Source organism: Cannabis sativa, chromosome 5, assembly GCF_029168945.1.
Source record: "Cannabis sativa cultivar Pink pepper isolate KNU-18-1 chromosome 5, ASM2916894v1, whole genome shotgun sequence".
Classification (NCBI taxonomy): Eukaryota; Viridiplantae; Streptophyta; class Magnoliopsida; order Rosales; family Cannabaceae; genus Cannabis; species Cannabis sativa.
This window is the reverse complement of record NC_083605.1, coordinates 71,772,713-71,908,744: the sequence shown is the minus strand read 5'-3', so window position 1 is coordinate 71,908,744 and position 136,032 is coordinate 71,772,713. Positions and strand designations below refer to the sequence as shown.

At 30.2% G+C, this 136,032-nt stretch overlaps 5 protein-coding genes and 1 long non-coding RNA gene across 10 annotated transcripts; 3 read left to right on the top strand and 3 right to left on the bottom strand.

Moving 5' to 3' along the window:
* The first annotated feature begins 20,086 nt into the window (after positions 1-20,086).
* On the top strand, positions 20,087-35,079 carry LOC115716092 (uncharacterized). Its single transcript, XM_030644805.2, has 23 exons — positions 20,087-20,344; positions 21,456-22,351; positions 22,709-22,824; positions 23,408-23,616; positions 24,154-24,273; positions 24,846-24,974; positions 25,181-25,306; positions 25,661-25,716; positions 25,817-25,916; positions 27,358-27,475; positions 27,552-27,761; positions 28,894-29,218; positions 29,457-29,550; positions 29,913-30,021; positions 30,099-30,364; positions 30,507-30,631; positions 30,951-31,185; positions 31,684-31,872; positions 31,955-32,241; positions 33,081-33,282; positions 33,370-33,609; positions 34,257-34,342; positions 34,446-35,079. Exons 2-23 carry the CDS (start codon positions 21,498-21,500, stop codon positions 34,603-34,605), a joined length of 4,356 nt encoding a protein of 1,451 aa, XP_030500665.2. The 5' UTR covers positions 20,087-20,344; positions 21,456-21,497; the 3' UTR covers positions 34,606-35,079.
* A 2,972-nt stretch (positions 35,080-38,051) lies between these two features.
* Positions 38,052-43,784, bottom strand: LOC115716096 (uncharacterized). 2 transcript variants are annotated; one of them, XM_061115939.1, is made up of 4 exons: positions 43,621-43,784; positions 43,341-43,414; positions 41,260-42,087; positions 38,052-40,790 (listed from the first exon to the last, which is right to left on the bottom strand). In XM_061115939.1, exons 3-4 carry the CDS (start codon positions 42,085-42,087, stop codon positions 38,970-38,972), a joined length of 2,649 nt encoding a protein of 882 aa, XP_060971922.1. In that variant the 5' UTR covers positions 43,341-43,414; positions 43,621-43,784; the 3' UTR covers positions 38,052-38,969. The 2 variants fall into 2 exon arrangements, with proteins under 2 accessions (XP_060971922.1, XP_060971923.1); XM_061115940.1 differs by having other exon boundaries at positions 43,341-43,400.
* A 3,840-nt stretch (positions 43,785-47,624) lies between these two features.
* Positions 47,625-51,578, bottom strand: LOC115716100 (pentatricopeptide repeat-containing protein At4g15720). Of its 3 annotated transcripts, none has more exons than XM_061115941.1 (5): positions 51,326-51,541; positions 51,078-51,155; positions 50,589-50,774; positions 50,120-50,200; positions 47,625-49,526 (listed from the first exon to the last, which is right to left on the bottom strand). In XM_061115941.1, the coding sequence occupies exon 5, from the start codon at positions 49,524-49,526 to the stop codon at positions 47,703-47,705; it is 1,824 nt and encodes a 607-aa protein (XP_060971924.1). In that variant the 5' UTR covers positions 50,120-50,200; positions 50,589-50,774; positions 51,078-51,155; positions 51,326-51,541; the 3' UTR covers positions 47,625-47,702. The 3 variants fall into 3 exon arrangements, with proteins under 3 accessions (XP_060971924.1, XP_030500681.2, XP_060971925.1); XM_030644821.2 differs by having other exon boundaries at positions 47,625-49,302; positions 51,326-51,540; XM_061115942.1 differs by lacking the exon at positions 50,589-50,774 and having other exon boundaries at positions 47,625-49,302; positions 51,326-51,578.
* A 1,343-nt stretch (positions 51,579-52,921) lies between these two features.
* LOC115716095 (lon protease homolog 2, peroxisomal) lies at positions 52,922-61,262 on the bottom strand. 2 transcript variants are annotated; one of them, XM_030644809.2, is made up of 17 exons: positions 60,896-61,262; positions 60,243-60,355; positions 60,060-60,168; positions 59,592-59,761; positions 58,786-58,877; positions 58,017-58,196; positions 57,836-57,919; positions 57,006-57,133; positions 56,423-56,624; positions 56,126-56,332; positions 55,841-55,971; positions 55,062-55,275; positions 54,681-54,983; positions 54,217-54,411; positions 53,782-54,027; positions 53,534-53,635; positions 52,922-53,449 (listed from the first exon to the last, which is right to left on the bottom strand). In XM_030644809.2, exons 1-17 carry the CDS (start codon positions 61,000-61,002, stop codon positions 53,366-53,368), a joined length of 2,667 nt encoding a protein of 888 aa, XP_030500669.1. In that variant the 5' UTR covers positions 61,003-61,262; the 3' UTR covers positions 52,922-53,365. The 2 variants fall into 2 exon arrangements, with proteins under 2 accessions (XP_030500669.1, XP_030500670.1); XM_030644810.2 differs by lacking the exon at positions 57,836-57,919.
* On the top strand, positions 59,044-59,702 carry LOC133038012 (uncharacterized). The gene is made up of 2 exons (XR_009687985.1): positions 59,044-59,169; positions 59,310-59,702. It is a non-coding gene; the product is annotated as an uncharacterized LOC133038012 (long non-coding RNA).
* A 34,346-nt stretch (positions 61,263-95,608) lies between the features above and the next one.
* On the top strand, positions 95,609-99,943 carry LOC115716106 (uncharacterized). The gene is made up of 5 exons (XM_030644828.2): positions 95,609-96,083; positions 97,477-97,538; positions 98,534-98,624; positions 98,807-98,909; positions 98,986-99,943. Exons 1-5 carry the CDS (start codon positions 95,824-95,826, stop codon positions 99,691-99,693), a joined length of 1,224 nt encoding a protein of 407 aa, XP_030500688.2. The 5' UTR covers positions 95,609-95,823; the 3' UTR covers positions 99,694-99,943.
* Positions 99,944-136,032: the final 36,089 nt, after the last annotated feature.

Below are 136,032 nucleotides of genomic sequence, written 5' to 3'. Positions count from 1 at the left end.
TATCTATAATCAAATCATTAAAGGATGAGATTGAATTGAAGGGAGCTCGAATAGCATTAACCATCATAAGTGCATCGGATTCAGCATGTGACAATGGCAGTTGTTGTTGAATTGCCCAATTTAAGCTATGAAAGAGTGCAGTGGCTTCCATTTCATGCGAGTTGAAGTTGCCAATTAGTTTTTTCGAAAAAGCAGCAACAACATGACCATTTGAATCCCTTATAACAGCATCTACTCCGATCACATTTTGGCTAGAGTCAACAACTGCATCTACGTTCATCTTGAAGTGATTGACATCGGGTGGTGTCCACAATTGTAAATATATATTTCTTTATATTCTCAACAAATAAAAGAAGTTATACACAAAAAATCCCTAATGTTTTACATTTTTACATTTGGGTTTTATTATTATTATTTGTTTTACACTGCCCAACACCCCTCTATCAATCTTTTTCGTTCATTCCTTCTTCAAATTTTCATGAGAATAGTGGTTGTGATGTTAATTTTCAGATTCCTTTTGCAACAAATTATTTGAAGTTGATTTTTGGTTTCACTAATTATTTAGAATTTTTTAAAAGATATCATAATGTTTATTATAATTATAATAGAGCAATTTGCGACGAAACCCCCTTATGTTTTGATTTTTATACACTTAACCCCCTTATCTTTATTTTTGGTGGCAAAACCCCCTTATGTTTTAATTTTTATACACTTAACCCCCTTATCTTTTTTTTTGGTGGCAAAACCCCCTTATGTTTTAATTTTTATACACTTAACCCCTCTATCTTTTGTTTTGGTGGCAAAACCCTTCAGTTTACTTTTCTTTGCAAATTTAAAGTTTTAGTTAAATATTACCGTTAAAAACTAACCGGATTACTACTGTATCGACTTCGAGGTTTTACCGTTACATATACAAAGGTGTATACAGTGGTCATCCAGTTGATATTTAACGGTAATATTTAACTGGCGTGTCAAATTTGCAAAGAAAAATAAACATAAGGGGGTTTTGCCACCAAAAAAAAGATAAAGGGGTTAAGTGTATAAAAATTAAAACATAAGGGGGTTTTGCCACAAAAAAAAGATAAGGGGGTTAAGTGTATAAAAATTAAAACATAAGGGGGTTTTGCCACCAAAAATAAAAATAAGGGGGTTAAGTGTATAAAAATCAAAACATAAGGGGTTTTCGCCGCAAATTGCTCATTATAATATACGTTGTCATATAAAAAAATATATATAATTTAAAATTCTCAATTTTTAAATAACAAAACATGATAAAAAAAATGAACTCCTCTTAAAAAAAATGCCAATGTTTTAGCTAGGCATGGATAATGGCCTCACCTATATTAATTTTATATCAAGTTTCTTATTAATATTATTCTTATTATTTGTTAATTAAGGTTGAAAATTATACACATAATAAGTACAAACAAAACCCAATCAGCAATTGTATATATCCCATTTATTTATGTGTATATATAAGTATATATATAAATATTAAGTTTCTGACTTTTTGTGCTTGTGGTTTAGAGTACAAGCACATATATCTTCATCTTTATTATTATTTATTCTTTTAGAAGATAATCTAAAAAATATGTGGGAAAAGGAAATTATTATTAGGATTTGTAAATGTTGTCTTGCTAAGCTTTCCTCAAAGTTAATACTGTTTTTTTTTTTAATTTCCTTCCAGGATTTTTCATCAGTAATAATCAAATTATCCAAAAGTTCTGTTTCTTTTTTCTTTTTTCTTTTTTTTTTTTTTTTTAGGTTTTCTCCTATCCTAAATATTTGTATAAATATTTCTAAATAATTTTAACAATAAATCTGATTGTTTAGGATAAAGGTGGCGTTTGGGAATAGAAATAAGAATGGAATGGAATTTTTATTCTTTTATTTGGTAAAGACTATGGTATTGTATGGAATGGAATAGAACTGTTATTATTTTGACTAAATTACCCTTTACTCTTCAAAAATTATATTTGTTTTATTAAATTACCATTATTTTATAAATTGAACAAATAAATAATATTTTAACAAAAAAATATATTTATCATGTGATGGAAATGTACACATTCTAAAACCTAATTATTTAAAATAAAATAATAAAATTACATAAAATATTAAATAATTAGTATCTAAACAAATTTCATTCATTTAATTTAATCATCACACATATATATATTATATCTATGTAATTATAATTATGTTCAAAGTTTTAATATAATTATATAACTTTAACATTAGTAATATGATGGTAACATCCAAAAAGGAAAGAAATGGAGAAGGATTGATAGGGTAAAATAGACTTTTGTTAGTATGGAATTAGCTTTCAAGTGATTTTATAGTGGAAAAGCAAATCCCTAGTGTAGGTGAATTGTAATTATATATTATATTATTTAATACATAACTAATGATCTGTATTAATTTTTATTATAATATTTACAAAAAAATCCTAAATGTGGGCGCAGATTTCGAACCCGAACGTGGACCCTAATTTGGATCCTGGACCTCAGATGGGTTTGTGGTTAGGGGTCTGGGAATAGAGTCTAAGTTTGGGTCCTAGTCGGGATTGAGATTGAAATTGGATTCGAATTTATAGTAAAAATAATATAATTTTATACAATTTAATAATAAAAGTCAATACTAAAAAACAAGTATGGTATTATATTAAATAACAGTAATATAATATAATACAATACACGTGTATCAAAAGAGTCACTAGAGAAAAATTAAAAAAAAGTACCATTAGTCATTAAATTTGAATTTGAATCAATGATAAATTCTTATTGGTAGAAAGATTATTCTAGAGAGGACATAGAACGTAAAGGGCGGTAAAGGAAGAGAAGAAAGAGTAGGATAAAAGATATATAAACAAATTGATTGGATTCTTTATAGTTAGTTGGTATTTTTTTTATTGGATTATTTATAGATGATATTGTGAGTAGGTTCTCCATTATTAATTTTGTTTACATTGTGGGGTTTCACTTCACTTTCCCCATAGAATATAGGATGCATGCATGCCCTATTTGTTTGTTCTTCTTACAAATTATTCTTTGAAAATCAAACTCATGAAAACATTGTAAATTTCATTTGGTGGAAAATTTAGATGCTTATTTATCTATTTATATATATAGAGCATTGCTATTAGATACCAGTGGTGTCCATCATTTTTTATAAGTGACCCCTTACGATTAGTTAGCAATATTGTCTAAAAGTTATTTTTCTAAATTATATGGCACTAGATACTTAATTACATTAATAACGGTTTTACATTGAGGAAGGTGTTAGGCAGCAAATACCAGTAGTGCCTTTTAACAATTCCTATGGATATATTGATCATCAAAATCAACTTTAATTACAAACTACTAGCACTTTTATAAAAATAAAAAACTTAACAAATTGACTAATTATGACAATTTTTCCAACTAAATTAAATTATCTTGTTTAATATTTTTAGACATAATTTTATCAATTCTATATTTAATTTTTCTTGAATTCTTCATTGCCACTTGTTATTAATTCCAAAATACTTCATTACGATTTCTAAAAAAAAAAACATAAACCAAACCTAGTATTATTGCAGCTCACACTTATTTTCAAAACTTGCTCATTCGTGATTTTTCAATCTTTTTAAATAATATAAGAAACTTGAAATATTATTTTAATAGACTAATATTTTTATCAATTTGGTAGAATAGTAATAACATGCATATATGAATTGAGAAATATTAGAGAACACTTTATGAGATATTAGGTTCAACTTATTTTAACTCAATAAAAGTTATAGAGAACGACTAATCAATTATAAAACATCATATCATAGAAATGTTAGATATTTTGGTATCCCATAATAATAATACTCTTATAAATTAGGTTAATTATAATGATTTTTTCCCCCGAACTTTGACATGTACCAAATCATGTTCCCTAAATTTTTAAGGTAGTTAAAAATGCCCCATGAACTATTAAGATTGTTGAATTTAAAGACTTTTGTCCAATTTTAGTAAAAAAAATTTAACATCGATGAAAGTTTAGAGGGCATGATTTAGTACATGGCAAAATTCGAGGGGCGTGATTTGATAGATATTAAAGTCTGGGGAGCATAATTTAGTACATAAACAATCACTAAAATAGTAAAATTGAATGAAATTAGACAAAAATCCTTAAATCTAACAATCTCAATATTTCATGAGAAATTTCAACAACCAAAAAAGCTCAGGGGCATAATATAGTACATGTTAAAATTTAGGAGTAAAAATCATAAATAACCAATAAATTATACACAAACTTAATGTACATTTATGTGACCAACAGTTTTAATCTATATATATTTATAAAGGAGAAGTATGAAGCGGTAATGTGGCACTCTACAATCTTTCCAAACAAACTTAATGTACATTTATGTGACCAACAGTTTTAATCTATATATATTTATAAAGGAGAAGTATTAAGCGGTGATGTGGCACTCTACAATCTTTCCAAACTTATTTTTCTCTTCTCTCCTTAATTCTCTCATTTTTTATATTTTATTAAAATATAAATCTACAAATTACTATTTTACTATTATTTTAATAAATTTCCATAAAAATACCTAATACCTATAAACTAATTATTTTTTTATAAGAAAAAACACAATACATATAAATATGTACACGTTTCTCTTAGTATTATTATATCTAATTTAATTTCATATATCTCTATTAAACAAAAATATTTATGATAATTAATTAATAATTAAAAAATTAATATTTCTAAATATCTATTCCTCTTAATTTTCTTTTTTTTTTTGGTTATTTTTTTGTTCTATTTAAATTCTCTCATTTTTTCTATTTTTTTAATTCTATTTTATTTAATTAAAGATCACTAATCAATTAAAAAAATAAAAAATAAAGCTATACAACCATATATAATAACTAACAAATAAATATATATATTAAAAAAATTATCTACATATATGCAATTTTTTCAGAGAAAGATATGCCGTTAATATTAAGTAATATAATTTATCAAAAAAAATTATTAGCTAATATACTAAAAAATATCAATATCCTTAATTTGATTATTTTTTATCACTCCCTTTCTCTTTACATAATAAAAGTAAGTATTTACCTATTTTGAATAATATTAAGTGAGATACGGTGATGACATCAACTTTAAATGCAATAGTAACTAAAAATGAGATACGGTGATGATAGTTGTTTTAAAATTATATGATTGTTATAAAATAATATAAAGTAGATGAGAAGAAAGAAGAGGAAGATGAAGAGAGAAAGAGAAAGTGAATGAGAATTTCTGAGTTGTTTATTCCAATGGGGTGAACCCCTATTTATACAAATACAAGAGTGAGATATTAAGAAACTAAGAAAAAGGGAAACTAAGAAAAATAGGAATATTGATTACAATTAATGGTAATAAATAAAAGATTTGGACATCCACATAATTATTAATATTTATAACACTCCCCCTTGGATGTCCATAATGAGTGCCTTATTAAAAATCTTGCTGAAAACTTGATCAAAGGAAAAAGAGTATATTGTAAACTAACTCCCCCTCATTTAGGCATTTGTGGAGATCTTCTGATCGACAAAGTTCGATCTTGTCTGCCGTCTTCTCAAATGTTGATGTTGGTAATAACTTTGTGAATAAGTTTGCAAGATTGACACTTGATTGAATATGTTGAACACCAATATGTATTTTCTTGAAGCGTATAAAGAAGAATTTCGTGAAATGTGTTCTAACTCTATCTCCTTCAATGTACCTCCTTTTAGTTGAGCGATGCAAGCAGTATTATCCATAGAGAACTGTTTGTGTTGATACTTCTTTATAGAGTGCAATCCATATGTTTCCCGAATATGCTATGTCAATGATCTCACTCCCACACATTCTCTACTTGCTTCATAAAATGCAAGTATGTTAACATGATTTATAGTTGCCTCGTTAAAAACCTTGCCAGAAAAACCCAGTGGGACAAAATCTGAGCTAGGGAAAAAAGAGTACAATATATATTTCATATTCATAACTATTTGCAAGTTGCCTCGTTAAAAACCTTGCCAGGAAAACCCAGTGGGACAGAACCTGAGCTAAGGGAAAAAGAGTGCAACATGAATATGTCTCCCCATCATGCACATATGATCCATAATTCTTTTGGTGATAATAGATCTCATAAGATTATTGTTATCATTTTTAAAATATCACCATATATAATCTTTGATCATATATTTTCTATAACTCTTCCAGAGTATGTATGGACTTCTAAATTATAGATGAGGGGTTCGTGGAACATTAATCTTTATCCAACTAATTGTATCATTCATGTGTATATACAATCTTGTTCATACTAAAATTTAACATTTCAAGTAGATATGAACATAACACATTAATGATAATATAAATTTTCGTTTGTAACAATGATGGTACTCCAAGACCATATATTTGTTCCATCTTGTTGTATGATCATAATTTCCATATCAAATGATCATATATCTATAATTCTTAATACATGTGAAGTAATTCAGGACTTCAATACTAATGAACAAACTTTATATATTTAATATTTCTCGATATACAAAAGAAATAAAAGTTTGTTTTGCAATTAATCAAAAACTCTTCAAGAGTCTATCACAACGTATAATTTACGTATTTATACTGTATAGACAACTATACGTATTTTTCAAACAATAATTTACTTACATGTCTTTATTACATACAAAGATCTTTGTCATATAGTGCGCGCGACTTTGAATTTATATCACTTAAGACATGTATTAAATTCTTCTAGAATTTTTAGATAAGGCTTATTTCAAATTCTCACTATATTAGGAGCTCCAAATAAATAACCTTTTGTTGCAACATTTATGTGACGCTTATAAATCCTCATAAAATATATTCCAGGCTATAATCAAATCATGATTATATTTTCTCAATATTTAAGCCTTACTTCAATCAATCTCATGTCTATGCAAACTTTGTACAGCAATTCATTATGTACAAATATATATATGCAAATTTCTCATTAGAAATATTTATTTGCACACCCTACAGGTCTTACTTCACTTTATGCGAGTAAACTTGCCTGGACTGCGTCATAATATTTTGGCCAAAAATCAAAATGTATGTCGATAATTCTCGACAAATCTAATACCATGATCCTTGCTATCTAATGTTAGTTTATTGCATATGCAAACATTCAACATCTATTGTCGACAAAAATTTCATTATATGATAATTTCCTCCCATATTGACATAACTTATAGAGATCTCTTTAAATTACATATTTTCAAATATGTTTATCATTTATAGGTACCTATATAGAATCACTGTGGATTCAATTATGATCAAATGTGTTATGTCTAACTTCTCTTGGGAGTCTTTTCGAGTACCGTTTTCATCACGGTTATCATTTTAATACTTTATAACATTAAGGTATCTCCATGAGTACCTCTAGATTTAACAACTTCAGGGAAAATCAAATGAACATTTAGTAATAATTTCTACATTGTTCATTTACGCTTCAGGCGTTTTCAACTCATTCTATCTCAACTTTGAATATTATTGATTTGCAGTTGGTATATATCATTTTGAACTATATTGTTCTTATATACTTTGTGCAAGGATCATTTTTCAAAAATTATCATCATCCCAATTGCTTCTCTCCCCCTGATCGAGAGAATTTTTAAAAATTGTGATATCTAATAATATTAATATACCTGTAGGGATTTCAGTATATCACAATGAATCAATATTTGTTTAAACTCATATATACTATATGACATTGAACTTCAGGTTCAATAAACTTCAGTTTCAAGTTCAATCCTTATGAACTTAATTCATTTCTAAGAATGAGTCATACGTGTATAATTAGAAATACATAAATTTACACATTTTGTAAATGCATGATTATATAATCTTATCACATCGATAAGAAACTATGCAATAAAAATCTAACAATGGCTCAAGATTGTTAAGAAAATATAATTTAAATATTTTCTATGTGCAAATATATGCACATTCTTCTTTTGAGCCTTATAAATAACAATGAGAAGAATCTTCTGGTTCTTCAACAAAATTTAGTCAAATTCTTTGACAATTTATTGCATATGATTGATCATGTCAAAATAATTCAATTCATGAACTTCAGGTTCACTATAATTTGTATTTCAATGAAACTTTCAAAATGTAATGTAAATTCATTACAACATAATCATTACAAGTTTCATTTTTATATACACGAATAATATAATTATATTATTCTCCAAAACATATACACTCTTCAGGAATCACTATCATCAATTCAATGATGTGTATAATTTAAAAGATACATGACAACTTCATCATGTTATTGTAATGGTCAAATAGATATAACCATAACATATCATTCATTTTTCCTGATATCTTTTTAACAAGTCGTCTAATTTATTAATAGACTATTCATCAGTCTAATTATCATGACTTGATATATTATATATTTAAATGTACAACAAGTACATATAATAAGTTATTTATTATCACTTTCATAACTAGATAAAAGTTACACATCTAGGTACATACAAAGACATTTTACTGCTCAAAGTAGCAATTGTATGTAAGACTTCTTCAGGAAGCTTTTCAACTAATCATTTTGTGATTCTTTATCACTTTGATTATATTGGATCACTAACAAATATTAGTAAATTATATATCCACTTTTGGGAATATGCAAACTGAATTATATGGTAACTATATATTTACATATCATGTACCAACAATAGTTTGAAACTAGATTTCAAGAAATAATAAAATATGTATATATTAATTTGCTTATGGCATTACCAATATATGTGAAATCTATATTCTTTGAAATAGAATTTCATGTCTATTCATTCTCTTTAGGTAATGATATTTAAATATTCTAAATGTACAATAAGTTTGTACAATTCACATTCTATTAAATAATCAAGTATACTTTTATCTTGATTATAAGTGTGTCCGTACTACAGGTACGCGACCACTATTATTCAATTCCACACATGATATATAGATTTCATGCACTTTGATTGTGTGTGGTATCTCATCTTTTGGTTATTTCCAATTTCTTCTGGAAATATTTGAGTAGCAAACAATGCCATTGATTATTTAAAATCATTACATTCACTTCGGGGAATGACGTTGAACAAGTAGAACATTATTATAAATTTCTTAAAAATTTATTACTTGTTCATATATAAAAAGAAATTACTCAGCAATTTCTTTAACAATATTTCAAAGAATATATGAATACAATTTTTGCATAATCTCCAAGATGTATGCAAAATTTGATCTTTAATATATGTCACATGCAATAATTTTCAACATTGCAAGCAATAACAGTGTATAATAACATGACTAATACAAACAATCTTTAAAAGTAGTTGACTTCAATTCGTATCATTCTCTGCAGGGAATGATGAACAATAAATACATGTCTCATGTATTTAAATAACATTAGTCATGCTCACTGTTATTATTATACTTTGACGTTTCAATGCAATTTTCTTAATATTCTTTTTAGGTATTCAAAACCCACTATAAAATTGCATCAATAATAATCATTTTTAATGATTCTTTAGTTGTATTCACATAAATACAATCATTTTTTTTTGACAAATATAAAACATTTACTTCTGGAAATATTTGTCAAAATCTATATCGATATTAAATTACTTTTCATTGTCCTCAAAGAATACAAGAACATATATATAAATATGTATTCATCTCTTTCATTATATATCCATCAACTATATAATGGATATTACGTTTGCATAATCTTCAGGATATATGCAAGATTTTATTGAGGACGCATAATCATCAGGATATATGCAATATTTTATCGAGGATGCATAATCTTCAGGATATATGCAATATTTTATCGATGATGCATAATCTTTAAGATATATGCAATATTTTATCGAGGATACATAATCTTCAGGATATATGTATAATTTATATAGATTTTCTTTATCATATCATAGGCAAACATATATTGTAAATATTATGAATGATAAGAACATAATATGTATATATATATGAATCAATAATAAATATATAAAAACATATACATATATATATAATATCTATTCTATATAAAGTGTGTCTATATAACCGAATTCTTAGTTTATGAGAAATTCATGCTAACTTTTTTATTTATATTTAATAAAATATTATTTATATATAATAAAATAATAAAAACTAAATAAAAGATTAGTTTGAAAATAATTTCTTAAAAAAATAAAACCTACGCAGAGTACAAAACATATATAATCCTAACTTTACTCCAACAATATAATAGAAAAATACCAATGGTGAAGGAGGAAAATTATTTATTTCTATTACTTTGATGTTTCAATATTGTAGCCACAACTCATCTGGTTCCCAATTTCTTTCTATATACGAATAGGACTATGGCTGCCCATTTAATACCATACATTTCTTCTTCTTCTTCTTTCATGTATATGCATGGTTTCTCTCAAATAAATTATTCATAGTATTATTAGAGTGAGAAGCAAAAATGGCTACCCAAAAGTGCAGTTGCTGCGTAGTTTCAATGGTGCTGTTCATCGCAGTTGCGTTACCTCTCGTGACTATTCTTCCACAGTACCTTCGACATTTGGTATATGTTTTTCTCAATTGGTTAATTATTTAGTTTTCTAGGAAAGCATCACATCACCTCTTCTAAACAATACTTGTTATATCTATTATTTATTTTTCCTTTTTAAAATTATTGGTCATTGTTTTTTTAATTATTTATTAAAAAAAAAGAGGAGAGTCATATTCATTCATTACTAAATTGGTTAAGTCATAAATTAAATAAAAATTCTAATCACCAAAGTAATTTAATATATATATATATAGTTGATTAAAACTACATGCAAGACACGTATTTTTGTTTTATTTTAGATGTTATAATTTATTTTTTTAATGATACAACAAATAATTATATATAATTTAATTTAATTTAATTTTGATTAATTAAATTTTTTTTTAATATAAAGTGATTAATTGAAAAAATAATAATAAATAGAAGAAATAAGTATAAGTTTTGAGTTATTTTTTTTATTTATAAAAAGTACTTTTAAAGTGTTTGGATATCATTAAAAAAATTATGTAAATTATTTTAATTATAAAAATAACTTCTCAAAAGTCTTTAATGGAAAAACTATAAGAGTTCAAATTCCAGTATTGTATAAATTTTCAATTTGTTCTATTTCTTATATTAACTGAAATTTTGCTACTTTTTTTTTTTTTTTAAAAAAAATTTACATCTTTATTGTTTATATCTTATTAGGGACATTCATGGAAATTTGAGTTTCTTTAAAATATACAATTAATGAACATTACTTTTTGATCATAGTGTGTTTTCCATGGCTGAAAAACCTCAATAATCTTTATCATTTGATATCAAATAAAATAAAATTATCATGATGTATACATTATGGTTATTTAATGATGGTTATTTAATGAGTAATTAGTATGTTGAAATTGTCAAGCTGATATTTAGAATTGTTTATAATTGGATTGTTTCTTTTTCAAAATTAATATTAAGTATATTTATATGTTTGTAGGTTTATTTATTTTCTCTTAGATCAATCATGCTCATATAGCAAAAAAATCATACTCATATAGACATGTTATTTTCATTTTGTAATTTAGATCTTCTTAGTCATTATTTAGTTCACTTAAACCTTTTCCGATTATGGTAACTGAAGTTTTGTTTCTTTTAGGTACTCTATTACAAAGATTTGTATTACATGTATTATTTATTTTCGACTATGAGGAGGTGGATTTCTTTATTGAGAAACATATAGCGTGACAAATTATTGTGCATATATTGAATAATTATTTTTGATTAATGGGATTCATATAAATAACTGTGTGTATATTGAATTCTTTATTCAAATAATTATTTTTGATTTTTACGTGATTATTTATTGTTCATATATCTACAACCCTATTTGATTAAAGTTAAGATTATAAGATTAATTAATTTGTGATTTCTTCCTATACACATAATAATAATCTCACCTAATAACAAATAATATTTTTTCTTTAATTTTGTAATTGTATCACTTTAAAATAATATAGAAAAAAAACTAGCATAAAATTTAGTATACGTGCCTCGCACGTAGTTTTTTACTAGTATAGATATATATAGATAAAAAGAAAAAAGAAAACCAAAGGATTCTTGAAATTGTTTCAGTCAGATAAGTATATATATAAATATATATTTAGTGTATCGTGACTTTGAAACAATTCAAGAATTTTAACAAAATACTTACATTGGGTCTTAGGCAGAGACTCATGCTTGAAGCTTGGGCAGAGACTCGTGCTGATAACGTGTTATAAAATAATATAAAGTAGATGAGAAGAAAGAAGAAGAAGATGAAGAGAGAAAGAGAAAGTGAATGAGAATTTCTGAGTTGTTTATTCCAATGGGGTGAACCCCTATTTATACAAATACAAGAGTGAGATATTAAGAAACTAAGAAAAAGAGAAACTAAGAAAAAGAGGAATATTGATTACAATTAATGGTAATAAATAAAAGATTTGGACATCCACATAATTATTAATATTTATAACAATGATGAGTTTTTTATAGATTTATTGTTCAGTTTCTAATTTTTTTTCACTATAATATACATTTAAAAAAATTGTGTGCTTTTTTATTTATATAAGAAATTGTATGATATTTTTTCTTAGAATTCAATAAAGTTTTCTATATAAATTTATTATTTTTTTTTAATAAATATATAATTTAAAATTTTTTAATACCTATTTATATAATAATTTGATTGCCGTACGCAAAGCGTGACTTATTTACTAGTTAGTAAATAAAATGAAACTGCCACTTGTTAAAAATAAAACCACATATAATTAATTTTGTGAAATTAATTCTATTCCATTGCTAAATCGTGCCGTTGTTTCCAATTCACGGTGACAGCCTTATTTGGTTAATTAACAAAGTTGCCTTTATTCTTGGCCAACAAAAGAGTAACCAATTAATATAAGTTTGAATAAACCTTAATATAGAAAATTTTGACACCTCTCACTTCAATCTCATTTTGAAATTTCCATAATCATTCTTTATTCTTTAAAGTTGTCTTTATCAAAATGAGGGGTCAATTTGAAATAAATCTTTGGGTTGGACTGGGCTTCTATAATATGGGCACACCACACCACAAGTGTTAAAATTTTAAGAAGCTCAAATCACAATAATAAAAAGATAATTAGTATTTTCACTTCTCGAATTTTCACATGTATCAAATCATGTTCTCTAAATTTTTTCGGTCGTTAAAAATTCTCTCTCAATTATTGAAATTGTTGAATTTAAGGACTTTTGTCCAATTTTAATAAAGAAAGTCTAACATTGATAAAAGTTCAAAAGACATGATTTGACACATGTCAAAGTACGAACAACATGATTTAGTAGATATTAAAGTCTGGAGAGCATGATTTAGTACATAAATAATCATTAAATTAATAAAATTGAATAAAAGTCTTTAAATTTAATAATCTCATTAATTCAAGAAAAAATTTTATAGATCAAAAAAATTTAAAAACATTATTTAGCACATATGAAAAATTAAAAATAAAAATCTTAATTAGCTATTAGAAAAAAATAATAAGGGCTTTCTTTCTTTTTTTTTTGTTTCACTTCATACTCATAGATAGATAGTTCATTAATGAGTCACGTGATGGAGCACGTGCTTTCATGGGATGGGCGTAGTAATTGTGTTGTGTGATGTTTGGACATCGGGAATAGCCATTGAGACAACTGTTGACAAAAATTAGGAATGAAAGCAGTTGACTAAAACACACACAACTATTCTCATCCCATCCCAAAAATTAAATATGCTCTTTAACATTATGCATGCACACCTCTTTTATAAAAAAAGCAAGGCATCTTCATGGAGGGCTATAATTTATAATTTTAAAAATAGAAAATAAAAGTGTTTTCTGTAAAATTTATTTTTATTTTTATTTTTGATTTTATTTAAGTCTGGTCTAGGTCTAGGTCTAGGGTCGGATTCGAGTTTGGATCAAAGGTCAGGGTCGTGAGGAGATTTAGGTCCAGGTTTGGTTGGAGTCTATCAATGCTAATCCATTAAGCATTTCTTGTAACATGGTAGACCACAAGTAGGATTTCAATAATTTTAACTTTGAAAAACTTCTTTCTGCAAAAACAACTGTCACAGGACTAGTCAACAAAATTCTATATGCAATAATTTTATTAGGAAAACAATTTATGTCTTTCAAAAACTTTAATATATCCATAGCTCTCATCTAACCCTTTTATTTTATCCATAGCAACATCAATAAGCATATTATTTGATGTAAAAGTTTACTAACCAAATTAATTGCAGATAAGATTTCAAACTAAATAATAATTGGTGTTAAAAACTCAAAATCGCCAAGTTTATTTATTGCCAAGGATTTTGCTTCACTTCTTATTTTATAATCAAGTTCATCATTTTCTGACACTTCAAGTAAAACTTCTCTAAAATCTGACATTTGAGATCTTATAGCTTTAATACTTTCTACACGACTCTCCCAACGAGTGGATGACAATGATTTCAGAGTCAATCCTTTCACATTATTTTTCAAAATTTGCTATCTCTTAGTAGAATTAGAAAAAATCCTATAAATGCGTTGAATAGCTCAAAAAAAAAATCTCTAGCTTTACTACATGATTCAGCCATATCACGCAAAATCAAATTAAGACTATGACAACCACAATGAGTATAAAAAACTCTTGGATTTATGTCTTAAAATTTCTTTTGTACACCTTGATGTTTTCCTTTCATATTTGACCCATTATCATAACCTTGCCCTCACACATTAAATATGTCAAGATTAAGTTTTTTCAGCTCATTTTGTAGCACATCAAAAAGTCCTTGACCAATTGTATTATTTATATTTAAAAATCTTAAAAAAGATTCTTCAATACTAACAGAATTTGGAGAAACATTCACATATCTCAATATCAAAGACATTTGCTCTTGATGGCTAACATCAGGAGTACAATTAAGTATTACAGAAAAATATTTTACTTGTTTAACTTTTTTAATAATTTCAGTTTTAATTACAAAAACAAACAAAAGTATTAACTTGTTTTGGATATTATTCCAAGATAATGAATGTAGATATCATCATTTATAATGCGGTTAATATGTTATTGGATAACAGGATTAAACTTTGTCAACATTTCAATTAAGCCCAAAAAATTGCCATTATTATTTTGTTACAATTTCTTATTAGATCTACGAAAGGCCAAATTATGTTTAGCAAGAAATTTAACTATTAAAATAAACATTTTTCGAGTGATATTTTTCTTTTTAATTAGTATTTGAGTCGCTTTATCAATGGTTTGATTTTTTGAAGTCTGAGATGCAATTCATACCAAGTGCTCATATTTTTAACATGTTCCATGCTTATCTCATGCTCTCTAAATCTTTCACCAATATGCACCCAATCACTAAAGCCTGCATTTATTAATTGTCCTCTAACAATCCCTATTTTAAAAACTTTGCAATAAAAACAAAATACTCTATCTAACTCTTTTGAATAAATAAGCCAATCTCTATCACATTTCTCTCCATTTGATAAAAATCTAGTATACAAATTAGCAGTGAATCGTCTAAAAAATTTATCTTTAGGACCAGCCATAATAGAAAAATCTCTTTTTGAACCCTTCATCACTAATAAATTAATCATTTTTTGATTAAGAGCATCCCAATTTCTTGGATCAAATATATAAAGTAAATTTTTAAATGAATTTGTTTTTTCTGCATTGTTATTATTATTATCCTCTAAAATTTTATTTTCGATTGAATTATTCAAATAATCATCATCACAATTTTCATAATCAAAATTTTAATTTTCTATAATATCATTTTCAATAGGCACATCATTTCTATTTTCCACACTATCATTTTCAATAGACATGTCACTTCTATTTTTCATATCATTATTTTCAATATGATTCTCAATAATAGGTAGCATGTTTTCATAAATTTCAACATCAACAACATTATGATTATGATTTATAAACAAAACTTGTGGTGGTTCTTTTATAATAAATTTATCAAGAGCTTCTCCTTGAGATTGAGTTAATTCCTTAATTTTTTTTTTCTTTTTCTTACGCTTTTTATACCTAAACTCATATTTTCTAATATTAAGAGAAGAACCTAATATTTGGAAGATCAAAAAGTGATGAAAGAACCTGATATTTGCTGCTAATTCTGACTTTAAAGTTTAAAACTTCAAATTGAGAAAATTTACAGTCGCCAATCGCCCAATACTCATTTGAAATTAATTTTTTGATTTATGCAATGATACTTTTACAATAAGTAAATGTATATTAATAAACAGTAATTAACTAAATTACAATAAACAATTTATCTCAATAAAAAAAAAAAAATTACAAAATTATAATTGATTGACAATATTAAATAAGGATAAATTAATAACATATACATATTACATACATTTTTTTTTCATTAGTTTGAGCATTATATAAATAGGTATATTTAGTTTCTTATAAAAAAAAAGGTAAAAAGACTGAAGAAGAAACTACCTAACTAATAATACTAACTATATTGTCAATAATAAAACTTGAGATATAAATATGATTGATGATGCCTAGTAGATCAAATATAACAAAAATACTTATTTAAAATTGAAATTAATAAACAACATTGATGCAACATTGAAAATACATACATTCCATCAACTTTTGATATATTTGCCTCAAAAAATTCTAATGAATGATATTATTCTCCAATTCTTTTATTTTATTTTTTTATCAAATAAAAGAAAACTAAAAATATAGTATATAGGTGAATATAGAAGGTTAGAAAAGAAAATTAAATGACATTAATAAATTTGGAAAGAATTATACTGTTAATTCACTTCTAGTCTAGAAATTAACAAAATCAAGATTAAAAAAACGATAAATTATTTTTTACAGTATGAGATTATTTATCATACCCTGTTAGATGGGATAAATAATCTCAGACAGATGGGATTAGCTGGATTAGTTATTTAGAGTTCTAACATACCCAAACACTGGACTGGACAAATAAACCTATCTAATCCAATCCAATCTTGCGTACCAAATGGACCCGTAAGGTATAACGGTGGTATAGATATATAGACTATTATTCGCTTACACATTCTTATGCGGCACTCAAAAGAGGGTATAAAGATATAATATTACTCTAGGTTCTTAACAATATTGGAATAAACTAGGCACATTAATGATTAAAATTATAGTTATAATAGGGCAAAATCAAAACTTTAACAATTATTTTGATCTATTTATTCTCAACTTAATGTTGTTATTTTTTTTTATCTTTTTTAGTTAAGTTTGATTTCTTCAACCCATTTGAAATCAATTGCTTAGATAAAATTAGGTTTTAATTTTACTATAATTAATTGCTTTAATAACTTTTAATTTTTATGGCACGATATCAGTCTCCTAGCTACTTTATTACTTGTCAATTTGTGCACTTTCAAACATATACATATAAAATTCACGACATTAATTGGGATTTGGTGCAGCGCTTCAGGTCCTAAGCACGAGCCCTGTAGGATTTTGGTCGGGGGTTCAAGTTGCAAGTTTAAGCTGAGGGCAAGGTTTGAGTTCAGACACAAAATCGAAGATAGGGTCATGTTTGGGGACTTGGTTTTCGTGCCAAAATGAGCCTAATAGGATTACTTGTAATCACTTTAGTAATATACTTATCCTCTATTACATTTGATCCAAATATGTAAATCTACCTAAAAGTTAGCTTTATTTTTGAACAATTGCTTAGCCATAATTCCTATTATTGTATTGATTTATATAGGAACAAACTAAGAGGGTTTAGGTTGAAAACAAAATTTTTGCAACACAAAAGGCAACAACCATTATACACTCTTATTTTAGCTGAAACTTTTTCAACAACTACCTTCACATAATACTAACTTATTACTTTATTCAAGGATTGGTGAAGTTATTGCTTAACAAACAATAACATGCTTTAAATTATTTATATTTATATATTGATGCCCTTATGGGGCTATACCACGTACTCATCTAAAATTAAAATTAATAATATGAAATTGAAAGAGTTGCATGGCATGCATACCCACCAGTCCTATTAATATTATTATTGGAAAAAAAGAGAAATAAAGAAAGGAGAGTAGAGTAGGTTAGGTTAGGTTTATATAGAAGGGCAAAGCGTAATTTTCGTTAAAAGTAAGGGTAAATATATAAAAGGAATGGCCAATCCCAATCATACGTACGCCTAAATATATACACTCACTCCAGCTATGCTAGACGTAGCTTGGACTCGTACCTACTTTCTCTTACAACACACACTCCAAACACACTAGTATTTTATTGAGAAATACTCAAGGGCACCAAGGCCTCTACCACACTCCAACCTCTTATATTATTAAGGCTAATTAGTAATTTTTTTCTCTGAACTTTGATATGTATTAAATCGTGCTCCTGAATTTTTTTGGCCGTTAAAAATTCTCCTTGAACTATTGAGATTGTTAAATTTAAAGACTTTTGTCTAATTTTTGTAAAATTTTTTTAACATGGATGAAAGTTTATGGGGCATCATTGACATTTAGTACATATCAAAGTTTGAGGGGCATGATTTGGTGGATATCAAAGTCTAGGAAGCATGGTTTAGTACATAAACAACCACTGAAACAATAAAATTGAATGAAATTAGACAAAAGTCCTTAAATTTAACAATCTCAATAGTTCGAGAGAATTTTTAACAACAAAAAAAGTTTAGGGGGCACGATTTACTACATGTCAAAGTTCAAGGAAAAAAATTACTAATTAACCTATTATTAATGCAATTATATATAGATTTATATAATTTAATTTAATAATTTTATATCGTTAACCGATACCTTATTTTTAAGTAGTGATTATTGTTACATTACGATTCGTTAATGATATTCACTAAAAATTTATTTTCTTAAGTTATATGAGATTTAATATTTCATTATATTAATAGTGGTATGATAACAAGTAGAGTGCTAGACATTAATAATATTTTTTAGCAATTCTAATGCGTTAGAGCATATTCAATAGTGATAAGGTGTCAAAAACTTTCACGTTATCTAAAAATGTAATATTTTATTTTAAGCTAATTAGGATTTTACCTGGTTCCTGAACTTTAACATGTACTAAATCATACCCCTGAACTTTTTTAGCCGTTAAAAATTCTTTCTGAACTATTGAGATTATTAAATTTAAGAACTTTTATTTAATTTCATTCAATTTTACTATTTCAGTGAGTGTTTATGTACTAAACCATGCTCCCCAAACTTTGATATCTACCAAATCATGTCTTTCGAACTTTGACATATACTAAATCATGTCTCCTGAACTTTCATCCATGTTAGACTTTTTTTTTACTAAAATTAGACAAAAATCTTTAAATCCAACAATCTTAATAGTTTAGGGACATTTTTAACGACCTTAAAAATTTAAGGAGCATGATCTTATACATGTTAAAGTTCAGAGGTAAAAATTCTAATTAACTTTTATTTTATCTCTTTTTGACATTTTTTTAATGTTCCAATAACAAGTACCTATAAAATTATTGAAATAATATTATATTATTATTTAATATATATTAAATAATTAAAGTTTTTATTTTTATTTTCATCCATTCAAAAATATCGAAAATATATACATCACATGTAGTATTTTTTAAATCATTCCTATTTGGCTATTAGAAATGCTCTTATAGCAATGTTATCTTTTATTAAAAAATTGCATTTATAAAATGTATTTATAATACTATAAAATATTACTATTTATACAATTTAATATTATATCTCACTTATACTTATTTTATTTAATAAAGATTATAAAAAACTTAGAATGTTTAATATTTTAATTTACACATTTATATAAAAAAAATTTAATTATAACTATAACGTATTTTTTTTTTTTAAATTACCATCATAACAAAAATTAGAACAAAAATAGTCTGGAGATGTTGAAAGGGGTTGTAATAGTAAAAGAATAGGATATGTAATTATTAAATATATAAAACAATAAAAATTAAAGAAAAAAAGAAAAAGCAGAGGAAAAGCAAAGAGACAAAGAAGAAACCATTTTCTGACTAACGACGATTCAGAAAGTTTCTTACAGCTCTTTAGAGAGAGAAAGTGAAGAGAAGAGAAGTGAAGGAAGAGAGAGAGACAGTGAGTGAGTGAGCGACTGACCGAAGCTTCCTTCAGATTCAGTTCAATTCTTCTTCATCTTCTTCTTCTTCTTCTTCGTTACTTTCTCTCATTCTTTCTTGCTTTCCATACGGTAAGCTTTCTCCCGCTCACTTCGTTAATTCAATATCTGATTCATGCTTTTCGGAAGCTTTTGTTCTTTTGGAGATCGTTTCGAGATTTTGAAAGTTATGAGGTTTTCGGGGCTTGATTTTCATAGTTGAAATGTAGAAATTGGATAGTGGAAGTGTCCGATCGTTTTGTATTTTCCTTTTCTTGCGCTGTTATTAGCTGGTTAGGATCCGTATGTATTGTATTGTTTATGTAGCCCTATACACATATGTACATTTATATCTATATATGTTTATTCATTTCAAGTGTAGAATAAGTTTATCGCCATATCACCTTCTCACACATGCGTTTTATTGTTTAACTGGTTTGTAGCTGTTCGAATTTCGGTTTGCACTTTCATTTGAAATTTAGAACCATTACTTTTTCAATTTTGGTATTTGATCAACATAGAATTGTGATCACTAGAAGGAAATAAAATAATTAAGGCATTCCTAGACTTTGAACTGTGTGCTTTACTTTCCAAATCTATATCTAAGCCAACTTTTTGTTCTGCAAATGGATTCAACTATTTAAGTGTGATTAGAGATATGTGAGTTGTACAGCGAATAACCTAGTTCTGATTAAGGAATCTTATTGTAGGCTTGTAATCGTTTCACTTAGCAGTTATGATCCTTATGGAGGCACATTATGTGCACTCATTGTTATGACTTCTACTCATTTGGTTTATTGCCAGCAGATGGCATTATTAGAAATTGGGCATTACTTACAAGGTGGAGTAGACAAGGAGCTCCTTAGTTTGTGGTAGTAAGATAATTGTCAAGTATTATAGTAGAAAGTGCCTTAAAATGTATAGATTCTGAAATAGTTTCACTTGCTTTGACTTTCTAGTTCCTTCTGTATTGTAGAGGTCTAGCAAGTATATGGGAAGAATTTTTGTTGACACCAAGGGTCAATCATAATTTTTATTTCATAGGGCAAGGTTTTAATTGTAGATAGATTGAAAACAGCTGCTATAGGATTTTAAGTTATGAAAGGATTTCTTTGCTGCTGATGGTCTGAAAAGTTTATTATAAGTAGTATTGTACAATTATGCTGCTTGATTTGACAAGTTTAATATTTGGATTCATGTGCAGAAATTCATGCATATGACGGAATGTTTAATATTAAGTAGCTGAATGGTGATGCATCATTTGCTAAGGTACCAGTACCTTTGGTGGTTCATTTTGGTGGGATACCTCCATGTAGTCATTCCTTGTTGTAGCTCAATTGAGTCTGGAAGTGGACGCCTAAGGTTGAAAGAATGGTCACTTGACTCTCAGTTACATATAAGTAATGATTCTCAAAACATCTCGACAATTCAAGAACAAATTCCAATTTTGTCATCATCCCTATTAGTAGGTTCAGTTTCATGTGAAGACCTGGTAGGAGTTGGATCATTTAATACCACTTGCTTGCTGAATTCGAACTTCATTTTAAAATCTGATCTCTATGTATATGGTACTGGAAACTTGGAAATACTTCCACATGTTTCCATTGCGTGTCCAATTGAGGGCTGTGTGATTACTTTTAACTTGTCTGGCAATGTGAATATTGGTCAATATGCGAATATTGTTGCTGGTTCTGTAATTTTCTCAGCCGCCAATCTGACCATGGACTATAATTCTTCCATAAATACAACATCTTTGGGTGGATTACCACCTTCGCAAACTAGTGGTACACCAGTGGACTATGTAGGTGCCGGTGGAGGGCATGGTGGTCGCGGTGCTTCTTGCGTGAAAAATAATAAGACAAGTTTCTGGGGTGGTGATGTTTATGCATGGTCTTCATTGGCTGAGCCATGGAGTTATGGGAGTAAGGGTGGTGGGACATCTGTTAGAACTCCATTTGGAGGGAATGGCGGAGGACGTATTAGACTTCTAGTTAAGGATACACTATATATAAATGGGTCTGTTACCGCAGAAGGTGGTTATGGAGGGTCGGCTAGTGGAGGCGGCTCGGGGGGAAGTATATTTGTGCATGCTATAAAGCTGTGAGTAACTTCCCTGTTCATTCTGATGTAATTCTTTTTTGTAGATTACCATTTGTGAAAGTGGTACCATCAAACATTGACCTCCTAACCAATACCATACTGTAGTAACTTCCTATTATTCTAAATATCTTGCTGGGCATCATATGCTTTTTCCTGTAAATTTGCTGGTAATAAACAACACTACTAACATTCCTGTTTCTTATATCTCTTTTTCTCTCACTCACTGCATACAACGATATCCATGCACTTTTTTAATGAATGTGGACCATTATCAGATATAGATAGTGGGAGCATTTTAAATGATTTAATCACGTTATAAGTGCTCATAAGTTCTTGGCATTATGTTCTGTCACATAGGAAGGGAAATGGAACTATAAGTGCAGCTGGTGGGACTGGATGGGGTGGAGGTGGTGGTGGAAGAATATCTCTGGATTGTTACAGCATACAAGAAGATGTTAAAGTTGCAGTGCATGGTTTGTAACAATTACACATTTATATCTGGTAGCTGTGACTTCGATCACTCAGCTGCTAATTATTTGGTTATTATCTGAGTCTCTGCTTGTTTATTAATGGTTACATGCTAACAACCTGGAAAAAATTGCACAAGTATCAAAAAACTTATTGGTTGCTGCAATACTTGTATAGTTGTTTCTTAACTACAATATTTGATGTGTCAAATACGGGTTACTTTAAATCTTTACAGCGACTTGCTATACAACTTAGTAAAGCTCTTAAGATTTTTTTTTTTGAATGCAAGCTCTTAAGGTTATAACACATGGAAATTGTGCACATGTTTTTTAAGGGCCAAAAATCAGGATTTGTTTCTGTGTAGTCAAACCATTTCCACAGGCTGTGTGCCCTGCCACATCTATCTTCTATGTTCCATATCTAAATCTTTTGATTTTTTTTCATCAGGCAAATATATCCAGTTCTTAACTATTAATAAATTTTACATATCCTTTCTGGTCTAGTTTTGGCATGTCTTTTTTTTTTTTTGTAAAAATTTAACAGCACTGCTTCTTTGGTTTTTGCTTGATATGCTTTTTGTTGGCCCAGGTGGTTTGAGTATTGGTTGCCCAGGGAATGCTGGAGCAGCTGGAACCTACTTTAATGCTGATTTACTTAGCCTCAGAGTTGGTAATGACAATATCACAACAGAAACTGAAACCCCTCTGCTCGATTTTCCAACCAGACCATTATGGTCACATGTTTTTGTGGAGAATAATGCTAAAGTGTTGGTTCCACTGCTATGGACCAGAGTTCAGGTTGCCAAATTTAAAAAAATTCATTAGTTTATTTTATGACATGATTAATTTTCGTGTTTGTGTTGTAAAACGAACAAACAAATGGGTCACATAGTATTTCTGGGATGCATGCATAATTGGCTTTGGAATCATCTCTTGTTTCATTTGCTCTAGTCTTTAGGGAGCTTGAAATGAGATTAGTTCTGCCTGTGTTTATATTCTCGTAAGTGCAGAGAGTGAATGAAAGATGAAGCTTATATATTATTATTGTTGCTATTTTTTTGCTTATTTATTTTGCTTTGTCTACTTCGAGTTTTTCCCAGTCCTCCTTTTTATAATTTAGATTTTTATTTTCTCTCTTCTTTTAGTGGCTTTTGAGTTAGAGTGGGTGGACGATGGGTGAAAGTTGTCTATATTATTCTTTTTTTTTTTGAATTAGTCTCCTTTGTACTTTGCTACTCAATAGTACATACCTCATACTCAAATGTACTTTATGATATGCATTCTTAATCTATGAACATAATTTATGGTTTGCGTATTTACTCTTTGATTATGAAGGTGAGAGGCCAAATTGGGTTATATCGCGGAGGCAGTATCATTTTTGGATTGTCGAAATTCCCAATTTCAGAATTTGAGCTTGTTGCGGAAGAACTTTTGATGAGTGATTCCACCATCAAGGCAAGTTGCTGTTGTCCTTCCTGTGTTTCTGTAGTGTCCATTTATATGTATATAAAAGGAAAACTGAAAAGGAAGAGTTTTGAAGAAATCCTAATTTTCAATAGCTTTTGAGTCTCATTGATCTAATCAAAAAGGCATAAGTCCCACAAAAAAGAAAAAAAAGAAGATATCGAAGTAGCTAAATAAATCACGGAAATGAGACTTTTGCCTACTTTAAACTGAATAAATTTGCCCAAAACTGTTGAAAAAGAAACATCATTTGTTTGTTTTATCTAAAATAAAAAAACTAGCCTTCCTCCATGCATAACCATACAGTATTTGAGGACCAGGAAATTATAGCAATTCAATTTTAATGTTTATTTACTATGACTATTTTCTTTTAAGAAGACTTAATAAGTGTAACAGAATTTGATTGGATCTCAAAGAGAAACTAATGCCGTATTTTCATATAATTCCAAGTAATTAAGTAATAAAATGAAGTTCTGTTATATGTTAAGATTTTACTCTTCAATACTAAAGAGTTTTGTGTAACTTTTTGCCTTGATCTAAACATCTCTTTTATATAAACATAGGTTTTTGGTGCATTTAGAGTTGCTGTCAAGATGTTACTCATGTGGAACTCTCAAATTCAAATTGACGGAGGTGGAAACACTGTCGTTACGACCTCAGTCTTTGAAGTCAGAAATTTGGTTGTCCTGAGGGTAGGATTTGAACATCAACTTTACTTTTACTAAGCTTGGTTTTACTTATCATCTTGTTCGTGGAAAATTTAAGAGCTTATTTGGTAAACCATTTGATTCTTTGTTTCTGAATTGTACTTAACTATTTTCTTTGTTAATACAACCTTTTCGTTTCTTTTTGTTCTCCCACAAAAGGAAAAAAAAATATAATTCATTGTCTCTTGCAGCAAAACTCTGTCATTAGTTCAAATGCAAACCTAGGTGTTTATGGTCAAGGGCTGCTGAGGTTGACTGGTCGTGGTGATGCAATCAAAGGCCAGAGACTCTCTCTGTCTCTGTTTTACAACATAACAGTAAGCCATTGGTGTAACTCATATCCGGGTCTTACTTTGACTCTGTATACTTGTTATTTTTCTTTTATTTTGACCAAAAAATAGTAAACCTATAAATTACAATGTACTTAAGTCCATGCAAAAGCTTCTTCTTCTTCTCTGTATCTATCTCATTTCACTAATCTTCTTTTTTATTAATATTTTGAGAAATACAAAGTGAAGAGATCATATATGACCCTCAGCGTCCGGAAACAATTATTATTATTAATTTTACCAAGAGATGATTTGTGGTGCTTTCAATGCTAACTTTCAAAATAAGTATTTTCTTTGATTTCTGTTTTGAATGTGATTGCTTTGCAACTGGTCATGTGACAGGTTGGAGACGGTTCTTTAATTCAAGCTCCATTGGATGATGATGCAAGTAGACTCAAGTGAGTGGGAACCTTAGGTCATAGCTCTCTTTTTTATGAACTCACCTAATTAATTGAAAATCACATGATAAATAATGTCTTCTGAACCTCTTATTGTCAGGATAACAAAACCCCTGTGTGAGAGTCAGACTTGTCCAATGGATTTAATTACTCCACCTGATGATTGCCACGTTAATTATACTCTGTCCTTTTCAATTCAAGTGAGTATTGTCATCTGGTTCTGATTGGTGTGACACAATAAATATTTTTGTTGTGCTATTTTGTGGGTGTCGTAAATGTTTGCATAGAGTTTGTTTATTATCATGCAAGTTTGTAAGTCAGTATTACTCTTGAATATTTCATGGACTGCAGTTTGGCCATACATTAACAACCTACACTTCTCTGATCTCTCTTCTATTTAATCTACAGTAGAACCTCTATATAGGAACAACCTTTATTTTATTATAAAAAAATTGGTCACAAATATAGGCCAATTATAAATCGGAAATATTTACAAACTGTAATAAGTAATATATATTTGAACTCTTGTGTTCAGACAATATACATTTTTGTAGTAATAAGTATATGTACAGTGTCTATTTTGGCTGCTATCACTTTGTATGAGATTAATTGTTTGTTTATATGGTAAAAATTAAAAAACAAATAGAAATGTTTTGGATGACCTTAAGAGGGTAGCACAAAAATAGAAAAAGTTTCATGCCAAAAAGTTTTGAACATGCTTGAAAAATTAGAAATTTTTTAGATTTAACAAGAAGGTGGTAATGCTAGTGAAGTTATTACATACCCGTGAGTTCAAAGATGTGCTAACAACTCTAAAGAGTAAATGAATATGCTGGATTACTTTACATAAATACTTTTTGAATAATAGTTATTAGTAAGTATTTATTGTATTGTTGTTAAAGTTAAAAAAATTGGGTGTTAGGATTCTTTTTTGTACCAATACCTTCAACCTTTTATTTAGAATTAGATTTGCTTGGTCCCAATGTTTTTTTATGCAAAGATTTTACTGTATATATTTCTAGTTCATTTACAGTGTTGTCTAGGCTTGTGAATGAAATCCACTTTTGCAAACTTTATTACTTACTAGTGCTTTGTAGTGATTATGCAAGCTTTTCCTGGCAGTGTTGCATTACATTCTGATTAATGATTTCATCTAGTAGTTTTATGTAATTAATTGCAGTTGTTTTTTAAGCCTTTCTTGTGATTTTAGCTTTTAGGTTTGATTTCATTCTGACTCCCTTGTGTATTATCTATATAATGTAAGTTGTGCATAAAAGCAAATTTTCTTGAAACATTCCTCATGATTTTGACACGTGTTCATATCTTCCTTGTAGCTAATCAAGAATATTGTCACTGCTTACTAGATTTTGGTGTCTAGTTAGAACTTAGAAGTGAACATATCCAGATTATGTGTGGGGTTGAGTAAAATTTTTGGGGCAATATGGAATTATGGGTTTTATAGGTTTGGGGGTTCATTTTTGTGTTTTGTCATGGGGACCTTATCTGTTGTAAGTTCTCTAGATAATACAAAGCCTTGTTCTTATTATTAAAGTAAAAGTTACATGTGTCAGTAGTTTTTTGTAACTATATTAGTATTGATGCTCAAAATAAACAAATAAAAATGTTCTTTGAGCTTTACAGATCTGCCGTGTTGAGGACATTCTTGTCAGTGGCCTTGTCAGGGGAAGTGTCATACACATCCACAGGGCAAGGACTGTAATTATTGGTTCTACTGGTCTGATTACAGCATCCAAGCTAGGTAATAAGAATATAAACCAAACATACAGTAATTGCATGTTTTCAGTTTCTTATTAGAAGGTAACCTTCTTTTTCAGGATGTAGTGAAGGTATTGGAAAGGGAAACTATTCAAATGGAGCTGGAAGCGGGGCCGGGCATGGTGGAAGAGGGGGCTCTGGTTATTACAATGGTAGGATAAGCAATGGCGGCAATAAATATGGCAATGCTGACCTTCCATGTGAATTAGGAAGTGGAGCTGAGGGACCTGACCATTCGTTTAACAATGTTGTTGGTGGGGGAATGATCGGTAATGTTCTCTATACTTCTCACTTGCCCATTCTAGAATCAATGTCATTTATGTTGTAATGTACTTATAATTAAGTGAGAATCGGAAATAAATGAATGTAAACTAATTGAAATTGGTAGGGGATGTGTCAGGCTAAAGTTAGGGAAGCATGTGGATCTAAAAGACAAATCACAAAATCAAATGACTTAGAAACTTAAGAACCATGACAAAGGCCTTATTAGGTTCTTTTGTGAATATGTGCCGGTAATAATCAAAGTAAGAGTCTTGAGTGGCTGCCTATACAAGAGCACTCTCATCAGCTTGTCTTTTCTATCATTCAAAATACATCACCAAAATCTCACTTTCTCTATTTTTTACCTTAAACTTTTGCATTACACCATACATCAACTTCTTTAAAATACATCATCAAAATCCCACTTTTTTTCCAAAATTTAATATATTTTATTCATTTCAAATATATAATATTAATGTATATACATATCCACATTAAAAGGAAATGTTAAAACCTAAAACAATTAATGAAATATGTTTAGAACAATAAATAGTATTCTATAAATGTAGAGCAGAAATAGTAAATTTTAAAGAGGAAAATGAAGGACTTTAGAACATCTTATGTAGTGTTTTTAGTGTGGTTCTTCAAATATTTAAAAAATCTCTATTTTATAGCATTTGATGTGAGTGTTCTAAAATGTTAATCATTTTTATTTGTGTTAATTGATTTATGTTTCTCATGTTGTAGTTATATTCTACTTCATTTTTATTTACTTTTAACTTTTTTTTATTATTTTTTCCTCTCTTTTCTTTTTTTATTTCTTTTTTGATTTTCTTCTTTTCCATCATTCCTTAAGTGCCATAGGTTTGATCCTGTAGAATCTTACTCATTTTCTCATTGAGCGAAAGGTACGAAATAAATCAGATTGATTTTTCTATCAAAAAAAGTACTACTCACCATTCATTAGATAGAGAAGATTACCAAGATTTCGTGATCCGCTGCCGACTTATTCCAATTCAATGAGCATTCTCAATATTCAATATTATTTACACTTTTTTATGCTTTGATTGTACTTTCACATGTCTTGTTTATGTTTTGACTACTTTTTCACATTCCGTATTCATTCATTATATTTCCTAGTTATGGGATCTTTCCAGTGGCCACTCTTGGGGCTTAATATATATGGAGCTTTGAGTGCGGACGGTGAAAGCTTAAGAAAACCTACCAGAAATGTTAATGGTTCCTTGATTGGCGGAGTTGGTGGAGGTTCAGGTGGAACAATCCTCCTTTTTCTTCAAGGGCTTAGACTTGTAGAGAACTCATCTTTGTCTGTTCTTGGAGGCAGTGGTGGTCCTCATGGTGGAGGCGGGGGTGGGGGTGGTAGAGTTCATTTCCACTGGTCCAAGATCGATAATGGGGACAAGTATATTCCTGTCGCGAGTATAAGAGGCTCCATTGGCAATAGGTATGGTTGAAAATTGAGACATATGGCAAAAATAAATGTACTCTTACTGTAGCTGTCAAGTCAGTACAAGTGTTCAAGGGTTTAACTGTCTAAATATTATAAGTAAAAACATAGTAATGGGTCTATTGCCTTTTAGTGCACCTTAAATAATCTTGTTAATCTGTAACTAATATTCACATACTACCATAATGTTTGTTTAGTAATCCTAATTTACTTCGTTTATGAATCATACTAACAGCGGAGGTACTGGGAATAATGGTGGTCTTTATGGTGAAAAGGGCACTATCACGGGAAGAAAATGCCCGAAGGGTCTCTATGGCACTTACTGCAGGGTATGTTTCATATATCTAATAGTACCCAAAAAATGATTTTATTGTTTTTACTTCTGAATCTTTATTGTTACTTGTTTATATGCACACAAGGGCATATATTGTTAATGTTGAACAGGGAGGCAAAACATTTCTTCTTCCCCTTTATACCATTTCTTTATCATCACTAGAAAATTGGAAATTAGGGTAGTACAAGCTCCATGAAGTGGAAAGTAGGGTATCAGAAGGGATTCTTTAAGTTTTAAATTATTTTATTTTAATGTAGAATTAAAGCAATGAAACTCCCTTTTGGTTGTTTTAGTCTACTTGTACAAATCAAGTTGTGCTTTACATAAATCTTATTTAGTTGTTATACAATTATACAGGAATGCCCTATTGGCACATATAAAGATACTGATGGCTCTGATGACAATCTTTGTGTTCCTTGTTCACTTGATCTTCTTCCTAGTCGTGCTGAGTTCATATATACGCGAGGTATCTTTATATAATCACAAATACTTCTATGTAGAATTCTAGGTCTCTTCTCACATAAAATTGCATACTTGTTTCAGGCGGAGTTACTAAGCCATCGTGCCCCTACAAGTGTATATCTGACAAATATAGAATGCCAAATTGCTATACTCCTCTGGAAGAGCTGCTCTATACTTTTGGAGGACCCTGGCCTTTCTCAATTTTGCTATCATGCATTTTGGTGCTTCTGGCTATGTTGTTAAATACTTTAAGGAAAAAGTTTCTTGGTTCAGGTTCTTATAATAGTGCAGGTTCGATTCAACATCACAGTCACCACCATTTCCCATATCTTCTTTCATTATCTGAGGTATGTAAACATATGTAGACTTTTCTCTTTTACAAGCACTTTCTTGTGTCAAGTTTTTGTTAAGTTTTGTTTTCTTCCAGAATTGTGATGGGATGATGTATGTTTTCTTCACATATAACAATCATTACTATTTACTGCATAGGTTCGAGGAACCAAGTCCGAAGAAGCTCAAAGCCATGTTCACAGGATGTACTTTATGGGTCCTAATACTTTTAGAGAACCATGGCATCTTCCCTACTCTCCTCCTAATGCAATCATTGAAATAGTGTAAGCAAATAAATCCTAAAATGGCCAATGGCAACATATAGGATGTTAGTTTGATTTGAACCCTTATGTTTTTATATTCCAATCCAAAGATTTTAAGTAGAAGATTTATTTTTGGTCTTTCTGTGTAAAATAATATTTTTTCTACCATAACAATCATTATGAACTGCTTGTTGTATAAGACACACTTTAGCAGCAAATTTTAGTTAAATGGCATGCCATGCTCTGTGGCCAGTAAGATTTGAAACATAATCATGTTAATATCCTTTTAATTTGTTTTTTTTTGTCCTACATTTATGCTACAATCCTTTTTGGGCAACAGGTATGAAGATGCTTTTAACAGATTTATTGACGAGTTCAATTCTGTTGCTGCTTATGATTGGTGGGAAGGATCAGTTCACAGCATTCTTTCAGTTCTTGCATATCCTTGTGCCTGGTCCTGGAAACAGTGGCGCCGGCGATGTAAAGTACATCGTCTTCAGGAATTTGTTAAATCTGAATATGACCATTCATGTCTCCGCTCTTGTAGATCCCGAGCATTGTACAAAGGAATGAAGGTTGGCTTTTTTTTTTTCTTTTCCTTTTTCTCTTTTTTGCATCATCTACTTGGCTCTTATAACAAACTGACTTATTGCAATTTAGCTTTCCATTTATTTTTTTCACAAGACTTCAATCACCATTTTCTAGATTTGCATTCATATTTTGGAGGCGTCTGTGGCCTCTGAAATCCTTCCTTGTTTAAGTGCCTAGGCCTTCCATTCATGGGCATAAGACAACTTGAACACAAAGAATGCATTTGACACTCATAGAATGTGTTTTGCTCAGTCAAACCATGCTGGTTCTGTTGTATTCAGAAACATTCCTTTATACCCAAGAATGGTAGTTCAAATGGTCAGGCATGTGGTTCACTCCCACAAGGTCTGAGGTTCGAGTCCCTTGTGGGCATTTTAGCAGCTGCTTTTAGTCAACTCTAAATCCAATTTTTAGTACAGATATAGACTGGTGAATTTATTCATTACTGTTTAATTTTAATCATGGAGTGGTAAATATTGTAGGTTGGAGCAACACCAGACCTGATGGTAGCATATATTGATTTTTTTCTTGGAGGTGATGAGAAGCGTGTCGACATGGTACCAATTATACAGAAAAGATTCCCCATGTGCATAATTTTTGGCGGGGATGGAAGCTATATGGCACCTTACAATGTCCATAGTGATGCATTATTGACCAATCTCATCGGGCAGGTCTTTATTATTCCTTTGAGTGAATTTGTTGGATATGATTGGGCTATTATATCTGATGATAAAATATGAAAAATTTTTTCAGCATGTTCCAGCAACCGTGTGGAATCGTTTGGTGGCTGGTCTAAATGGTCAGTTGAGAACAGTGAGGCATGGATCTATTCGTTCTCACCTAATTCTGGTTATTAATTGGATAAATAGCCATGCGAACCCTCAACTTGAGTTTCATGGGGTTAGAATTGAGGTTGGATGGTTTCAAGCAACGGCATCTGGTTATTATCAGCTCGGGATATTGGTTGTAGTTGGTGACTATCCTCTTCACAATATGGACCAGTCTGAAGTATTTGATAGAAGTAATTGTGAAACTCCAAGGTAAATTGGCTCATTCAACTTATTATCTTATATAATATTATCATATAATTTTTAAAGCTATATTAATTAAGAAGTAAAACTTGGAATTCTCAAAACAAACATAATGTGCAGTCAACCATAAACAGGATGGGCATCGATTCATTTGTCCTTCCATTTTATGATTTAGTTGGTGGGAAGTTGGTAATCTGCGTATTTTAGCTTATACGTGTATGATCTGATGATGTGAAATCTATTACATGGGGAAACGACATAAAATGAACATTTACTTTTATTTTTGGTGAAAAGCAATGAAAGAAAACTATGTATAAAGCACAAACTGACGGCAAAAGTCTCTTTTTAACTCAAAAGTCCTTTTTGGAGAAGTTAGGGTCTTAGACTTTGAAAAACTATTTTGTAAATAGAATAATTTTAGGGGTATTTACAGCCAGCTAAAGTGAATATGTAGTTTTATTATATACAATTGATTTTGTTGCATTTAACTACCTATATAAAATTAATTATAATTCTTATACTAAAGTATAGGTAGTTAACTATAACAAAATCAACTACTAAAGTATTTTTGTCTTTAATTTTTTTAATGACACTACATAGAGAAATTAGCTGCAATAATTCCAAATTTACTAATAAGAGATCTGTTTTCTGTTGAGTATCCAAACACTGAAGAACTTTTAATTAAAAAATCATGTTTATATTATAATTATGCAAACAGAGAAATAAGTAAAAGCCTTTCCTTGTCTTATCTTTCTAATAATTTTATTAGTTTATTTTATTAAAAACTATATTGATTAGTTTAAATAACTTTTGACTAAATCTTTCTAATTTATTGTTCCGTATGCAAGGAGTGATGCGGGATCTACAACTTCTAAGCAGTCACAACAAAGCTTGCCATATATAGGTCATGCATTGGCTATTAAAAAGATTACTGGAGGAATAAATGGAGGCCTTATAAACGATGCTACTGTGAGATCATTGGATTTCAGAAGAGACTTCCTCTTTCCACTTTCTCTAATATTGCACAATACAAGACCTGTGGGTCGTCAGGTAACTCAAGGAAATGATTGTGCCGCGCTAATATATGTTGGCCAGTTAAAAGTTTTCCTTCTAATTTTTATTTGATTGGTCTTTCAGGAAACCCTGCAGCTGCTGATCACTGTCATGCTTTTGACAGATCTTTTTGTCACCCTTCTTACATTGCTTCAATTCTATTGGATTTCTCTTGGAGCATTCCTTTCTATCTTACTTGTTCTTCCTTTGTCACTACTTTCTCCATTTCCGGCGGGGTTGAATGCATTGTTCAGTAAGGAACCTAGAAGAGCATCACTTGCTCGTGTCTATGCATTGTGGAATGCCACGTCTCTATCCAATATTGTAAGTTACAAGAAGTTGTGACAACAGCTAGAATTCTTTTTGCTCATTTACTGCACACATGAAGCATATTTTCCTAGTGAAAAACAAAATTTTGTTGAATTCTTTTTGCTCATTTACTGCACATGAGAAATATCTAGTAAAGAAAAAAAAATTGTTGAACAAAGTGTTCAGTGAGAAGCGATATACGGAATTATGGCCCTCCATAGACATTTCATATTTTTCCTTTTATCTCATGTTTGGTAGGGATAAAATTGCATATGACCTGAAACAATTTTGAGGGCATTAGCGGGCAAAGCTAATGCTGCTTTCTCGAGGACAAGTGTGATTAAGAAATTATTTTTACTTGGTCAATTGTGTGCAATTTTTTAGTGTAATGAGTTATATCCTGAAATGATGGAATCACACTTCTGAAACCACAGCTCAGTTTCCCTAACATTTTTTCCTATTCTATGATATCTTTATTTTTTTCCTTATTGCAGAGTGGCTAAAACGATGAAGTTTGTAATGTACCTAGGATAATGTAGAAGTAAAAGTGTTGGCATTAAATTTAAGAATTTTTTTAAGTTTTGGCATAGACTGGAATTGCGCTAGTGTTGAGATTTTGTTGGTTTTAAGTTTGTGATTAATTTAGTGTTTGACCCATGTAGGCAGTTGCATTCATTTATGGTGGTTGTCATTATGGATTTTCCTCTATCCAACTTCCTGATGGAGCAAATACATGGAACACTAGAAGGTGAGCCCTTAAATCTCTTATCTTCCAATCAATCACGAGATTTCGATTTTCTATTTTATTCTTATTATTAACATTAAATAATTTTAATTGAACCTTCCCTCAGGGAGGATGCTAAATGGTGGCTTTTGCCAACAATTCTCTTGTCGTGTAAGACAATACAAGCTCGTTTTGTCGATTGGCACATTGCAAACTTAGAAATTGAAGATTATTCGCTATTCTGCCCTGATCCAGATGCTTTTTGGGCACATGAATCTGGTTCGTGATTAATTGTACGGAACTGATATCTGCATGTGTGTTATTCCATTGGCAGGAAAGAGGCCTTGTCTTCTTCTACTTCGGTACAGGTGAGGCTACTTTTCTGGTGTAAATATAAGTTACATATCTGTACAAAGCTTTGTTTATAGTTGGTGCATTTTTCCTTCACTGTGCCTTGTGACCGTAGTGAAGTGCAAAGAAAGTAGAAATTAGATTAAAGAGGAATTGGAGGAATTAGGAATAGAGTCATTGTTTATTTTTTCAACTAGAGTTCTTTGAACGTCCAAGAATGCTTCTTTTTCTTTTCCCACAATATATGTATTTTATTGCTATCGGTACTCTTTCAAGGGCACCTATAATATAGGTAATCACTCCCACGGGTATCACTCTTTCAAGTAATTTTGTCATATTTTTTATGTCAAAAATAAAATGTATTATGTTATGTTGACAACTTTGTTTAATATACTACCAAAGTTTAATGTCGTTGTTGTGAAAATTATGTACGCAAGTATATGTAGTCACACAAGTAATAAAGTGATAAGTAAGATCGTCTCCACGTGGATTGCAAACAAAATACGATGTAAAACCAACTAATTATAAATTAAAGCAAAAAGAAAAAATTATGATAATGGTTGAGCAATGATTCAAAATTAAAATAACTGTAATTAAACTTGCTAAAAATTAATGCTATTGTTGCTAGAAAATTATTTTCAAGAAATGTAATATGGTAAAAAGTGGCTTGAATAACTAATCTCCCCTAGTTAGGTTTTTCTACTAATTGTTACAGCATCGGTTCAGCATTACTCCAGCATTCTTGTACAAAGATAATAGAAATTTTTCTAAGCTTATGAGAATTTGCCAAAACTCACAATTTAAGGTCTACCACTTAGCTCAATATATTCATATATCAAACCAGTAAGTAGAACACTATTTAAATATCAATTCTTAAGTTATGTAAGGTAAATAAAATAATCTTATTCCACTTACAATGAAAAATTAAAATCTAGGATTTCTCTTGCTCCATCCAAGTTTAATTACTAGATTTAGCCTTCCGAAACAAGATTTAGCTTAACAAATTGTTACTCATGGCCAAGAAATAACAACCAAATAAAAATGACAAGCTCACTTGAATGTACAAAGACAAAGATGCTAAAATAAGCTTAAAAATTAATCATACCCAACATAGAAGTTTATAGCCATTCAATTCTCAAAAAGTCTAGCTTATATTTAAACAAGAAAATAAAATCCAAAGTAAAAAGTATTTCTCCATGGCTGCTGCCCTTTGGTTACAGCTCACAAAGTTTTTAATATCTAAGTAAAAGAAACAAGAAAGAAAAATAATAAGGGAAGGTAAAAGAAAATCAAACACAAAAGCTTGTGTCCTTCTCTCTTGGCACTTTGGTCCCCCTCTGCCGTACTTTGCTTTTGCAATTAATTTTTCTTTCAAAAATGGCAGCTGCATCATGTTAAAGAAGAAGGTGTACTTGGTTTCCTCTTTTTGGTTGTTGGGTAAATAGGATACAAAATAATATCCTAAAAATAGAAGTCCAATCCCTTTTCCACCTTGGCCCACTAGGTTTAGTTTTTTTCCTTCACAACAGCCAGCTGGCTTAATTTTTAATGACTGACACGCTCATCCTGATGTGGACAAACAAAATTCGTTCTTCTAACTCTCTCCTTGTCACTGCCAGAATGCTGAATTCGTTGTAGCATTGCTTCAGCAATTTAGTCCATTTTCAGCTTTTGTTCCCACTTCATCCTTGCCTCCTTTCCTTTTTCTAATAATTTAATTCTTCTTTTTCAACAACAAACAAGCACATTTAATTAAAAAAAAAAAGCACAACTAACAATAACAATTTTTATAAGACTCCAAAGTTAACTTACTATTTAGAACATAAAGCTAGAAATTAAGTAAAGTAAAATAACAAAGACACTTTCACTACTCTTTTCACATTAATTTCAGTTTAAAGGTGTTAAAAATAACTATATACCATAGAGTTATCACACCCAAACTTAGAGTATTGCTCGTCCTCGACTAATGAAAAACAGCAAGAACTAAACACCAAAAACAAAAATGACAGCGACAACAACATACTTACAATAGAGAATATATTGCTCTTTCACACTTGGTTTAGCGACGAAAATGCTCTCAGAGTTAGATGGAATGGAAGTGTAATGGTGATAGTGAATATGTCTTAAACTTGTGTGTTTCAATCGAGTTTTTCATGCTATCAATGTCCTTAATACTTACCAAGAATAATTCAATCAATGAAATGTACAAATACTTCCCACCAACACCTTTAATTTCTATAACAACTACCTTTGATCCTCAAGTTTAAAAAGTTTTGCTTCCATAAGTTGAATTAGTGCAACCCTCTCCACTAATGTAGCTTAGCTTTACACCCTAGATTAAAAGGACTTTACTAGGATTGTAATGTGAGGCTTAGGTTCGGGTTTGGTAAAAGATGACATTTCTTAAGCTCATGACCTAATTACCTCAATTTATCAATGACTTTTCCTTTTCTCTCAAACGCTCACTCAAAATTTCATTCTCAACTCACAATGATCATTCAATCTGGTTCCAACTCTCTTGCTATATGTATATAATATAATATTTTTTTTTTCAAACCAACTAAATAAATAAAAAGAGAACTCTACAACATTTTTCTTTGATTAGGGGTCAAACTTAGAGTTAAACTTGTCTTTTTTTTGTCTTTCTATTTTATTCACTACTATTGTTATATATATAATTTTTTTTTTTTTTTGTATATATTTATAACAAAAGAGGGACTTTTATGTTAGGTGAGTCAAAACTCTCACAACCTCGAACTCACATCCTTACCCCATTAATGTTTGATTGGTCCTTGATAGGTACTTTTATCTCCAATATAAATTTGTTTCACCAAATTTTGCAAAATTTTATCCTCACTTCCCTACCCCATTAATGTTTGATTGATACTTGATAGCTTAGGCAAATAGGTTTGGCTTGTGAAGGAGAAAATTTGTGTGTGAGTATATTAACTTTGATAGGTGCTAAGAAGAATTAGGCTATTGGCTCAAATAGGGTGACTATTGATAAGTAAATATTCTCGGGTTAGCTTGAAATATTCAATCGTTCAAAAATCGCCTAGATCATTTCTAAGTTGTAAAACTAGCCAATTTTAGAAACTTAAACTCTCTCAAGGTTTTAATCATTCTAATTAATCAAAGCATAGTGAAATAGCACAAGTACACATTTATTTAAAAGAATTACCCATAAACTAACATTTAGACAAAATAACACTTAACTAGACATTTCAACACACGAAAAATCAAAACTTATACTAATGGCAGGAAATGGATGATAATAATAATATTTTTTTTTTCTTTTCGTCATCGAGCGGTATGCTAACCCAAGCTGAAAATAAATGCACTATCTTTCTCAATTACAAGCTAAAACAGAACATAACAAACATTGACAAAATAACATAATTAATACAATCTAATCCACATAATGTTTATTACACACAATACTAAAGACAACAACAAAAGTACTCACAAAATAAACAAACACAAATAGTGGCAACAATTAACTAACATCATTAGTTCAACACACACAAACACAATAACAATTAAACTAAGGAAAAAGAGAAATTGTCTCAATAATCGAGCTCTCGACCACGGGAGTCCCTTTCTTTGTCATCAACTGGGAATGCAGCTCAGGGAAAGCTGGGAATGCAGCTGTTGCTCTAGGCTGGTTACGGTGAAGAGCTCGCATCATCCACGTATCTCGCTCCCTCTCATAGTTCTAATGGGAATGCAGCCACTCACACATCTGCGACTGCCGCTGGAGCATTTGTTGTTGCAAGGCTTCTTGCTTGGCCAACCGCTCCATCATTGGGTCACTCGAAGTGGAAGCAGAAGCAGTGGATGTGGTGGCGCATTTCGGGCACGAGCAGGCCCAAAACTAACCACTCCTTTTCTTGGGACAGGGTCCTCTTCAGGCATCATTGGCACACCCGCGCATCTACACAACTCTGTGATTAGGCATGGGAAGAACAACATTCCCTTGACTCAGTGTGCACAGTCAAAAATCTCTTTAGCCACCACCTTGTCGACGTTGATTTCCCGACTCACCGTGGAATTGTATGACAACTAATAATTAGGACTTACCATGTGAAACATGAACTCTACAAAAGTTAAAATTTGTCCCAAAAGAATGGTTCATTAAGTAATTTCTTGAGAGGTGTTTTATATCAGTCGACATAGTCTTCATTGAAGAGATATATTTCCACCGATAACATTTTGTGATAATCACATGAAATGCCAAATGCTGAGTAAGAGAGTGATGTGTTATGTAGCAGCCAAAAGAATTGACTTCTTGAGTGAAGAACTATGAGATAGAGAACTGAGAAGCACCATTCTCTAGTTTGTAACCAGTTTCAGTATTGATGTCAAGCTTGTTGAATACATCACCATTGGTATTTTGGATAGAACTTCCTCTTTCCTCCATAGGGAAATCCACAGTAATGGAATCGAAACTTTCTGGAGGTGTTGTTGTCACCCTAGCACGAGCACGTCGTGAGGGGGGTCTCAACTTTAAGTTGTCCCCAAGAAATGCATCCTTTGACTTTCGCTTCTGCTTTATGTCCAAAAATCCACAAGCAAAAGCTTCCAGCACCCTGGTGGTTAGTGGTCGATTTCTTGTGCTTTGTCTACGTGAACCTACTACTTTAGCTTCCTGCTCCTCAGTGATAGCTACACATTCTGAGAATTTCACTACATGGGGATTGTCCATTTCATGATCTTTCCCTTCTGCTGTATCCATCATTTGAGATTCATCAGTTTCAACATCTGGAGAGATAGGTAAGTTCAAGTCAATCAATGTACGGGTTGGAGGTTTATCATGAGGAAAATCAGCATCCATATGGTTACTATTAGCAATGCCTTCAGCTCTAGTGATTGGGCTGCCTCCTCTAGATGAACTGGTAGATGACAAAGTCTCTTGAGATTGATCCACCCGAAAGAGAATGTTCTCGCTAAAATATGAATTGTCGACACAGCTACTGGCTTCTTGTTGCAATATGGAATCAACATTGCTGCTGTTGATTGTGGTATCGCTCATCTCCTTAGAAATATGAGGTAATCTTCGTCGTCGTTTTACAATAGGAGCTAGATGATTTTCATTTTCAGAAATAATTTTCTGGATCAATTTGGACTTTTTAGCCTCTTTCAACTGTTTTCTGTTGTTGAGTAAATCAGCCTCTTTATCCTTATGGATTTTTTCTGACATGGTAGCCAAACCTTTATCTGAAAAGCCCTGTTCTAAAGTGTTGTAATCAAAATCCTTGCCACCAAAAGGTACTGTTTTACAGGTAAGATCATTAGTCTCAATCTTCTCTGAGCACAAGGTATCAGCTGAACTGGATTTACTTAATGACTCCTCAAAACTGTCTTCATCATCCTTTTCAGAGTCACTAAGGGAGGTAGAAGTGTAGATTATTTCAGTAGGTAAGCTTCTAAGTTCCCTCACCTTACGCACTTTCCCATTTGCCAGACTTGTTGTATCCACAACGGTAAATTTCATGTCATCAGTAGTAGTATGATTGGGAGTGCGTGGCTTGAGATAACAATGGCGTTCCTGATTAGAAAAATCTTCTTGGTCCGATTTTGTTTCATCAATCCACACATTTTCTTCATTGATTTTGCAACTTTCAATCTCAAGAAGACTAGGATCTGAGGCAACTTTACTGAGGACATCACTTACAGAATCATAATAGTGCTCTCCCTTCACTAGTTTCCTTCTTGAGAACTTTTTAATGCCAGGTATTAGGAAGACCAAAGAATGCTTGGAAACAGCAACAACACCATGATTATTAGGCTCCTCAGAGTGCCACCCTCTTGCAAGCAAACGAGGCCAAACAGCTTCCCAGAATAGATCACTTGATCGAGCTTTACTAAGCCGGAAGTCTCCTGTTAAAAAGTTGACAATCTCTGGGGTGGTTAGTGCTGAGCATGCCTTGCCAATCGGTATCTCTGGGCGAACATGTGCAACTTGATTGGACCTTGGAGTCTCCATGGCGATTCCTGTAAGATCTTGCTTCCCTTTCCCAATTCCCACTGCCTCCACAAGAGCATTTAAACCAAATGAAGCCTTTAAAGTGAACACATATTCCTGTAGTGAAATTTTCCCCTCCCCATATGTCTTAGAGGACTGCCAAAATGGTGAAAGAAAATTATTAACAAAATGTAGGAAACTATATGTTATGTGTTATTTCTTATAAAAATGTAATGTAGAGTATATAATTGAAGGCCAGAAGGTTATACATACATAAATCTCAGGTGCTAATGATGACTGCATTACAAAGCCATAACCATAAATGAAAATCTAGTAAACTGACTTTGATTTAAAGAAACAACTATTTTGAAATTACTCTCCATTTCCATGTCCTGAAAATCTTTATCTTTAAGGTATTTTTACATTTTTTTACATGAATTCACAACTTCATAATGGAGGAAACAAACTAATTGATATGTGTGTGTGTGTGTAAGCAAGCATGTTGAACTTTCCCAACAAAAAATAAATGCAAATAAAGCAGAGGAAACTGTGGTAATCTGCATAGGAATGCTGTAGTTTAACAAAGAAGCACAGGATCATAATGCTCAGTAGGATTTATAACTACCTCAAGTACAGTGTTTTGGCAATCCTGTGACACATGAGGAAGCAACCGAGACAACAATTCTTGATGCCTCAATCCTGTGAAGATTCTTTGTCCATAAATACACTTTCTGGTTTTTATTTTCCTGCACTCAGACCATCTACAGTATCTTTCAGACCTGTAAAATCTCCCATAGTAGAATGTCAATATGTCTCCCATTTGCTTACTCCCAATGAAATTCTTCACCAAAACAAGGTTCTTCCCAAAGATATACAACCCAAGAAGAAACCCTTCATCCTCAATATTACTCCAAATGTCACTCAAGCACCCAGGGACTAGGAAGCGGCCTTCTCCTCCATGTTTTGGTTGCAGTTCAGCCATTATCATATATTTCTCCAAAGCTAACTTCTCTGGTTCAACCTCTTTTGTGTCATCCCCTGATGTAATATCTAAAGGCTCAACTTTAGGTTTCAAATCACTCCCTTCTTGAACTATTCCCCCCTCATTGATGCATTCAGATTTTAAAGACTCATTTTTGTTGCTGACATGAATAGCTTCCTGTTCTTCATGTTTCTTGTTCTCACTCTCCTCATTTATCCACATTATTGGTATGGGCAAACCAATGAGAACATTATGGCAACCATCATTTACCATTTTGGCATCAGTCAGAGTCTTATAGTCAGATACTGTAATTGGAGAAGGAATTACAACTTGGTATTGATCACCAACTCTAGGATGTATTTCTGAATCTCCAAAGATATCATAAATGCCACAAACTTCTGCACTAACAGAGTTCACAACAGATATATCTTTACTTGTATTCATATGTTCAATTACTTCACCAGAATCCATCTGCCACAGAAAAATGGATATGGGGTTACTATTATTCTATCAATAAATTTATTTATTCTCATTTTTCCCTTTCAAAGTGATGAGTTGTTATGCAGTAATTTGGACTTGACAATGAGAAAAACAAAAGTTGGATAATATAGCATGCTAAGCAAAAAAAAATATGGTAAGAGTTTGTTTCATGAAAAATGAAATTGCAGGTCCCATTTAAACAAGCAATACATAACTTCAAATTCAGTAACAAAAAGAAAGCATTTTTTTACCTTTCCTTTTTAAAAGACTGGTCAGTCCATTTTTCTGAATTTAAACAGAATGAACCAAAAAGAAAAAAGAATGAGATGGTTAAGCTTCTTCCTGTTAGTATTATGTTAACAATGTTTTGTTTATAAGCATTTGAAATTTTGAACTACAGAATATCTATATTTAATAGATTCAGATTAATTGAATAAAAAAACACTAAATAGAGAAATTTTCTACAGATTCAACTTGTAAAAAGTCAATTTGTTTTTTAAAAAAATATATATCTTACATATTTTTTTTTGAATAAATATATATCCCATATATTATACTTTATTAATTTATTTAGACCAACTTGTTTTCAAATAATAATAATAATAATAAATGAAAAAAGAATGTGTCCAAATTAGGGAAAGAAGAAGTATTATCCCGAAAATCACATAAGAATTTTCGCATCAAAAATGAATTTTCGTCCTTTCTGGCCATACTTGAAAATTTTTGCTTAATTCGTATGTAAAGATATTTAGAAAAAAAAAAAAAAAAAAAAAAAAAAAAAAAAAAAGTTTATAACACTTATAGCATCCAAAAGAAGACAATAAATATACCCAGATTCATTTTCGAAACCAAAACTAGAATTCAAGGCAAACAAGTTCGATAAAGAAGAAACTTTTAACACAAAAACACCGAAACCCCATTAAGAAGATACATTTATCTAATGAACCAAATCAAAATTATAAACTTTACCAGAAAGCAACACATTCTAAACACAAAAATAATATTATTATTATCAATAATATATTTATATTATTATATAATATCTATACACACCAAACAAACAAAAACCACCGTTCACAGTGAGAATTCCAATATGATCCATCAAATTCTAATCAATTACTCTTCATGGAACCGTTAAAACAAGCAGAAAAGTATTTCAAATCGTACAAATAAGCAGAAAAAGCAACCCCATTTAAAGAAAGAAAGAAATAAAGAAATATAAAAATCTCTTCTTTAAACTGTACCTCTCCTTAAGATGAAGAAAAACCAAAAAAACTAGTCGAAACCCACGTCAAAACTCCAACCTGAGAAAATGGGTCTTCAAAGTTGAGCACCGATTAGTTACTTAAGAGATTAAAACTATGATATAAAACGTAAACAAACATATATATATATACACAACAATATATATATATTTAAACAAACATAATAATATATATTACAAGTATTCGAACAAGAAAGAAAGAGAAAAGAAAAGCAGAGATATATTTATATTAATAAGAGAATTACTATAGCTAGTCGTACCTGGATTTTTAAGAAACCTGAGCTTTCATGGCTACGAAGACTGAAATTCGAAGAGAGACTCCAAAAATAAAAAACAAAGTCGTTCTGTTTTGTGCTTAGAGAGAGAAAAAAAATATTTATAGAGAGAGAATGGAGAGAAGAAGCTTGTGTTTATTGTGGGGTTGTTTATAAAAAGATTTATAGAATGAGAAAATTTACATTATATAATATATTATATTATCAAAAATGTTTTGGTCCGTTTAAATAGACGCGCTTTGATGGTGCGTGGATACACTACGTGATTTGACTATCGACACGTGGGTTTTAAGATTCTCTCGTACATGAACTATCATTTACGTGATTTATTCTCAGCCAGTAAGATTTTGCGACGTGTCCAGATGAGAAAAAAAGATTGTCATTTTAATTTGTATTAGAGAAAACGACATCGTTTCGGTGAGATTAAGGGTAAGAGGGTGATATAAGTGTCGTTGCGCGTATCTATACGCGTCAAAGACTAACAGTTTCAGATTGGATTAAATTGGCTAAATGACCAAATTAGCCTTGAGGTGTTGATTTTAAAAAAAAAAAAAATAGTTGATTTTTCTTTTCTTTTTTTTATATATAAAAAATTTAGTTGATTTTTCGATTTAATAATTAAGAAATACAAGGTTGCCATCCACGTGAAGATTTTGGATTGTTCTATTATTCTTAGACTCGTGGCTTTAATAAAGGGATTTTTTTTACAAGGGTTTGCAAATTAAGGGGTTGGCTTAGCTAAAAGCTTTTTGAAAATTAAGTTCTAATTATTATTTATTTAATTTAGTAACCTTATAATAATAATTGACCCAACAATCATTTTCATTTTGACAAGAGATTAACATTGATTTCCGTCTAGTAGTGAATATTACCTTTTTCTTGTTTTGTTTCAAAAACATAAATTTACACATTACTTTATGTTAGCAAGGGAATAGTAATGTTAAACATTACTTTATTTGTTTGGAGGGTTTAATCTTGAAATGTCATTCCCTTGGTAATATAAATACCCTTGAAGAGGGTAATGTTGATACATTAAAAAAAGGTGGGATTCATTATTCCCTTCCATTATATTAATTTGAATAATATTTTTAAATTAATAAATAAATTTAAATACCATTAATATTATAATTTATTATAAACAAAATATTATGATATATATATATATATTTAGTCTGTAAGATCGGTTTTTTTATAAATGATTTATTTTTATTATGATATTAGCAATAACATATATATGGATTATATATAAATTTTATGAGAATGGTGTACATAAATGACATAGCGAACAAAAATAAATAACATAGTGATAAATAAAAATATTCATTTTAATTAATAAAAAATACAATAAAAATTAATATTTTCTAATTAATAAATATATTTCTTTAATGAATAATTATTTTATTTTTATGTATAATTAACATTATATAGACACATTAAAAAAATATTTTAATTTTAATTTTTTAAAATAATATATAAGATTCTTGTACTCAACCAAACAGTATAATTCAATTAACGGGAATATGATTACATATTACCCTACACAGCCAAACACAGTTTACACATTTCTCTATAATCATATTCTCCTTTATAATATTCCCTATAATCAAATTATTTTGAACACCTCATACCAAACGCCCCCTTAGTTTTAAAATTCATTATTTTGTTGAATTGTTGCATATATAAGGCATCTTGTGTGTGTTTTTTTATATATTATGTTTTTAAGATTTTTAGGTCTCACATAAAGTGGATAAGTTTGTTACGATATAAATAAATTATTAGAAAATTCCACAATGTATCCTTTTAAAATAGATATATTAATGCACCTCTATCTGTTTTAGCATTCGAAATAGTTTTTTAGTCAAATTTTTTCTCATGTTCATGTACGTTATAGTTATTTAAGACATTCTGCAAAATTTTAAGAAATTTGGAAAAGTTTAACACGTCGAAAACTATGTTCAAACATTGTATTACACGAGTGACTATTTTATTTTATACGCGTGTAAAATCGACTGTTTGAACATTATTTTTTATATTGTAAATTATTCCGAATTTCTCAATATTTTATAAGATATCTTAAATAGCTATAACATATATGAATATGAAAAAAAAAATAGATTAATTTTTTTTTCTGAATGCCGAAATAAGTTAAAGGTGCATCAATACATCCCTTTTAAGGGAGTGCATTGTAGAATCACCCTAAATTATTTATTTATATTACGATTACCTTTTATATATTTTTATTGGGGCTATCGCAGTAAAAGTAAGATATTGATAATAATTTATAATTTTTTATTTGATTTAAAATTTTTAATTAATTGTTAAAAACTACACTATAATTAATATAATTAGGGTAAATACCATTTTGGACCCTCTGTTTTACAAAAGTTACCAATTGGATCTTGTGTTTTGTTAAATGACAAAATGGACCCTGTATTTTCTAAAATAGTACAAATATGACCCTAAATTGATTTTTTTATCAAAATAAAGTTTAATTATAATCTGATCTAAAAGTACTATGACAAAACTGTTTACATTTTTTGTATCTGTTCGTATTAAGCATTGTCTTCAAGTTGGTTGTATTAAAAAAAAAAGTTGTCAAAAATTAAGCTCAGGGTCCTATTTTTACTATTTTAGAAAATACAAGGTCCATTTTGTCATTTAACAAAACACATGGTCCAATTTGTAACTTTTACAAAACACAGGGTCCAAAATGGTATCCACCCATATAATTATTTATAATTAATTTTAAATATTACTTTTTAATGGATTAATTTTTAATATTATTAATTATAGATTTGACTAACAAAACTCTAAATCTAATTTTGGAGACACCAATGTCCGATCAAGTTGCACATGTTCGCCCAGAGATACCGATTGGCAAAGCATGCTTAGTGTCACGGGCCGCCTATTTGGACACTCCCAAGTAGGTAGAACGTGCGGCACTTGCTGGCACACCGAGCTAGCAAGTCAGCTTAAACGCGCCTGCAGGCAAACAAGTTCAAAGGTTAGGCACAATACATGTCTCGCACATGTTGAGTGCAAACAAGAAGCATGAGCAAGCAAACACAAAGCGTCCCCAAGGACCAATCTCACACAACCCACAAGCAAATATATAGACAAATGGCACGCAATAGCCCAACAAAGGCAACAAACAGACATCACAAAGACCATATAGAAGCATACACAAGAAGCATGGATAAACATCGTTTTATTATTATATGGCCTTGATAGGGCAAGGGAATACACAGCTGGGCCCCTATCATGCTGGTGACACTCAGCACTAACCACTTCCGACTTAGTAAAGCTCGATCAAGTGATCTATTCTGGGAAGCTGTTTGGCCTCGTCTGCTTGCAAGAGGGTGACACTCTGAGGAGCCTAATAATCATGGTGTTGCTGTTGTTTCCAAGCATTCTTTGGTGCTGTTGCTGCTGATATAAAACACCTCTCAAGAAATTACTTAATGAACTTTTGGGACAAATTTTAACTTTTGTAGAGTTCATGTTTCACATGGTAAGTCCTAATTATTAGTTGTCATACATATACTTAAAATGTCAATGTTGTAGTTGAGATCATTGTAGATAAGCTCACATTGGTAAACTACATTTTTATTTTGTTTGCTTCCAGAGAAACTTGAGCAACTGAGTACTGAGTTAAAGAAAACACAACTTTGAACCAATAAGATTATATATTACTTTGGTAAATTACTGAGGGTGCATTGGCATGGTGGTTGGTTGGTGATAGACAATAGTCCTCTATTTTTCTTTTCTATTATTTTCTATGGAAGGTTTCTTTTCCAAAGGAATTATTGTTCAAACATTCAGAAAAGTAATCCTTTTGTGTGGATGGTTACTTTAGCCTGTATCCTATTTATGACTGTTTACAACAACCCACTATCTTTATAATCAAATTATGCAAATAAAAGTATGATTCTTTTGGTCGTTTTGTTCCTATGTTTTTTTTTTCTTCTTGTTTTTACATGTGAAAACAGTGATAAGATTAAATTTCATTTCCCATTTAGAAAATACATAGATAAACTAATTTTCATTAAGAAAAAGACGCGTCAGTATTACCAGAAATCACTGCAAGTGCAGTGACCATTTTTAAAATGATGAAATCTATTAACATCTCTAACAACAAAATCCCTCTCAACAATCTTACTAATAAGCTTGAATGCCTCATGGCAATCCGTACACATTCTCAGATTCTTCATTATTCTAATGGTGACCCCTTTTGGTATATTTAGCAACGCAAAACCCAAAGCCAATCTCTCACTATGCAAACCAACTATTTCCTCCTTGGCTTCCTCTTCCACATCAACAAACACCAACCCAATACTGCCTCCTATGTACCCTCTTTCTTTCATTCTACTTTCCAATTCCCTTAACAAATTCACCACCTCAGTACCCTGTTGGCAAGATGATATATCTCCTGCATAGAACACATATGTTGAATCCTTGATCTCAATCCAACTGCAGCCGGGTTCTTTTCGAACCTGATTTTGTTTCATTTTGGACCTAAGATTATGAGCTTTGTCCCATTCACCAGCCAATACATAAGTGTTTGACAAAGCAACATATGCACCTGCAACTTGCTGATTGGACTCTATAAGTTTTTTACTGGCTTCAATTGCAATGTCTACCCTTCCATGAAGTCGACTAGCTGAAAGAAGCGTGCCCCACACAAGAGCACCTGAGTTTTGGTCTAACTGGATGGATTTAGCTAGTTGGTAGGCTTTGTCAAGTTGACCAGTTCGACCAAGCATATCAACAACACATGTATAATGCTTTGGACTAGGCAATATCCCATGCTTGTCAAACATAGAATTCAGGTGTTGAAGGCCTTCATCAACTAGTCCTGCATGACTGCAGGCGTGCAATACTCCAACAAAGGTGACATCATTGGGCTTTATTCCTCTTTCAATCATCTCTGAAAAGAGCTCAAGGGACATTTTCCCGAGTCCAAACTTGGCAGCTCCAACAATCATCGAAGTGTAGGGAATTACAGAAGCGTTTGTGATTCTCCTAAAGATCTTATCAGAATAATCAAGAATTCCACATTTGGCATACATGTCAACAAGTGCACTTGCAACCACCTCGCTCGAATCATGGCCACCGCGAATTATTGCACCATGTGCAACCTTCCCAGAAACTAATCTTCCCAAGCTTGAACAAGCACTGACTATACTAGCCAACATGAAATGATTCGGACGACCCAACATCAAATTATTGAATTCTCTAAAAAGTTGTAGAGCTTCATCACCTCTTGCATTCTGGGCATAAGTAGTGATCATTGAAGTCCAAGAAACGACATTTCCACAACCCATCAAGTCAAAAATCTGTCTAGCACCGTCAACATCATTGCACTTACCGTACATATCAACAAGCGAAGAACAAACAACGAGGTTAAATCGAAAGCCTAAAACTTGGACACGGGCATGTATTTCTTGACCGGTTTTGAGGTTGGATAAGAAGGAACATGCCTTAATTGCAGTGGCGAAAGTGAACTCATTCGGGGTAACCGTACACTCGTGCATCTTTGCAAACATAAAGAGAGCAATTTCAGGTCGCCCCACATTGACATATCCAGAGATAAGCGAGGTCCAAGACACAACATTTAGTTCGGACATTTCGTCGAACAGGTTGCGTGCATAGTCGATCCTGCGGAACCTAACATAGCAATTCAAGAGATGGTTGGCAGTGAAAGTGTGAGTAAGCAAGCCAAACCTGAGAAAGTTGGAATGTAAGATAGTAGCGGAAACGAAATTGGTTGAGTTCTGAAGGTTTTGGATGTGATTTTGGGCTTTGGTTTGGAAAAATGACACAGAAATTTGGCGGGAAGGAAGAGGAGGGATGAGGGCAGAAACGACATTTCGGTTGAAAGGCCTCCTCATCTGTCATGCGATGTCGTTTTGGGGTTATCAAGTATTTATTAACACAAACCAAAGGTTCCTCAATGCCATTTAATCTAGATTAATTATACTCAAATATATATACAGTGACAATTTAAACTAAAGATCTACCGTTTGTAAAACAGTGACACACATCATTGTATATAATATTTTACAATTTATAGATGTATTTCTTCAATATTAGTTGATGGCACAAAATTAATATCATCTTCAGAAAGTGCCGATTTTACTAAATATTATTTTTTAATTAATTACAATAGCACCATATTTTCATGTCTATCAGTGCATGCAACCACTTAGAAAATATGATAAATATATTTAAAAAAAATTGGACAGTATTTTTCCTATATTATTAACCTAAACAATCAGATAATACACAAATTTTTATCCTTATATCACCACAACACACAAATTTCACAAATCCTACTTCTCTATGAATGAATATATAAAATATTCAAACTCTTCTATTAAGTTATGAGAAATACAATATTTTAAACATAAGTTTAAAGAAAGATATGTGGATTTAATATCTAAAAATTCTTAAATAAAAGAATGTTATATCATAATAAAAGTACCTTAATCTCACCCACAAGCTCTTAAGATGCAACCTTAGTATTCAAGAACTCATCAACTTGTTTTAGAGTTTCTTTCCTATCCTGTCAACAAAACCAATTCAACATGGATTATAAGTATAATATAACATATCAAATTAAAGGTTGGTCAAGAAACAAGAACTGGCAGAAAAGGAGGCAAGTTCCTAGCAAAGATTAATGAGTACTGCTCTGTAATAGTGATAAGAACATAATTGAAAATTCTTTCTTGAAAATGATAGTGGACCAAGATGCAAATTAATCAAGTCTTTCCTAATTAAGATGAGAAATAAACAAATCAAACATGTCAGGACAAAGTGTAGCCCATGCAAATGATTTGGGCACATGAACATGTCCAACAAATTAACTTCTGTCATATTCTGAATATTTAAGCCATTTAATTAAATCAATGCTTTAAATTACTATACCTATCAATAGATAAAAACTACAATACCTATTGTATTAGCTCCCCTCAATTATATTTGTTATGCAACTTTACATGATGATTGCAGAGTATTAGAGCCATCGTACAAACTTTCTGTTGGTTTGGTCATATAGCTTGGAAATGCTGCAAAGACATAAATTTTGGAAGTTGGCACTATGCTGAAACTTTCGATTGTACACGTACTTGACAAAAATGCTGGAGTAACACAACACACAAGAAAAGATTATGAGATGACAACAATGCTAAACCAGATAAGAAAACATGGTTAAACTGATAATGCTAAGATTTTCTTAATTCCTCTAACAATTGGCTTGTATAAAGTCTCTTAAGGATTTTTCATTGTAAATTATTGTATTTACACAGATACCTAACTCTGATTGTGCTATATTAGAACACATTAAGATTTGACACCTAAAGAAAGTAGAAAGGGTACTAGTTGTGATGTAAAACTCAGGCTTAGAAATTAATTCAGTAACATATACCATAAAAAGAACTTACTGATAAATATGCAAAGACTGGAAAAATCTTCTCTTATGTAATCTCCCAGTCCCAGCAGCTGCTGACAAGGGTCCCAATCTGTTTTTTATATATCAAAACATAATGCCTCAGATATGCAAATTTATATTTATAGAGAAAAGCAATATTAGTGAAACCTAAATCTTTCGACAACCCAAGATTGCCAAAAGGCTGAAGCAAATATGATGATGAAGTGTTATAGAAGGGTGAAAAGTGAAAAGCACACATACTTGCCCAAGTGAAGAAATAGGTGGCCTACAGGGAGAACCATTGAAGATGCTTCTCTATTCTCACCGGAGAAGACGAAACAGGAGAAGAAATCTCGTTTGAGGAAGGAGACGAGGGAGAACACCCGATTAGAGACCCGATTTTCCCGGGGCGGACTGCTCCGCAAAAAAGCCCCAATTTGCCATTCTTGGCCATTTTTTTTGGAGTGTAATGAGTTATATCCTGAAAGTTTCATAATGGAATCACACTGCTGAAACCAAAGCTCAGATCCCTGGCATTTTTTCCTATTCTATGATATCTTTATTTTTTTCCTTATTGCAGAGTGGCTAAGACGATGAAGTTTGTAATGTACCTAGGATAATGTAGAAGTAAAAGTTTTGGCTTTAAATTTAAGAAATTTTTTAAGTTTTGGCATAGACTGGAATTGTGCTAGTGTTGAGATTATGTTGGTTTTAAGTTTGTGATTAATTAAATGGTGGCTTTTGCCAACAATTCTCTTGTTGTGGAAGACAATACAAGCTCGTTTTGTCGACTGGCACATTACAAACTTGGAAATTAAAGATTATTCTCTATTTGCCCTGATCCAGATACTTTTTGGGCGCATGAATCTGGTTCGTGATTAATTGTACGGAACTGATATCTTCATATGTGTTATTCCATTGGTAGGAAAGAGGCCTTGTCTTCTTCTACTTCGGTACAGGTGAGGCTGCTTTTCTGGTGTAAATATAAGTTACATATCTGTACAAAGCTTTGAGGCTTCCACCTTACACACAGAAAAACTGAATTGATTGAATCACTAGTCTTATATTTTGTGTTACGATCACATGATCTCTTTGTTTGAATTTTAAATTGTTTTTTTTTAGAGTATTAGTACTTACCTTACTCCTATTGCAAGTAAACTAAGGTTTTAATGTGTTTAAGAGACACCCTTAAATGCAATGTACTTTAAAAGAAATCTCAAGGAAATCTTAAATTACCTTTCGTAACAAGAGGGAAAATCCCAACTATTTTTGAGTGGGAATAGAGTAAGGAGAGACCTATTTATAGTCTTTTCTTCTCTACACTCTAAAGTCTTCTTTTACTTTAAAAGCAGTTCATATTATATTGCTAAAATTCAAGCTAAGGTATATATTTAGTAATACAATCTTGAGTTTGAAAGACTTCAAATTTCAATCATTTAAGACTATGCTCTATTCAAAATATGTTTAGTTAGTGTCATAATCGAATTTTTTTTGTAAGTTTAGCGATAATAGTGAATGGAAACTTCTATAGTAAGGTAGCATTAATGGTGAATAATAAATGATGATTTTTACATTTTTTTAATTTTAAATTATACACATAACAACATGTCACCAAAACTTACAAAATTCATTTATAATAATGTGAATAGTTTAAGAATAATTTTTAATGAAATAAAAAATTCAAATGGTACAATAATACATAGTTCGAGAGACAAAAATTTAAAAAAAAAAGTCAAATTTGATTTTTTTATTTAACAAAATTTTCTCATATATTAAATATGCGTATAATTAGAATAGACATATATATGTTTCTTTTTGGTATTTGACGATCAAAAATAAATCAGTAATTAAATAATAGGACAGTAAATAAAATAGTATAATTTCTTCAAAATAAAGTAGTGGATATACGTACACATGTGAATAGGGCAACCATTCCCACGAATGAATAATTGATAGAGGTTATTTATAGATACATAAAAGACTTTTAAGATTATATCAGAAATAAAATTGAGGGAAGCGGTTGCCATACTCAATTTACAATTTGGTAAGCAAAAAAAAATAAAATAAATATCATGTTACATGTACCAACCATTACTTTACTTCATTTTGGATGGTTTTTTCATGAGGAAATGAGCTCCAACCATGATGATTTTTAGTTGATCAACATTATATCACTTTGGATTTTGCTGAAGGGTATATATATATATATGTCTCTCATGTATGTGTGGCCAATCAGTTAAAGCAATTTACTCACCATTTTCCCAATGTAAAGATGCCTTGCCTATATAATTATAGGTGTTGTCATAATTTTGAATGGTGTCTCCAAGGGCATCCCCCTTCGAACGCTTGCTCTAACACGTCTTCCATTCGCTTTGCGAGTAGAATCTGTTGAGAAGATTTTTGAGAAAAATGACAAGGGTTCCATTACATTTCTTCAGAGATTTTAACTGGTATAATAAAAACAATTACCTCTAGGCTGGCTAGCACTGCTGGTGGTACTTCAACTAAGTCTTTCAGATTTCTCTCCGGTAGGATAACTCTTTTGATGCCGTATCGATGTGCTGCCAATATCTGCACAGATACATTTTCTGCATTAACTTGTGTGCTTCTATATAAACTCATTTACAACAAATCGTTGTTTCAGTTTTTACAATGTAAATTTATACAACTGAAGTTACAAAGCCAAAGGATTAGAAAATAGAGTGAGAAAAGTAAACCTTATCCTTGATTCCACCAACGGGAAGTACGAGACCCCTCAACGTCATTTCTCCTGTCATTGCTGTATCTGCTCTGACTCGTCTTTTGCTGAACAATGACACTAGTGCAGTCACCAAAGTTACACCTGCCGATGGCCCATCCTTGGGTACAGCACCGGCCGGAAAATGTATGTGAATATCTCTACCCTCCAGTAGACTGATTCCCTCAGCAGCAGCTAAATTAAGATCAGTTGATCTCGCTCTTACCTATAACATTTGAATAATTCTTCAATATTTATACATACAAATAAAAATGATTACATCGTAGGCCAGCCAAAGCAATTTGATACCCGTACAAAACATCACAGACAAACACTACCAATTCAAAAGCAAATATGTTTAATTTATCACTGAGAATTAGGATGTGTAAGTTTTTCTTTTTGTAGAGAAATTTACCCATGTCAATGCTATTTGTGCTGATTCTTTAATAACATCTCCAAGTTGACCGGTTAGATGTAATTCACCCTTCCCTGCCATTGCCGTGGCCTCCACAAACTGGACCTCACCACCAAAAGAAGTCCAAACAAGCCCAACAGATATACCCGGTGATGCAACTCGCTCTGCAGCTTCTCTGTCATCAAACCTTGGAGGCTGCATGCAGTATAAACAAATAAAAATATATCAAATCTCCAAAATATCATGATGAATACAACTGCAAATGCATAAATGATAAAACATGAAGCATCACAAATGGCTTGCTCTATTTCCTGAACAGCACCATAAATTAGAAGCTTACGACTTTAATGATAGACACAACCGAAAGTTGTGAGGATAAACTCAAGGGAGCGTAGTATAATCAATCTCAAATAAAAAATAATCCAGATAATAAGAAAGAAATATAATGTAGGAATCACAATTACCCCTAGAACTTTCTCCAACATAGTCTCATCCACAATTAGTGGTGAAACAACCTTAAATGTGGTTGCTATATCATGATTATTTTCAGTCATTGGAATAACTTCCATTTCTACGTCAGCTCCATCAGCAAGTCTATTTTCCAAAATTGGTGAAGTGAGCTGGTGTACATTTTTGTGCAGCGGAGTAGTTTGTCCTTGCTCTGCAACTCTTACTGCTGCAGCGCGAGCCAAAGAAGCCAAGCTTCTTTCCAGATTCCGAACACCAGCCTCTCTCGTGTATCTCTGAATGACTAGTTTCACCATGGCCTGCCACAATAATGATTTAGCATCAATGTATGTTTCAAATGCGTAACATAACACAATATCATTAAGTAAACCTAATACCTCAGGTATTTGGAGAAACTCAGAACTCAACCCGTGCTGATCAAGAACTCGTGGAATTAAATGGCCCATAGCTATCCTCAGCTTTTCTTCTGGTGTATATCCAGGCAACTCAATGACTTCCATCCTGTCTAAGAGTGCAGGAGGAATAGGTTGCGCCCTATTTGCAGTTGCAACAAAAATTACCTTCGAAAGGTCAAATGGAACATTCAAATAGCTATAGACCATTAATTAAGGAATCACTTTGGATAGAGAGGCATTTATGAAAATGCCAAGAGTAGTCAAGAAGGCACTAAAAGACTTCCAGAAAATCTAACTATCTACCAGATCAAAACAACCTTCTCACTCCCCTTTGGGCAAGAAAAACAACATACAGCAACATGGTATGTCAAACCTTGGAAGTTCATAAATGATCAAAACCTCATCTCATATAAAATCTCTATCACTTGGAAATCACTGTTTTCCTATGGAACTTCCAAAGTGGGACAGGGGAAGGAAGGAAATGCAATGAAAAACTGGGCACGCATTACATAAAGCATGTTCAAATAATGTAACTCATCCTGGTGACAAAGCAATTATGTCAACCATCGGTCGTTGTATGAGTTTAGCAAAATATACTTCCAAAACACCTATCTTAAAAGCAGTAGCTGGATTTCTAGAAATAAAGTAAAAGGGGACAACAACAAGGTCTGTGAATAAAGTTGTCGAAGAAACAATAGAAATAAAAATAAAACCACTTTATTGACAATCATGATTCACAAAGACATCACGAAGTAGGATACTGATCATTGAATGTCTTATTTTGCTCAGGGTCAAGAACCTCCAGTAGTGCTGAGGCTGGATCGCCACGTACATCAGACCCTGTCTTGTCAATTTCATCTAGCAGCATGACAGGATTACATACAGATACTCTCTGAAATTAAAATTAATTAAACTAATTACATTATGTTATTGTAACACGTTACTTGCAACTGTGCACTTCAAAATAAAAAAATTAAACAAAGAATCTTCCATCGATTGTTTTTGGGTAAATTGAATGTCACAACAGCAATGTCTTATCAATTTACCTTTAGTCCATCAATGAGTCTTCCCGGCATACTTCCGATATATGTTCTCCTATGTCCTCTAATATCAGCCTCGTCCTTAACACCACCAAGAGATATGCGTATGAATTTCCTTCCCAAGGCTGCTGCAATAGATGAAGCCAAAGATGTTTTCCCTACACCTGGTGGGCCAACAAAACACAGAACTGGGCCTCTAGCATCGGGTTTGAGCTGCAACAGAATTTGATTGAATCCCTATGAGCATAAACTTCCAAACATAAAACACCATAAACACAGGACAACAAAAATTAGAATTCTCACCTTGCGAACAGCCAAATATTCTATAATACGTTGCTTGACTTTGACTAAACCATAGTGGTCAATATCAAGACGTTCTTTGGCAGCTCTCAAGTCTAGTTCAAGCTCCTCAGACGCCTTTTGCCAAGGAAGATCGGCAAGGAGTTCCAGATAAACACGTGAACTATTATATCCAGGTTGCTGGGGTTGCATTTTTTTTAGCCTCCTAAGACACATGAAAAAAGAAGGAAATATTATAATTTTTTTAGGAAAAAAAATTCTTGTGTTTGTTTCCTAAAATACTTAAACAAAGCCTATTTAAGTTAATTGAGGATAGTTTATCCTCCATTAGTCCTCATTGAGCTCCTAAAAGTTTCATAAACAGATATCCTTTTTTCTTGCTCTCTCACATTTCTCTGAGATACCAAACTCAGAGCAGGAAATAAGAGAGATTGTATTAGAAATTAATCCCCATAATTATAATATTTTTCAAACAAAACATCGAAGTTGTATTAATTGCAGGAGAATCACAGGAAATAGAAAATGGATTACTAAGAGCCACAAACAGAGATGCAAACGTTGATTCTCTTGTCTCTGGAAATCATACCTTAACTCCCTCTGTGCATGCTTCCATATATTCGAAGGCATTCCTGCACTTTGCATTTTTCTTTCTAGTGTGACTACATCATCTTCATCGTCATCATTGTCCCCAAGCTCTTCCTTGATAGCTCTCATCTGGAGGAAGAAAAAATCATTTTGGTCAGATAAGATACTAAAATATATATATTTGAAAAAAAAAATGGACAACAATAATTTAGCCTAAATTTAACAGGATAAAGAATAATAAAGTAGAAACTGCACCAAATTCTTACAGTTATTAAATAATTAAAGATCATTATGAACAAAATGTTCTATACTGATCATGTCCCAAAAGATCAACTCTTATGCAAATACTTTAAAACTCTTAACCAATCAATAGAGCACTGATGAATAACTGATTAACAGATATACGAGGCAGATTAAGGTAGAAAAGGTACATAAAACATGTATTCTAGGTGAAATGTGGGGTGGGGTCAGTCTAAGACATGTGGCCCTTGTCTCTTTTTTACTAAAAAAAAATAGCTACGCATTCTAGATGAAAGAAAAAGGGTGCAAAAACTATATGTTTCAACTTGGTGGGTGAGGGGAACAGAGATGGGAAGAAAACTTCGTTGCTCATCTCGTTGACTCCCTGCGGATTCACACGAACGGTAAATTTTTACCTCAATCTAAAGGAAATTCTTTCAGTAATGAGAGGGAGGAAATGAGAGGACACTATAGATAACCTGAGATTGTTATCTACAGCCAGAAAAAAAAGCTTACACCTAATGCAGATAGGATTATATTATTTACATTCCACATTCCTTTGCAAATTCATTATATTATGTGAGAGCTAACCTGCTGTCGCAAAAGAAACTCCTTCTGTGATTTCGACAGCTGACCCTCAACTTTTTGTGTAATTTTCTCTGCTACTCGTATGGACTGTCATGAGGAACACTCATATGATCCCATGAAAGTGGATAAAAGCATAAGGAATGCTGGATGTCATATTTTAACCAAGAGTAATTTAAGGTTTTACCTGTAAATGCCGATCAACTAATTCAGTAGCTTTTGAAAGTCTCACTTTCAGGTCTACTGAATCCAACATGGAGAGTTGCTCCTCAAAACTTATCTCAAAGCTAGCAACAAATATATCTGCCAATTTGTGAACTGGAACAGTCTCTAGAAGAACTTTCGTTCTTCCACCAGTTTTTTGTTTCTGTAAATAGAAATAAAATTATAGATTAATTACTGTTCAACTGTGTGTGTGTGTGGTGAGAGAGAGACTGACAGAGTTCTGCGATCGATAATTAATTTTTTTTTCCCTATTTCAAACAAATTGCACCCCACTCATGGAGCCAAGACCACTATTGTCCACAACCTATGGTAATATGCCTGACTATAATACTGTGCCACAAAGCCCATAACTCATAGTACAACTCTACCATGACAAAAAGATATTGCAGCCAAACTTTACAGAGCACCCTAGTCCCACCACTAAAGCAAGTTAGTGCCAAAGAGGTTGTATGACACAAGCATAGACAGAAATTAAATTAAACAAATCAATATATAGCAAATCAACTGTCTCCAACATTGTTGACAGAACATATTATGCAAACAGTGTTATATCATGCATCATTTAGAAAAAAAAAAACGAGACATCAGTCTGAGATTTAAACAATCTTAAGGGTTCATTCAAGGAGCAAAGAAAGAAAAAGATACTGGTTCCAAAAATCCCAGGAAGATAGCCAAGTTACAAACTTTATTCTCTACAAAGTATCCCCATAAACTGGTGTCAAAGCTTTTACCTGCTCAAGAACAGATATCAGCTCCATAGCAGTTGCTTTGAACTGACGAGACAATGTTACAAACTCTGGATCTTGCTCCACTTGCTCCATCTCTATTTAACCAATAGAAACAAGGGGAGAAAAAGTACTAATAAGCTGAAGGGCCTAATAATAGTACTGTCATTTTCTTGATAAATGCAGCAAAAATATCATAAAAATTCTCAAATTGGAAACTAAATGAACACAAGTCATTTGAAAGAAGGAACTAAAAATAATATTGTCAACGAGAATAAGAAGCGTATCCTGTCAAAGTCAATGTGATGAAGAAAGGAAAAGCACACAAAACCACATGAACAGTAGCAGAGATCTTCTATATAAGCCAGTATATACAACATTCAATTCTAGGTTCTTCTTTTTTTTTTTTTTTTTTTGAATTAAGCGTTTATATATTACAACATGTTTTACCTGGAACTCGAACTCAGGACCTCCAACACTCACACACCCACCTATGGCCACTTGAGCTAACCCCAAGTGGTTAACTCTAGGTTCTTCTTTATAAACAGAATAATTACTTATGTATTGTCTAGCTCCTTTCATATTCTTAATGCGTAATAAGCATGAGAACTTTTAATTTTCATTTATATTTCATGCTAGAGCCTTCAATTATTATAAAAGAAACAGTCATTTGCAAATACAATTCGGTCACATTAGTTGTTACTAAGACCGCATATTCTCAAAAGACAGTAACATATAACGTGCCCAATCCTTCATGACTAGTCAGCCAACTGAAAAACCTGATCAAGAGCATCTTCTAATTGAAAGCTTACCAGTCTTTGTCATTTCAAGAGGAGATATCCTTGCAGTATAATATGTACCCCTTGTGCTAAGTTCCTGAACGCTGAATCTGCACAAGCCTTCAAGGACAACTGTATAGGTAACCCTTCCACTTGGCTTCTCCACTCCTCTTGACAAATGCAATGCACGAGCAGCAACTCCCCTAAGAATACATATGAAATATTACCACCACAATTGGTAAGGAACCAACCACCAGGCACAAACTCAAGTTAAGTGATAGGTTAAAATTGCAACCAGGTAACAGAAAGAAAGTAAATGTAGGAGGAACCCAAAAAATATGATAACTTACTAAAATGTTTAAAGGCCATCCAAAACAGATTAAAAGTTATTTGATAAGAAAACTACAATTTGCACCAATTACATGGAGTGCCTCGTATATTTTATTTGCAAACGATGTAAACTAAATAAACCCAGTACAAATGTTTGACCTGGCTATATACCTTGTATGCCAATGAATAACTTCCTGATGATTTTTCCCATCAAGCTTGTGAGGCTCTGATGCACCAACTTGAATTCTTGAGCTTCTCTCTCCTGAATCACCTCCAACACCTATTCAAAATTACTCCATTTAATACACTGCTAGCATTTCCCAATGCCAAATAAAATAACAGCTCAAATTTCACCTTGAGATATTACAGTCCCCACTGCTGCCGCCTCAGCAGCATCTCGAACAGGAAGAATGCCAATTAATCCCTTCTCTTCTCGCTGCCATAACTCTTGCTCCACCAATTTCACACTGCATTAATAAGACCACTTGCGTCATCTCAATTCCAAACAAACTATACAAAATTTCACATATTTAATAACTAATCAGCTTAACAAACTAACAACATGACACTCCCCACGAAAAATATAAATATATTAACTACGATCATTAAGAATCTTTCACCAAAAAATCATGTTGAGGAGTTCACAAGAAAAATAACCATGTACTGTACGATGACGGAGAAAAATACAAGAACCAACCAAACATAGTATTCCCGTACTTGTTTCAGAATTCGCTTCTACTTTCTATTATCCAACCAATTCAGGAAACGAAACGTAAAAATGCTTCCAAACAAGCTAAAAACAAAAACTCCTCACTCCACGAAGAAATTTCGTTAATAAACAAACTCTCTCATCATTTTTTTTTTCAAAATACAAAAAATCAGACCAGAATTCACACACAATTCTCAAACACAACACTTGAATTTCATCCGTAACCAAACGAATAATCAATTAACGATCGCAAACATAAAGTTAATAAGCACATCAGAAAATCCAAGAACAAACAAACCTGCTAGGCGAAGTACAACGAATTCGAATTATGGCGCCAGGTAAAAGCACCTTATTCCTAAAAGGAAGGATCCCAAGCCGAGTAGGAAGCTCAACAGATTCCGCCATGATTAGAATTGAGAAGAGAAGAAGAGGAAAGTGAGGATTACTGGAATATGATCGGAGTGAAGTTGGTTTGGTTTGGTTTGGTTTGGGTTTAGGTTGGGTATATATATGGTATAGTAGTTATGGGTGGTTCAATTCAATCAATATTATCAATAAATGAACTTAAAAAGAAAAAAAGAAGAATGAATAGACGATTCTCAAAACGACCACAGCCTTCACTTTTTCAATCATCTTCTTCTCATCTCTAATTCATTTTCTTTTGTTTTTCTACTTATTTATATATAAAATTTTATTTTCATACAAACCCCTCAATTTCCCCATAAATCCTTTTCACTGCCTTTATTATCTTATATTTCACTTATTGCCTCTCAACTTAGATTTTGAGAAAATTATACTTTATATTTAATTTTTATATTTATTTTATTACTGTTTAATTTTATAGGTCATATTTTTATTAGGTGCGTTAGAGACTCTAATTTTAATAATTTATGTGAGGTTATATTTAGTACTTTGATTATAAAAGAAGGTATTTATTAATTAAAATTATTTTAGAGTTATATTTTATTAATGTGTAATAAAAAATAGTAATTTTTAACTTATTCCTAAGATTTTTTGCCCCCAAATTTTAATACGTGCCAAATCATGAGTTAAAAAATTTTTCTAAATTATTGAGATTGTTATATTTAAGAATTTCGTCCAGTTTTATGTAATTTTATTAATGTGGTGATTGTTTTAGTACCAAATTGTGTCCCCGAACTTTGATATATACTAAATTATATTTCTAAACTTTAACGTGTACTAAATCGTGTCTCTTGAATTTTCATCTTTATTAGACTTTTGTTACTCTAATTAGACTGAAATTTTTAAATCCAACAATTTAATAAAAAAAATTTTAACAATCTAAAAAATTAAATAGCTAATTTAATACATGTCAAATTTTAACAACTCAAAATCGCCCATTAAAATATGTCTCAATATCTTAATAATATTTTAGGCAAATCATAAAAAACACATAAATAGTTAACTTCAACATTCTCTCATTTAACGTAGGATACAAATAATATTGATGCTAAGGTTAATTAGAATTTTGTCCCCTAAACTTTAACATATATTAAATCATGTTCCTTGAAATTTTCTGGCAGTTAAAAATTACCCTTGAACTATTGAGATTGTTAGATTTAAGGACTTTTGTCTAAATTTATTCAATTTTATTATTTTAGTGATGATTTATGTATTAAACTATATTTCTTAGACTTTGATATCTACCAAATCATATCATTCGAACTTTTACATGTACTAAATCATGACCCCTGAACTTTCATCCATGTTAGACTTTTTTTACTAAAATTGAACCAAAGTCCTTAAATCCAACAATGTCAATAGTTCATAGGGCATTTTTAACGACCTTAAAAGTTAAGGGGGCATGATTTGGTACATGTTAAAATTCGGGGAGTAAAAATCCTAATTAGCCTGATACTAATTATAAATTATTATAAGGGGACGATTTTTAAAGATCTCTGTATTATTTACTTATTTTGTAATTGTAGTAAAGAAGCAAAGATTTGTTAATAGATAATTTTGTGGCCAATTACTTCATCTAAACTAATTTCATCCCAAGTATTATAATTTGTCATAGAGTATTGTTATTGAGCATCAATGTTGTCTAGCACTTTTTAGGCGTGTCGCCTTGCGATCGTCTGATGCTCTCTAAAAATTATTATATTAAACTATATGAGACCCAATATTTAGTTAAACAAATAACAATATTAATACGTATGAGAGTACTAAGCACCACTGGTACCTTTTAACATTTCTCCTTGTGATATTATATATAAAACAATTTAAAACAAGGCAAACTGGAATTACTTCTAATTCTTTCAATATATATTTTATATATATAGAAAATCTAAATCATTTAGTTTTATTATTAACTTTTTATTTTAAACATGCTAATAAGTAGAATTTTTATTTAAAAATATTCTATTTAAGAATAATTTATAATTTATTATAAAAAAAATAAATCTCAATTCGGGCTAATCATAAATAAGAATAACCTTTAAATTGTAATTAGTTATACATTTTTTAAGTCCTTGTGACAGTCAGTAGTCCCGTGATCCGTAAGGGGAAATACCGGGTAAGCTGTGCAATCCCACATCGCCTGGGGAAGGTCAAGTGTGATGATTCTGAGGCTGTGTAGGTATGAGACTACACAGTTGAAGAGGGATTAAATGGATTGATTGGTACTACCTATATCAACAAGGTGCATCTTGTTTTTCGGTAGCCCATCTCGAAAGAACTCTACAGTTAAGCGTGCTTGGCCTGGAGCAATTTCAAGGATGGGTGACCTCCTGGGAAGTTAATCCAGAAAGCAGCCAGAGTGACGAACTCGTGTATAAGAGCCATTAGTCCGTGGGTGTAAGGGCCCAATGGAGGCTTGAAGCGGGGACGTTACAGTCCCTTATTAAAAAAGTATATTTCTATATAAGAATAATTATACCTTGATAAAATATATACATATATTTTATAAAGACTAATTTAGATTTTTACCCCCTGAAATTTGACACGTACCAAATCATGCCCTTTAAACTTTTCAAGTCGTTAGAAATTTTTCTCGAACTATTGAAATTATTGGATTTAAGGACTTTTGTCCAATTTTACTAAAGAAAGTTTGACGTGAATGAAAATTTATGGGGCACAGTTCGGTACATGTTAAAGTTCAGAGGGTATGATTTTGTAAATATCAAAGTTTGGGGCACAATTTAGTATATAGACAATCAACATATTAGCAAAATTAAATGTAATTAGTAAAAAGTCTTTAAATCCAACAATCTCAATAGTTCATGGAATTTTTAATGACCTGAAAAATTTAAGGGCATGATTTAAAATTTATTTATGTAGAATTAATAATTTTATTCTAAATTGTAATATATGTATAAATCTATTATGATATATTAAGGAATATTATTTATTGTTATTGTTGTTATATTGTTATTTTTTTGTGTTTTGATTTTTTTTTTCAAAAATAACTTTATTTAGTTATAATTTATTAATTGGAATATAATTTATTTAGTACAAGTATTTTTAGATAAAAAATGTCTTGTAACAAGTATGTTATTTTAATATTTTATTAATAATTATATAATTGTTAGTGATTGTAGGAATTTGTTAAGTTCTTTGCGTAATGTTTATTTTCATTTTGTAAAACGATCAGCAAATGTAGCGGCTCATTCCTTTGCGAGGGCCTCTATATCTCACCTTGATCGCATTTTCAATTTGGACACTGTTCCAGTTGAGTTGTTGCCTAGTTTAGTAACATAGATTTTCGTTTAATAAAATAACTTTCATTTTTTAAAAAAAAAAAAATCTTAAAATTGTACTACAATTGTAGTATGTACTATGTACAGTACTACAAAGTACAAACTAACATTATTAATGTTTATTTATTTAAAATATACAATTGTCTATTTAAGTGGAGTTTCTACTTTCTAGCCTTTTTATTATTATTTTTTGCTGAAAAAGTGGAGTTTATTTTTTTGTTGGGTAAGTGAAGTTTCTAGCCTAGTTTGATATATTAACAGTGTAGAAGAGTATTTTGACTTTCTTATTTGAAATTTGAAACTTTGTAAAGACTGCGGTTTTATTATAAAACCAATTACTAATGAGAAATAATTTATGCATTTTATATATAATGTTATCTTTCTATCCTTTAGAGTATTTTTATGGACTTTTTTCAGTTTTAATAAAAAAAATGTGATAATATTAAAAGAATATTTTTAGCTGGCTAAATAAATTAATATATAGCCCAAATAAAAAAATACACAAATAACACTTACACATACATTTAACTCACGATCTATGCTTCCTGGGATTGAAACCTTCATCTGATACAACTTTCGGGCAATTACCCAGCAACTTAACACAACCGAAACAAAATTTAATTAGAGACAGAACCACCATTAATTCCAGCCACTTCACCTGAGAAGACGACTAGAATCAATCAAAACATGGGTTATTTCGACTTAATGAAAAAAAAAAAGCAAAAAAAACTATTACGAACCTAAAATTCAACTAGAAATACAATTTAATTCGCATAAAACTAATGTCATGACTTCAATTTTCAGCCATGAAATGCAGATCTCAAAAAGTTAAACTGGAGAACCTAAATAATCCAACTCAAGTATAGTCCAAAAAAAATTATATCAATACCATATAAAAATGTTTATCCTGGTGTATTTTCGTGATTTTCCAAATTTTTAATGGTGAATTTGTTCATATTAAATCACGAAGAGATATATAGATAAAGTTACGTACGTGGAAACACTATTCTGATTTTTAATATTTCATAACACTTACATTACAGTTGCATAAATATTTGCTAACAGTTATTTATCCACGTATTACTATTAAGGTACAAGTAATTATCGATTAATGATAAAAAAAAAATACTGACAAATAGTTTCTTACATATACACATTCACATTTAACATTTTTAGTTGCAATTAAGTTGCACCTTAGGTGAATAATAGTTTTGCTACTACAATATCATAATATTATGAAAATAAGGCTCGAAATCATCAAACATGTGACCTGAACAGATAAAACACAATTTTTGTAATATTTATTTGTATTAAATATGTGGAATTATTAGTTGTTTTGTGGTTTTATGTTAGTTGGCTTGCAATATATATAATTGTTGCATTATAGTTTCATTACAGTTGCCTTGAAAGTTGACTTCTTCTTTCCCATTTGGTCGTCGAAGTTAAAAAAATTTTCAGGCAAAGACACATTCGACTTCTTTTTCACCGGACAAAGACCACCTTTAGCCATGGGAGAGCGAAATCGAAGTCAATATTACAAAAAAACTTCAAGCGCCAGCCAAATAAACAAATATACAATCCAAATAAAAAAAAAAAAGTAAATAAATACCTCTTACACGAACCTTCAACCCATGCATGCTTCCAGAGATTAAAATCTTCGTCTGAGGCAACTTTCGGACAACCACCCAACAATTTTCGTCTGATTGTGTGTGTAACTGATAGTGTAAGAGATATTTTAGTAATTAAAAACACATAAAAAGTATAAATGTTGTCCACACCTTATGGAGGTATTTTTATAAATAAAGTATAAATTTGTATTTTTCATGTAATAAATGTACAACTAAATTTATTATATTACAATATATGCGCAAAAAACCTTATTTACATAATCTAATACAAAATATATAGGGTACATAATTAATGTGTTGTGTCTATTAAATTATTAATACAATTAATTATAGAACTTACCATATATATAATATATTAATTGCATAATATTCATAGTATTATTGAAAATTTAAATTAATTGAAGCTAACTATTTAATTATAGGGGAATCACCCTATATACTATTTTTTTAATTTTTTTTTTCAAATTTACAGTTTGGGTTTCTAAAGTAATTGCAGCGTTAGTTGCAGTATGAGTTTCTATATGATTTTTTGTTGCAATTTAGGTTGCAGCGCTAGTTGCAATAAGGGTTTCAATGTAGAATTCCGTAAAAATGTAAAAAAAAATGTTTTAAAGTGTAAAAATGAAAAAGCCCCTTAATTATATTAAACTGATATTTATATTTTTAAGTAATTTTTAATATAAATATTTATTATTTTTCACATAAATATTATTTTATTAAAAATTAATTTATAAAAATTATACTGATAAATACATTTAATAAATAATGTCAATGTTTTTTTTTTATAATTATGTCAATATATATTTATTATTTAAAAATGTACATCCTGACAAAAAAAAAATCAAAATATAAATATTTATATTATAATTACCTTACTATAATATGTTTATTAAAATTAAACACTTTTAAACTGAAAATATACAAATAAAATTACAAAATATATGCATATTATAAATAATATTAATGTATGTTTATTATTTAAAAATGTTATTTATTTCAATTTCTAATTAAGTTACTAAAAAATAAACATTAAAATTAAAATATATAAGTAATTATGTTTTATATTATGATTATTATATAATATTATATTTACTAAAAAAAAATTATACAAATTATGTATATTCAGTAAATAATATCAATTTATGTTTATTATTTAATTGATTATTTTTAATTTTTAATTGAAGTACTAAAATGTAAATATTTATGTGAATATTTATATTCTATAATCAATATAATATATTTATTAAAAATTAATATATTATAAGATATATATATATATATAAATTTTCACGATTTACATTTTTACTATATAAAGAGGAGTGCTATCGTCAACCTTCTCTTACAACCTCTTAGTCAATTTTTATGTCTGAAAACATATGTCAGTATATTTTTTTTCAATTTTTTTTTTCACGGGAGTGTTCGTTATGCTTACAATATTATCCCTGTAAATTTTTAAAAAATTTCGAATAGTTTACAGTGCCGAAAATACATTTGAAGTTTTTTGAATGCGCATGGTAAATTGGAATATTACGAACTTTATTTTCGGTACTGTAAACTATTCAGAATTTTTCAAAAATTTACAGGAATGATACTGTAACTATAACGAATACCGCTATGAAAAAAAATTTGAAAAAAAATATTTCGGCATGTGATTTCGGACATAGAGGTTGACTAAGAGATTGTAATAGGAGGTTGTAATTAGCATTCCTCCTATATAAATAATGTGACTATATGTTTACTCTTTTAAATTATTGACTATTAATTATCATCAATTTATTAACAAAATAAATATTTAAATTTAATTAAGAAAACTTTCCTATTCAAACGAAAAGTTTTCACTAATATATTATATGTTTTAATGTAATTTATTTATTATGTACATATTTTATAATAAAGTTAAGGGTAAATAGTGGCATAAGTACCCAAAGTTTTATTTTTGTAAGCCGCATAAACTTAATATTTATTTTTAGCGACATAAGTACCTAATATTTGTAAAACTATAATTTTTTTTTAGTTTCGTCAGCATAGACTCTGTTTTGAATTTAAATCTATACTGACAAAATTAGAAAAAAAAATTACAGTTTTACAAATATTAGGTTCTTATGCCGCTAAAAATAAACATTAAGTTTATATCACTTACAAACATAAAACTTTGAGTACTTATACCGCTATTTACTCTAAAGTTAATTAATACATACAATATTATAATTTTCCCATTTTTTTGTTATCTTCTTCATCAATGAAAACCTTAAAATAAATTTGGTCTATTACTTCTCTTTGATATAAATATTTATCTTTTTAACGTGTCATTATATATATAAAAGAATTCTATTTAATATCAGCATTTTTTCTCTCATAAGTTAGTGTTAATTACTATTTTAATCTTTTGCCACATCACCAATCAAATGACTAATATAACAAACAGTAATATAAGGAGCACATTTTTATATTTGTAATATATTGAGAGATATTTTTTATAAACTAGTTGAAGGGACAAAAAATACTAATTAGTCAATAATAAATAATAAATGAACTGAAAAATAAATAATATTGGTCATTATTTGAAATGTATAGTCTTTTAACCTGTACCATATTATTTATTTATCAATGATATTAGTCTTGTAAAAGAAAATGAACTGAAAAATTAAAATAAGAATAAATAAGGGGTGGTAATTAATAAAACAAAAATGGAGGGGTAACTTTTGAGAATTGAGAATTGGAGGCTTTTCGATCCAGCCAGTAAACGTTGTTGTTATGAGGGTGAGTTGTGCACCGTAGGATCTCCGGATAAGGTGGGCTACACACGTCAACGTGTGGTGCGGAGTGGCGTCAAAACGACGACGTCATGCATGGCATCATCAGTGGCTACGGTGCGGCACCTTACGTCGGCTATCGTGGGACCCACTTTTTGATTGCCACGTGGAATATAAGGATAATGGGGGTATTTATGATTATTTTTATTTGGGAAGGCTATGTGGTTTGTTGCACGACTGGCGACTGCCATACAAATTGGATTCTCTTTCATAACAATAAATTAATAAATAATAGTTTTTTTGAGGTAAATTAATAAATTAATAAATAAATAATAGTTGGCAAGAACAAAATAACAAAACTTAAATAAGATTGTTTTGTTTTAAAAAATTGTATGTTTTTAGAGCAATTTTATTAATATCAATCAATTAAGATTAATTTTTTTTTAAAAAAATAAAAGTCATCATTTATTAAACGAATAATTCCGATACCAAGCTCGATAACAGCTCAATCGCAACAATATCCAAATTGAAAAGGCGATCTGGGTGAGATATAGAGAGCCGCTACATTTGCTGATCGTTTTACAAAAAAAAAAAAAAAAACATTACGCAAAGTACTTAATAGTTTGCAATTCAATAGAGACATTTTTTACACGACTAATATTAGAATTAGAAAAACGAGTCAATCAAATAATTAGTCGTTTAATTCTCAAATCGTTTGACAAAAAAAAAAATTAAAACTAAAATCAGATTAAAAAAATTACAATATTACAGTTAATTTTAAGAACGTCTATATTCAATTTTATTTACCGCTCAGAAGATACAATAATAAAAATTGTTGCAGCAGGTTCATTCAACCTTGTAGCTTGAGCACTCAACTATTGTGTTATAGAGAACTTGTTATTTCTAACCACCAGTGATTTGAAGGCGGCTCATCAAATAACTAACAACAAAACAAAAAAAAAGGACAAAACAAAACTATGTCACAGATACTAAAACACTCAAAATTATGTCACCGAGATAACACTAATCACAGTAACAAAAATTAAATTATAATAGCAAAATACAATTCTCACCAAGCCACATCTATATGCCTAAAAAAGGTGACGTGTCTATTCGGAGAAAAAAACAACCTCTTGACATATAATTTTAGGAAATTCTAATTTTTAAGTTAGTTCACAACTCTACATAATATTGATGCTTTAAAATTTATGTATTTATTTTATAGTTTCTTTATTATTTTTAATTTTTGTAATGAATGGAGTGAGGAATTTGAATAGAGGATTAAAAAAAGTTAAAATAATAAACAAAGAAGACTAGATTTGTTTTGAGTCATGGTTCGTTACACACCATACCATAGAAAATTGTGGTAGCTGAGTTGTAGTATTTCAGTAATTCATACGTAATTCAATAGATTATTAATTTGATAATAAATAATAAAATTAGCCTAACTTGGCCTTTTATGTATAAATTGTAATACTAGTCAATTGTGGTAAACATGTTAGCATAAAATTGACACAAGACTTTAGCATTATATGGAAAAAGAAATTTCCATATGCCAAACTTATCATTCAAATAATTAATAATCAAAGAATACAAATATGATAAAAAAAATTCATTAAATCTTTTTTTATTGATGTTGAATGTATGCACAATTAATTCATGAGATGTCATGAAATAAGAATATTTCAGAAAAAAAAAAGTAAATAAACTTATAAAATTATATTATAATCATACATCGGTATAAAGCATAAAAAAACAAAACTCAAGCTATTATATCTTTAAATTTATATATTTACTGAAATTTTATAGTAAAAGTGCTATATTTATCTTCTTTTGGTAAATAGATGGATTATATATAAACTAAATTTTTGAATATGACAATAATCATAAATTATCATAAATATAGAAATTTAAAATAACTTATAGTTTAAAATAGTTAATTGCGTATTAAAAAAATATATATATATATATATGTACAAATGTGTAACTAATTGTTTAAGACATTAAATATGATAAATTACTTGAAATCTTTTTAAAACTAGTAGGATAAATACTATAATTATCATATAACTTAATTACACCCGCCTTGTTAAAGTGTGGTGATGGAATGTGAGGCTTAAGATTTGAGATCAAATCTCTAAAATATTAGTTGTTGTGATTGGCCAAATATTACTCTCACCAAATTACTCCTGCATCAACTGATTTAATTTTGCAATTTTTGGAGTTAGCTCCTCACGTATAAGAGTGTTTTCTCGAAGTATTGGTGCTACCGGTGCTCCATGTCTACTTCCCCTGCCGCTTTAGCCTCCACGTTGACCATCACCTTGGCCTCTGCCCTTTGCAGGTGATGGAGTTGTATCCACGTGGTTGTTTCTATTACCGTTAATTTTGAACTGATCTTCTTGGAGACATGATTTCTTAATGTTCCTTGTTTGTTTCTAAAAATATCTAAAAGAAGATAAACTTAAATGAGATATAATTATCACTATTTTTAAGAAGAAAATATCCATGCTTACATAATTAGTTCACAAATTATTTCTATTTTATTCTTTAATTGAATAAATAACCAAGTACATAATTAAGTTATGTAAAATAATATAACAAATAAAACTTTAATATAATCATAACCATTTACATTTTCAAGTTTACAAGAAAATATCATTATGACTCCTCTATCTATCATGAGTTGATTTGAATTATTATTTTTATAATAATACAAAGTAATACTATTTTCTTCTCTATATGAATCTAAACTTGGATATTGGTACTAAGGTTTTTGAAATAAATGTTAGTTTTTTTAATGATTGTGAAAGTTAGTAGTCTTGTGATTCGTAAGGGGAAATATCGAGTAAGCTGTGCAATCCCACATCACCTGGAGAAGGTCAAGTGTGATGATTCTGAGACTGTATAAGTATAAAAATACACAGTTAAAGAGGACCTAAATAGATTGATTAATATTACTTATATCAATAGGGTGCATCTTGTTTTCTGGTAGCCCATCACGAAAAAAAGCTCCACAGTTAATCATGCTTGACCTAGGATAATTTCAGGATGGGTCACCTTCTAAGAAGTTTTCTTCGAAAGTGTGCAAGTGAGGACAAAGCATGCTAGAAATACTTGTGTTGGTCTGTAGGGCCTGTTGTCAGTCTAGGAAGTGGCCAGAGTGATGTACCCGTGCATAAGAGTCATTAGTTCGTGGGAGAAGGCCTAATGGAGGCTTTGAAGTGGGGACATTACAATGGTATTAGAGCCTTGACTCATCTAAAAGTGTGGTCGACGAGGACATCGGACCTTGTAAAGGAGAGTGATTGTGACAGTCAGTAGTCCTGTGATCCGTAAGGGAAAATATCAGGTAAGTTGTGCAATCCCACATCGCTTGGGGAAGGTCAAGTGTGATGATTCTGAGACTATATAGGTATAGAACTACACAGTTGAAGAGGGCCTAAATAGATTGATTTGTACTACCTATATCAACAAGATGCATCTTGTTTTCTGGTACACGAAAAAAACTCCACAATTAAGCATGCTTGACTTGGGGTAATTTCAGGATGGGTGACCTCCTAGAAAATTTTCTTAGTAAGTGTGCGAGTGAGGACAAAGCATGCTGGAAATACTCGTGTTGGTTTGTAGGGCCAGTCGTCAGTCCAGGAAGTAGCCAGAGTGATGTACCCGTGTATAAGAGTCATTAGTCCATGGTAGAAGGCCTAATGGAGGCTTGAAGTGGGGACAATACAAATTTGAAATTCTTAATGCTATAGGAGTTATGGTATATGCATGAGTTACATTTGAGTCTATAACATCCATAGGGGGTTATGAGTATGAGTTTCGAATGATAATATCCTAAATACTATATAAAGAGGTCTAAGGTGCTCATATTGAGATGAACTAAGTTTCTATCAAAAAAGCACATTGCTAGAAAACTCTAAAGCTTAATAATTCCTAAAGTTATTCCTATGAGAGTTCCTTTAGTGCTTAGAGATAGGAGAAATAAGCTTATGGACATAGGTGTAATACCTTGTTCAAGTCATGGTGATCCTCACTAATCTACACTCAATATATGTATTATGTTACATGTATTGCAATCTTCTTATTCTACCTTTCCTTTATATATATAATATATAGTGTATATAAGTGTGTTGTAGCATCTATTTAATTAATCTCTTTTATTGTCCTTATATTATTTTTACAATTGAGTTTTATATATCTTGATATATCTTCCATTGTAATAAAATCTCTAACATTTTTCTCTATCTATGGTTTTGAGAGTTTTATCTTTAGTGTTTGAGTTTGATGTCGCCAATGGTGTTTTTCTTCCCTTCCAACTATGACTCGTTGGATCCTCTATAGGTTTGGTTGTGACCATGATTGGGGAATTGTTGTTAGGATGTTTGAAGAAGGATTCTGAGAGAGGATCAGCGTCGTTCGCCTTTGGTGTGGGGTTGGTGTTGGTGGGTGGTCTGTTCTTGATGATTGCGACGGTGTCCCAAAATCTGTGATGGTGGTGTTTGGTTTTTCTTTTAATCTTCTTTAGTTTTATTTCATTTTTTTTTTATTTTTAAGAGAGTATTTATTTTACTATTTTTTTTTATTTTAATAACAGTGTGTTTACATCCCTATTTGATCTTCAGTCATTTTTGAATTTGGATGCACAAGTTATTCTGGTGTCTTTTGACACCTTGTTTTTGGTTCATCGATATTTAATGTCTGAAATTTTGAATAGGGTTTGTCATGTTATTCTCCATTATTCTAGTTTGAATAATTGGGGTATTTTTACCCAAGTTTCATTGAAAGATCTTTGGTTGATTATTATTGATAGGTGTGATTTGTCACATGTTCATTCGAGATAGAAATTTTGTATTCTTCACATTGTTTTGATGCTTCACTTCTGACAACTTATGAATTATTTAGTGAAAGATGTTGTTAAGGTATTTATCCTATTTAATGTAAACGACTTGATTGATCTGTTTTTATTAATTTTGCTCGAGAGCAATATTTACATGTAATGGACTATGTCCAATTTACTTAATTTTTTTTTAACAAAGTGAATAGAATCACTCATGAATTTACGACGCAAATGTCTGCCACCGGCACTGGAACCTCTTCGAACTAGGATAGCTCATCGTCTAACCGCAGAGCATGTTTTGCCAAACCATGGGTCGCTAAATACTCAGAGCGAGCCACATGGGACAAAATTGCCCCCAAAAATTTAGACAATAAAGTTATAACATTTTCAAATAATGTTCCAAACTCATTTGACATACATCTTTCCATTATTGCTAGTTGTCACCAAAGCTAACAAAATCTGAATAAATTGTAATTGTTACTTAAATTTTATTTTAGAAAGAAAAAAAATTAGTTGACAATGATATACACAAAGTCAATAGGCAAATACAACTTAAAAGTAGGGGTGTACATCAAACCGCTCAAACTGCCCGCACCGCAAAAAAAATGCCGTTTGAAATTCTTCGCGGTGCAGTTGCGGTTTGAATTTTTCCCAAACCGCGCGCTGCGGTGCAGTTTGCAATTTTGAATTATTAAACCGCGATTCAAACCACACCGCGCCACATGTTTTAAAATTTTAATTTTTATATTTATTTAATTAAGCCATACATATGAGCCCAACCCAAGCCCATAAATCTTAGGGCAAAATCCATAACTCTTCACAAATCCTCTCTTTTTAGTAACAAACCCAAGCCCATACATGTGTATTGAAATTTGGAGTTTGAAGTTTGTGTTTGTTTTATTTTTAATCTTGTTGAAAGTATGTTAGTTGTACATTATATTGTTGTTGGAATTTAATTAGTTTCAAGTTTGTTATTTTGATTTAGGTGTGTTGTTGAAACTTTAAAAAGATTATTGACTTATTGTTGTTGTTATAACTTTTATTAGTCTCAAGTTTGTTGTATTTTCTTAAGTGTTTTGGAATAATTATATTAATGATAGTTTAATTATTTTATGATGATTTCAAAAAAAAAAAAAACTTGTGATAGTGAACGTTCAAATCGCATAAACCGCACTGCACCGCATTATTTTTTGCAGTGCGATTTTTGCAGTTTTTTAGTATCGCGGTGCGGGTGCGGTTTGGAAAATTGAAAAAACCGCATGTGTGGGTTGGTTTGAAAAAATAGTTAAAAACCGCACCACACGCACCGCAAATACCCCTACTTAAAAGATTCACACCTTTTATTATTTACAAATAAAGGAGAAGGAAAAAGAAAAGTCACATAATAGCACATAATGTAATAGAGTCTTCTTTAATTATATTACTTCAGTAGGAAAGAAATAATAAAATCTATCAGTTATAAATTTATCATTCAATCATTGATGAAGATCAAGAAGAAAGAAATATATAATCTATTGATATGTTTAGTATTTTTTTTTAATGTTAATATATATTTTTTTAAGGAAAGGTTCACACTTCACATGGTGAAGTAATGTTTCATGTGAATGTGACATAGAACATAGTACAATAATAACGAAATGGTAAGAGTGGAAAAGTTAGGTTATGTGCACGTTTTATATATTAATTTAGGATAGGAAAGGTTATGTTATACAAGTTTATTATGTCGACATTTTCAACTTTATTATATCATTTTCATTTTAACTTTTATACATGACTTTTTAAGTCAATCATCATCAACCATGATTAGATATCGGTGTGTCTCCTTTTCAATTAATAAATAATCCCATATTTGTTTTAATTCATTAATTAAGATAAATATATATAGTAAATAATATATTAACGATCCATAATCTATTACCAAAAATCCTAATATATTATATTTGGTGTGATTTTATATTATAAAAAATTTAAGAAAATTATATTGTATACCCATTTTATTTTATTTTTTTTTAATTTTTACTTTTATTCTCATATTTTTTAAGATATACTCACTTTTATAAATAATGTACTTATTGTACTCGTTCGATTAATGTAAATTATATGCTAGATTTAAGTAGAGAGTGAAAGTATATTAGATAACTCAATAGATATATTTTAATAAAATATAATACGAGAGTATTTTCAATTAATGAATACAAAAAAGAGCTATTCCTCAATTTATCTCGAAGAATTTATATAATAGACGAAAAATTTAAAAAAAAATTACAAAAATATATTAATACAGAAATTTTTTCATTTTTACTCTCGAATTTTTTTATTTACAAAAATACTTTTTCAATAAAAATAATAAATTGTTTTTTTAGTTGTTTTATAGTTTATTTATGGTTGTATTATAATTGTCATGAGATTTTTTTTTTTATTTTATAGTTATCGTAGAGTTGATTTCACGTTTTTTTTAGTCATTTTATTTACTTTTTGCTGAACAAAATGTATTTTTATAATTTTAAAATTTTATAAGAGTATTTTTATAATTAAAAATTTTAAACCTTTAAATTATAAATATAACATAAGAAAAAATATTTTTAAAAATTCTCCTATAAAGAAATACTTACGAAATAATTGCCTTGAGCTAGCATCCCTATCTATCTTCATTTTTTCTCCCTAAGTCGGTTTGTACATATTTGGATAAAGTTGTTAGAAAATTTTGGTGGCCATAAGGGGCTATGATAAAAGTAGATTTCTAGCTTTTACTTGTTAGGATGCTATTTGTAAACCTAAGGAATTTGGTGGCCTTGTAATTAAGAAGTTCTATGATCTTAATTTCTATTTGATTTTGAAACAAGGGTGGTTTTTGGTAGGTGATGATCAACGATTAAATATTATAAAAATGGTCATTCCTTTTGGAATTTGAGTCTTCCTAACTCAAGCATCAAAATTGCTCATGGTATCATAGCTACTAGGATTCATGGCTCTCTTGATATTGATATTTCAAGGATCTAATGGCCAAGGATCCATTAAGATTTATTTTTTTTTTTTAAATGAAAGACCTATTAAGTTGATATATTGATAGTTCAATTGATTATGTATGTTCAAAAAAATTTAAATTTATTTTTGATATGATAAATTATTTGATTTTTTTAAAAAACATTACAAGAATAATGTTGTCTCTAACAAACTTTGTCATATAAAAATTTAGAAAAGAAAATATTCTAATATAATAAACAGAAGTTAAAATAAGAGATTTAATTATAATATATGACTATTTGTTATAAAATAATATAAAATAATATAAAGTAGATGAGAAGAAAGAAGAAGAAGATGAAGAGAGAAAGAGAAAGTGAATGAGAATTTCTGAGTTGTTTATTCTAATGGGGTGAACCCCTATTTATACAAATACAAGAGTGAGATATTAAGAAACTAAGAAAAAGGGAAACTAAGAAAAAGATGAATGTTGATTACAATTAATGGTAATAAATAAAAGATTTGGACATCCACATAATTAATAATATTTATAACACTCCCCCTTGGATGTCCATAATAACTGCCTTATTAAAAATCTTGCTGAAAACTTGATCAAAGGAAAAAGAGTATAGTGAAAACTAACTCCCCCTCATTTAGGCATTTGTGGAGATCTTCTAATCGACAAATTTCGATCTTATCTGCCGTCTTCTCAAATGTTGATGTTGGTAATAACTTTGTGCATAAGTTTGTAAGATTGACACTTGATTGAATATGTTGAACACCAATATGCATTTTCTTGAAGCGTATAAAGAAGAATTTGGAGAAATGTGTTCTAACTCTATCTCCTTTAATGTACCCTCCTTTTAGTTGAGCGATGCAAGCAGTATTATCTTCATAGAGAACTGTTTGTGTTGATACTTCTTTATAGAGTGCATTCCATATGTTTCCCGAATATGCTATGTCTATGATCTCACTCACACACATTTTCAACTTGCTTCATAAAATGCAAGTATGTTAACATGATTTATAGTTGCCTCGTTAAAAACCTTGCCAGAAAAACCCAGTGGGACAAAATCTGAGCTAAGGAAAAAAGAGTACAATATATATTTCATATTCATAACTATTTGCAAGTTGCCCCGTTAAAAACCTTGCAAGGAAAACCCAGTGGGACAAAACCTGAGCTAAGGGAAAAATAGTGCAACATGAATATGTCTCCCCCTCATGCACATATGATCCATAATTCTTTTGGTGATAATAAATCTCATAAGATTATTGTTATCACTTTTAAAATATCACAATATACAATCTTTGATCATATATTTTCTATAACTCTTCCAGAGTATGTATGAACTTCTAAATTATAGATGAGGGGTTCGTGGAACATTAATCTTTATCCAACTAATTGTATCATTCATGTGTATATACAATCTTGTTCATACTAAAATTTAACATTTCAAGTAGATATGAACATAACACATTAATGATAATATAAATTTTCGTTTGTGACAATGATGGTACTCCAAGACCATATATTTGTTCCATCTTGTTGTATGATCTTAATTTTCATATCAAATGATCATATATCTATAATTCTTAATACATATGAAGTACTTCAGGACTTCAATACTAATGAACAAACTTTATACATTTAATATTTCTCGATATACAAAAGAAATAAAAGTTTGTTTTGCAATTAATCAAAAACTCTTCAAGAGTCTATCACAACGTATAATTTACGTATTTATACTGCATAGACAATCATACGTATTTTTCAAACAATAATTTACTTACATGTCTTTATTTCATACAAAGATCTTTGTCATATAGTGCGCGCGACTTAGAATTTATATCACTTAAGACATGTATTAAATTCTTTTAGAATTTTTAGATAAGGCTTATTTCAAATTCTCACTATATTAGGAGCTCCAAATGAATAATCTTTTGTTGCAACATTTATGTGACGCTTATAAATCCTCATAAAATATATTCCAGGCTATAATCAAATCATGATTATATTTTCTCAATATTTAAGCCGTACTTCAATCAATCTCATGTCTATGCAAACTTTGTACAACAATTCATTATGTACAAATACATATATGCAAATTTCTCATTAGAAATATTTATTTGCACACCCTACAGGTCTTACAAATACATATATAGGCGTATTACGTGAGTTTTAAACATACTGTGCAGCTCGTTGCTAATCAACGAGGTTTATGGAAAAACGTGATTAATTAAAATTTTGCTTTTTAATTAAACTTATAAACAATATTACAAAAGACTCGGGATCCCGATTATAAAAATCATTTACAAAAAGATTTAACTGATTAATTGTTACAAAAATAAAAGTCGTCTAACGACCAGTTACAAAAATCTCAGCCGTGCTGTCCCGAGGATCGTACGCTCCAGGCCTAACCGCCCCGACATGTACAATCTCATAAGCTCGCTCACGGTCCATCAAAGAATCGCCCCGCCTTTACCTACACATGAACATAAACTGTGAGTCGACAGACTCAGTAAGAAAAGCATAATAATACTCATACATGATACTAACTGCCGTGTCCAACACGATACTGAGTCCCGCTACTGCCATGTCCAACATGGTACTGAGCCACTACTGCCATGTCCAACATGGTACTGAGTTCCGAACGTTCATAGGGACGGTACTATTGACACGTAACAACCTGATCGGTCGAACCGGTCATACTCCGGCTGGTCATACTCCAGCCTGTACCGACGTGTTACTATATCCTCCTGATCGGTCGAACCGGTCATACTCCGGCTGCTGGTCATACTCCAGCCTGTACCGACGGGATACGTCAATAGCACGGAACCACCAACCAAGTGTCAGCCTGATCGGTCAAACCGGTCATACTCCGGCTGCTGGTCATACTCCAGCCTGTACCGACGTGACAGGGTTGGATGGTTCGAAGCCAACATACAACTAATGTAATCTAACAGGCTTCCTACATGCTCGCTAAACATGTAATCTACATATGCATACTGTTATACTAATCTTACCTGGATTCCGATTTCAGGTGTGCCGGTCAACCTGACTGGAACTGAAGCTGAGCGGCGGACATCGGCTCCTAAACCATAAAAATCACAACGCTATAAGTGACACGCTAAATCACTTCCCGGGGACTAAAACTCGAAACTAAAAGTTTCCCTATCGATAAAAAGCATGGCAATACCCCTAAAAACCCAAAAACGAGGAAAACTAGGGTTCTGAAAAATCCCCCATCCGGAAGACCGGTTGCCCAACCGGAATTCCGGTTCTGGGAAAATCAGGACCCCCATCCGGAATTCCGGATGCTCAACCGGAATTCCGGTTCCTCGCAGGCAGCAACCTCAAAAATTCATAACTTGCACAATTCGACCCCAAATCACATGAAACCTTCCGCACTGCTCTATACCTCCCCTAGAACATTTCTAAGGCAACAAAACCACCCAGATTGCACGAATTCAAAAATCACCATTAGAGCTCAAGCTTTGAGTTCTAAACTCAAACTTGAGCAAACCTAGCTAGCATGCAATCAAATCCATCTAAACTTACTTAAACAAGCTTAACTAAGCCTCTGAAAACAATCAAAAACATTAACAATAACCCAGCAACAGATTACACAATTCATCTTCAAAATCACATATTTGCATAAAAAGAGTTATGGCTTGCTCTACCTAATAATCATGCATCAAAACAACATTAAAGCACCCTAATCTAACAAGCTTCAACCTCTGCAACTAACCTCAAATCACAGCAGCAAGAATCACATAAAAATCCAACATGCATCATCACATTTTTACACATTTTCAAGAATTACAAAAGGAAAAGTTTAGAGACTTTACCTAGGATGAAGAACACTTAGAATGCAATAGAAATAGCTTGAAAATTCAGAAATTCCAGCCCTAGAATCACCCTAACAGCCGAGAGAGGAAGAGAGGAAAAGAGAGCCTTTTTTGAAATTTTCTATTTTTCTAAGTTGAATGAGAAAATGAGTAAAAAGGAATCTTTAACATTATTTTCTTTCAGCCAAATAACATGCATAAATTAAACATTTATTTCATTTAATAAACTCATATAATACAAAACACTAATGGGGCAAAAAGACCATTTTGCCCCTCCACCATAAAATCACATAAATCATACTAAAGGGGTATTTTTGGGACATTCTAAATTCCCGGCCATTCCCGACATTCCCAATGTCTAAAACCCGTCCCCAAAATACTAACATACTAAGTTGTGATTTCTACTGAGCCAAACGCCGCGTTCCAAAATACCGGACACCGGAAATGCGAAACATAAAAGCTACTGATAACATACTCATGCATATCTGAATTCCATAAATATCAATACTAAATTATTTAAATAGCTATAAATAATTTCATGATTAACATAAATAACTGCTAATTTCCAAATTAACTAAACGGGCTTTACAACTATTCCCCCCTTAAAAGGATTTCGTCCCCGAAATCTAACCTGAATAACTCTGGAAATTGAGCTCGCATATCTGATTCTAGCTCCCAGGTGGCTTCTTCCACCTTACTGTTTCTCCAGAGAACCTTGACCAACGCTATGGTCTTATTCCGAAGGACTTTATCTTTTCTATCCAGGATCTGCACTGGCTGTTCCTCATAAGACATATCTGACTGAAGCTGAAGACTCTCATAGCTGAGTATATGAGAGGGGTCTGAAACGTATTTTCTCAACATTGAGACATGAAATACGTTGTGCACTGCTGATAAAGCTGGAGGCAATGCTAACCGATATGCCACTTGACCTATCTTCTCGAGAATCTCGAAAGGTCCTGTAAACCTAGGGCATAACTTGCCTCTTTTCCCGAAACGTTTAATCCCCTTCATCGGAGATACTCGCAAAAACACATGGTCCCCTACTCGGAACTCAACATCCCTACGTTTCGGATCTGCGTAACTCTTCTGTCGGCTCTGTGAGGCAAGCATTCTAGCTTTTATCTTCTCTATCGCCTCGTTGGTCCGCTGAACTGATTCTGGACCTAGGTATTTCCTCTCCCCTGTCTCATCCCAGTGGATAGGGGATCTACATTTCCTACCGTACAACAGTTCATAGGGTGCCGTCCCTATCGTACTCTGATAACTGTTGTTGTATGAAAATTCTATTAACGGTAGGTATTTACTCCATGAACCCTCAAAGTCCATAACACAGGCTCTCAGCATATCCTCCAATATCTGAATTGTCCTTTCGGACTGACCATCTGTCTGAGGATGAAATGCTGTACTGAATTTTAGCTTCGTACCCATTGCCCGTTGCAAACTCTGCCAAAATTTGGAGGTGAATTTCGGATCCCTGTCCGAAACTATAGACTTCGGTACCCCGTGAAGTCTCACTATCTCCCTGACATATAACTCTGCCAACTGATCCACTGCAATGTTGATCTAACCGGCAGAAAATGAGCAGATTTCGTAAATCGGTCCACCACTACCCAGATGGAATCATGCAAACCCGTGGTCCTAGGTAACCCGACCACACAATCCATCGTAATATCCTCCCATTTCCATTCTGGTAGGGTTAGAGGCTGCAACAACCCTGCTGGTCTCTGATGTTCAGCCTTGATCTGCTGACATGTGAGGCATCTCGAAACGAATTCTACCAAATTCTTCTTCATACCGCTCCACCAGAAGTACGGTTCCAAATCTTGGTACATCTTGGTGGTGCCGGGATGTAGAGAATAGGGAGTAGAATGAGCCTCCTCAAAGATCTCGTTTCTCAAGTCCACACTGATCGGGACACAAACCCTGGCTTTATACAAAAGCATCCCACTATCTGACACTGAAAAGTCTTTGGCTTGACCAGCCAATACCTCATCTCGGATCTTCACTAACTCCGGATCTGTCGTCTGAGCAACCTTTATTCTTTCTAACAAATCAGATTGCAGCGTTAAGTTGTGAAGCTGACCTACCACAAACTCAATGCTGGATCTAACCATGTCCTCTGCTAGCTGGGGTGAGATCTGACCCATGCTAGCTACTTGCCCGGGACCCTTTCTACTCAGGGCATCGGCCACTACATTGGCTTTTCCGGGATGATAGAGGATCTCGCAATCATAATCCTTCACTAATTCCAACCAACGCCTTTGTCTCATGTTCAAATCTTTCTGAGTAAAGAAATACTTGAGACTTTTATGGTCGGTATAGATCTCACACTTCTCTCCATACAGGTAATGCCGCCAAATCTTCAGTGCAAAAACCACTGCGGCCAATTCTAAATCATGAGTCGGGTATCGCTGTTCATAATCCTTTAACTGACGGGAGGCGTAAGCGATAACCCGATCGGCTTGCATTAATACGCACCCCAAACCCTGTTTGGATGCGTCACAGTAGACTACGAACTTCTCCTTATCCGAAGGCAAAGCTAGTACCGGTGCAGTAATCAACCTCTGTTTCAGCTCCTGAAAACTAGCTTCGCATTTATCTGACCAGATAAATCGCTGATTCTTCTTTGTAAGCTCGGTTAGGGGCATTGAAATTTTGGAGAACCCCTCCACGAACCTACGGTAGTACCCAGCTAATCCCAAGAAGCTTCGATCTCCGTCATCATCGTCTTCGGTCTCGGCCAATCCCTGACGGATTCGATCTTCCCGGGATCCACCTTGATCCCGTCTTTACTCACAATGTGCCCTAGGAAGGACACCTGAGACAACCAGAACTCACATTTCTTGAACTTGGCGTAGAGCTTCTGTTCTCGAAGTCGTTGCAGTACCATCTGAAGATGTAACTCATGCTCCTCTTCTGATTGAGAGTACACGAGGATGTCGTCGATAAACACAATCACACAGATATCGAGGAAATCCTTGAATACTCTATTCATCAGGTCCATGAATGCTGCAGAAGCATTGGTTAGTCCAAATGACATAACCAGAAACTCGTAGTGTCCATACCTAGTGCGGAAAGCCGTCTTTGGAATGTCCTCCTCTCGGATCCTCAACTGATGATAACCCGAACGGAGATCAATCTTAGAAAAGACCGTCTTCCCCTGAAGCTGATCGAACAAGTCATCGATCCTAGGTAATGGATATTTATTCTTCACCGTCAGCTTGTTCAACTCTCTGTAGTCGATGCACATCCTCATAGATCCATCCTTCTTCTTCACGAACAAAACCGGGGCTCCCCAGGGTGACACACTGGGCCGAATGAACCTTATGTCAAGCAACCCTTGGAGCTGAATCTTTAATTCCTTAAGTTCAGCTGGAGCCATCCTATACGGGGCTTTAGAAACCGGATCCACCCCTGGTGCCAAGTCAATCACGAAGTCAATCTCCCGATGAGGTGGTAACCCTAGAAGTTCTTCGGGAAAAACGTCCAAAAATTCCCGAACCACTCTGATGTCCTCTGGCCGAATGGTGTCTGGCCGAGTGGTGTCCACCACTACGGCCAGAAACCCTAAGCATCCACCGTGCAATAATTCTCTCGCTGACATAGCCGAGATCACCGGGATCCGAGATCCCTGAACCGAACCTACAAATACGAACGGTTCTTCACTTTCCGGTTGGAAGACCACCATCTTCCTCTTGCAGTCAATGCTCGCCGAATATTTAGATAGGAAATCCATTCCTAAAATAATATCAAATTCGACTAAACTCATCTCTATCAGATCAGCGCTTAACTCTCTACCATCTATCCTGATCGGCCAAGGCCTAATCCACCTATTGGAGATAACCAATCCTCCGCCAGGTAATAGGGTTCCAAACCCTGATTCATATCTATCATACAGTCTTTCCCAATTTTCTAAAGACTTTGGTTGCCACATAAGACATTCTTGACCTAAACACTCACCCGGAGGATGCCTCTTACCAATGAGACACTCCATTAGGAATAACGGGTCTCAACACTAGCCTGACGACTGTCTTGATTCTGGTTCCCTCGGAACCTCTTGTTCTGCCTCGAGCCACCTGATGCAGTGGATGATTCCTCCTCCAGTCCATGGCCGAACCACTACCTCCCCTGCTGAAACCTGACGCAGAAGGGGTAGGAGCACCGCCGCATTCCGGAGTCCTAACTGATTCCACATACATCAAGATGCGCCCACAGCTCACCATGCTTTCTTCGCCATCTCAGCTTAGATGGTCTTATCGTCGGTAGTGATCATAAGGTCATACTTGATCTTCACATTAAGTCCATCGAGATATTTTCTTTCTTACTGAAATCGGTTGGCGCAAATCCCGAGGCTAACCTCGCCAACCGGCTGAACTGAGTAATATATTCCGTCATGCTCATATTCTCTCGCTGGGTCAGGTGAGCGATCTCTTTCCTCTTGGCGCTTCTGACCACCTCGTTATAACATTTAATGCTGAAGAGTTCCTAAAACCTTTCCCAGGTCATAGAGATGACGTCATGGATCTGAGACACCATGTCCCACCAGACCAGAGCGTCTTCTTAAAACTGAAAAGTGGCACTCACCACTCTGTCGTTCCCGGTGACATCCATAAAGTTCAAGATCTTGGTGATCACCGTCAGCCACTGCTCGGCTTTCATCACGTCCGGACCTCCCAGGAAAACCGGAGGTGCCTGCTTCCGGAACCGCTCGTACCAAGGTTCCAATCTAATGGCCGCCACCACTATCTCGGCCTGGGCAGCAGGGGCAGGTGCCACTGGAACTACGGGCACTGGGACTGCAAAAGCACCCTGCTGTCTCAACCTCTGAATCTCGAGATCTTGCTCTTCTATCCGGGCTTGCATTTCCGCAAACCGTAACTTCCCAATTCTGGGCTTCCTGATTGACTTGGGCAGCCTGCGGCGAGTTAACATCACTCTAACCGCGAACCCTGCCCCTGGGACCTCTACCTCGGCCCATAACACTTGAGGGGAACTGAGCTCCTCGACCTTGATCTGACCCGACTGAGATGCCCTGACTCCTAACATTTCGTCTGGCGTCCATCTAGTCTGAACCGCCTCGAAATCCCGAGTTGGCACTCAGGTCACGATCATCGAGAGCTTACTAATGCCGCTTAATTTGGAAATTAAAAACGAAACATGCGCCTATTCTACTATCAGGCTACTAACATGCTTCCTAACAGGCTTTTCTTTTTCATAACTGAATAAAATAAACTACTAAAGCAATAAAGGCTTACTGAACCGTGAACCGAGCTAACTGCTGATGATGATTGTACATGTCGTGACGATCTTCGGAAGACAACCTGGCGGCTCTGATACCAAATTGTAACACCCTAACTACCATAGGCGTATTACGTGAGTTTTAAACATACTGTGCAGCTCGTTGCTAATCAACGAGGTTTATGGAAAAACGTGATTAATTAAAATTTTGCTTTTTAATTAAACTTATAAACAATATTACAAAAGACTCGGGATCCCGATTATAAAAATCATTTACAAAAAGATTTAACTGATTAACTGTTACAAAAATAAAAGTCGTCTAACGACAGTTACAAAAATCTCAGCCCTGCTGTCCCGAGGATCGTACGCTCCAGGCCTAACCGCCCCGACATGTACAATCTCATAAGCTCGCTCACGGTCCATCGGCAATCGCCCGCCTTTACCTACACATGAACATAAACTGTGAGTCGACAGACTCAGTAAGAAAAGCATAATAAGCCTCATACATGATACTCACTGCCGTGTCCAACACGATACTGAGTCCCGCTACTGCCATGTCCAACATGGTGCGAGCCACTTCCGCCATGTCCAACATGGTACCGAGTTACGAACGTTCATAGGGACGGTACTATTGACACGTAACAACTGATCGGTCGAACCGGTCATACTCATTCTTGGTCATACTCCAGCCTGTACCGACGTGTTACTATATCCTCCTGATCGGTCGAACCGGTCATACTCCGGCTGCTGGTCATACTCCAACCTGTACTGACGGGATACGTCAATAGCACGGAACCACCAACCAAGTGTTAGCCTGATCGGTCAAACCAGTCATACTCCGGCTGCTGGTCATACTCCAGCCTGTACCGACGTGACAGGGTTGGATGGTTCGAAGCCAACATACAACTAATGTAATCTAACAGGCTTCCTACATGCTCGCTAAACATGTAATCTACATAGGCATACTGTTATACTAATCTTACAGTTGGATTCCGATTTCGGGTGTGCTTAGGTCAACCCGACCGGAACGAAGCCGAGCGGCGGACATCGGCTCCTAAACCATAAAAATCACAACGCTATAAGTGACACGCTAAATCACTTCCCGGGGACTAAAACTCGAAACTAAAAGTTTCCCTATCGATAAAAAGCATGGCAATACCCCTAAAAACCCAAAAATGAGGAAAACTAGGGTTCTGAAAAATCCCCCATCCGGAAGACCGGTTGCCCAACCGGAATTCCGGTTCCGGGAAAATCGGGACCCCCATCCGAATTCCGGATGCTCAACGGAATTCCGGTTCCTCGCAAAGCAACCTCAAAATTCATAACTTGCACAATTCAACCCCAAATCACATGAAACCTTCCAGGACACATTCTATACCTCCCCTAGAACATTTCTAAGGCAACAAAACCACCCAGATTGCACGAATTCAAAAATCACCATTAGAGCTCAAGCTTTGAGTTCTAAACTCAAACTTGAGCAAACCTAGCTAGCATGCAATCAAATCCATCTAAACTTACTTAAACAAGCTTAACTAAGCCTCTGAAAACAATCAAAAACATTAACAATAACCCAGCAACAGATTACACAATTCATCTTCAAAATCACATATTTGCATAAAAAGAGTTATGGCTTGCTCTACCTAATAATCATGCATCAAAACAACATTAAAGCACCCTAATCTAACAAGCTTCAACCTCTGCAACTAACCTCAAATCACAAAGAAGAAGAATCACATAAAAATCCAACATGCATCATCACATTTTTACACATTTTCAAGAATTACAAAAGGAAAAGTTTAGAGACTTTACCTAGGATGAAGAACACTTAGAATGCAATAGAAATAGCTTGAAAATTCAGAAATTCCAGCCCTAGAATCACCCTAACAGCCGAGAGAGGAAGAGAGGAAAAGAGAGCCTTTTTTGAAATTTTCTATTTTTCTAAGTTGAATGAGAAAATGAGTAAAAAGGAATCTTTAACATTATTTTCTTTCAGCCAAATAACATGCATAAATTAAACATTTATTTCATTTAATAAACTCATATAATACAAAACACTAATGGGGCAAAAAGACCATTTTTCCCCTCCACCATAAAATCACATAAATCATACTAAAGGGGTATTTTTGGGACATTCTAAATTCCCGGCCATTCCCGACATTCCCAATGTCTAAAACCCGTCCCCAAAATACTAACATACTAAGTTGTGATTTCTACTGAGCCAAACGCCGCGTTCCAAAATACCGGACACCGGAAATGCGAAACATAAAAGCTACTGATAACATACTCATGCATATCTGAATTCCATAAATATCAATACTAAATTATTTAAATAGCTATAAATAATTTCATGATTAACATAAATAACTGCTAATTTCCAAATTAACTAAACGGGCTTTACAAGTCTCTTCTAGAGTATTGTTTCCATCACGGTTATCATTTTTAAATCATCAACACTTTATAACATTAAGGTATCTCCATGAGTACCTCTAGATTTAACAACTTCAGGGCAAATCAAATGAACATTTACTAATAATTTCTATATTGTTCATTTACGCTTCAGGCGTTTTCAACTCATTCTATCTCAACTTTGAGTAATATTGATTTGCAGTTGGTATATATCATTTTGAACTATATCGTTCTTATACTTTGTGCAAGGATCATTTTTCAAAAATTATCATCGATCCCAACTGCTTCTCTCCCCCTGATCGAGAGAATTTTAAGAAATTGTGATATCTAATAATATTAATACACCTGTAGGGATTTCAATATATCACAATGAATCAATATCTATTTAAACTCATATATATTATATGACATTGAACTTCAGGTTCAATAACTTCAGTTTCAAGTTCAATACTTATGAACTTAATTCATTTCTAAGAATGAGTCACACGTGTATAATAAGAAATACATAAATTTACACATTTTGTAAATGCATGATCATAAAATCTTATCACATTGATAAGAAACTATGCAATAAAAATCTAACAGTGGCTCAAGATTGTTAAAGAAATATAATTTAAATATTTTTTATGTGCAAATATATGCATATTCTTCTTTTGAGCCTTATAAATTAATAATGAGAAGAATCTTCTGGTTCTTCAACAAAATTTAGTCAAATCCTTTGACAATTTATTGCATATGATTGATCATGTCAAAATAATTCAATTCATGAACTTCAGGTTCACTATAATTTGTATTTCAATGAAACTTTCATAAGGTAATGTAAAATCACTACAACATAATCATTACAAGTTTCATTTTTATATACACGAATAATATAATTATATTATTCTCCAAAACATATACACTCTTCAGGAGTCACTATTATGTTTATCAAGCTTTATATTTCTTCAGGAATCACTATCATCAATTCAATGATGTGTATAATTTAAAAGATACATGACAACTTCATCATGTTATTGTAATGGTTAAATAGATATAACCATAATATATCATTTATTTTTCCTGGTATCTTTTTAACAAGTCGTCTAATTTATTAATAGACTATTCATTAGTCTAATTATCATGACTTGATATATTATATATTTAAATGTACAACCAGTACATACAATAAGCTATTTCTTATTACTTTCATAACTAGATAAAAGTTATACATCTAGGTACATACAAATATATTTTACTACTCCAAGTAGCAATTGTATGTAAGACTTCTTCAGGAAGCTTTTCAAATAATCATTTTGTGATTCTTTATCACTTTGATTATATTGGATCACTAACAAATATTAGTAAATTATATATCCACTTTTGGGAATATGCAAACTGAATTATATAGTAACTATATATATACATATCCTGTGCCAACAATAGTTTGAAACAATTGATTTCAATAAATAATAAAATATGTATATATTAATTTGCTTCTGGCATTACCAATATATGTGAAATCTATATTCTTTGAAATAGAATTTCATGTCTATTCATTCTCTTTAGGTAATGATATTTAAATATTCTAAATGTACAATAAGTTTGTACAATTCACATTCTATTAAATAATCAAGTATACTTTTATCTTGACTATAAGTGTGTCCGTACTACAGGTACGCGACCACTATTATTCAATTCCACACATGATATATAGATTTCATGCACTTTGATTGTGTGTGGTATCTCATCTTTTAGTTGTTTCCAATTTCTTCTGGAAATATTTGAGTAGCAAACAATGCCATTGATTATTTAAAATCATTACATTCACTTCGGGGAATGACGTTGAACAAGTAGAACATTATTATAAATTTCTTAAAAATTTATTACTTGTTCATATATAAAAAGAAATTACTCAGCAATTTCTTTAACAATATTTCAAAGAATATATGAATACAATTTTTGCATAATCTCTAAGATGTATGCAAAATTTGATCTTTAATATATGTCACATGCAATAATTTTCAACATTGCAAGTAATAACAGTGTATAATAATATGACTAATACAAACAATCTTTAAAAGTAGTTGATTTCAATTCGTATCATTCTCTGCAGGGAATGATGAACAATAAATACATGTCTCATGTATTTAAATAACATTAGTCATGCTCACTGTTATTCTTAATCTTTGATGTTTCAATGCAATTTTCTTAATATTCTTTTTAGGTATTCAAAACCCACTATAAAATTGCATCAATAATAATCATTTTGAATGATTCTTTAGTTGTATTCACATAAATACAATCATTTTTTTTTGACAAATATAAAACATTTATTTCTGGAAATGTTTGTCAAAATCTATATCGATATTAAATTACTTTTCATTGTCCTCAAAGAATACAAGAACATATATATAAATATGTATTCATCTCTTTCATTATATATCCATCAACTATATAATGGATATTACGTTTGCATAATCTTCAGGATATATGCAAGATTGTATTGAGGACGCATAATCATCAGGATATATGCAATATTTTATCGAGGATGCATAATCTTCAGGATATATGCAATATTTTATCGATGATGCATACTCTTTAAGATATATGCAATATTTTATCGAGGATACATAATCTTCAGGATATATGTATAATTTATATAGATTTTCTTTATCATATCATAGGCAAACATATATTGTAAATATTATGAATGATAAGAACATAATATGTATATATATATGAATCAATAATAAATATATAAAAATATATACATACATATATAATATATAGATATATATAGATAAAAAGAAAAAAGAAAACAAAGGATTCTTGAAATTATTTCAGTCAGATAAGTATATATATAAATATATATTTAGTGTATCGTGACTTTGAAACAATTCAAGAATTTTAACAAAATACTTACATTGGGTCTTAGGCAGAGATTCATGCTTGAAGCTTGGGCAGAGACTCGTGCTGATAACGTGTTATAAAATAATATAAAATAATATAAAGTAGATGAGAAGAAAGAAGAAGAAGATGAAGAGAGAAAGAGAAAGTGAATGAGAATTTCTGAGTTGTTTATTTCAATGGGGTGAACCCCTATTTATACAAATACAAGAGTGAGATATTAAGAAACTAAGAAAAATGAAAACTAAGAAAAAGATGAATGTTGATTACAATTAATGGTAATAAATAAAAGATTTGGACATCCACATAATTAATAATATTTATAACACTATTAAATTTATAGCTTATTATTTTCTAATCTCTTTCCAATAATATATACATTGACTAAATTGAATTAATAAATAGAATGGTTAGATTTTCTTGTTCAGTTTTGCAATGCTGGTGTAAAATATCATATAGTAGTGGAAAGCTCCATTAACATAAAAAATAAATTAAGCTCTTTAAAAATTACATATGCTTGACTTATAATAATTTGTTTATGTAGTCAATCATTGGCTATTTTTTTTTTTTATTATTTAAAGTATTTCATCATCACAAAATTCATAATCACGTATACCCTAAGTTGACTTACTTGACTTAAATGCTTCATCTCATCACTCGAGCAACAATAATATGAATTTATTTTGTATTAAATAAATACATTACTATTGTCTTTTTGCTAAACAAAAACTAGTGGAATCAAAGGTTCCCACTTTCCTTCACAAATTATCGAGCTAACATATAATTTCATCGATGCCGCCCAAAAAGCAACATGAAGAGGTACCCTTTTACTGGTTCTAGGAGTACAAATACCATTAACACACACAAAGACATCTAAACTAAAAAGATATAAAGGAAAACATTTAGGATATAACGCATACGATGCGTTTACTTACACATAATTAGAATGAATAAAAATATCAAATTGACTATTATTGTCGGAAGTGTTCAAGTTAAAAAAGAACGGTCACTAATAGTTATGCGACTACTCACTTAAAATTACGAGTATTCAAAGTTTGGAATACGAAATAAACAAAAACAAGAATAGAAAATAAAAGAGACAAGAGAATTATAGTGGTTCAGTGGGACCTCAGTCAGCTTAGTCCACTTTTGGTAATTGCTTTGGTCCTAGTCCATTGAAATTTAGATCATTTCTTTACATACAAAGTATGGTCTGCTAAGATTACACAACCGGTCAGTTATGATTGTTATTACATTAATTATATTTAATGAGAAAAAACATTTAAATAATGAATATACAAATAGTTTTTCCTGTTATTTTTTCTTTAATTGTAGCAACATATGCGAATTGTGAGTTCCTAGCTTGTCCGTTTGTATCCCAACATGCGAGCTCATGAGGGCTATGTGGTGTTGTACTCGCAGAATAGGCCTTGGGCCTTATTTAGTTGAACGTCAATGACCACCTTTGATCACATACTTTGGACATTTTGTTGACAATTTAGAGCAAGCGAGCTCTTTGAGAAATCGTCAAAACACTTGTCAGACGGACTACAACCTATGTAAAAAAAACGATCTTTACTTGACACGGGGGAGTTTAACTTGCTCATCGCATATAACAGATATGTGAGACTAGTACTAACTTCTCTCGGTCCTGTTTATTCTTTGAGCATGTCAATCATGCGTTTAGACCATCGTTTCGGTCGCATCTTCTCACAAGTTGAATCATGCGAGGTTGACTCTATAAAAATACGTCATCATTTTCCTTTAAGGGATAAGTACACATGTTTTCTTTTCATGAGACTGGACTCGTATTTTTAGGCAAAAAATATGTGCAATAACACATGCCCCTAGTTTTGCGATGACACCTTGTCAATCAACAAAACTACCTCAAAGAGATAGACAAGTTACACCATCACGTCGTAATGACCTTTGGTTGTCCGTTTGAGAGTTTCGAAAAGGATGGTTACATTTATTGCTCTTTACTTTTCCAAGGTACCACACCACTAGATCCCTCGGGGTTCGTGCAGGCATGACTTGGGATAATTGTTGGATTGAATGATCTTTGGTCTCTGAATGCATGTGTCGTAATCCCAACGGATGGGTCCGACCCCTATATAAGTTTTCCTAATATGAAATGAAAATCTCACTTTCTCTCTCAAAACTCAAGCTCCCTCAAACTTTATCCTCTCAACAAATTTTGAAAACCTTCACTGATCAAGGAGCTTTTCCAAAGGATTTTCACTGAGATTTGTTCGAGGGATCTTGTTTCAAAAATCTTTCCAAGCATTTGAATTCAAAGGTTGGCTCTTTTCTGAGAATATTTCAGCTAATTTGATGCATATTTTTGAATAGCCGCATAATTTCTAGGTTTTAAGGTAGAAAATGCATGAAAACACTAGGCTTGGTTCTAGGTAATGAATTTCTAGGGAAAAAATAGACTAAAAAGAGACTTTTTAGAAAAAAATTACCAAAAAGTCGAAGACTTGCATCTTCTTCATCATGAACTTCGAGTATTTGCCTCTTTTACATAAAACACTTTAAATGCCCATGCATGTCTATATGTTTTCACTAAGTCTAAAATATTAGATAAACCTAAATTAAACTAATAAATATATATGAGATACATCCATTAAATAGAACCGATCCAATCAAACATCCAATGGATGTTGAATCGATTGGATGACTAAATTAATTGGATCAGATCAGATGGTAAAATCTAACATCCAATAAATAATTGGATCGGATCTTGATAGGCCTAAAAATATTGGATGTGATATAATGAACACCCCTACTTGTTAGCATGGACGATGTTCTACGTAAGGCGCATGAACATATGGAGAATGTATCTCAAATAATAAATTCTCTACAGTCCATGTTTGGACAACAGTCTAATCAAAGAAGACATGATGCTACTCATATCAAAATAAATTGTAAGATAAAGAAGAGTGTCCCTATTAGAACTCATGTATTGCACATGATTGAGCTAATGCATGAGGCAGAGACACATGGGGCTATCATTGACGAGAGGACTCAAGTAAGTATGATCCTTGAGTCGCTATCTCCTTGCTTCAAGGCTTTTACCACAACTATGTGATGAACAAGCTAGAGTTCAACATGACTCAATTGTTGAACGAGTTGACCGCGTTTGAGAACCTTAACAAGGATAAATCAAAGAAAGGGGGAATCAAATATTGTTGGAGCAAAAATCAACTATCCTTCTTCTTCTGTTAAGAAAAAGAAATAGAACAGTAAGGGCAATAACAGTGATAAGAAGTCACCCAAGGCCAAGAAGAACAAAGCCAGTCCCAAGTCTATGGACAAGAAGGCTAAAGGCAAGTATTTTCATTGTGGCGTAATGGGACACTGGAAGAGAAATTGTATCAAATATCTTTGTGAGCTTAAGAAAGGTAAATGCGATTTATTTATTCTTAAAGCTATTTTTATTTTTATTTCACAAATAACTTACATCATACCCACATATTTTAATAAAATATGCGTAATTAATCAATTACGCTTATTTATCCACTTATGAAAATATTTCATAATTCACGCTGAATTAGATTATTAGGATCATAATCTTACTCATTATACCCTAATTAACTCATAATTATATAATAAGTCCTAATTATTTATAATTAAATTTTTAGGATATTACAATACACGATGGAAGGAAGCCAAGGGCTAGGGATGTGTTGGACTGGTGCACTCAGTACTTGGCTGATTATAAAGGGTCTAATACACGACCAAAATTCGATATATTGACGGAGACTGATGTATGGCAATCGTCGAAGTCTGGAACATTTAAAATAAATGTAGATATAGGAGTAAAGAGTGGTGCCAAAGTGGCCTGTATAAGTTGTGTAATGAGGAATGAGGTGGGGAAGATGGAGTTTGTGTCTTCTATGGTTCTATAACATGAGTGGCCACCTTTGTAGATGAAACTTCAAGCAATACATGCGGGTCTTCAAGTTGGGATACAAAGAAGAATTCTAAGATTTATAGTGAAATCTAACTATTTTTAACCAATCCAATTAATCCACAACAAGGAGAGTGATTGATGTGATGTAGATAGTCTGTTATCTCATATGAGAAGCTTATTGATGAATGCTCGTTTTGTTGGCCTTTCTTTTGTTTATCGAGAAATTACTCGTATACTAGCCAATCATGTTTCGACACACAAAGTTAGTGCCATGTTAATCGGGGTGAATCCCCAATCATGCTCTTGTTCACCTATCTTATGTATGTTGAATGAATAAATGAATAATTACATAAGACACCATTTTTTGTAAAATAATTACATTCTTACGTTCAAAGAATGTTTTTTTTTTTTTACATTTTTACGGTTTCTCAAAAAATAACATGAAAACAACATAAAATCAACAAGAAAACTACATAAAAGTAACGTAAAAATAACAACAAAAAATAACATACAGATAACAAAAAATCAACAACAGATTACAACATAAAAAGACCGTATTTTCTGTAAATAAAATCAAAAAAACCGCAAAAATATTTAAAATTCCGTAAAACCGTATTTTTGTAATTTTTTTGTTGTTTTTATATTTTTGTGAAATAATCCCATGAATAAATTCCTTTCAAATTATGAAAAAAATTACTAATACCATAACAATTGGGCTTAAAATTCACACCGTACTTTCGGCCCAGCCCACTAAATTCCTACCCAAACCCTCTCATAAAAAAAAAAAAAAGAGCCACGATTACCGATCGTAGCTTCCAATTACTCGCCCCACACTCCGTAACGGCTCTCCGGTGGCCGAACCAAAAAAAAAAAAAGAAAAAAAAGAAAGAAAAATTGTTAAGCGCGAAATCAAAAATTTACAAAACTAAATAATAGGAATGCTTTATTAATCTTTATTTTTGGCGCCGTTTTTGGTCCCCAATTTGATTTGAAATTGAAACCCTCTCTCTTCCAATCCATGGCGGCTTCTCCAGCCCTAAGCAACAACTCCTCCGACACCGCCACTACTGCTTCCACCGCCGTTGCACTTTCTATACCTCCATCTTCCGCCACTACCACTGCCACTGCCACTGCTATTGCCGCTGTTGCTGCCCCGATCTCCGTTCCCTCCGTCATTCCGGCTGTTAACACCGTCAATCGTACGGACACACCGCCTAAGACTCTTCGCGGACTTAATAAGCCTAAGTGTAAGCAGTGTGGTAATGTCGCTCGCTCTAGGTAATTAATTGATTTCTTCTTTGGTTTCTTGTGTTATGTTATTTTGGAGTCTTGATTGTAGTGAAGGAGTTTCTGGAACCCTAGAGATTCGTTCTACTGTTTTGTAGAAAGTTGTATTTAGAATTTAGTGGGAACTTGCTTTTAGGCTTCTACTTGGTTTTGGATTTAGGACAGAGATATATACATAATGCTTGGAATCTGTAGTTATCGGAAATGATGACATACATGGATTTGCATATCCTTGCTCACAATTTGCGTATTTGTATGAATGTGGTGGAAATGTACACGACCCATTGTGTCTAGAAGAGAATTTTACCCTAAGAGATAGCTTTATGCAGTTCGTGAGCTTTTTGTGAATCATAGTTTACATGATTGCTGCTACATGGGTGGTGGTTTGAGGTAGATGTTGTATACGGTCCTGAGAATTAGAGTCTTAAGAAGTAGGAAAATTTCAATTCGAAAGTTTGTTGTCAGATGACTCGTAACTAGTTTACTGAGCGAAAAGATGTAAGTTTGATGTAAGACATAGCTAGAATGAGACAATGAATATCTATATTACTGATGCCTTACATGTTTTAGGTTTATGTTTTTTACGATGGGGAAAATATGATTATCTATCAGGGTTAAATATCTTCTGTAATCAATAGATGGATACATTGTTTGGTGAGGTAGCTATTGTCAGATCAGAATCGGGCTTATATTCTCTGAGGTTGTCGGATTTGGATAGGACAAGTTAATTCTTTTGTAGAAGAAAAAGAAAGGGGGAATAACTAAGTGCTCAATGCTTATGAGAAGATATAAGTATGATGTATACCATCAATAATTGATGTTAAGCATAGGTGTTGAATAAATAGAGGTTTTTAGTAGACTGTTGTTGTTGATGATCAACTATCAGTTTAACGTTCACAGTACTGGTCAGGTATGTGGTTTGCTCCCACCAGGTCTAATGTTCGAGTTTCTCTTGGGTAGCCACATAGCAATTGCTACAGTTTCCTGGTTGCCAAATATTGTACGGTTAGGCGGGGATCCCAGTTTTAAAAGAAATTTCTTTTACAGTAGTGGAGAACTTGCAAGTTGTGACCTTATTGCATAGATGCAAGTCTCATACTTTCAGTTTTTCTAGACAATGAATAACATGTTGACAGTTTGAGCTGAGTTGCTTATGTTTTTTTTTTTATCAGATAGAGTCAATTCCAAAGCTTTGCACTTACTGAGATGGTCATTACTTCAAACTCTGTCCAGTTATTGGTTTTTTCCACTGGTTGTTGCATATGTAGGATTTGGTGTTAGTATTTACTTGAGGAACAGCACATCACATTATCTGTCAGTTACTTATACCATCTTAAGGCTGGTACTGCTATGTGGATTATAATTAGATAAATTAACTGTGCAGGTGTCCATATGAATCATGCAAGAGTTGCTGTGCCAAAGCTCAAAATCCATGTCATATTCATGGTATATGCTAAATCATATTTTGTTTTATTTAGTTGCATTGTTTATTTTGGTGTTTGAATTTGTTGAGAAATATTGTGGTTTCTATATTTATGTGATTGGAGTTCTCTGGATGTATATTTTTTGTTGACGGTGTCACAGGATAAAATTTACACCAACGAAGAAATATTCATAATATGATAACATTTATTTTTGAGGGGAGTGCAAATTTTTTAAATGGGGCTTAAAAAAAACCCTTATGCAACTGATTTTTACATTTGAAATAAAATAAATAAGAAAAAATGTATTAAATTGGGCATTTCTTTTTAATGTTTTTTGGGGTTGGCCTCTTGGAACTCTAAGTACCAATTACTCAACCTCTTATCATTTACTAATTAAAAAAAAAAAGAAAAAATCTTGGGCCTACGAATGTGTATGAGATTTTGCAATTCTTTTTAAGGCCTCTTTGGGGAGCCTGCTGTCCCACCTTTCAGCTGGCACTGATTTCCGGTTCTTGTTTGGTAATGTATTTTGAGTTGCCGTTGGTTGGAGTATGTTTTACTGTCTATGTTTTTAATTGAAAATATTTTCAAAAAACATTGAATTTTAGATGTCTGTAGCTTAATTGTGGAAACATTTTAGTCGATTTTAATTACAGGAGATTTGATATCAATTAGGTGCACATATCATTACTCTTAGAGAGCAATAGGTAATTAGATAATTTATTAATATAAAGTAAATTGTAAAATCCTATCTAAACACCTAAATAACTAAATTTAAGGGGATTTTGCAATTAATTACATAGCTAGTTAAGAAATTGCAAAGATCTTGAATTAGTTAGTTCCTGATAAAAGCTTGTTGAAGAATATTTCAAATTTTGGATAGTGGTTATTTTCGTCATCATTCATATTTGAGAGTTGTCTAGGAGTGTTTTTTTTTTTTGAATTACCTTGTCATTTTTTAAAGATCACAACATTTGTTTTTTTTTTTCTTCTCCTTAATCTGCATTGTGACTGCAGTTTTGAAAGCAAATGCCACTTTTCCTGATAAGGCACCAACATCAAGTTCTCCTTTATTTGACCAGCAGTCTACTGACGCATCGTCATCAGGGTGAGTTCCGAACAATAGCCTTGCCTTTCATCGTTGCAGCAGCAGATCATATCGTATTTAGTTCTAAGGCTTCCTTAAATTGGCTAATATCATAATTGCTTGTTACATTGCCTCTTTCTTAATATATTCAAAATTTGCCACTGTTTTTTATTAGGATTTTCTTCTCTTCGGTTCTGTTTCAGGAATTCACATAGAGTGGCTTCATATCGGCATCTTTCAAGCAGTTTTTCTCAATTCAGTAACGTGCAAATCCCTGTCCGATCAAGGAAGCCATTGACTAGAAAGGTACTTTTAATAATATGCCAGTAAAAAAAAATTCTAAACCAAATAATTTCTTTCTAATCTTAGAAAATAATTTCAGGATGCTGCAGCTATAAATGAATGGAGATTTGCCAAGTTAAAAGAATACAAGGAAAGAAGTATTGAAGTGGAAAATGAATCTTTTGATCGATACATGCAAAATGTCAACTTATTGGAGGAACTATTTTCAGTGAAAAGTAGTCCCGACAGATCAAATGACGATGAGTCATCTATACCAAACCGTAACCCTGCTTCGATGGAAGATGACTATGATGCTGCATTTTCAGGTTTGAAGTTGAAGATGAGGTCTAACCCTCTGAGAACTAGTAACTTCAGAAAGAGAATACATCAAATTGTTGATCGAGGATTAAAAAAGCTTCAGAAGAGTGGGTTGGATGGCTGTGATAACGGACCGGTTGATCCAAAGGAGTTGGACAAAGGGCCCAAAAGTGAAGAAGATTTGTGGGCTGAAAGGGCTTCAACTTTAAATGAGCTTGTTGACAAGCTAAACAAAGCCCGAAACGAGGAGGATTTAAAATCTTGTTTGGAGGTAAAATCTCAGCTTTTTAATCATCATAATAAAGAAATTCAATTAGAGTCTAGGGATATAAAGTCATTAACTGAGGAGACTGGCAAAAATGATTTGGAAGTAAGTAGAGAAGTAAACTTTTCATTGCCATCATTGATCACTCCAACCGAAATAGATCAAGAAACTCTAAGACATGTGGATGCTCACTTCTCTTCCCTTGATGGAATAGAAAGTCTATAATTAGAGCTTAGAGATAAGATAAGACTTGGAACAAGATTTGGATTGTAGATTAGCCAATTTGGGAGGTTTATAGGTTTAGGAAAACGAAAGAAAAAAAAAGAGGCACACAATTTTTATGTAATTTCATTTTAGAATGCATATGTTTTTAGTTCCATAAATTAATGTGTTTATAAATAGTTAATTACCTCCAATTTGTATTCTGTTTGAAGATACATTGATTTTCTCATTAATTCCTTGATACGTTACAATACTTGTTTTGAGTAAATTGTTAGTTCTTTGGTGAATTGGGTACATATTCATCATAACAATGGGGTTGTATTTTATTATGTCATATTGGTCTCAATGCATTGTTTACTTTCAATCTCTTAAATCTTTATTTCCAAAGTAATGAAGCATTGTTCTTCTAAGAATAAAATGTACTCGAATACCAGATTTTTAAGCATAATTATTGTCAAATGAAAAGTCAGCAGCAGAATATTGAACCCATATTCTAATAATGTAGTGACGTTTGATCATGTTGTTGTATTCATACGTATAAAGATAAGCAAATTTATTACAATTTCAACTAGTCTTAACAACTATTATCAATTCTGGTGGCACCGGATTCCTTCCATTGGTCAATACTGAAAATGGCTACTTTAATTTTTGTCTTTGTATAGGCCTAAAAACAAGCCGTTCCATTATGAAAATTTTAGGTTGGAATAGGAAAATTCCACCCAAAAAAACTGAAAAAAAAGAGAGAAGAAAATGTGGGAAAAAGAAATCTACCTAGGGCAGTTCTTTTGGGCTAAGAAAGTGGGTCAACAGCTAGACTTCAAGCCAGCCTTCCACACAAAAACAAATAAATACAAATATTAAATAATATAGACCATATATAATATATTATAACTCACTATTTGATACCTTATTTTTCAACCCTTTTAAGAAACACGAATGTAGCAATATGTGGTTTTCCATGTCCACAATAATCTCTTCAAAAAAGCATGCTCCATTCCATATAGAATATTATAGCTTTTCCCCAAGTCCAATTTAGAGGTGGGTTTGGATGCCTCACTCAAGAAAGTGAACCTCTATTATTTAAGATTATTCCTCCAACATTGCAATAAGTTATTGGGCATATTTTATTCCCTCAAAAGTAAAACCCCAATAAGAAATTATAAATACATAATAACAATATTAATGTATGACATTAGTAGTAATAATAATAATAACAACAAGAGATTGATCTTAATTATGGGCGGCCAAACTTTTTTCCTAATCCATTATTTGTCTTTGAATCAAAGTCATATTAGTTCTAAGAAGTAGCTTTCCCTTTGCTGGCATCTTCATGAAAAAGGAGAAATGTAGCTAAATGGGGTTCTAAAGACACATAACATTATGACATAGAAATCCCATCTTTCTGATTTTTATTAATTATTATTTTGGGGAGAGGCAAAAGCTTTTCTGAGCCATTAAGTTTTGTAGGTTTCTTCTCTTCCCCTCCAATTGGGATATAGATAGTGCTTTTTTTTTTTCTTTGCTTTATTCTCTTCCTATATACTTCTCTCTCTCAACCCACAAAACCAACTTTCTTGGTGGAAAACAAAAACTTTTTTTAAGCTCATTTTTCTTTCTCCTTGAAACAAGGCTGTCAAATGCTTTCAATTTCAATGGCTCTACTCATCTCACCATCACCTTTTTTTTTTTGTTTTGTTTTGTTTAAGACACCTCTTTTGCATTCTTATCAAACCCATTATCATGGTCAGTGCTCTTGACCCTTCTCATCTTAATCATGATTCTTTCCCATATTGATCTGTATTCATTATTTAAGGCTATATTATTAGCCCATCCTAGAAGGCAAACCCAATGAATGATTTTCTTTTTTAAAAAAGAATATGGAGTTATATAGAGGTAGTTGGAATTTTATTATATAATGCAAAATTGTAAAATGCTTATCTCATTGCCTCTTATTATGTTGGTTGGTCTCATTTATATAGCCAAAGAAGTCTATTCAATGACACATTTTCCTTTTTGAAATGATCCAATTTTCCCTTGACATTAACAACATCACCTCTTCCAACCTATATATAAGCAATCTTAATTCAAACTCAACACTCATCCATATATATATATTTATTTGTTTCATTTTCACATTATGACTTTCCATTCTATAACACCTAATTATAATCTTGGTTCAAATTATCAACTATTTGATTTATTTTTGATGCTACACGATGAAGAACTATAATAATTATGTTTCTGATAAGGATTAAAGAAAGTCTAAGATTTATATACTCTGACCTCTAATAATAATAAGACCCACTAATTAATATATATATATTTATATACACATTCCTACTATATATATATATATATATATATGTTATTACTATCTCATCAAGAGCTGAGGAAGCATCCTTTTCTGTGACATTTTGGCATATTTCTTTTATTTATTTTTTAAGAAAAAAAAAGTAATTCTTATCACTCATGTGTATGTGGCTATGTGTAGCCAAGAATATCATGGTTTTCTCTATGATTGTGCTTTATTTTCCTGTTAAAAGACTTGGATTGATGCCACTGATATATCAATGGTTTAAACTGTACCTTATACATATATATATATATATTTATATACTAGATGAGACTTACGTGTCGAGCCACGTAAATTTTAGTTTTATATAAGTTTTAGTAGTTTTTGTTTAAAAATTCAGTAACTAAGCAACGACAACAACAATGGTAATAGATCTATTTAAGTTTTTCATATTTGTAAAGATTATAAATCTAAACTTTTAATTTTCTTGATTTGAGATTTTGAATTGTTCTGATTTATTTGTTTATGAATTTATTGAAATACTTGAATATTTATTTGTTCTGATTTATTTGAATATTTATATTGATGATTGTTAATAAAATTAGTCTGTAGCTTTATGTTTCTAGAAAAAAAAGTATTTTTTAATATAGAGTTTAAATTTTATATTGATAATTGTTAATGAAATTAGTCTATAGCTTTATGTTTCTAGAAAAAAAAAAGTATTATTTTATATATAGAGTTTAAATTTAAATTTATATAAATATATTTATTTTAAAAAGAGTAATCCACCAAAAAAAATCGCATAAATATCAAAAAAATATCATGGAGATATACGATTTTTTTTTAATTTAAAAAAAAGATTGTTTAATTTTTTGGATTAATTATTGGGTTTATTTGTTAACGGAAGATTAAACCTATCGTTAAATTTAACAGAATATTCTTCTATTTTTAAAGTATATTCTGTTAAACCAAGAAATGCCGTTAGATAGGCACTTTTAATATATAAAGATATAAATGAAAAAGTTTTCAACATGCTCATGTTTGCTTGTCAAATCACATGTTTTTGTAACCTAGCAACTACTTTAGATTTTTAAAATCCTTGGAGGGATCATAGATATGCTCATCAAGTACTTTTGATCATCTCATGTTTAATTTATATTTTTATTTTTTATTTTTTTGTTGGTTTGGATTGGAGCTGGATTATTTGGATGATACCATTTATAGGTGATGTTTTGTTGAGCTAATATACTAATCATGAATTATATATATGTTAATTATGTTATCCATTTATTCTTATAAAAATGTATCTTATAAAAAAGTGTTACCAAATGCCACCATAGTTTCTTAACCTTCTATCTCTATTATGTATAGGAAATTTTTATAATAAGAACACTTCATTTGTTCTTATAAGATAGTGACATTTTATTAATTAACCATTAATTAAATTAACTTTTGAAGGTTTATTTAAACTATCAATTAAATTGAAAAAAGTGCTTTATTAATTATGTTTTTTTTTTTAAAAAAAAAAATTGGAAGAGATATTCATTAGAAAACACATATTAATCATGTGACATTCAACTATATCTCAATAGCAAATAAAAATCGTAAAAATAATTAAAATTGGATGAAACCATATTTTTATAATTTTTTTTTGTTATTTTAATGTATTTGTAAAATAATCCCTATATTTATTCTATTATGACCCGATAATAATATCAGACATATACATTACAGATTATATATATATATATAGTTATCATTACATTTATAATATAATCTCAATTAAAAAGTAGTGTACGAATCAATAAAAGACAAGATAAATAAAAAGGATATAACTGCAAAAAATGAAAAGATTAGATGATTTTATGCTGAGGGCATACAGGCTCTTAATTAGTATCTATTATATATATAGTGATGATATACTGAATTTTGAGCATATATACACATTCTAATAAGTGATAACATATATCATTGAACAAGTATTCAATTTATTCAATGTCAAATTGTCTAGCTATCTTGAAAACTAATAAGATAGCCACACACTAACATAGCTTAATAATAATCTTTTTTTCTTGAAAATAATATATCATATATATGTGTATTATAATATATATGCATCAAAATGACCAAAATTGACCCATTAATTTTGGTTAGTTAAGGAGTATAATCATAGAAAATTGAAAAATGGTAACATATAATAATGGGGTCCCTATCTACACCTAAGAGATCCTGAAATTTGTCATTCATTTCAAAACCATAAACAAAAACATTTCCCAATTATAATATGTATATATATTTTAATTAATGTGGCCGACTATAATTAATTAATATATATAAATTAATCTTCCTGATCACTGTATATGCATATATAAGAAAATGATTAATTATGTATTGTATTATATATACATTAGTGTTTTTTTATTATTATTATTTATAGATATATATGTGTGCTGTGAAAAGTGAAGCTGGGTAGAAAATTAATAAAACTAACATTTGGAGAAAATGAAAAGAAGAATTAATATTATTATATATATATAATAAATAATGTATAAGAAATTCGAAGAGATATAGCTCCCAAATGAATAACTCCAAAAACAACTCAAAAAGCTTTTGAAAAAACGTTAAATTTGCATGTCTTATAATGTTATTTCTTGAGACTACTCATTAATAGAGAAAAGTATAATTCATAGAAAAATAAATATATATTATTTTAAAAAAGAAAAATAAAAATATTTGTATAACAGTATTATAAAAAATAACTATTTTATTGATAACTTTTTTAGTTACAATGTAAGTTTTTTATGACTAAATGTGATTTTTAATCAAAATAAAAAGTTACTTGTGACTAAAATATAATATTTAGATACAAAGTATCACTAATTTATTTTTAGTCACAATAAATATTATTACTGTATATTTAATCACAATAAATTATAATTTTTGTGTACTAATATATTTAATCATAAACTTTTTAATCACAATAAAAAATAATAATTTATAATTAGTTTCAACTTTTATTATACTATAACTAAATTTTTTGATTGTTATATGTGTCACAGCTAAAAGATATATATCACGTGTGTATTCAATTAAAAAATTTAAATACAATTCTAGTTAATTGGTTTAGTCATGCATGCATTTATAAACTTACCACAAAAATGCATAATTAATAATATTTAAAAAGAGGGGATTTTTTTTTTTTTTTGGCAATGGTTACATATAATAATACAATGCATATTTCAGATAGGAGTATATACGTTATTTTTAATAGTATTATTTTTGCTTCTATATGTATCTCTTTATTGTTTTTATTTTATGGAGAAATTATAACTTATTTTTTTTTATATGAGCGTATATTATAATTATAGTAAGTATTATTTTTGTCGTTTTCAAAAATTTATAAATAATTTATAGTATTAAAAATATGATTCAATAATTAATTAATTATATATGTGTGCGCTTAATTTTTATGCAATATATTATTTTAAATTTTATTTTCACCACTATAAATTATACATATTCAGACTTTTTATAAAATAAAAAATAAATATATACAATATACAATATCATACAAAATAAATTATATATATTATATATAATTTTTTAGGTAAAACTCATAACAAAAAATAACCCTAGATAAGCCATCGTACGAATACACAAATATATCATATATATATATACGTATTTGGTATATATATAAATCATCATGTATGAGGGTATATATATATTCTGAGAAATTATATACATATATAGTCGAAAATTCAATAATTGAATGCATGCATGGCTGTTGTCGGTGTTTACTAAAGGTTAAAAAAAAAACCCCATAAAATTAATAAGTAAATTTAAAGTGGGTCACGTATACTTCAAGCTACTTAATTACTTAATTATATAAATCTACCCTGCACCTAGCTAGGACCACAAAAATACCAAATTATATATTTGAAGTAATTCTAAATATTATCCAAAATCTTATATATAATAGTTTTCCATCTTATTTCATAAACAACAATAAAACGTATCATTTTTTCATTTACAAAAATATATAAAAAAATTAAGACTCAATAATTTCCATGCATAAAAAAAATATATATATATATATGAATATATATGATCATTAGAGTTTTTAATTTCTTCATTTGATGTACGAAACTCAATAACACTACACAGCTTCAAAATGACTTTATTTTTATATTATTATTATTATTATTATTATTATTATTATTATTATTATTATTTGTATTGAACGTAGTGTAAGTGTAAATATTTATTATGTCACCATATATACATAATAATAATAAAAAAAGATGTGATATATATGACTTTTCCTGAATTGAATTATTCATCTCATGGTGTCATTTCATTATAATTAATAATACAAATTACCAGGCGGGATTAGCGTTTGCCATATATATATATATTATAATGCATTGGTAAATTATATTATGACCCCACATTAATTAATTATTTATGTATATTCACATATACATATATAATGTGAATTAAGTGGATTTTCTAGAGAGAGAGAGGGAGAGAGATTTATATGTAGGTAGGAAATTGAAGAAGTTCGATAGAAAAATAAAAGCTTTTTGTTGGTGAAATAGAATGAATGAATAGATGGAAAGAAGAGTACATTTAATTAATAAGTTGGTCAATTCACATGCATGCATGACTCAAAATATTGTATGTATGGTCCTCCTTGGCCCCAACACCAACCCAATTACAGTCTTTTCAACTTTTTACACAATAATACATATATTCATAATTGGTGCTTTCTCTACGTACCTATATATATTTTCAAATTTATTATGAAAAATACCATCATCCACAGCTAGCTAGCTCCACCTGCATATATATATATATATACTTAGGGATATGATTTTGTGCTGTTATTGTACTATCACGGATTGTAATCCGTGATGTACGGCAGCCCTCAGATGAGGGAGTTATTTCATCTAACGGCTGAGATTGATATATGGGTAATTAGGGTTAAAAAGTAGAAACGTACCCTGACATTCATTTAATGTATCCTGAGACCCACCTAATGTACCACGAAATACATTCCGTAAAAATACATCACAGTACAAAATCATATCCCTATATATATATCTCATCTCCATATATGTCTTTTGTTTTTCTCTCTCTATAAATATTGTAATGGTGCATCGAGCTCATCATCAAATGATGACAAAAATTCAAGTACTATATATTTAAGCATATATACATATATATATTTATATATATTTATATAAATACATTTTATATTTTATTTTATTTTATTTTATTTACATTTTATAAATACATTTTATATTTAGCAATTTATTAGTAATGAATATATAAGTCGATTTTATAATAATTTTTAAAGCAATTTTAGAGCACTCTTGCTTTATAATAGTTAAATGTAAAAAATTAGAGAAAGATTCTAAGAGTATCTTCAACTACCTATACTTTCTATTAATTTTCAGCTAAATTTTAACTAATATAGCTAAAAAATTTATAAAATAAAGAGCAATTTTTTTTTTTTTTTTTAAATTTTATTCCAATCATGCTCTCTACTTTAGGTAGTATTAATTTAATTATCTTAATATTTTATAATTTAAATTTATTAAACATAAATTAATTTAATGAAATAATTGAAAACGTAATAATAATGTTTTTCTTAAAATATTATTAAAGAAATTCCCCAAAAAAATAGAGAGCTCTCTACATTAAAAAACTCTGTATCTATTTTTTTTTATATGAAGCCATATTTTGTATAGTTGGAACTCATATTTTTTCTTCCTATTTTAATTAGAAAATATATTTAAAGAGCACACTGAAGAAGAGCAGATCATGCTCTATTTTTTTTTTTATTATTATTATTTACTTTTTCTCTTTCTCTGTCCAATAAACTATTTTGTTATATATATTCTTATACAATTTTAATTATTAAAGTAATTGAAATATAATATTAAAATGATATAAACAGAAAAAAATAGAAAAATTGATATATGATGTAATGTAAATGTAAGGTAAAATAAAGAAAATAAAATTTTAATAAAATATTTTAAAAAATAAAGTAGAGAAACTGATGTGAGTGTTCTAAATATGTATGCTCCATTCTATCAAATTAAGTAAACTCATTTTTATTTGACCTCACAAGCTTTTGAGCTAAAATAACTTTTTATATCCATGTACATTTAGCTAGAAGAATATACTGAATAGTGATTTTTAAAAGTTTTAATATTAATTTGACTTTTCTAATCACATATCACACACACATTACTAATTAGTTAAAAATATATTGTTTTAATGAAATAGAGATGAAAAATAAAAAAAAAAATTTGTATGATATAATTAATAATATAAAAATTTAAGATAAAAAATAGATAAAATGAAATTTTGATAATAGTTTTTAAATAATAGAGTAAAAAAGTTGGAGTGCTCTTTTTGTTTTATACTGAATATTGATAACATATTATTATTAGTTATTTTATAATATAAGAAACTATGTACGTACGTAGTCATGCAAAGATGAAACTTATTATAAATTTTACTCAAGATATATATATAAGAATATATTAATTTAATTAATGCACAAAATAATGTTAAAAGAATATTATATTACTCTACTGAATATATATATATATATATATATATCATGAATTAATGAAATTCACCAAAAGAAGTAGTATCAATATTAACACATTTTGAAACGAATAAGTTCTTTTGGTACATAGGTTCATTTTAAAATCAAAGAATTAATAATGAGTGGATCACTAAAATTAATATGCATGGTTTTTAATTTTACAAATGAGAAGTGTTAATGGATACGATCTAATCTACTCTATCTTTAATTAGTTGTTACAAATTGCATAGTCATGATATACTAATTAATTTTTGTACACATGTCATCATAATTAAATAAATTATTTAACTTATTTTTTATTTATTTATAGGGAAGAATGAAAATTAGAAGAAAATAAAATAAAATAGTAATCGACTATCATATGCTTCTTTAGAAATAAGTAATTTTTTTAAAAATCAATAGCATATAAAAAATAGTAATCAAATTAATTATATTCTAAAAAAATATTATATGAAATAAGTAATCTATTTTTTAAAATATAATTAATCATTTTTCTTTTCAGAATATAATTAATTTCTTTCCAAAATTAATCTTATAGAGAGAGAGAGAGAAAAAGAAATTCAAATGAAACAAAAATCTGATTAAATCATAAAAAAATGAAAGAAGAAAAATATTAGAAAAAGAACTTGTAGTAGTCTTTATTGTGTTTATATAAATTAAAAAGTTAGAATAACAAGACAAAAACAAAATGTCCAAAACATTAAAAAAAAATTAAAAAGATAGAATGCCACTCACTTTACCTTATCTAACATCAAAATTAATTAATATATAGATATAGATTAGAGAGATAAAAAGTGACAAAAAAACAAACAAACAAAAGTATATAATATTAATAAAATACAAAAATATATAGAAACCAAATCACATCTTCAAAAGTAATTTAGACACTTTTATAAATTTGTAAGTCATGTTACATAGATATATAGCATAGATTTGAAATGGTGGAAATAAAGAAATTTGTGGAAGAAAGATAGAAATGGTGGGAAAATGTCCCTATAATAAGAGTGTATAATATATGTATATATACCATTGTGGCATGTGCATATATATAATATATGTATATATATCTACTAAGAGGGTTATATGACCTAATTTTCCAACTATACAAAAAAATGTTGAATTGATTATAACACTTCTCACATTCTCTCCATCATCATCGTCCCACTAAGCTAGTATATATATCCGTATCTCAACACATGAAGACAAATGATTTTTACACGTATATATATATGCCACCTATGTATAATTTATTATAAATATATTTATGAGGGAGAGAGGTGTTAATAGGAAAAGGGTATTTTTAAAATGAAAAGAAAAGTAAAAGTGATTTTGAAAGTGGGGGAAGATTAGATTGGATTGGATTCATATAAGGTACTATAGATTTTGTACTAATATATATATATATATGTATATACATATAGTATTTGATGTGTCCCAAGACACATGTGGTGAACATGTTATGCTTATAAGTTATATATTTGTAAATAATATATATTTTTTTTATTTTTTGATTATTAATTTATTTGTTTATTATTAATACTGATAAAGATACCATGACACATGCATCAAGATTGGGCAACAAAATTGGGTCCCTTTTGGGTAAATAAGACAACTTAGACCCAATTAATGGGTGTCAATGGGTCGGGTACAGCAGTACTGCCCATGGTCCTATCTCATGGGCCCAATAATGATGTTTTTGTGGGCCCAAACTAAGGCCTTTTCTCTGACAAAATAAAAATTATTCAGAATAAAAACACTCATTTTTCTTCAAAACTACAAAGTCAAATGATGCTCAATGATGTTACACTTTTATTAAATGTTTTCTTTACATGTTTATTATTAATTAAAATTTATTATGAACTAAGTAGTAATCCTGAATTGGCTGTTAATTATATATCTGATAAAAATATACACTATCTAAAATGAAAAATCGATTTAATGTGTTAAATATAATTATATTTCCTCATCTCACATCCTTTAGAATAATTGTTCAAACGTACATAATAATGTATTAGAAAAATTAGAATATGTCTATTGCTTTATAATCAACTAATGTCATTAATTATTCACATTGGTTTTATTATGCCATTCCATATATTTTAGTGTAATGTATATTGTATAGCATGAAAAATATGTATATATATATTAAGATAAAAAATTGAGACAATATATAACACAACAAAATACGACAGTTGACATTAATTGTTAATTTTCCAATATATATAAATATAAATGAGTACTATTTTTCCAATGTCAATTAATTTGGCGCTATTTTCATAGAGTGTATTAAGTATTTAGCTAAGGGTGGGTTTGGTATGCCGTATTATATCGTATTGTATTGTATAACATTATATATTAAATTGTATTTCATGTAATATTTTTATGTAAAACTATATGTGATTTTGACTTTTATAGATTCTTAAATATATAATAGTTTAGTATAAATTTAAATTTAATTTAGCATTATATAAAAATATGATATATAATCTAATTTAATATAATACAATAAAATACGACCTAATACAACGTACCAAACGATCCCTAATAATTATGATATATAAGTTGTTTTGTTATCAAATTTTTCTCTGTTTATGATGACTTGTATGGTTTTCATTTTCATATTCTAATTATTCAAGATGTATTACCTAATTATGTTTAATGAAATATTCGTTGCTAGAAAAAATCGCCTTTGGTATTAATTCTTCACCCCATATATGTCATAATAATACACTAAAATAAAAATAATATTGTAAATCATAATATAACAGTATACTAGTAACGACACGTATACATGTATATGCATATACGTACATATTCACATGTATATGTAGAACAACACGTATATGGATCTGACAATATATATAGATGATATGATGAATTAGAAAAATTTGTCGATCCCCATATAATTTTTGTTATATAAATTAATTGGCTAAAAAACAGATTTCAGTTGGGATGGTCTCTGATCGATACAGAATTTAAACACATATATTTATATATAGATATATATAATAATAATTAAAGAGACATATATATACCTCTCCCTCTCTTTATTTATATATTATCACATGACTTTACTGAATATTTTTCACGGTTCATATATTATTTTATATTTATAACCTAGCTATATTTATATATACATATTTATATCTGATTTGATGTTTCATCACTATATAGTAGGTTAGGTTTTATCAATTCTAGGATTAGAAACAAATTAATTAACGATCGAATAGTATATATACTTAACTAGCTACGTACGTACACTCCTTTTATAATAAATATATATCTATTATCTTACTAATTAATTAATTAACAATTCTGCAAAAAATTAATCAACACAATTACTCTTATTCTTCATATTTTTTGGGTCCAAATTATTTTTCTGGTATAAATTTTTATTAAGGGTAACACACAAAAGATTAGACATTTTGTTTATATACACACTTATATATACTAGATTATTATTATTATTATTATTATTATTATTATTATTATTATTATTATTATTATTATTATTATATATTTTTAATTTTTTATGTAATTTATTTTTAAATTTTATAAATTATAAGAAACTACTTATTAATTTTTTATTTTTTTAAAAAAACAATATATAAAGTTTTTTTAAAAGAAAAAATGAATATAAAGTTTCAGAATATCAAAATTGATCAACATACCCCAATATTAAAACAACAATAAAATAATATATTTATATTTATATATATTTAAATTAATTTAAATAAGCATAAGTTTAATTAATTTTTAAAAAATAATATTCATATTTATATATATTTAAATTAATATACAATATAATATTAATTAATATTTATATATATTTAAATTAATGAGCAATAAATAATATCAATATTTTTTATATATTTATAAAATTAATTCTACTATAACAACATTAAATTTAACAAAATATATTTTTAAAATATTCTATTAAACTAATAAAAATTGTTAAATAATTAAATTTATATATAAAAATTTAATTTTTATCGTAAATAATTGTGTGATTGAAATTAATTACACTGTATATAATTTAACTGTATCATAATTATTATTGTTTTAATAAATATATATACATAATATAATATAATTAGTTAGGTACGTATCAAAGTGATCACATACAGTTATCGTTGGAAAAAAATGATCATAAGTTTTATTAAATAAAATTTTGAGGGCTAAAACTTAAATAAATAAATATTAATCACACCTACAAATTAAGAAGCTTAGGTATCGTTTGATAACACTTTTGTTTTTTATTTTTTTAATCATAAAATGAAAGTAAAATTTTTGTTTTTAAAAAATTTATTTTTAAAAAACAAAAATGCGTTCTGTAACTAGTTTTGTTTTTTAAGTTTAAAAACAGAAAATAAAAGTGTGTTCTGTAAAGTTCATTTTTATTTTTATTTTTTGATTTTATTTAAGTCGGGTCAAGATTCGGGGTTGGATTCGGGTTCGGGTCAGAAGCCTGGTTCAGCGCCAAGGCCGTGAGGAGGGGATTTTGGTCCGGGTCTGGTTGTAATCCAAAAGATTGATTAAGAAAAAAAACTGTTTAAAAAAATATTGAAAGTGATTTTTTTTTGTTTTTAAAATTTTGATTTTTAATTATAAAATTAAAAAGTAAAAACAGTTTTATAGAACATGTTTTTGAAAAATATTTTCACTTTTTTACTTTTAAAAACAGAAAATTAATTAAAAAAGTATTACCAAATGACACCTTAATTAATATGTTATTCCAGCAAGTTTACTGGTATATACATATAACATTTGACTACAAATAAATACAATGCAATACCACTAATTATTAATTGATGACAAATCTTAAAACAAAAATAATAATTTATATTACCTAATTAGCATTTTGACTTCGAATAAATGGATATTATTAGACTTTTTGTATACCATATAATCAAATTATATATAATATATATGTACACGTATGTATATATAATGTGTGTGCATGTTTCATGGGTAAGGATTACTACTAGTGCACATTTATATTAATTAAAGTTAAATATATACTTAGATATATCATTGCTCGTACTTAAATAATTAGTTACCGTCCAAATATAACTCATGAAGATATATCTAGATATCATGATCGATATATCAATATAAATATATGGCCTTTGATGATATAATTAAAACCAATTATATATGTACTTTTTTTTTTCTTTTTCTATATTAATATATATTTTAAATTTTCAATTTGGGTGCATCTAACTTGATTAGTATGTGGACTTTACAAATTATTAATTTTCATTTTCATTAATTTATTTTTTAAAGGGGTCATAAATTAATTCTATTTATATATATTGTGTTTATATAATAAATATATATATGTATAAGGAGAGAGAAAGATAAGCTTGAATGAAAGAAAGTGAAGTATATGAATCATGGATATTGTAATTGGACTACAGTTTTGATTAAGTTAATTAATTAAGATAAAAAAAATAATTAACTCATTTCTTTCAATAAAAGTTTAAATAAAAGATGTAAATTAATCCCGTTTAATTAACTATTCCTCTGAAGAAAATCTAGCTAGCTAGATCATATAAATATATAGAAATCAAGATTCTAATTAATCTTAGCTATAAATATTTAATATTAATTAACATGTTAAACAATTGTTTATATTAACTTCTGTTGCATGCATGTTGTGCCATTATTCAGTTAATCTTTCCTTAACCTTATCTCATCACTAATTAGTTTCTTTTTCATTTTTCCTGAAAATTATATATTATAACAAATAAAGTAGGTGAGTAATTTGGGGGTGTGTGGGACTCTAGGAGTAAGTGAATAATGAAATATATATAAATATATATATATATTTATATTTATATAAATTATGGATCATTGAGGGAAATGTGATTCGAAATAGGGATATGTGCCAAATTAGAAGAGATAATGAAAATTATAGTGAGCAAGATTAAAAAGAATTGCATGATCATATTTATGATTTTAAGGTGAAAGAGCACAACTAATTAATAAATTAGCTAGTCATGATATGAAAAATGAACAAGGCAACTAAACTAGTCAACGTGGAGGCAAAGTAAACAAATAATGCTCACAATTAGTTGTATATTGTTGAGAATCGATCAATCAATAACTTACGATTAAGAATATTAGACCAATAAACGCGTAATTAAGAATAATATTATCAAAAAATCACAAGAACCAAATAACGAATTAGACAGTAAATCAAAGAGAGGACAACATTAAGGTTTAACGAATTCAAGTCATGTGCGATTAATGCTCTACATCTCAATTGAAACAATAGCAACCATATCATTATTAATATTATTTGTAAGGTTACAAGAATTTACAAAAAATCCTCATAAAAGATAGTAGATACAAGATGAATTTTCTCTCTAAAATCTTAATTCTCTTTATAACCTTACATAATCACGATTTCAAAATGGTCTGATACACAATAGAGTACAAAAGTGATAGCTATATATAGATTCACATAGTTGCTAACATTAGCTACGGAGTTATCATGGCTAATTAATAAATTCTCTTTCAACGCCAACAACATATTCCACGTCAACTTTAGAAATACAATTTTTGTACGAACAATCTGGAGTTATCATGGCTAATTAGTTTTGAGGCTTGATGTTGTACTTTCTGGTTGCAATATGTTTTATATGTTGTCTTTAAGAGTTCTAGAGCTTTGTAGGTGAATTTGATTCGTTTTGAGTGAGAAATGAGATTTTATGAAAATCTGTAGTAGAAAACGGCAAATAATTTTTCCAGAAATAGTCTACGTTTATAGCAGGCAGGGCCCCAGGAAAAACAGTCTGCCATTTTTGGGTTATATTCCTGAAATCTCTCTCTCTTTTTTTTTTCTCGATATTTAGGGTATTTTCACGCTATTTATCGATAAAAAAAACTTTTAGTTTTGAGTTTAAGTCTCCAAAAAGTGATTAAGTGGATCACTTACCAATTTATGTATATAGTAACTTAGGGGCCTTGAAATTGTCAAGTAGCAGTTTTCACTCAAGTTGACCGGCATACTTGAATTCAGAATTGAGGTAAGATTAGTATGTTATTTTCATGCATGTTTGGTACAATTATAGTATCGAGTATATGTTGATATAATGGTCAATCGTACTGTCGTTCAAACGTTCCAAACCTAGTGCGCATTGGATGCGAGATAGGGTTGATAGGGTCAATTCGACCTGAAGATATTAAGGTGGTACAAGAGTTCTTAGATGTATTTCCTGAAGAACCTTTAGGATTTGCCCAATCTAGTGTGTCACCTTGGGGAGCTCCGGTGTTGTTCGTTAAGAAGAAAGATAGATCGCTTCACATGTGTATTTACTACCGAGAATTGAACAAGTTGACAATCAAGAATAATTGTCCTCTGCTTAGGATTAATAATTTATTTGATCAGCTTCAGAAAAGACAACCTTCTCTAAGACTGATCTTCATTCGAGCTACATTAGTTGAGAATTCGTCAGGGATTGGCCAAGGCTGGAAACAGTCACTGAAGTTAGATGTTTTTTAGATTTAGCTAGATATTATCGCTGATTTGTAGAAGGGTCTTTCAAGATTTCAATGCCCTTGACTGTTAACTAAGAATATTCAGTGATTTATATAGACAGACAAGTGTGAAATAAGTTTTCAAAAGTTGAAGAAACGATTGATCATAGCTCCCGTGTTAGCCTTACCATCAGATCAAGAAAATTTTTAGTTTATTGTGATGCATCCAGATAAGGCCTAGGGTGTGTTCTGATGCAAGCTGCTAGGGTTATTACTTATTCTTCTCGCAAATTGAAGGAGTATGAATAGTGACACCCAACTCATGACCTAGAACTTGCCGCAGTGGTCTTTTTTTTTTTTGAAGATTTGGTGACACTATATCTACAAAGAAAATATGAAATGTACACTAATCACAAGAGCGTTAAATATTTTTTTACTCATTAAGATTTGAATATGAGATGGAGGTGGTGGTTGGAGTTATTTAAAGACTATGTCTATGATTGTGTAATTCTCTATCATACTGGGAAGGCCAATGTAGTGATGGATGCCCTAAGTAGGAAAGGTCCCGGGCAGGTTTTCAGCACAGCTATGATTTCCTCTCAGTTAGCATCGGATACGGTCAAATTTGGTATTGAGTTTGTAGTTGACAAACTTAACAATTTGACACTTCATTCAGACCTATTGGAAAGAATTAGAAATGTTCAGTTGGTGGATTAAGAATTAGTGAAGAAGCCTTAGTTAGCCAAGCTAAAGTTTTCTCAGTATCAGCTAGCAGGATGTTACTTTATATATCTCGAGTTTGCAGTTCGAACAATGCTGAATTTAGAAAGGAGACCCTTGATGAAGCTCATACCACTCCCTATTCATTACATCCCGGTACCACCAAGATGTATTAAGATTGGAAACTCTACTACTTGTGGTGTAGTATGAGAAGGATATGGTTGAATATGTGATCAAATGCTTGACTTGTCAACAAATTAAGGCTGAACATCAAAGACATGTAGGGTTATTGAAGCCTTTGACTAGGGGTGTTCATTGGATCACATCCAATGGATTTGGACCCATCCGATCCAATCCAATTATTTATTGGATATTGGATTTTGCCATCCGATCCAATCCAATTGAATTGAGTCATCCGATCCGATCTGATCCAATGGATGTATTGGATTGGATCGGTTCCATCCATTGGATGCTTTAACTGGTTTTTTATTGGATTGGATTGGATCCATCCAATGGATCCAATGGATGAATTCAATCCATTTAAGCTGATTTCATTCAAAAGAAAAAAAATATATGAAAAAACATAATTTAAAGCCTAATAATCCAATAATAAACAATAGTTTAATCCAAATTCAACCTAATTTTCATAATCCCATAATAAAAATATAACAAAAATCTAACTTAATAAGCAAAAGTCTTAATAAACAAGTCCAATACATCAAATGCAAATATTATATAAAATATTAAATCAATGTGTGCAGGTGCACAGTAAAACCTATTAATAATTAATATATTTTTTAAAACAGAATAATTAAATATATAAAATTATAAATATTAAATATGATTGGATGGACATTGGATGATATTGGATTGGATCGGTTTGGTTATCCATTGGATCGGATGTCTCATCCAACATCCGATCCGATCCAATTGGATTTTTAAAATTTGCATCCGATCCGATCCAATTATGATTGGATATCCGATTCTATTGGATCGGTTGGGATTGGATCGGTCGGTTGGGATTGGATTGGATGACTTTCTGCACACCCCTACCTTTGACACTTTCTGAATGGAAATTAATGGGATGATGTCACCATGGATTTCGTGATTGGATTACCTAGAACCATGGGAATGTTTGATTCCATATGGGTAGTTGTGGATCGATTTACCAAGTCAGAAAATTTTCTGCTAGTGAAAACAACGTATTCAGTAGATCAGTATGTCGAGCTGTATGTAAAAAAATAGTAGAAATTCATAGGGCTCCGAAGTCCATTATTTTAGATAGGGATTCTAGGTTCACCTCTAAGTTTTGGAAAAGTCTTTAATGAGGCATGGGTACAAAGCTAAAATTCAGTACAACTTTCCATGCTCAGATAGATAGCCAGTCTGAGAGAACAATTTAGATACTCGAAGATATGTTACAAGCTTGTGTAATGAATTTTGAAGGCTCATGGCATAAGTATTTGTTGGGTTTTATGCCCTAAATAAAATTCATTTCAATATAATCAGATTTACTTATTAATATAGATCAGAAATAACATTTAATGTTGCATGGTTCACATGATTTATTTCATGATTATATGTACATAATGTAAGAATTCATCTGAAACCCTTTTCACATACTTGATCCTGTTTATTGTGCCGTCAACACATTGGAAAGTAAACATGAATATGCGAATAAAGTTTCCTAGATTTATCAGACATAGGGTTTTACTGATATGATAATCTACAACAGAGTTTACTTGCATTTGAAGAAGTGCTATGTTCTTTCCAGAGCATTGGTTAAAGTAAAGCTCAGGTTGGATGCATGGAGTATGCATCGGAAGGGACCGATATTGAACTTTGACTTAGATTTATTAAACTTACCGTAATATCTATTCAAGTCAATATCGCCTAGTTGATCCTAGATCAAATGTTCTTAATCCAGTTATGATTAAGCTCAATCTTGAAAGGCTATTCGTGTTCTTTGATTTGTTAGTTAAGCCTACTTTTAGGTCAGGGTGATACGTACATTTTGGGAACACGGTAGTGCAATTGAGTGGGAGCGCTAGCATAAACATGGAATCTATAGCTTCTATCTGGCGAATAGTAAGCAAACGATGATCTCCTTCGAGCTTGACCAAACGAACATAAATGGTGGAGTACTCATTTCACATAAGCTGAAATATCATTTATACGGGGTCAAGTGTTTTAAGGATAAAATACATTGTAGGGTGTAACGGTAATCTAATCCCTTTACAGTGTAGATCATTCATATAGAGGATCATTGATCACATTAGGACTATAACAATGGATAACTAATGATGCGTCTATATGGTGGAACATATAGAGCATTCTATATACTGAGAGTGCAGTTCTAAGTTCTATGCGTGGATTCAACGAAGAATTAATAAGTTAGTGAATTTTAGTGCTAAATTCTTGATCTACTTATTGGAAGCTCGGTTATATAGACCCATGGTCCCCGCACTAGTTGAGATAATATTGCTTGTAAGACTCATATAATTGGTTTTGATTAATCGATTATAATTCTCAAATTAGACTATGTCTATTTGTGAATTTTTCACTAAGTAAGGGCGAAATTGTAAAGAAAGAGTTTTAGGGGCATATTTGTTAATTATGATACTTTGTATGGTTCAATTAATAAATATGATAAATGACAATATTATTTAATAATTATTTATAGTTATTAAATAGTTAGAATTGGCATTTAAATGGTTGAATTAGAAAATTGGCGTTTTTGAGAAAATCAGATGCAGAAAAGATAAAATTGCAAAATTGCAAAAAGTGAGGCCCAAATCCACTAGTATAGGGCCGGCCACTTTTATAGGAATTTACCTCTGATATTTTCATTATTTTAATGCCAAATAATTCAAACCTAACCCTAGTGGAATGCTATAAATAGATAGTGAAGGCTTCAGGAAAATTACACTAAATTTTCTATTTTTCCTTCAGAGAAAAACCTGAGCCTTCTCTCTCCCTATCTTTGGCCGAACCCACTCTCTCTCTCTTCCTCATTGAGATTTCGAAATTCTTAGTGTATGAGTAGTGCCCACACACAGCAAGTGATGCCTCAATCATAGTGAGAAAGATCGTGAAGAAAGACTTTCAGCAAGAAGGAGTTTCAGCATCAAAGATTTAGAGAAAGAGATCCAGGTTCAGATATTGATAATGCTCTGCTACAGAAAGGAATCAAGGGCTAGATATCTGAACGGAAGGAGTCATTATATTCCGCTGCACCCAATGTAAGGTTTCCTAAACTTTATATGTGTTTATTTCATCGTTTTAGAAAGTTCATATTTAGGGTGTTAATCAACATACTTGTGAGTAGATCTAAGATCCTGGTAAAATAATTTCCAACAGTATTTACCACTGATAGATTTTTCATACAATAATAGTTATCAAAGTACGATAAGGATGGCTCCCTATGAGATGTCGTATGGCAGGAAATATAAATCTCCAATTCATTGGGATGAAATCGAAGAAAGAAAACACCTAGGTTTGGAATTAGTTCATCGGACCAATGAGGCAATAGAGAAGAACAAGGCCAAAATGCTTGCTTCTCAGAGCAGACAATAAAGCTATGCAGATTCAAAGCGCGAAAACATGGAATTTCAAGTAGGAGATCATGTCTTCCTACATGCATCCCTAATGAAAGGGGTCAAACGTTTTAGGAAGAAAGGGCAAGTGTGCCCTAGATTCACTGGGCTTTTTGAGATTCTCGAAAAGGTTAGATTGGTAGAGTATCGTCTAGTCTTGCCTCCAGCATTATCAGCAGTATGTAACGTATTTCATGTCTTCATGTTAAGAAAATACGTAAAAGGTCTAATACCACAACCCCGCCTAAACTCACCACTTGAGCTTACATAACATATTTCTCTATAACAAAAGGTTCTATGTTTACCCATGTGACTAAAATAACACTCTGTTGTATTTTCCATCGCCACCGGGCTAGAATTATAAAATTAATACATTTTGCATTTAACATGAACTTTCACATATAATTATCAATAATAATAATTATTAATTTTTAAAGCCCTCAATAATCCATATCTAAATTATGTGGTCATTACAACAATAGATTCAGAATTGTACTCTTAATTATATAGAACGCTCTATATGTTCCAAGATATAGATACGCTATGAATTATCTATTGTTATAATTCAAATAGTCAAAGATCCTCTATAGATGATCTACAACGAGTATATGGATAAATTTACCATTCTACCTTTCAATGTCTTTTATTCTTAAAACACTTAGATTCCTAAAAATGATATTTCAGTAAACTAATTTAATTACTGAAATGATGCCTCAATCATTTATCTCTATTAAGCTAATCTCGAAGGAAATCATCGTTTCACTTCTAAACACTTATAGAAGCTATAGATTCTACATCTAAGATTAGCGCTCCCACTCAATTATACTATCATGTTCCCAAGATGTAAGTATTCACCCGAACTATTGGTTAGCTTTCACGAACAACTCTAAGAACATAAATAATACAATTGAGATCGAACCTAACCATCTCAGGATTAAGATCTATTGACCTAAGATTAACCAGTGATATTGACTTAGAAAGATATAATGGTAAGTTTATGATATCTTATCCAAGTTCAATATCGGTCCAATCCGATGTATACTCCATACATCCGATACTAGCATACTTTGCCAATACCCTAGAAAGGACATAACACTTATCCAAGGTGTAAGTATACTTTATCGCTAATTATCATGTCAGTCTAAATTCAGTGTACTAACTAATCATGGGACTTAAATTTTTAAACATATAATCATGATTATATTCCACTATGCTGACAACACTATAATCATGAATAACTATATATTCTGGACTGAATAGAATTAATATATTAAACATATATAATCATGAAATAAATCATGTGAACCATACAACATAAAATAATTTCTGATATTTTATTAATTAGTAAATCTGATTGTATTAAAATGAGTTTTATTTAGGGCACAAAATCTAGCAACTTTATCAAAGAGATCGCAGAATACACTATACATTTATGTATTTAAGTTTATTTATGAATAATTTAATTATTTACGTTTTTCAGTAAATTCTTTAATTAGTAAATGAGTACTCAGTAATTTGAAAACACAATAATGTGTCTAATTTAATAGGGCTTATATATGTTTTGATCATCATGAGTGGGGAGTTATACTACTTCCTAATTAAGGGATACACTTCTTAATCACTTGAGGCTAGCTTAATTTGGTCATAGAAAAGTGTGTCTTGAAGGTTTTGGATTCAAAATATCAATGTATTGTTATAATATATAAACGCTTAAATTAAAAAAAATGTGCTTCTTCATTTCCTTTTTTTCCCATTTTATCTTCCATCCATTAATATGTATAAATAATGAATAATGTATGTATATAAATATTATATTTCTATATATATTTAATATTTAACTCAAGTGAAATACATGATACCTAACTTTGGCAGTCTTATCAAAGAAGTCAAGTGAAAAAGAGAACATTAATATGTGTAAACACTAAACATATAAAGACCTTTAGTTTGAAATTTCTTCCCTCCTACTTAGATATAAGATCTCCCATATTGTAAGAAAAAACAACTTAAAAGAACAAAGAAAAAAGTTATTTATCAGTTATTATTTATTTTATTATTATTATTATTATTATTATTATTTAATGAGTTTTTTCAAACAATTTACCGGTCTTTTGCTTATTATTTTCTTTTTCACATATAAGAAAGTTGAATGGAAGAAAGGAGTTTTGTAAGTACTACACCGACCATTTTGGTCACATTCAAAAGGTTGATTTATTATCACTTACCCAAAGAAATTAATAACAACAATAATAATAATAAAAGAAAACCAAAAATAAAAAAAATGACTGCTTTCATTTTGAGATGTGAAAAATATGACTGTTAGTGATCTACGATATTACATAAATATACAAATATATATATTTATAGACCTCTCATTTGTTAGGTATTTCATATTAAGTGTTTATGTACTTTACTCTTCCTTGCCCAATTTATGTAAAATCCCATAATTTAGAATTTTTTTCTCTAATGATCATGAAAAAGTATATATATATTATGTTTGTAGATTCTTAAAATTAACTAATTAATTAGACTTTTATATTTTGAAAATATGAATAAAAAATGTATATACATATAAAAGATATATAGATGATAAAGATTGATGTTTCTCAAATTTGTCTAATTAGAACATACAACACACTTTTATATGCTTGACTACTTCTAGAGCAAATTAGCTAATTATGACTAATTTTCTTAAGGGGAAAATTATTATTATAGTTAGATTTATTGAGTTTGATCACTTATACTCTTTTGTCAAATTGATTTTAGGTATCGTGAGAGAAAAAGTAAGTTATTCCATATATATTTGTGTAACATAATCTCTAAAGTTGAACATAGTTTTATATATATAATAATAAATTTAGTTAAATTAAAGTAGAAGTAGAAAGAAGAAACGTTGAACTTAGTTTTTTTTTTCCCTTTATGACAAGTTTGAATGAATAGACCGATATATAAAGAAAATTGTACATATATAGTTTAAATGTCATATTTTCAAAAAAAAAAAAAAAGTCATAATTAATTAATAATTAAGATCTCTATTGTGTAAGTAAGAAATCATGCATCCATCACTATAAAAAATTGTTACTTTTAGTGATAATTTTTTAGTCACAATATAATTTTTTTATGACAAAATGTGACTTTTACGTATCACAACAAAATATTACTTGTGACTAAAACATAATTTTAAATACAAGTAGTCACTAATTTAGTTTTAGTCACAATAAGTATTGTGACTAAATTTTTAGTCACAATAAATTGTAATTTTTGTGACTAATACTTTTTGTCATGGACCATTTAGTCACAATATAGAAATAATAATTTATAATTAGTCATAAATTTTATTATGACTAAAAATAAGATTTTTTGTACTGAATTTTAACGTGTTCTTTATAAATATATATATTATATATAAATGTTGTTATACATAACAGAATTTTTAGTTTAACTGTATATATTATTATTTAACATAATATTTTTTATTAATTATATATATATTTAAAAATAAAGATTATGTAGATATTTTATATAAGAAAATTTTAATTTTAATTTAATTTATTTAAAATATTGTAGATATGTTTAATCACATTTTAAATATCTCACTTGATTTTATTAGGGAAATTTGATTTTTTATGCTTACATGTGGTTAAAATTTTTTTTCTAAACAAATAATAACTAATATTTGTAAAATATGACAATTTTTATGATATCCCTAAAATACCCCTATTTACATCACCCCATTTACACCATCGGACCACCCATCGGACCATCCATCGGGCCACCCCATCGGGCCACCATCGGACCACCCATCGGGCCACCCATCGGACCCATCGGACCACCCATCGGACCAAATCTGCTACCAATTTTTTTTTTATGTTTTTGTACATACAAAAGTAGCATCAGGTGACCATCGGACCACCATCGGGCCACCATCGGACCCCATCAGACTACCAAATTTATTTATTTATTTATTTATTTTTATGTTTTTGCACTAAAAAAAAGTATGGAAAATTTGAGAGGGGTATTTTTGGGTTTTAGATAAAGTGGTCATATATTTTCAATGATGATATGTATTAGTTTAGAAATAAAATATTAGGTATATGTAAGTATAGAAAATCAAATTTCCCTTTTATTATACATATAAAATATATGTACATAATATATCACACCGAAATAAGTGTAATTGGATTAGCTAAAAAAATTCTAAAAAAAAACCTAATTATACGTGTACATTATATGTAACATCACGTAACATCAATTTAGTATCTATTCTATATAAAATATGGATATGTAACGAAATTCTTGGTTTAACGATACTTTTTGAGTTTCTACGTCAACTTTAAGAATATCCCATTACTTAACAGAATATTTTTTTTATTAATTTTATAATTTTATTATATATATTTTAAAATAAAAATTATATAGATATTTTATATAAAGAAATTTTAATTTTAAATTACTTAAAATATTATTGATATTTTTAAATTTAGTAGTTTAACTTTAAATTAAAATAAAAAGAAAAATTATATAGATATTTTATATAAAGAAATTTAAATTTAAAATATTATAAATATTTTTAACTTTATTATTATTTATTTTATATTTTAAATTGAAATGGTTGTAATAAAGAATATGTAGATTGTTTTCTGTTTTAGTTATGGTAAACCGATTCACACACTATATTTTTCGTAAAGTTTGCGAATAAAAAAATATTTATATCAAATTTATGAATTCAACATATATAGACACACTCAAATTTGGTTATGTGAGTTTTGGTTAAGAATATAATAAATTACAATATTTACATTATCGGATACGTTACCTAATTAAAAAAAAAATTAAAATTTTAAAAATACGTGTATATAATCACATTCAAATGACACACCAATGTAGTAATAGCTAAAATTTTTGATTCTAAAGATCAAAATCTGAAACTCTATTTCAAAAATTAAAAAAATAAATACATTTTACCTAATTAAAAAAAATTACACATACATGTATTGCACTTAACATCACTTAATTGAACCTAATTAAAAAAAAAACTATACGTGCATTACACGGAACATTAATATAAATGTATAAATTTAAATGTCATAATAGTAGCCGAATTAATAATAATAATAATAATAATAATTAAGTTGATTTCTATTGAGAAAATGACCTAAACCAAACACTAGGTACAATCTTATTCTTACCCTCTATTTTGATTATGACTTCACCCACTTAGATATAAACTATATTGAAATGAAGCCAAAACTATTGGAGATAAATAATAACCTATCACTAAATTAAATTTAAAAGCAACTCATCAACAAAAATAAATATTGATATATTTTTTATTTAACATTAATATTAACTACCACCATTTACATGTCAGATAATTTGTTGTGTGATGTGATTAAAGAAATAGAAATTCGATCATGGAAAGAAAAAGCCAATAATATATATAAGCTTAGCTTTGTTGGATTCTAACCAGAAAAGCTGTGAGAATCATACATGAGATGAGTGATCAGAGTGAGAGAGATATAGAGAAATGCTAAAAAGTATTATTGGTGTCTAATACATTTTCATTTGTTAATGTCACTATTAGTGTAATTAGATATCTCATATAATTTAATATAATAGCTTTTATATCACTTGAGATAGTCTCAAGTAGCTATAAGAGAGTGCGTGTGTTGGAAGTCTTGGGTTTAAATTTCAAATTATAAAATGTAATATATAAACGCTTAAATCAAAAAGAAAAAATAACTTTTATAGAGAGTAACTCTAAGCAATCATAAAATAACACGTCTAGAAAGTGTTGGAGACGATTAGTGTGCAATAACAATGCTCATAAAAAGTATATCTATAAATGCGTCCCATTTCTGTAGAGCTAGCTACCTATACAGAAAGCGTGACAAAGTAATATTGCAGTGTCTCAAAAATTACTTGTAATGCCAAATTGGATATATATAATTTAATTTTTTATTTTTTTTTTTAAAAAAAATATAGATAATAATAAGTGTGTATATATAAAAATATAAATGAAACTGCAGTGACGTTCTCATTTATACGAATCCATATAATTTTTATCATATATATAATAAATAATAAATGAAACTGATCAGTACTGTTTTATATATAGACGTGCATTATTGTTTTTCATTTTAAGTTTCCATCACATAATAATATTATTTGATTATTCTGCCCAACTTGGAATAATCCAAAAATATGGATATTTTGTTAAGTAATTATGCAATAATATATAAATATCTATAAAGGGATCGAATGCTTAAAATTATAGCCTACAGTTTTGAAAGTAAAAAGGGTACAAAAAATATTAAATTTTGACAAAATTATAAAAGCATGTGGAGGAGTATAATCATAATTATTACAAAATTTATCTGTTTTTTAAAATTTGTAACAATGATTATTTTTTGTAATTGAACTTAATTACATATAAAAATTGTTACAAATGGGTACAGAATTATCACAATATTTATTTTGTTAATTAATTACAATAATGTAAATTGCAATTTTTTTTCCTTAAACACAATTATGAAAAAGGTGCTGATAATTTGTAAGAAAGTGTTTGATACTGATTGATTAAAAAAATGTTATAATCATCATTCAACACGTTATAAATATATAATTAGCATAATGTTTAAATACAGAAGGGCTAATTTAAATATTTGGGTGCTTATTTTAAAAAAGTTATTTTTTTTTTTTTATTTTTACACTTTAAAATAAGTTTTTTTTTGCATTTTTACATAACTCTACATAAAAACTTTTATTGCAACTAACTGAGCAACCTATAACATTTATATTTGAATTCATAAGACGATGTACATTAATATAGTTTTAATAGTAGTCATTTCATTTGTTTTTATAAAATTTTGAATATCTTATGATAAAAAAATAAAATACAAAATAATTAATTGTATGGGTGTATAAAAGTTATAAACATATGTGAGTGTAATTGAATGTTTCAACTTTGTTCTTGAAACAGAAAATTAGTTAAATTTTCATAAAATTAACATGTAAAATGTTTGCTTAATTTAGTTCAACAATAAACACAATTATCAAAAAATTAAATTATAATTTATTCAACTACAAAAATAGTATCTCTAACTACTATATATATATAAATATTCAAATAAATAAACACAAAACTATATATATTAGTTTTAAGTAATGTTTGTTATTATTACTTAAAATAATATAAAATCAAAGTCTAAAGTAATATGGAAAAGTAAAAAATAAAGAGTAAAGTGGTAGAAAGAGATATTAATTAATTAATTAGCATTAACAATTATGATAGAAGAAATGTTAATAAGAATATTGCACAATGCATGTTTGCATATGTTGCTTTCCTTTTTCTTGTCTTGTTTTTCAAACTAATGTTTTTCAATTTAATTAATCAATAACACAATTAATTAGTGACCTTTCAACCAATTTGTTTGTTTGTTTTTTATTTTAATTATTTCTATATAAACAAATGTAGTTCTTGAAAAAGGATGAAAAAGAAACATCCACGAAACTATCTATCTATATGAAAATGATCAATGAAGACACATAATTACTTTGACCTTTTACTTTTTATTTCTTTCTATATATTTATTTACTTTTGTTTTTGTTTTTTTTCTTCCATAAAGCTAGGTTATATAGTGAAAAATATGCAATCAATTCTTTGGTTGTGTACAACTATAATCAAATTAAAGTACAAAGATAATGGAAACATAATCTATTGAATTAACTATTCACAACTAATTAATCTATGAGAAGTCTCCAAGTAAAAATAATTTAGAATATAATTGATTTTTTTTTTAGAAAAAAAAAAATATACTCCATAATATATATGAAGATCAGAACTATTACTATTTATATCATATATGATAGTGATTTTTACATTTTAAGTATCAATTACTTTAAGAGTTTGATATAGGTATAATTTAATATTAGATTTTATATATTTTTATTTAATAAATAAAATAAAAAATAGGCTTTTTTATTTTTACACTTCAAAACAATTTTTTTTTTTGTATTTTTACGAAATTCTACATAGAAATCCCTATTGCAACTAGCGCTGCAACGTAAATTGCAACAAAAAATCTTATAGAAACCCCTATTGTAACTAGCACTGCAACCACTTTAGAAATACAAACCGTAAATTTGAAGAAAAAAAAAGTTAAAAAAATAGTATATGAGATAATTTCCTATAAAAAATTCCTAACTACTTACAACACGTTACACCCAGGGACAGAATTACTTTAGCTCCAAAGGGGGTCATGGCCCCTCCCAAAATTTTGGACAAAAAAAATTTATAAAGCAATTTAATGTTTAAAATTTTATTTTTTCAAAAAATTATGTATTTGGTCCGCTTAATTATTTTTTTTTATCTTTTGGCCCCACTTATTCTTAACTTCTGCCTTCGTCCTTGGTTACACCGATATGGTGTTAGTCACCTTAAAACAAAATGATACCTAATAGTAATGTTCAAAATAAAAAGTAATATTGGTGCCTAGCTACTACCTTTTTATGTGTCATACCACTAGTAATTAAGTAGTGAATCTCATATAACTACTTAAGAAAATAACTTTTAAGAAACATCGATCACTAACTAATCGTAAAACGACACTTATAAAAAGTATTAGACACCACTAATACTTAACTTTCAAAATAAAATGGTAACTATACGATTTACACAATCGTGCAGTTTGGCCCATATATATATACTAGCAAAAACTACGTGCGAGGCACGTATACTAAATTTTATGCTAGTTTTTTTCTATGTTATTTGAAAGTGATACAATAAAAAATTAAAGAAAAAACATTATTAGTTATTAGGTGAGATTATTTGAATAAAGAACAATAAATAATCACGTAAAAATCAAAAATAATTATTTGAATAAAGAATTCAATATACACATTTATATATATGAATCTCATTAATCAAAGAGAATTATTAAATATATGAACAATAATTTGTCACGCTATATGTTTCCCAATAAAGAAATCCACCTCCTCATAGTCAAAAATAAACAATATATGTAATACAGATCTTTGTAATGAAGTACCTAAAAGAAACAAAACTTCAGTTAGCATAATCGGAAAAGGTTTAAGTGAACTAAATAATGACTAAAAAGATCTAAATTACAAAATGAAAATAACATGTCTATATGAGTATGATTCTATTGCTATATGAGCATAATTGATCTAAGAGAAAATAGATAAACTTATAAACATATAAATATACTTAATATTAATTTTGACAAAGAAACAATTCAATTATAAACAATTCTAAATATCAGCCTGACAATTTCAACACACTAATTACTCATTAAATAACCATAATGTATACATCATGATAATTTTATTTTATTTGATATCAAATGATAGAGATTATTGAGATTTTCAGCCATGGAAAACACACTATGATCAAAAAGTAATGCTCATTAATTGTATATTTCAAAGAAACCCTAATTTCCATGAATGTCCCTAATAATATATAAACAATAAAGTTGTAAATTAAAAAAAAAAGTAGCAAAATTTCATTTAATATAAGAAATAGAACAAATTGAAGATTTATACAATACTGGAATTTGAACTCTTAGAAGCCATTAGCGAAGGGGCGAAACTCGTTAGATCTCCTAGTTGAACACTACCTTAAAAAAAATTAAATGATGAGGAGGTTTTTTTATGTGTTTCTGTTTCGATATGTTCTTTTAAAACACCATAAATTGTAAAACAAGCCTAACAGTTGCTTAATGTTTCCTTAGCTTTAACGTGGCACCCACTTCTTAGATTGACTTTTTTATCTTGTATATTTATGTATCTTTGAGATTTAACGGAAAAGGCTCTATTGCCTTGAGATTTAAACCACGTTTGATTTTCTTATTATTTACAGGGCCGACATGCTTTGGTCTATGATATAAATACAACAAATGAGACTTGGGAGTGGGTTGACCTTAAGGAGGTAACAATTGTGTTTTAAAATCTTGGTTCCTGAAGAATGTTTCAAGATACAAGTATGATGGGTTTTTTATATTATAGACGATTTGTTCCAAAACATAATAAAACTAACCAATTTAGGTTAATGATCTGGCTTCTGATACGTCCATATTAAAGATGATTGGGGGTGTGCGGTTCTGTAAATGCTATGAAATAATTTTGTAGTTAGTCTGTGAATATTGCAAAAAGTGTTGGTTTGACCAGGGTCGTCTTAAGGTGATGAGAGGCCTAGGGCGAAATTTGAAATGAAGCCTTTTATTTTAATAAAAATTAAAAATAAATTTTAATTAAATTTTGACACAGTATTAATTTTAATTCTTTTATCTCTACGTAATAAATATTTTTTTTTGCAACGTAAGCTAACTCGATCAAAGTAATATTTAATTACTAAGAACATCTATATTGAAGTCATGGTCGGCTCTGAGCAGAGGCGGGCTAGGCCTGTGCCTTGGGCCCACCTAGCTCAGGGGCCCAAAAAAATTTTGTTCCTTTTAAAATTACACATTTTGTTTTATTAATTTTAAAAAATACTACATTTTTTTCCTAAATGAGGGCCCAAAAATATTTTTTTTCTATGGCCCACTAAATTTCAGGGCCGGCCCTGATTGAAGTGATATATATTTTAGCACATTTGAAAGAAAAAATAATAATGTGTTTAAATAATATATATTTTAAAAAAATAGATAATAAATATAAATCTTATTTATTATTAATATTTTAAAATTAAAAGTACTTTAATATATTTTTTTTATACAATCTAATACAAATATTTAAGTTATAATATTATTATTTATCACAAATAATTAAAAGTATAAAAAGTAGTGAGGGAAGAATTGAACCTTGAACCTCAAGTCCAATAAATGATCCACTTACCATTTGTGCTACATGTTTTTCATATTTTTTGTTGAGTTAAATACTTATATATTATACGTTTTTATATGTACATATATTAATTTTAATTTTTCCGGGGCCTCCAAAATTGTGGGGCCTGGGGCCGAGGCCCTGGCTGCCCCACCCTTTGGCTTGCTCTGGGTTTGACCTGGCAATTTTGTGGTTACAACTTACAAGAATTCTTGACAAGGTTGTTGAATAGTAAATCAATATAAAACTTGTTTTACTCTGTTGAATAATATGAAAGATAATTCATTTTTTCACCATGTTTAAAAATAAATACAAATTTGATGAGCATATTACTTTTTTTTTCTTTTTTTAATTGAGAGTCTTAGAGTATCAAATCACGGGTTGTTTTTTTTTTTTTTAAATGTGTTGTGATTCTCGAATATTTAGCATCAAATATTAGTTCAACTATTAATGGAATTTGTTTTATTATTATTTTATTATATATAAATAATATTTTATTATTTTATTAAATAAAAATTAAAAGTCACCCAAATATCAGTTCAAATATTAATGGGATTTGTTTTATTATTATTTTATTATATATAAATAATATTTTATTATTTTATTAAATAAAAATTAAAAGTCACCCATAAATTTCTCAAAAACCAAGAATTTTAGTTATATAGGCACACTTTATATAGAATAGATATATAAAAAAATATTAGATGTATGGTTGAAAGAGACAATTCACACACACACCTCTATTTGCCTCTTCTTATAAAAGTAGGAAAATATTAATGGCCAAAAGTGGGAAGCTAAGCTATATAGCGTTGGCTGAAATAATTATATTCCATTGGCACCTTTGAAAGAGCTAAGAGAAGCTTCTCTCTCTTTTATATTTGCATCCAAAGTCAATAAATATAAACACATTAACATGGTGACAATTTTAACACCATATATACACATATACATACATATTTATATACCATTCCAAAGAATTGCCAACCCATGACTTTGATTCTCCTCCCCCATTAAACCCCTTTGCCTACCTATCCTTCTTGGTCCCCCATGATAGAGAAATACTTGAGAAGAAGAAAAAAAAAAGAATCTTTTTTCTTTTTTAATTTATTGTAAGCTATGATCTCTAGCTACTAGAACATTTTTTGCTTGTGAGTGTGGACAAAGGCTCATTCAAAGAAGGGGACTATAGTGAAGGCTCATTATATAAATATAAATATCTATTCTATATAAAGTGTGCCTATATAACCGAATTCTTGGTTTATGAGAAATTTATGGGTGACTTTTTATTTATATTTAATAAAATAATAAAATAATAAAATAAAAATAAAACAAATCTAATTAATATTTGAACTGATATTTGATGCTAATCATTTATCTGTTTTTATTTTTTAAAAAATACTTGACCTTACCAAAATCTATATGAACAAAACCAATGAAGAAAATTTTAACAAAAAAAATGAACGAAGAAAAAAAGTGTCATAAACATTATTCTGATATTTGATGCTAATCATTTATCTGTTTTTATTTTTTAAAAAATACTTGAGCTTACCAAAATCTATAAGAACAAAACCAATAGAGAAAATTTTAACAATAAAAATGAACGAAGAAAAAAAGTGTCATAAACATTATTGAATAATGGCAATTGCCAACACAAGAATTTCAGCACAAAAAATTATACTTGACCCCTAGACAAGATTATCATCTTCCAATCCTAATAATATAAATAATGAACAACACCTCATTAGTTATTCTAGGAGAATGATGCATGGTAATGTCAAAAAAATCATTAGATGATAATAATATTTCTCTAACAATGATACCCTAAGTAAGAACTAAGAAGTATTGTAGCGTTTTATTTTTAAGAGCATGAATAATATTAAGACAATTGGTATCCACAATCAAGCTCTTATTCTCCTATTAAAAATAACACATTAATATACATGTAAATGATTCTTAGTTTTACAATAATAAATTATTAATAAACTCACAATTTCATAAAATTATAAAGTAGTAATTTCAATTAATTTTTAAGATTAATTTATAATTTTTTCGGAGTATTGGTTATAATTATTATTTCCAATTTTATAAAAAATAAATATAATTTTTTCAAAAAAATAATTATTAGAAACTTGCCATAAAATGTTATTAGATTGTTACCTTATTAATTTTTTTTAGTGCCCATCAATGGGTATTACCCATTTAGAAGTGTTCCATATATATATAAAGTATTTTAACTAAAACATTTCACATTATAATTTGTGAAAAAAAAAAAATTTATCTACAACTTTTAGATAGATGTTATCTTCAATTATGAATAATTTAGAGATTGAATTTTAATTTTCTTTTTTATTTCACACACATTTAAGTTGTATTTTCTTTAGTATTTGAACATGAATTTTTAGTTTATTTTGGGATTATCTTAAGAACATATTACACTTAAATATTATCAAGTTTTCTTAAATACTATAATATATTACATCCAGTATTTATTTTTAATTGTCAAAATTATAAATTACATTATTGAGATATACATAATAATAATCTCACATAATAAGTAATAATATTTTTTCTTTAATTGTTATTATATCTTCTAAATAAAGTAAAAAATACCTAACATAAAATTAATATACGTGCTTCGCACGTAAATTTTTACTAGTATATATATATATATATATTTATGGGTCTAATATCTCATCTCATCTCATTTCATGGCTTGTGCTATTTGCTAGCTAGTTGTTGGAAGTAGTGATCATTCAACTATATATAATCTCTATTATCTTTCCATGATTTTTTCCCTTTTTAAAAAATAAAAGAAAATAAATTTGAAAGCTACATTGTTATTGTACATTTATGATATGGACAATATAATAAATATATGATATTTAGAATATTATACATTTGGTTTTGCATCATATTCAATATTAGCTCCTTACACATGTCATTTTTTTTTTATTATATTAGCAAAAAATCGCTTTCTTTTTATATAATACGTGTTAATTAAGGTGTATATATATTTATAAATATTTTTTGTAGTTGCCATTAATTATTCAGAGTAATAATTATTCAACTAATATATACTTGTTTTTGTTCACACTATATATCATCAAATTTATATATGTCATTCAAAATCAATAAGAGGAGAAACTAATTAGGGCTTGATTATATATTAATCGACAAAAATTATATACTTATCTTACTTGTATCATTATTATATATAAATTTTTTTTGAAAAAAAAACATATATATCGTGTACGAATTGATATATCAACCAACAAAAAGTATTGAAAACTTATTATATATTATATATATAGAATGTAATAATTAGAAATTATATATAGGAATGATATATATCGATTAAATTAAGGATAAGGATGAACCATTTATTTGAGTATTATTAGTTGTGGAAGAGCGAAAGAGTAATTCTCTCTATAATTGATTAGAATGAGAAAGAATTATATCTATAGCTCAAGTAGAATAGATTAACCTCTATTACTATAATAGAATAACAAACAAAACTAACTCTAACTAACCTATCTAACTCAGCTAACTACCTCATTAACTGAACTCTACAAAGTTTAATACTCCTCAAGATGGAGTGTATATACTTATCAATCCAAAATTTTGTCTTTTAGAACTTTGAATTGAGCTGCAAATAATGTCTTGGTTAGTATATTTGCGAGTTTCTCCTTAGTCGAAACATGTGTAGTTTTGATCACCCCCACTTGCACTTTCTCACAGATTATGTAAATGGAAACCAATCTTTATTTATTCTTTCATGAAACACACGAGATTCGAAGTTATTTGTTATATGTGTTGCTATATTATTGCAATACATTGTTACTGGCTATTTGTGTTTGCCATAGCTCTGTATTATGCTTCAACAAATAATCTTAAAGTTGTTGGATGCTTTTTACTTTTTCATGACACTATAAAATCACCAAGAAACATACAAAATCATGTTGTTGATCTTCTTATATCAACACAAATTACCCAATTCGAATCAATATAAGCCTTGAGTTGAGTCTTTGATGTTGCAGAGAAGAATAGACCTTGTCCTTATGTAGATTTGATGTATTGCAAGATTCTTTGTGCAACAAACAAGTGTGTTGTCCTAGGAATAGAGTAGAATTGGCTCAATTTATCAATAGAGAATGCAACATCTAGTCTTGTAATAGTCAAGTACTATAACTTTCCAATTATTTTCTATAAAGATTTGTCTACAAGACTATCTTTTTCATCTAGCCACAGTTTCATATTGGCCTCCATGGTTGTACGTGCTAGTTTACATCATAAGTACCTACGATCTTCTAATAATTAAAGTGCATAACCCCTTTGAGATACAAAAATACCTATTTTTGATATAGCAATTTCAATTCTAAGGTAATACTTTAAGTCTTCCAAATTCTTAAGTTTAAATCTAGTTTTTAATGATTCAGACTCAACCAGATTATTGCTTGCCATGTTGGATAATTTCCATACTAACTGTCTCATAAAGAAATACCTTAAACAAGTTACAAGGAATATATAGCAAGATCTTTTTACAAGCCTCAACAGACCATTATAACTCTTGGAGTAGTCGGTTCTGTTTTACAGGCTAAAATCTTATAGTTCTTTCATAGCCCAACACAACAAATCACATACAACAACAACAACATTATAAAAAGGGAAGCAACTTGTCCATTTAAAGAGAGAGCTTCAGTTCAGCCCTTGGGGAGTTACAGTAGCTCATTATTGTGGAGAAATAAACCCAGCAATAAGAGAAAAAAACCAGAGAGAGTTAG

Excerpts from the sequence above, each read along its gene's own strand:
- LOC115716092 (XM_030644805.2), top strand. The coding sequence starts at position 21,498 with ATGGTGATGCATCATTTGCTAAGGTACCAGTACCTTTGGTGGTTCATT. Across the intron at positions 24,975-25,180 it reads GAAATTTGGTTGTCCTGAGG|CAAAACTCTGTCATTAGTTC; the intron begins GTAGGATTTGAA and ends TGTCTCTTGCAG. Across the intron at positions 29,551-29,912 it reads TCTATGGCACTTACTGCAGG|GAATGCCCTATTGGCACATA; the intron begins GTATGTTTCATA and ends ACAATTATACAG.
- LOC115716096 (XM_061115939.1), bottom strand. The coding sequence starts at position 42,087 with ATGGATTCTGGTGAAGTAATTGAACATATGAATACAAGTAAAGATATA. Across the intron at positions 40,791-41,259 it reads GCCAAAACACTGTACTTGAG|TCCTCTAAGACATATGGGGA; the intron begins GTAGTTATAAAT and ends CCATTTTGGCAG.
- LOC115716100 (XM_061115941.1), bottom strand. The coding sequence starts at position 49,526 with ATGAGGAGGCCTTTCAACCGAAATGTCGTTTCTGCCCTCATCCCTCCT.
- LOC115716095 (XM_030644809.2), bottom strand. The coding sequence starts at position 61,002 with ATGGCGGAATCTGTTGAGCTTCCTACTCGGCTTGGGATCCTTCCTTTT. Across the intron at positions 58,878-59,591 it reads TCTTGAAATGACAAAGACTG|AGATGGAGCAAGTGGAGCAA; the intron begins GTAAGCTTTCAA and ends TTGGTTAAATAG. Across the intron at positions 55,276-55,840 it reads AATAAGACATTCAATGATCA|CTATTTGAATGTTCCATTTG; the intron begins GTATCCTACTTC and ends AATGGTCTATAG.
- LOC115716106 (XM_030644828.2), top strand. The coding sequence starts at position 95,824 with ATGGCGGCTTCTCCAGCCCTAAGCAACAACTCCTCCGACACCGCCACT. Across the intron at positions 96,084-97,476 it reads GGTAATGTCGCTCGCTCTAG|GTGTCCATATGAATCATGCA; the intron begins GTAATTAATTGA and ends TTAACTGTGCAG. Across the intron at positions 97,539-98,533 it reads AAATCCATGTCATATTCATG|TTTTGAAAGCAAATGCCACT; the intron begins GTATATGCTAAA and ends TTGTGACTGCAG.